General features: G+C 54.0%; 1 protein-coding gene across 1 annotated transcript; it reads left to right on the top strand.

Moving 5' to 3' along the window:
* Positions 1–39,702: 39,702 nt before the first annotated feature.
* Positions 39,703–100,489, top strand: NRF1 (nuclear respiratory factor 1; the record flags this gene model as incomplete). Its single annotated transcript, XM_084280382.1, has 10 exons — positions 39,703–39,925; positions 44,448–44,562; positions 49,876–50,002; positions 51,306–51,446; positions 56,012–56,170; positions 57,117–57,314; positions 59,322–59,423; positions 64,874–65,031; positions 67,596–67,720; positions 100,052–100,489. 10 exons carry the CDS (start codon positions 39,703–39,705, stop codon positions 100,213–100,215), a joined length of 1,512 nt encoding a protein of 503 aa, XP_084136508.1. The 3' UTR covers positions 100,216–100,489.
* Between the last annotated feature and the right edge of the window lie 3,306 nt (positions 100,490–103,795).

Below are 103,795 nucleotides of genomic sequence, written 5' to 3'. Positions count from 1 at the left end.
CCTCCCTGGGCAGCCTGTGCCACAGCCCCACAACTCTGCCAGGGAAGAACTTTGCCCTCCCAGCTGAGCTGACCCTGCCCTGGGGCAGCTTGAGCCCATTGCCCCTTGGCCCAGCTCCTGGCCCCTGGCTGCAGAGACCATCACCCACCTCTCTGCACCCTCCTGGCAGGGCAGGGGAGGTGGGGAGAAGGGCTCCCCTCAGCCTCCTCTTCTCCAGGCTCAGCACCCCCAGCTCCCTCAGCTGCTCCTCACAGGATCTGCCCTCCAGCCCCTTCCCCAGCCTGGTTGCCCTTCTCTGCACTCGCTCCAGGACCCCCATGTCCTTCTGGTGCTGAGGAGCCCAGCACTGGGCCCAGCACTCCAGCTGCAGCCTCCCCAGTGCCCCGTCCAGGGGCATAATCCCCTCCCCAGCCCTACTGGCCACGCTGGGTCTGATACAAAAAAAGACAAGGAAACCTCCTTTTCTGGTTTCTGATCCAGAGTCACAAATAAGACACAGAGTAGTGGATGAACACACTATGTGGACTTCATTTGTTTCAGGATTGTATCATAACACATTTATTAAAAAGATCAGTTGAAAAGTTGAAAGTCCTGGAGCACAAGTGCTGTGAGGAGCAGCTGAGGGAGCTGGGGGTGTTTAGCCTTGAGAAAAGGAGGCTGAGGGGAGACCTTATTGCTCAACAACTACCTGCAAGGTGGGTGAAGAGATCTTGGGGTTGGTGATAAGTGATAGGACGAGTGGAAATGGTTTCAAATTGCACCAGGGGAGATTTGGGTTGGAATTCAGGAGGAATTTCCTCACTGAAAGGGTTGCCAGGCACTGGGACAGGCTGCCCAGGGAGGTGGTGGAGTCACCATCCCTGGAGGGGTTTCACAGGCGTGTGGATGAAGTGCTGAAGGACACGATCTAGAGGTGGGCTGGGCAGGGTTAGGCTGTGGTTGGACTTGATGCTCTGAAGGGTCTCTTCCAACCCAGGTGATCCTGTGATTCTATGAAAAGAATGTTTGGTTTCCATTGTGCACAAACCTTGTCTTTCCTAGCCAGAGAGCAGCACAGGGGAACTCCACTTAGCTCTGTGTGGTGACTTTAAAGATCCTTACAGCCTACAGAGCAAATCTGGATTCAGAGAAGGGGTATAAATGTGTGTGAATCTGGATATTAAATACAGGAGCCCAGGGTGAGGCGTTCAGAGCTACCACTGCAAGCCAGGACTAGGATGCCATCAAACAGCTCCAGCATGTCTTGGGGTCCTCTGCCCAGAAACAAGACAATAAAGACCTACAGGACTAACAGAGTGTTTTTGGGGTTGTTTTCTCTCTGCAGGTGGTTAAAAGTACCAAACCCAAGCGTGGCAAAGGCAAAAGCTCCAAAAAGAAAGAGAAGAAGGTGGTGAAGGAAGTGAATATCCTCAGCCCAACTGCCATGCTCAACGCCTACTACATCTGCCACAACGCTCCTGCTTGCCTGGAATTTCGGGGCTTTTCCTGGCCTGGCTCCCCCAAAAAGAAAGGGAAGAAAAGAAAATAGCTGGATGGCTGGAAAGCAAAGGACTTGGTGAAAACCAGGCTCACCAGTGGATCTGACTCATCCCCACCTCTCCAGTGGTTAGCTCAAACACTCTGCTGTAATCTCTGCTCTGTGTGTACAAAGACACCCTTATTCTAGCTCAAGCATTGAATGACAAGTGGTAAGTGACACTGGGCCATTGTCATTTCAGCTGTGGCCCCTCACCCTCTGGTTCTGTGTGGAATAAAGCATTGTGCCTCAGCAGTCTGAAGGGTTTGTAGCAGGATTTGCTTTACCCATCCCACTGCTGTTCTCTTAGGGATGGGATGTGTTCCCTGATAGTGTTGGTGTTCCTCCAGCTGTTTTAACTAGTGCTGGTGGAAATTGGAGCTCAAAAAGTGGATACCATGGGAAGATTGACAGTGCTGATTTCTTTAACGTTGGTTTATCTGTGTGAGAGTCACCCAGAGCTGTGCTATACCATCCATGTAACCACGTGATTTCCATTATCAGAGAATCCCAGACTGGTCTGGGTTGGAAGGGACCCCAAGGATCACAGAGCTCCAACCCCCTGCCACAGGCAGGGACACCAACCTCCAGGCCTGGAGCTACACAAGGTTGCCCAGGGCCCCAGCCAACCTGGCCTTGAACACCCCCAGGGATGGGGCACCCACCCCCTCTCTGGGCAGCCCCTTCCAGCCCCTCACCCCTCTCTCTGCAAAGAACTTCCCCCCAATATCTCCTCTCCCCCTTCCCTCCTCCAGCTTCACTCCAGCCCCCTTGTCCTGCCAGTCTCTGCCCTTTAACAAGCCCATTCCCCTCCTGTTCCTGGGGTCCCTTCAGGGACTGGAAGGTGCAATGAGGTCCCCCAACAGCCTTCTCTTCTCCAGGCTGACCCAGCCCAGCTCCCTCAGCCTCTCTTCTTAGGGGAGCTGCTCCAGCCCTCAAATTTGCCTTGTTCTAAAGGAAATGGCTGCACTTGGTCAGATAATCCCAGAATCCCAGCACCTCCTGAGCTGTGGTGACCCCTAAGGCCCACCCAGTCCCACTCCTGGCTCCACACAGCCCCAGCCCAGTCAGAGGTGGCACCGAAGGCATCGGCCAGGCGCTTCTTGCCCTCAGCCCAGCTCGGGGCTGGGACCCCTTCCCTGGGGAGCCTGTGCCAGTGCCCGACCCCCCTCTCAGCACAGAACCTCTCCATAACCTCCAACCTAAACAGTGCTTGAAGCTGCAACCAATGACCACCAGTTCTCCAGCTGCAGTGAGGTTCTTGAGATCTATCTTGGATGTTATCAGTGATGCTGTTGCACAGTTAGAGGTGATGATGACCCCCCTGAATCCCTCCTTACAGTAATTAGTCTCAGTCTGAATGTCCTGTGTAGAAACCATGACCTTTGTGTTATGGTTCAGAGCTGTTTTGCCCCGTTTCCTCCACGTGTGTTTAACACATCCCATAGTAAACTGTGAAGCAGCATGTCAAGCAAAGCTGTGGATCTCTCCTAGGTTCTCTCACCACCTGGAAGGATGCAGTGGTGAGGGGTGAGGACATGTCCTGAATATGAGCTGATGTGGGCTGAGGAGAGATGGGCAGGAATGCAAAAGGGCTGGAATCTTGGAGAAAGGGTTGGGGAAACAGAGATCTGCAGTGGGCTAGAGCTGAGGGAAGGGGAGATGTCCTCCTTCAATGGGTAACAGAACAGTTACAATGTGATCACCCCAAACTGATACAGACCTAATGCTGATGCTGTTTCTCCAGCTTAAACTGTTGCCTCTGAAGAGGTGTTGGCCAGGTAAAACCCGAGCTTTGTGGCATTATTTGTAGGCAAACTGCTCTGACTGTGTTGGCTACTGCACTACACTGTGTGTTTAATCTGCTTGTCAAGATGTCCTGGTTCTGGCCAGGCCAGAGTTCACCTCCCCAAGCAGCCAGCCCAGGTGAGCTGTGTTACCCCTGGGCTGTTTGCACCCCACCTGACATCACTCCCCCATAAAAAGGGCTGCTCAGGACAGTGCTCCTGGGTGTCTCCATGGCAGTCTGAGTGTGGGCAGGGTGTTGTGTTGCTTCTCACATCTTGCAGGGCTCAGTGGCATCATCAGGTTGGTAAGTAACTCTGTGTTATCACTGGGGGTCAGTGTAATTTGCTGTGGGCTGTTACTATTCCCTGTTCATGGTGCTTTTGTCCATAAACTGTCCTCATCCCAACCCATGGTGGTTCTGGCTGCTTCTCTGGGGCTGTGTGAGCAGCATGTGGTGCTCAACCACTGCTTGGGGCTGAGCCACCACACAAGAAACCCATGGTGGGTGTCCTGTTTCCTTGCTAGCTAGTCTGCAGTGGGCATGTTCTGCAGAATCAGAGGTGTGGTGTACAGTACCAGATCATTTATGTTGTGCATTGATGTGTCTTTCTCAGCATTTACTCATGTTGTGCTTCCCCATCACCCATCAGGAAATCTCTGGTTGTAACTTACACTTCACAGAATGGCAAGGTTGGAAAACACCTTTAAGATCATCAAGTCCAAACTGTTCCTGTCCTGAGCTAAACCAGCTCCCTGAGCACCTCATCTCCCCTCTGTTAAACACCCCCAGGGCTGGGGACTCAGCCCCCTCCCTGGGCAGCCTGTGCCACAGCCCCACAACTCTGCCAGGGAAGAACTTTGCCCTCCCAGCTGAGCTGACCCTGCCCTGGGGCAGCTTGAGCCCATTGCCCCTTGGCCCAGCTCCTGGCCCCTGGCTGCAGAGACCACTGCCCACCTCTCTGCACCCTCCTGCCAGGGCAGGGGAGGTGGGGAGAAGGGCTCCCCTCAGCCTCCTCTTCTCCAGGCTCAGCACCCCCAGCTCCCTCAGCTGTTCCTCAGAGGATTTGCCCTCCAGCCCCTTCCCCAGCCTGGTTGCCCTTCTCTGCACTCGCTCCAGGACCCCCATGTCCTTCTGGTGCTGAGGAGCCCAGAACTGGACCCAGCACTCCAGCTGCAGCCTCCCCAGTGCCCCGTCCAGGGGCACAATCCCCTCCCCAGCCCTCCTGGCCATGCTGTGTATGATACAAGCCAGGCTGCCCTTGGCCTTCCTGACCCCCTGGGCACACTGCTGGCTCATGGTCAGCCAGCTTCCAACTATTTCCTCCGAGTATCAGTGTTCCAAGGCAGGAGATGACTGACACTTTCTCTGTCTATATTTAGCATCTCAAAATAATTGTTTTAAAACAATAAACCCCAAAACAGTCCATCTCTGTGTAACAGAGCTATTAGAGCTTTACGGGACAGGTTTTTGAGCCCTTAATATCCTGGAACAGCCCCCAGTGTCACTGTCTGCTGGGGTTCCCAGTTTGCAGAGAAAAAGAGCATCATGGTCTCTTGCCAGGCTGAAGAACCTGGTTTAACAGCAACTGGATGCAGGGTGTTTGGGACGCTTCTGGGCAACTTCTTCTCCAGCTGCCTCATGCAGCATGACAATTTCAAGACTCTACAAGTTGTTAGTATGTGAAATCACCAGAACAAATAGTGAAATAGCACTGTGTTTTTTCTCTTTAAAAGGAAAAAGTGATTTCTGAGTGATGCATTGAGCACACCAGATGGTGACCAGTGAAGTGCAAAGGACAAAGACTCTGCTGAAAAGTTGCCTTTCATTTCTTTAACAGCAGAGAAAATCCTCCCAACCAGCCCAAAGTGAAAAATGAAACACTTCCCACCCCCCCCTCTTCTTTATTTCTTTTCTCTCTTACCTCTCTCAGGCCTTGATCCATCTCAGTTTTTACATGGAATTCAGGCTCCCTGCTGTGCAATAAAGACCAGCAGACATCTCCAAAGCAAAGTCTGGGCTTGATCCTCTACGTGGATGCGTTCCCTTGGAGAGCTGCAGGAGGTACTGCTGGCTGCTGAGGCAGAGGGTTTGGCATGAGTTGATATGATTTACACAGAATCACAGGGGTTGGAAGGGACCTCCAGAGATCATCAGGTCCAGCCCCCTGCCAAAGCAGGGTCCCTAGGACAGGTCACACAGGTCGGTGTCCAGATGGGGCTGGAATCTCTCCAGAGAAGGAGACTCCACACCCCCTGGGCAGCCTGTCCCAGGGCTCCCTCACCCTCACTGGGAAGAAGTTCTTCCTCAGATTGGGGGGGAACTCCCTGTGCTCCAACTTGAGCCCATCGCCCCTTGTCCTGTCCCCACAGACACTGAGCAGTGGCTGCCCATGGCCCCCTGTGTCCCACCCTTCAGCTCTTGAGAACCAGTGATCAGATCCCCTCTCAGGCTTCTTCTCTCCAGGCTGAACAGCCCCAGCTCCCTCAGCCTTTCCTCACAGGGGAGATGCTCCAGGCCTTTCAGCATCTCTGTCCCTCCTCTGGACTCTCTCCAGGAGATCCCTGGCTTTTTTATCCCAGGGAGCCCAGCACTGGACACAACACTCCAGGTGGGGCCTGAGCAGGGCAGAGCAGAGGGGGAGGATCCCCTCCTGTCACCTGCTGCCCACACTCCTCCTGATGCCCCCAGGATCCCATTGTCTCTCTCAGCCCCAGGTCACACTGCTGGCTCATGGCCACCCTGTCACCCACCAGGACCCCCAGGTCCTTCTCCTCAGAGCTCCTCTCCAGCAGCTCCCCCCAGCCTGTCCTGATTCCAGCCCTTATTTCTTCCCAGGTGCCAGACTCTCCACTTGCTTTTGTTGAACCTCATCTGGTTTCTCCCTGCCCAGCTCTGCAGCCTGGCCAGGTCTCTCTGGATGGCAGCACAGTGTCCTGTGTGGCACCCACTCCTTCCATCAACTTCACTGGGAATCTCCTCTGCTGCAGAATGATGCTTGCAAACGTTGCTGGTTTCATCACAGCTTGTAAGGGTTTGTTTCTGTGCCTGCTGGGGTGCTGTATCTATAAGCTGAGTTTAGGATGAATAAAGCTTGTTCTGTCCCAGAGAATCTCTTGGGAAGCTGAGGGCTGGTGATGCCCTTTGCTTTATGAACACAGTGCAAGGGAAGTTCCCAGTGTCCATCAGCTCTTGCAGGGAATTATATCCTGTCTAGTTTAGGGCTTCCTTTCTCACTCCTTCCAGTGTTACTGGGCAGTTGTGGAGCATCCTGCTCTTAGTACTCGAGGTTAATGGCTGTGTACTGAAGCCCTGCTGTTAAAAATACACTGGATGTTGTTGATGTGCATGTTTGTGGGTGGGGAGGGGAGAGTCACAGGACTGTTACATGATCTGATGGCTATATATAGAGAAAACATAAAAATATATTTAAGGACTTCAAAAGGCACCATTATTCACCAGCTGGTCCAGGGAGGGGATTGTCCTGCTCTGCCCTGTGCTGGGGCGGCCTCAGCTCCAGTCCTGGGGGCAGGTTTGGGTGTCACAGGACAAGAGGGACAGGAAACTCTTGGAGAGTGTCCAGAGGAGGCAGCCAGGATGGGGAAGGGGCTGGAGGTGAAGTCTCCCCAGGAGAGGCTGGAGGCCCTGGGGTTGTCCAGCCTGGAGAAGAGGAGGCTGAGGGGAGAGCTCATTGCACCTTCCAGTCCCTGAAGGGAGCAGAGGAACAGGAGGGGAATGGGCTTGTTAAAGGGCAGAGACTGGCAGGACAAGGGGGCTGGAGTGAAGCTGGAGGAGGGAAGGGGGAGAGGAGATATTGGGGGGAAGTTCTTTGCAGAGAGAGTGGTGAGGGGCTGGAAGGGGCTGCCCAGAGAGGGGGTGGGTGCCCCATCCCTGGGGGTGTTCAAGGCCAGGTTGGCTGGGGCCCTGGGCAACCTTGTGTAGCTCCAGGCCTGGAGGTTGGTGTCCCTGCCTGTGTCAGGGGGGTTGGAGCTCTGTGATCCTTGGGGTCCCTTTCAACCCAGACCAGTCTGTGGTTCTATGATTCTATGATCTTTTGTTCCTTCTGTTATTTGTACAATCACCAGCAAAAGAGAAAGGGGGGGGTGGGGGGGTGGGAAGTGACTTGTACCATCATAAACAGAAAGCTTGAAAGAGGCTTATGGAAAAAAAGAGACAGTAAAATGGGCATCTCTTTGGTCCTAGAGGACATCTGGAATGGCAGTGTGGAACCAAGACAGTGAAAAACGAGCAAATGAGGCAGGAATTAACCTACTGAAACTTGATTTTCTTCGCTTCTGCTGACACTATTTAGTGCCAACATCTAATAAGCCTCTTGGGTGAAAGCTTCTCTTTTCAAATTCACCATAGGAACCTCCTCCTTGTGGGGATACAATTTAGGAGCTGTCCTCCCCCAAAGAAGGGAAATAACAGCCAGGGCATTTTGGAAAATAAGAATTCAGACAAAAGGAAGGATGCTGCTGCTCAGGGCCTTCTTAGGGATGAAAGGGATCCACAAGGGTTTTCTTCACGTGGAAAAAATGTGCTGGGACATACCAGGCAATACAGAAACACTGGAGGAAAGAGCAAAGAAGGGGAGCTGCTCACAGCTTGAAATACCCTAAAATCCTGGAATCACAGAATCCCAGCATCTCCTGAGCTGGAAGGGACTCCTAAGGACCATTGAGTCTCACCCCCTCTCTGGGAAGCCCCTTCCAGCCCCTCACCACTCTCTCTGCAAAGAACTTCCCCCCAATATCTCCTCTCCCCCTTCCCTCCTCCAGCTTCACTCCAGCCCCCTTGTCCTGCCAGTCTCTGCCCTTTAACAAGCCCATTCCCCTCCTGTTCCTGGGGTCCCTTCGGGGACTGGAAGGTGCAATGAGGTCCCCCCACAGCCTTCTCTTCTCCAGGCTGACCCAGCCCAGCTCCCTCAGCCTCTCTCCATAGGGGAGCTGCTCCAGCCCCCTGATCATCTCTGTGGCTCCTCTGACCCCTCCCCAACAGTCTGAACAGCCCCAGCTCCCTCAGCCTTTCCTCACAGGGGAGATGCTCCAGGCCTTTCATCATCTCCGTAGCCTCTGCTGGACTCTCCTCAGATCTCTGTCCCTTTTATACCAGGGAGTCCACATGTGGTGCTGAAGGACACAGCTTGGTGATGGTTGGACTTGATGATCTAGAGGATTCCTTTCAACCAACACAATTCTATGATCCTACAGAAAAAGGAGGTGGGAAATGAATTTGAGAGGTATGAGGGCTTCTGGACCAAGCAGTCTGATATTTCTTGCTCACACTTACAGCAAATCACTCATTCCTTGGAGCAGTTTGTTCTTGGAAAAACAGGATTTACTCTTTATGACCTTTTTTGACCTCTCTGTTCTGAAAAAAATTCCCTTTAGAGTAAATCTGCCTCTGAACCCTCATCTGATCTGCTGGATACAGTCCCATACTACGTGGTGTAGCCCTTCACATGTTGAATACGCTGGGTTGCTCGTGGAAGAGCAGGAATGACCTGGCTCCCCTCTTTTTTACACAAAGCATGGTCTGTGAGAGCTTCCAGGGTGTATTTTCATGGCAGCTCAAAGCCATATGGCGGCTTTTTGACCTCAAAAACGTTGTATGTTTGTCTGGAGAGGACTTCTGTTGGGTGACATTTGCTTCTGGTGATGCTAGGAGTTTCCCATGCTTCGTCTCATGTGTCCTTCCCTAGAGATGTGTGAAGGAGGAAGTGGGAATGCTTTGCACATCTAAAAGGGGTTCTTTTTTCATCACAGAAGGAGAGAGGCTTGTTGAGGACATCTATTTCATGTTAGAGGAGGGGTGGCAGCAGGGACAGGGAGGGGATTGTCCCTCTCTGTTCTGCCCTGTGAGGCCCCAGCTGGAGTCCTGTGTCCAGAGCTGGGGCCCCAGGACAAGAAAGATGTGGGACTGTTGGAGAGGGGTCAGAGGAGCCATGAAGATGCTCAGGGGGCTGGAGCAGCTCCCCTATGGAGAGAGGCTGAGGGAGCTGGGCTGGTTCAGCCTGGAGATGAGAAGGCTGTGGGGGGACCTCATTGCACCTTCCAGTCCCTGAAGGGAGCAGAGGAACAGGAGGGGAATGGGCTTGTTAAAGGGCAGAGACTGGCAGGACAAGGGGGCTGGAGTGAAGCTGGAGGAGGGAAGGGGGAGATGAGGTATCAGGGGGAAGTTCTTTGCAGAGAGAGTGGTGAGGGGCTGGAAGGGGCTGCCCAGAGAGGGGGTGGATGCCCCATCCCTGGGGGTGTTCAAGGCCAGGTTGGCTGGGGCCCTGGGTAGCCTTGTGTAGCTCCAGGCCTGGAGGTTGGTGTCCCTGCCTGTGGCAGGGGGTTGGAGCTCTGTGACCCTTGGGGTCCCTTCCAACCCAGACCACTGTATGATTCTATGTCTGTAGAGTTGGGTTGGGTTGTAGGCAGATTTGATCAAGCCCCTAAAACAGCAGAAGCAAAGGCTGGATCATTAAGTGTTGAAGATGTCTGACATGGTGTTCCCAGCTTGCACAATCTGACCTTTCCATGGGAAGTTATTACCTTACCACATCAGTTGCTTCCTAACAAAGCTTCACAAGGGGGGTCATACTTGGTTTAAAGCTTCTGACATGACTTGCAACCTGAGTATTGGCAACAAGCTGGTGCTTGAGGAAGTAAAAGGAAGCAAATGCCACCCCTTAGGAAACTGCTGGCTCTTCCAATGTTATTGATGGTGTTGCCTCCTCTAGTGATCTCAGTTTGGGGATCTCCACTTGTGCCCTGGTTTGGTTACCTTCAAGGAAGGTAATATTTTAAAGCTGAAGCTTCTAGACCTAGTGAAACAGGCATCTTCTGCTGGGGTATATGGGAGCTTTCTAAGCATGAAGCTCTCTGTCCTATTCCAGGAAGAACTCTTGAGCTTTCCATGGTGCCTGACTCATCTCAAATGATGTAAGTGTGGCCAGCAGATTGGGAGAGGTGGTGCTCCCCCTCTGCTCTGCAGTACTGGGTCCAGTTCTGCAGCTCTCAGCACAGGAAGGACATGCACCTCTTAGTGTGAGTTCAGAGATGGAGATGATGATGGGAGGGCTGGAGCCCCTCTGCTCTGGAGCCAGGCTGGGAGAGCTGGGCTGGCTCAGCCAGGAGAAGAGAAGCTGCTGCTGGGGAGAGCTCCCAGCCCCTTCCCATCCCTTGAGGGGCTCCAGGAGAGTTGGAGAGGGGTTGGTGCCCAGGGCAGGGAGGTCCAGGCCCAGGGGAACAGCCTTCGGCTGCAGGAGGGGGATGGAGAGGGGCTGGGAGGCAGAAATCCTTCCCAGGGAGGGGGGAGGCCCTGGCACAGGGTGCCCAGAGAAGCTGGGGCTGCCCTGGGATCCCTGGCAGGGCTCAAGGCCTGGTTGGATGGGGCTGGGGGCACCCTGGGCTGGTGGGGGGTGTCCCTGCCCATGGCAGGGGAGTTGGAACAAGATGATCTCTATGATTCCCCCCCAAACCAGTCTGTGCTTCCATGATTTTTCTTGCCTAGAACCATGGCTGGGGCTGTGGCAATGTTCTGGCAGGTCTCAGAAGTTCTTCACAAGCTGGCATTGCAAGCTTGCCTGGAAGAGGAGATCAAAGTAATCTTAGTAGTTGGTGAGTTTTCAGACTGGCAGCCTCCTGGGGTGTCTCTGGCCAGGATCATGGTGTCTCTTAGAATGTTCTGGGACCCTTCAGCTCTCAGGTAGCTCCAGGGCTTCTGCTGTGACAGAACTCTGCCCCTCCTGAGCTTCCAATTAGTCATAACCCACAGTTCATCAAAGATCTTCCATGAAGTGAGGATTATTACGTCCTCTTTCTCTTAACATCCTTTCCTTTAAGCTTTTTGGGGTAAGAAAGGGGCTACTTCCAGCCTTTCATTCCCCTGTTACACTTCTTTTAAACCTGTTATTCCTGTTGCTTTTCCCTCCTTAATCAGCACAAGGTGACAATTAACACCTCCTAATGTGCAAATTCTCTTCTCATGTGTTACTAGGTGAGAGTCATAAAACTCAACCTCTTGGGATTAATCTCCTCTAAATCTAAACTTCTGCATCAAGGCCTGGACTAGTCATCAAGTGTCATAGAGCCAGAGCAGCTCAGGATGCAATTCCTGTGGAGGCTGAAAGCCTTCAGAGGCTTAAAGCAGCCCCTGGTGTCCTTTAGGTACAGGAACATCCAGTGAAATCTATCCCACTCCTGTGATCATAGAATCCCAGACTGGTCTGGGTTGGAAGGGACCCCAAGGGTCACAGAGCTCCAACCCCCCTGACACAGGCAGGGACACCAACCTCCAGGCCTGGAGCTACACAAGGTTGCCCAGGGCCCCAGCCAACCTGGCCCTGAACACCCCCAGGGATGGGGCACCCACCCCCTCTCTGGGCAGCCCCTTCCAGCCCCTCACCACTCTCTCTGCAAAGAACTTCCCCCCCAATCTCTCCTCTCCCCCTTCCCTCCTCCAGCTTCACTCCAGCCCCCTTGTCCTGCCAGTCTCTGCCCTTTAACAAGCCCATTCCCCTCCTGTTCCTGGGGTCCCTTCAGGGACTGGAAGGTGCAATGAGGTCCCCCCACAGCCTTCTCTTCTCCAGGCTGACCCAGCCCAGCTCCCTCAGCCTCTCTTCATAAGGGAGCTGCTCCAGCCCCCTGAGCATCTCTGTGGCTCCTCTGACCCCTCTCCAACAGTCCCACATCTTTCTTGTCCTGGGGCCCCAGCTCTGGACACAGGACTCCAGCTGGGGCCTCACAGGGCAGAGCAGAGAGGGACAATCCCCTCCCTGTCCCTGCTGCCCCCCCTCTGCTGATGGAGCCCAGGATCCCATCGCCCTTCCCAGCTGCCAGAGCCACTGCTGGCTCAGGGGAAGCTTCTCCCCCATCAGACCCTCCAGGTCCTTCTCAGCAGGGCTGCTCTCCAGGAGCTCTTCTATTTGATTTTACTGAAAAAGCAACCTCAAATTTAGTGTGGATACAGAAATTTAAGCTCTTCCCAAAGTGAGGAGTCCAGGGAAATCAATACAGCCACAGTTTGGGGGTGCAAAGGTAGAGGGGTATCAGAAAACCTGGGAAGTGGGATTCAAGCATCCTGGGTGATGAGGGGAAAACTCTCTGTAATGCTCTAACCTTCTGTTGAAAGGAAACCACCCGGGTTGTGCCTTTTGGGCATCCCCCTTGAGAGAACCCAAACACTTCCTGACTCGAGCAAGGCGGTGTCTCAAAGGTGGGGAGTGGAGCTGAGCTCCACAGAACCTTGGAGAGGAAGCAGAGTCATCTGGAGCTTATCACTCCTGCACAGTTGGAAACTCAGCCCTGCTCCCTCTGGCTAATAATAGCTGAGTGTAATTGTGTTCAGACACCACAGCCAGGGGGAAATCACATTGCTTGGTAGGGACCTCCAGGACAAATTGCCTTGAGTAAGGAGAAAAAACAAAGTCTAAATAGCCAACCTGGTGTAATCAGGCTGCAGTGACTGCCTGGGGAACTTCTTTCCTGAAGGAAAGCAGGCTGGACCTGGAGGAGCAGCTCACAGTGAGCAGGTAACAGTCCAGTGGAGGCCATGGAGATGATGAAAGGCCTGGAGCATCTCCCCTGTGAGGAAAGGCTGAGGGAGCTGGAGCTGTTCAGCTTGGAGAGAAGAAGCCTGAGAGGGGATCTGATCACTGGTTCTCAAGAGCTGAAGGGTGGGACCCAGGGGGCCATGGGCAGCCTCTGCTCAGTGTCTGTGGGGACAGGACAAGGGGCAATGGGCTCAAGTTGGAGCACAGGGAGTTCCCCCCCAATGTGGGGAAGAACTTCTTCCCAGTGAGGGTGAGGGAGCCCTGGGACAGGCTGCTCAGGGGGTGTGGAGTCTCCTTCTCTGGAGATATTCCAGCCCCATCTGGACACCGACCTGTGTGCCCTGTCCTAGGGACCCTGCTTTGGCAGGGGGTTGGACCCCATGATCTCTGGAGGTCCCTTCCAACCCCTGTGATTCTATGATTCTATAACATGCTGCTGCACTTCCTTTTGTACTGGGTTGTGTTACTTGGAGGCACTGGATGCTACTGCCTGTTTCAGGAGGATGGCAGGAGGTGTCATCCTGGGGTTGGGCTCCCAAGCTCAGAGGAGCTATTTTGTCCCAGTCAAGGACTGGGAATACCAGATGCTCCAGCAGCAGCACAGCACTGGTACAGGACACGCCTCAGCATGGAAATTAGATTGTAGAGTCACAAGCAGGCTACCCGTCCTAAGAACCAATTAAAAGTATCTTCACTGATGGGTTTCTTAATGAGCTTCAGGCAAAGCATGGAGATGGGAGAGGACAGCCTCTGGACAGCGGTGTTCCCTGCTCATTTCTTCTTTACAGAGTCACCAGGTTGGAAAAGCCCTTTAACATCAAGTCCAACCACTCCTGTCCTGTGCTAAAGCAGCTCCCTGAGCACCTCATCTCCCCTCTGTTCAACACCCCCAGGGCTGGGGACTCAGCCCCCTCCCTGGGCAGCCTGTGCCACAGCCCCACAACTCTGCCAGGGAAGAACTTTGCCCTCCCAGCTGAGCTGACCCTGCCCTGGGGCAGCTTCAGCCCATTGCCCCTTGGCCCAGCTCCTGGCCCCTGGCTGCAGAGACCATCGCCCACCTCTCTGCACCCTCCTGGCAGGGCAGGGCAGGTGGGGAGAAGGGCTCCCCTCAGCCTCCTCTTCTGCAGGCTCAACACCCCCAGCTCCCTCAGCTGCTCCTCAGAGGATTTGCCCTCCAGCCCCTTCCCCAGCCTGGTTGCCCTTCTCTGCACTCGCTCCAGGACCCCCATGTCCTTCTGGTGCTGAGGCGCCCAGAACTGGACCCAGCACTCCAGCTGCAGCCTCCCCAGTGCCCAGCCCAGGGGCACAATCCCCTCCCCAGACCTACTGGCCAGGCTGTGTGTCTCACAAGCCATTTTGTTTTAGTCTCAGCCTTGTCTCTCCATGAACTTCTTGCTGTACAACCCAGTGTATCCTGGTCCCTCACGGTGAGGAACACTGTGATGGGTGCTGCAAAGCTCTGTGGAACAGCCTGAGTGGGCTCTCATGTGCCATTCTCTCTGGAGCTGTTCCTGCAGCTTCCTGCAGATGAGAGGATGGCACTCAGCCAGCGCTGCTGTGTCTTCTTTCTAATTCCTCTGGGTACTGGCAGAAGAGAAACAATTAATCACTGGTGCTGAGAAGCAGTGAAAAGGGCAGCTGCTGCGGGGCAAGCCCCAAATCCTGCCTGCTTGTGGTTACTGGTTGCTGCAGAAAAGGAACCTCAAGTAAAGCTCCTGGCCCCTGGACATGTCATGTGTTCTGTAGAATCATGCAGCCTGTTGGGTTGGAAAGGACCTTCCAAGCTGGTATGAGCTCTAGAATCATGGAATCCCAGACTGGTCTGGGTTGGAAGGGACCCCAAGGGTCACAGAGCTCCAACCCCCTGCCACAGGCAGGGACACCAACCTCCAGGCCTGGAGCTACACAAGGTTGCCCAGGGCCCCAGCCAACCTGGCCTTGGACACCCCCAGGGATGGGGCACCCACCCCCTCTCTGGGCAGCCCCTTCCAGCCCCTCACCACTCTGTAAAAAAACTTCCCCCTAATATCTCATCTTAATCTTCTTTCCTTTAGTTTTAATCCATTCCCCCTTGTCCTGCTATTGTCACCTAGTCCCACCCTGCAGTGAGCAGGGACATCTTCACTAGGGCAGGGTGCTCAGAGCCCCATCAAGCCCAACCTTGAATGTCTCCAGGGATGGAGCCTCCACCCATCATCTCCACCTACTACTTTTTCACCTCTCTGGGCAGCCTGGGTCAGCTTGTGTGGCTGTTTTATCATATGCCAAAACAAGGGTCTCAGCCCTGACCTGGGGATCTTCCAGATCTCCACACCATCACAGAACTGTAGGGGTTGGAAGGGACCTCCAGAGATCATCAGGTCCAACCCCCTGCCAAAGCAGGGTCCCTAGGACAGGGCACACAGGTCGGTGTCCAGATGGGGCTGGAATCTCTCCAGAGAAGGAGACTCCACACCCCCTGGGCAGCCTGTCCCAGGGCTCCCTCACCCTCACTGGGAAGAAGTTCTTCCCCACATTGGGGGGGAACTCCCTGTGCTCCAACTTGAGCCCATCGCCCCTTGTCCTGTCCCCACAGACACTGAGCAGAGGCTGCCCATGGCCCCCTGTGTCACACCCTTCAGCTCTTGAGAACCAGTGATCAGATCCCCTCTCAGGCTTCTTCTCTCCAGGCTGAACAGCCCCAGCTCCCTCAGTCTTTCCTCACAGGGGAGATGCTCCAGGCCTTTGGACTCTCTCCAGGAGATCCCTGGATGTGGACAGGTAAACCTTCCCAGGCCAGTCCTGCCACCAGAGCTCCCTTCTTCCCCCGTGCATCCTTAGCCTCTACCCACACAGCTTCCTCCCTCATCTTCATGCTGGGTGTGTCATGTCCTACCCAGCCCCTGGCATTCCTGTGGGTGTGGATGCCAGGCTCCCTGCCCTTCTGCTGGCCAAATTAGTTGCAATTAAGTCTTTTCCCAACCCTTTCCACATAGGAGTATGGGTGTATGATGCAGCACAGTTGGGATGTCCATGAGAACCTGAGGAGACATGTGCTGATGTTCCATTTTTCAGAGAGAACTAGTTTACTCATACTGGGAAACACTGCCTCTCTGAGGGACCTGTGTGTTGCATCCCAAAGGAGCATCCATGCTGTTCCCAACCAGAGGCTTTGGTCCTGTGTGTGCTCATCTCTCCTCTCTGAGAGCTGCCCAGGGGATGTGGAGTCTCCTTCTCTGGAGATATTCCAGCCCCATCTGGACACCGACCTGTGTGACCTGTCCTAGGGACCCTGCTTTGGCAGGGGGGTTGGATCTGATGATCTCTGGAGGTCCCTTCCAACCCCTGTGAGCCTGTGATTCTGGGAGAAGAGTGGCAAAACAATGAGCACGTGTCCCAGGCTCACTCAGCAGCCACTGACTCACAAATCTACACCTTCACCAGCCCGTGGTTGGACCTGCCCCTTCCAAACCCTTGAAAACGTGCACCTGGCTGAGCCCCTGAGCCATCCTGTCATCCATCCCTCTCCCCCTGAGGCAGAACCAGCTCCACCTACAGCATTCCTGAGTGGTATTTTGCTTAACCTGTTCTTAAATCCTGCAACTGGAGTGCCCCAGAGCTCCTCTGGCATCATCACATCCAACCATTATGGCATTTTCTTGGTGGTTCATCTCAATCCACTTTCCTGTGACATATCAGGAAGTGACCTTCCTCCCACAGAGGTTCTGGGGAGCTGTGGGTTATTCCAGGCCTGTTGGGTGGCACAGTCCCAGCCTTGCTGCTTGTGGCCCTGCTCCAAACCTGCTGGGAAGTACAAGGGAATTCCAGTGCTGTTCCAGTCCAGACCAGCTGCCTCCAGACGTCTCCCTGCCTTGACAAGGTCCTTCTCCTGTCTTCATGGAGCAGCAAGGCCCAGCCAAAACACCTTCACGGCTCTGCAGCAGAAGTTACATTCCTCTCAGCAGCTGGTGTGGATCATCCTTTGGCCCAGATCCATGTTTAGTACCTATAGGAGGCCAACAGAGAAATCCAGAGCATCCAAAACTCCAAGTGACTGATTCTCCTGGCTAAGATGATGTTCACATGACAAGCAGAGGGGTTATTTTCCCAACGAGCTGTGAGAGCATGTGAGGGGGGAAAAGAACCCCCCCCAAAAAATGCAAAGGCAGTGCAGCAGGGACAGCTGGAGTTTGACTGTGGACTGGACAGTCCATTCCCAGCTGATGTGATGCACGTGGTGGTGTGGGTTGGGTTGGTGGGGTTCTGGTAGAGGATTGGGGGCTGCAGGGGAGGCTTCTGCAAGCAGTAGCTAGAAGCTTCCCCCAGATTCAACAGAGCAAACATCAGCTGGGCTCAACCAGTTGGACCATTTAACTAAGTGTTTGTGTCTGGGCCCAGACTTGTCACAATGTGCCGTGTTCAGTGATGGGCTCTTCTGACAAGCCAGAAAACATGGGTCTTGGTTCAGAGATTCATAGAATCATGGAATGGTTTGGGTTGGAAGGGACCTTAAAGATCAAGTCCCACCCCCTGCCATGGGCAGGGACACCTCTCACTGTCCCAGGGTGCCCAAAGCCCCATCCAACCCAGCCTTGGACACCTCCAGGGAGGGGGCAGCCACCACTTCCCTCCCTGGGCACCCTGTGCCAGGGCCTCACCCCCCTTAGAGGGAAGAATTTCTTCCTAAATCCAACCTACATCTCCCCCCTTCCAATTTAAACCCATCACCCCTTGTCCTGTCACTCCAGCCCAGCCTAAAAAGCCCCTCCCCAGCTTCCTTGTAGCCCCTTCAGGGACTGGAAGGGGCTGTGAGGTCCCCCCAGAGCCTTCTCTTCTCCAGGCTGGACCAGCCCAGCTCTCCCAGCCTGGCTTCACAGCAGAGCTGCTCCAGCCCTTGGGTCAGGTTTGTGGCTCCTCTGGATGTGCCCAAACAGCTCCATGTCCTCCTTGTGCTGAGGGCTCCAGAGCTGGACCCAGCACTGCAGGTGGGGTCTCCCCAGAGCAGAGCAGAGGGGCAGAATCCCCTCTCCATCTGCTGCCCACACTCCTGGGATGCAGCCCAGGATGGGGTTGCCCTTCTGGGCTGTGAGAGCTCATTGGTGGCTCCTGTCCAGCTTCTCCCCCACCAGTCCCCCCAAGTCCTTTCCCTCAGGGCTGCTCTCCAGCCCCTCACCTCCTGCCCTGGATGGATAACGGGGGCTGTCCCAACCCAGGGGCAGGACCCTGCACTTGTTCAGTCCTGGAAGCAGGCAGTGGGGCTGCCAGGCTCTCACCACCGCGTCCCAAGGTGCAGAAGGGACTCCCCATCCCTTTGGCACCCCACCGAGCTGCTTTTCAGCGCCCAAACCAGCCTGGGGGAGCCGCAGCTGCCTCAAGCCAGCAGCCCCGGCCGGGAGCGGGCAAAGATTTACAGCTACAAACAGATGGCCCGTCACACACCCCGCTGGGCTCCCGCCGCCTTATTTTTGCTGCCTCCGTTTATCTTCCTAAGCCCAGCCTGGCCCCGCAGCCCAGCTCCTCCTGCCCCGCAGCCACGGGGAGGGACGCGGTGAGACAGCCCTGGCGCGGCAGCGGGGCTGAGGAGGCTCCAAACGGGCTTTTTCTCCAGAGAAAAACACCCGTGCCACCGCAGCCGGCTCGGGTGAAGGCGCCCGGTGTGCCCGTCCCGCCCCAGCCCGCCGCCGCCGCCTCAGGGATCTCCCCGAAGCCGCCTCACGTCCCCTCCCTGAGGGGGAGAACGGGCGCGACCTCCTCAAGATGGCGCCGGCGCCCTCAGCGCGCCACACACACACACACACACACACCCCCGCCGCCTCAACCCCGCCAGGCACCCCCGCGACCTCCCCAACATGGCGCCGCCACCGCCCGTTCCCCGCCGCCTCATCCTCCCTCACCCCTCCGCCGCTGCCCCCCGACCTCCCGCACATGGCGCCGCCGCCCGCCCGGCGCGGCCCTCGCCCTTCTCATCATGGCGGCGGCGCCGGGCTATGACGCCATACGTCCTCCTCCTTCTCCTCCTCCTCCTCCCTCCCTCCCCCCCCCCTCCTCTCTCCCTCTCCCCCCCGGCCTCCTCCTCCCGCCGCCGCCGCCGCCGCCGCCGCCGGTCCCCGCCTCTCCCGCTCGCCATTGCGGCGGCTCAGGGCGAGCCGCGCCGCGTCCCCCGCTCTCGGCTCCCTCCCCGGCCGCCGCCCGGCAGAGGCTCCACGGCGCAGGCCCGCCGCAGCGCAGCCGCTCTGAGGTGAGTGTCCTACCGCGCAATCTCCCAGCTCCTCCAGCCCGGCGCAGCCGCAGCAACGCGGGGGCCCCCGCCGGCCGCCCAGGCACCCCCGGCTCCGGCGCCCGCGCCTCCCCTCAGCGCCGCCGCGGGGCCGCCCGTCTAGGCCGCGCTAGGCCCCGCCGGGGGCTGGGGAGGAAGGCGGCGGAGGGGGGGGTGGGGGGGGGCGGTGTGAGGGGGTAGGGAAGGGACGCGCGGGCCGCTCCCGCTCGGCAGCCGCAGGCGGAGGCTGCGGGGCGCCGGGGGCTTCTCCAGGCCGCGGCCCCGGGGAACCCCGTGGGTGGGGGGGGGGGGGTGTTTGGGGTGTGTGGGGGGGGGTAACCGAGCGGCCTCCCCCGCGGGGGGGATCGGGGATCGGGGGGGGGCGGCGGCGGCCCCGGGCCCGCGCGTCTGGCCGGCCCGGCTGCCGCAGGCTGCGGCCGCAGGTTGCTCCGGCCCCGCCGCCAGCCGGGCCCGCTCCGGGGAGGGAAGTTGGGTCGCGGCTGCAGCCATTTGCGGGGCTTTTCTTCCCCTTCCTTCCCCCTCCTGCCTCGTTGGGTTCATTTTCCCTTTTTATCCCCCTTCCTTTTCCCTTTATTTTTTCCCCTTCCCTTTCCCCCCCTTTTTTTTCCCCTCCTTTTACTAATTTTCCCCCTTCTTTCAAACCCTTCTGCCCACAAACCGGTGCCTTGTGGCAGCCGGCGCTGCCCCTTTGTACAGGAGCCGTGGAGCGGGGCCGCTGCCGGGAGGGCAGCGAGCACCTCGAAATGCTGCTCCTCACGCAAGCAGAATGATTCCTCTCCCCCTCCTCACCCCATAAGACACCTAAAAGGAGGTATAAAACCTTCTCTCTTTGTTCTCGGGTTCTACAACATCTGGCTGGGGAGAGACCCGGTTCATGGCAGAGGTGCTGACTTCGGAGCTCCTTCCTGTAAATAATCATTACAGGGCAGAAGTGTTTGGCTCCCCAGGCTTCCCATGTGTGGGGTTACCAAGTCGTAGCTCTCTTGCAGCTACAGATAATTCTCCTGGCGTGTGGGGGAGGTGATGTTTTGTCTGCACCTCTTCAAGATTTGGCTCTCAGCTTGATTTCTTTATGTATTTTTACCCCCTTCCTCCACTCCAACCATTTCTGTTACTTCCAGAATTCGGGTGGTTTTCATTTTAAAGGATGAAAAACCTTGTTGCTTTGGTTTGGCTTTGTGGGGTTTGGGTTTATTTTGTCTTTTCCCTCTAATGTATGAACCGTGTTGCTGTCCAGGCAGGGTTTTAGATCCTCTTCCCATGGCCTGGCCGTGGTGAGAGTTGTTTTCAGTGTTGTGGTGGCTGCGTTCAGGCGTTTCGTTCGTGACATCATGGCAACTTGTGTTCGTCCTGACTTCAGCTTCCTCCTCATCACAGCGCCTCCTTCTTAAAACCTCTTACCCCTGGACTTTGAACACCCTGATGCTGGGGAAAACACATGAGAGAGGATGTGTTGGTTTTTTCATTTAGATTTTGGGAAAGCTGGGAGATGATGGGTTTGGGGTTTTTTTGCATTGAGGGTGAAAGAGGAAGAGTGTGATGTGATGGTTAGAGGGCTGGAGCAGCTCCCCTGTGGAGAGAGGCTGAGGGAGCTGGGCTGGGTCAGCCTGGAGAAGAGAAGGCTGTGGGGGGACCTCATTGCACCTTCCAGTCCCTGAAGGGACCCCAGGAACAGGAGGGGAATGGGCTTGTTAAAGGGCAGAGACTGGCAGGACAAGGGGGCTGGAGGGAAGGGGGAGATGAGATATTGGGGGGAAGTTCTTTGCAGAGAGAGTGGTGAGGGGCTGGAAGGGGCTGCCCAGAGAGGGGGTGGGTGCCCCATCCCTGGGGGTGTTCCAGGCCAGGTTGGCTGGGGCTCTGGGCAACCTTGTGTAGCTCCAGGCCTGGAGGTTGGTGTCCCTGCCTGTGGCAGGGGGGTTGGAGCTCTGGGACCCTTGGGGTCCCTTCCAGCCCAGCCCAGTCTGGGATTCTCTGATGGTAACTTTGGAAAGGTCAGGATGATACTAGCTCTCTCTCAGACTTTCAATCTTGGCTGTAGTGGATAAGTGTTATAATGCAACATCTAATTAACTAATCTCCTGTGCTCCTGTGATTATTCTACACACGGTTTGCTCTTTCACAGGGTGCTGCAGTTGGGTTTTACTCTGTTTCCCTGGATTATGGTTATTTTCCAGAAACCTCGTGCCGTTCAGGTCCAAGCTTTACAGTCAAACAAGACCCTAACATGCAGGCTGTAAATCCACACAGCAAGCTGGGGAGACCTCTGCCTCCCCCAGCACGTGTTTTACACTCACCCCCCCTTATGATTTACCACCCCCCCCTTGCTGCCTTTACCAAGTGTGTGTGGCCTGATGCCCGTTGGCGTTACAGGGGTGGAATGAAGCTGGTAAAGCACCAGTCCTTGGCAGCCTGGGTAGAGCGTGGGCAGGAGGGTTTCTGGCTTGGAGCCTTTCTGGTGAATCTCAAATCTTTCTGGGGAACCTCATTCACTTGGGTTTTGCTTCCTGTGGATGCTGCCTTTGGAGGTCACTTGGCCTGGCTGTGCTGGGTGTGAGGAGCACGGGAGTTACCCTGGTGTGTGTGTTTATGTTGTGGATGGGGATGGTGCTGCCCTCAACCCTGCTGCCAGCACAACCAGTTGTTGCAGTTTGGAGTAGTTGAGAACAGGGGGCTGCAGAGGTGGCTGCTGTAAGAAGCATCTAGAAAGCTCTCTGCAAGCCCTGGAGAGTCAACAGCTGTGCCACTCCACCCCTCATCTCTGCAAATCACACAGATGAGAACGGTGCTTAAAATCCCCATCCCAACAGAAATTCTCTACAATTACTACACTACTGGTTCCCTGACTGGGGAAAAAACCACCCCAGAAGGAGAGGACTCTACCACCAAGACACAGCCTGCTCCATGTCAACTGAAGGTTGCCCTCCTCTCTACCTCCTTCAGGGAAAACATGTGGCATAAACTCGTTCCTAGAGGATTAAACTACAGTGAGCAAAGGCTACTTCCCTTCTGAATAAGGTTGGCCACGCAGGGTTTGTTTTTTTTACACACTGTAATATTGCACTTCAATTCATTGTCTCAACTTTCCTGGACAAAAGCCCCGTGTCTGGTCGGCTGCACAGATGTCAGCTCTCAGCCTGCAGGTATTTTGGCACCAGGACAACTTCCAAGTGTTGGAATTTCATCATTTTTTTTGTTGTTGTTGTTGTTGCTTAGGAGCCTGAATCATCTTTTCTTGCTGGTTTCACTTCTGGCAAGCTGGAGCCTGGAACGTTTCAGTCTCCTAAGTGAAAATAAAGGGCAACAAATGAGTGTGGGAGCCCAAGTTGGGAGCACTGGGGCTGTCTTTGTATTGTAAATCTTACTTCTAGGCTGCATCATGTCAAGCTTCTGCTGCCATGTGTGTGTACATGCTCTGGGAGTATTTCCATCCCTGCTTCCACCTGCTCTTCATTTACCAACTGAGGGAGATTTCTGCACAGGCTTTTGGGAATGACTCTTTCCTGTGCCTTGTCCACCTCAGAGGAGGGTATCCTCTAGAAGCTGAACAGAGTGCAGTGACTCTGCTCTCCCCCTGTACCCCCTGTACCAAGACAATGACATACACACCTTTATACAGGAGAGGGTTGAGTGCTGGTAGTAGAAACCCCCTTGTGCTGATGATTTTCTCAGTGCAAGAAGTACTGTGAAATTTAACCTTGGACTTTATCATTCTGCTGCTTCTGAAGTTGATCCATAGGGGGGGAAAAAACCCCCCAACAGTCAAGGCTTTTTTGTCTTACTGGTTACCCAGTGCTCCAGCTACTAATAAAACAATTTCCAAACCCACCCTTTGGTCTTTTTTAAAGTAACTTGTGCTGGCTGGTGAGGATTTTGCTTTTCCTATGTGTAGTAGGAAGATGGGAAGTGGTGCTGAGGTGGCACTGGAAGCAGATCCTTGTTGTGACTCATGTGGCTCTCCTCTGATGAACTTCATTAGCTCTTCAGCAGTTTAGTTTTCACACAAGATTCAGGCTTTGTTGCTGGTTATTGTGCTTATCCAGATCCCCAGTAAAGCTCATCCTGCTGGGAGTCTCATCAAACCAGTGAAGACCCACCAAGTGAAGGAGTTAGAGTGGCTCTCAGTCTCTAGCACTGTCTCTCAGTGCTGGGCCAGTGTTTCCCTGTGTTTAATCCACTGGCTTCCCAGGCAGTTGTTTCTTGGAGGGTCAGTTTAAGAGCTTCTCACACTGGGGAGTGCAGGTAACATGCCCTCATCCCAATCTGTTTGTCATTCAGTGAGTGAATTTGTGGCTCAGGTATTGTGAATCTCTTCCCCAGCTCGTTTTGCTGGTGAACACAGACTGGGTGATACATCCAGAGAAGGACCTGGGGGTGTGGGGTGAGCTCAGCCTGAGCAGGAGCCAGCAGTGTGCCCAGGAAGGCCAAGGGCAGCCTGGCTTGTGTCAGAGCCAGCGTGGCCAGGAGGGCTGGGGAGGGGATTGTGCCCCTGGGCTGGGCACTGGGGAGGCTGCAGCTGGAGTGCTGGGTCCAGTTCTGGGCTCCTCAGCACCAGAAGGACATGGGGGTCCTGGAGCGAGTGCAGAGAAGGGGAACCAGGCTGGGGAAGGGGCTGGAGGGCAAATCCTCTGAGGAGCAGCTGAGGGAGCTGGGGGTGCTGAGGCTGGAGAAGAGGAGGCTGAGGGGAGCCCTTCTCCCCACCTCCCCTGCCCTGCCAGGAGGGTGCAGAGAGGTGGGCGATGGTCTCTGCAGCCAGGGGCCAGGAGCTGGGCCAAGGGGCAATGGGCTCAAGCTGCCCCAGGGCAGGGTCAGCTCAGCTGGGAGGGCAAAGTTCTTCCCTGGCAGAGTTGTGGGGCTGTGGCACAGGCTGCCCAGGGAGGGGGCTGAGTCCCCAGCCCTGGGGGTGTTGAACAGAGGGGAGATGAGGTGCTCAGGGAGCTGGTTTAGCACAGGACTGGGACGGTTGGACTTGATGGTTTAAATTAGATATTAAGGGGAAGTTCTTCGCAGAGAGAGTGGTGAGGGGCTGGAAGGGGCTGCCCAGAGAGGGGGTGGGTGCCCCATCCCTGGGGGTGTTCCAGGCCAGTTGGCTGGGGCCCTGGGCAACCTTGTGTAGCTCCAGGTCTGGAGGTTGGTGTCCCTGCCTGTGGCAGGGGGGTTGGAGCTCTGTGATCCTTGGGGTCCCCTCCAGCCCAGACCAGTCTGGGATTCTGTGATGATCTTCAAGGTCTTTCCCAACCATGGGATTCTGTGATTCCTCACAGAGCTGCTGTGAGAGGAACCTCTCACATGTCTGGGCAGAACCTGGATTTTCCAGGCAATATCCTGTTGGTTCCCCCCCCCCCCCCCCCCCCCCCCCCCATCACTCACAAGGACTCATAGCAGCCCCTTATCTTTTTGGGGCAGTGCACTTGGCCAGCAGGAGCAGAGCTGTGCTCTCCCCAGGGGTGCTGGGAAGGAGGATGGCCGAGTCATCAAGGCTGAGCACCCACTTTGTTTTGGAGATCTCCCGGTGTGTTTATCTTTGTGGGAAGGATTTCTGTCTCAGGATGGTCTCCTTCCCTTGCGGATGTGTTGCCTGCCAGACTTAAGGAGGAGCCCTTTCTATTGACAGAAAATGGGGAGAGGGAGGCTATATTTGGTGGAGCACGTGGGAGTGATAGGCATCCTGATGTGCACTGACGTTTTGATGTCGATGAAGTATCATCAGTGGGTTTTTTTCCCCCTCCTGTAAGAAAGACGTAGCCCTACAAAGACTTAACACTTTGAATCATAGACTGGGCTGGGTTGGAAGGGACCCCAAGGGTCCCAGAGCTCCAACCCCCCTGCCACAGGCAGGGACACCAACCTCCAGGCCTGGAGCTACACAAGGTTGCCCAGGGCCCCAGCCAACCTGGCCTTGAACACCCCCAGGGATGGGGAATCCACTACCTCTCTGGGCAGCCCCTTCCAGCTCCTCACCACTCTCTCTGCAAAGAACTTCCCCCCAATCTCCCCTCTCCCCCTTCCCTCCTCCAGCTTCACTCCAGCCCCCTTGTCCTGCCAGTCTCTGCCCTTTAACAAGCCCATTCCCCTCCTGTTCCTCTGCTCCCTTCAGGGACTGGAAGGTGCAATGAGGTCCCCCCACAGCCTTCTCCAGGCTGACCCAGCCCAGCTCCCTCAGCCTCTCTTGGTAGGGGAGCTGCTCCAGCCCCCTGAGCATCTTCATGGCTCCTCTGACCCCTCTCCAACAGTCCCACATCTTCCTTGTCCTGGGGCCCCAGCTCTGGCCACAGGACTCCTGCTGGGGCCTCCCAGGGCAGAGCAGAGAGGGACAATCCCCTCCCTGTCCCTGCTGCCACCCCTCTGCTGATGGAGCCCAGGATCCCATCGCCCTTCCCAGCTGCAGGAGCCACTGCTGGCTCAGGGGAAGCTTCTCCCCCACCAGAACCCCCAGGTCCTCCTCAGCAGGGCTGCTCTCCAGGAGCTCTTCAGCTCCTGGGTTCCTTCAACTCCTGGGTTCCCTTTTGATAGAGAAGGGACATTAAATAGTGCTGCTCCCTTTCCTCCCCAGAAAGAGCCAGGTGGCCCAAAGCTCTTCTCAGAGTAGCTTTGTGTTGCAAGTTGGTTTTGTGTTTTCCAGGCTGGTTATTTCTGCATCATGAGTATTCCTGGGGATCAGGAAATTGGGTCTCTTGCTGGAGAAGGAAGCAGTGTGTGTTCCTGTGATAGCTGTGGTGCTTAAACCCTGATAAGGAGAAGCATATGTAGATGGAGGTGGTGGTGAAGAAATGTGAAAGACATCTGAAGCACAGAATGTAGCAGCAAATAAAAATTCATGGTCCCTTTTCAGTGTATCATGTGCAGGGGTTTGAATGGCAGGAACTCCAAAGACTGAATTCCCATGGGATTTGCATAGTGTGCTGTGTGTTCCAAGCAGGAAAAGCCCTTCTTGAGTGATGACTTAAGGTGGGTCAGGACTGGAAGGCCGTGATGGCTCAATCTTGGATGTTCTCCACGTGTGTGGGAAGTCTGAGCTTACTCCTGTAAGCTGTTGTGGTTTAACCTGCAGCCCTTTGCTCACCCCCCTCCTGTGGTGGGATGGGGGGAGAGAAGTGAATAGAAAAGGGGAAAGCTTGTGGGTTGAGATGGAGATGGTTTACTGGGGCAGGAAAGGATGATGGTGATGATGGACAAACCAAGTGATGCTCAGCACAAGTGCTCCCCACCTGGAACTGATGCTTGGCCAGCCCACCTCCTGGCTCACCCCCCAAGGGACAGGCAGAGCATGATGTCATATGGTGTGGAACATCATCCCTGTGACCAGCTGGGTCAGCTGGCCTGGCCACGTCCCCTCCCAGCTCCTTGGGACCCTTCTCAGTGACAGGGCAGCATGAGGAGCTGCAAAGTCCTTGACTGCTTGGCAACAACTAAGATATGGGTGTGTTATCAGTGTTACTCAATTAACTCTCTCCCTGCCAAGACCAGGACATCCAGTGTGGATCACATCCCCCAGGAAAATGGGCTGCTGTGCTTGACTCACTGGTTTTATTTCTCTACAGCCAGTTGCTGTCAATTTAGGTATTTCCAGCCCTTTGAGGGGCTCCAGGAGAGCTGGAGAGGGGCTGGTGCCCAGTGCAGGGAGGGCCAGGCCCAGGGGAACAGCCTTCAGCTGCAGGAGGGGGATAGAGAGGGGCTGGGGGGAAGAAATCCTTCCTGGGGAGGAGGGAGGCCCTGGCACAGGGTGCCCAGAGGAGCTGGGGCTGCCCTGGGATCCCTGGCAGGGCTCAAGGCCAGGTTGGATGGGGCTTGGGGCACCCTGGGCTGGGGATGTGTGTCCCTGCCCATGGCAGGGGTGGGACAGAGTAGGCTTTGAGGTCACATCCCACCCAACCCAGCCTATGATTTTACGATGACTTTGGGGAACAGTCCATGTTCCCATTCAGGATTCACCATCTCTACAGCACTGGTGAACTGGGATGGGTTTGAGCCAACTGGCATTTCTTTGCAAGATGAAGATCTTCCCCTCCCATCACTGTTCTCATCCTCATAAACGTTGCAAGCCACCCACCAGGATGGACCCACTCCCCAGCCCAAGACAGGAGGTAATCACTGGTTAGTAAGAAGAGTGCTGCTGGATATACTCATGTGTGGGATTGTTCCAGCCCTGCTTCATCTCTGAAGGAATGGCTTGGATCAGGAGCATTCAGTTTTGTTGTGCAGAAGGCAGCTGAGTACCAAGCAGGACACTTGCTGCCTGCTCAACGAGCTCTTTGGCATTACCAGGGAGAAACATGGTGCAACCAGTGTTTAGATCCAGGTACTTAAGACCTTAATAACTCACAGCCAAATCTCTTTGATCTGCTTGGGTTTTAGATGTGCTTTTTGTTTTTTTGCCAGAAACCACAAATCTTAATCCCACATAATCCCCAGCTACACACATAACACACTGAGTTTTCTTGTGTACCTGGTGCTTGATTAACAGAGGGGACACTTTCCCTTCTTGAGGGTCTTTGCTCTAAATTAGTTTCCAGTGCTTTTTGCTGGGCAGTTGTTCTTCCTCATCTCCAGTCTCTTGCAGGCCAGGCCAGCAGATGTGTTCTTCTACCATGAGAAGCTCTTGAAGGGAGCCCTGTCCTTTCCTTTTTCCCCAATTCCAGGTGTAGAGGGAGGAGGTATCCTGGTTTTTTTACAGCCACAGAAGCAAAGCTCACTCTTCTCCCTCAGCCTCAGGAGAATCCCCAAATTCTTCCATGGTAGTTGACATCAGAGGCTCTAAGGAGACCTGTGAACGTACAACCCCTCCTCTTCAACAGCTGTAAGGAAGAAACAAAACCTTGGGTAGAATAAGGTCTTGAAAGCAAATTCTTTGGTAGGGTGGGATGTTTTCCACAGGATTTAATGGGTTTGGACCAAAAGGTCTGGGTCCCTGGACCTTCTGAGGACACAGGTTGACTACCTGTACCCTTCCTCACCCAGCTAAGGTAGCACCACCCCACCAAAACCCAGCTCCAGTTAGACTGGTGTGACTCATCCTGGGCTTAGGACCAACCAGACTGTGCTCAACATCTCCCTGAGGACCACATCATTAACAGACCCATCTGCAAGGCATGGACCAGCCTTGCCATGTTAGGCTGGGAGTTAGAGAATGAAGGGCTGCTGGGGCTGTGTCCTTTCCTCTCCTCTGTGCCAATCCCGTTGCATTAATGCCATGTGAGGACCAAGGCCTGAAGGTGATCCATCTAGGCAGGCTTGAAGACCTCAGAGCTCATCTGTGCTGGATGTTAGAGTTCATGTGATCCCTCACACCTCTGATGAGGCTGAGCTGTGTCACAGAATCACAGGGTTGGAAAAGACCTTTAAGACCATCAAGTCCAACCACACCTGTCCTGTGCTGCCCCAGCTCCCTGAGCACCTCATCTCCCCTCTGTTCAACACCCCCAGGGCTGGGGACTCAGCCCCCTCCCCAGGCAGCCTGTGCCACAGCCCCACAACTCTGCCAGGGAAGAACTTTGCCCTCCCAGCTGAGCTGACCCTGCCCTGGGGCAGCTTGAGTCCCATCCTGGGATGAGGCTGTGCTGTGTCCCGTCATCACCTTCTCACTCCAACCCCTCGGTCAGACACTCTTCCATTATGTTTTTCTGCCATAGTCCAGCATAACCACTAATCCTCTCTTGATAAAAGAGGATTAAGACTGGGAATGTTTGCACCTTCATGCAGCCAGCCTGGGCCATGCTCTGTCTTTTCAGGCTGTAATCCTGCTGGGACAAGGGCTGCGCCTTCGCGCGGTGCCGGGGATGCTGCTGGTGATCAGCAAACGGTGGTTCTGCTTGAGGCTGTGCTTAATGGGTTCTTAAAAGGCCACGTTGTGTGTTCATAAAGGCTGTTTGGATGAGAGATTGATAACTTGCACATGGGACAGAACAACCCTGTGCAGCTCTACACGCTGGGGGAGACTGGCTGGGAAGGACCTGGGGGTGTGGGGTGAGCTCAGCCTGAGCAGGAGCCAGCAGTGTGCCCGGGGGGCCAGAAGGCCAAGGGCAGCCTGGCTTGTGTCAGAGCCAGCGTGGCCAGGAGGGCTGGGGAGGGGATTGTGCCCCTGGGCTGGGCACTGGGGAGGCTGCAGCTGGAGTGTTGGGTCCAGTTCTGGGCTCCTCAGCACCAGAAGGACATGGGGGTCCTGGAGCGAGTGCAGAGAAGGGCAACCAGGCTGGGGAAGGGGCTGGAGGGCAAATCCTCTGAGGAGCAGCTGAGGGAGCTGGGGGTGTCGAGCTTGGAGAAGAGGAGGCTGAGGGGAGCCCTTCTCCCCACCTGCCCTGCCCTGCCAGGAGGGTGCAGAGAGGTGGGCGATGGTCTCTGCAGCCAGGGGCCAGGAGCTGGGCCAAGGGGCAATGGGCTCAAGCTGCCCCAGGGCAGGGTCAGCTCAGCTGGGAGGGCAAAGTTCTTCCCTGGCAGAGTTGTGGGGCTGTGGCACAGGCTGCCCAGGGAGGGGGCTGAGTCCCCAGCCCTGGGGGTGTTGAACAGAGGGGAGATGAGGTGCTCAGGGAGCTGGGGCAGCACAGGATGGGACTGGTTGGACTCGATGATCTTAAAGGGCTTTTCCAACATTGTGATTCTGTGACTCTGTGACTTGTGTCACACTGTTTAAATGAGTTCTGTGTGAGGCCCAGAAAGTAAAATAAGATGAAATCCTGATTTTGAGTTTCTCTGAAATCGGGATTTCTGTCTGGTGCTTCAAATAAAAGGAAAGAGCAGCTATGTTGGCAGAGTGTTTCCTTAGAGAACATCATTCATCCCGTGTTACGTTTCCTTGACTTGTGTCCAACTAAGAATCTTGGAAAAAATAAGGGGGAGGGTTCTGCTGCAGGTGTTACCGGTGGATACTGGTAAGGGAGAGTCATCTCTGCCTATCACACCCCGAACCTGAAACCTGCAGAGCCTGGGGGGAAGCGTGGGGAATGCTAAATGAGAATTCCACCTCCTGGTTTACCATTTTACCCTCTAGCTTGACTGCCAGGTTTGGATTACACTTGCTGGCTGATGTGGTGGCGTGTCCATCCCGTGGGTTTCCAGAGGCTAACCTTTTTCTTGGAGTCTTCCTGGGGTGCATCCAGCACGGCCAGGCCAGGGAGGGGATTGTCCTCCTCTGCCCTGTGCTGGGGCGGCCTCAGCTCGACTCCTGGGGGCAGGTTTGGGTGTCACAGGACAAGAGGGACAGGAAACTCTTGGAGAGTGTCCAGAGGAGGCAGCCAGGATGGGGAAGGGGCTGGAGGGGAAGTCTCCCCAGGAGAGGCTGGAGGCCCTGGGGTTGTCCAGCCTGGAGAAGAGGAGGCTGAGGGGAGACCTCCTGGGGTCTGTGGCTTCCTGCCCAGGGGAGCGAAGGGGCAGCGCCGATCTCTCTCCTCTCTCTGGGGCCCAGGGCTGGAACCCGAGGGGCCGGCGTGAAGCTGCCCCAGGGGAGGGTCAGGGTGGCTGTTAGGAAGAGGTTCTGTGCTGAGAGGGGGGTCGGGCACTGGCACAGGCTCCCCAGGGAAGGGGTCCCAGCCCCGAGCTGGGCTGAGGGCAAGAAGCGCCTGGCCGATGCCCTCAGTGCCACCTCTGACTGGGCTGGGGCTGTGTGGAGCCAGGAGTGGGACTGGGTGGGCCTTAGGGGTCCCTTCCAGTTCAGGAGATTCCAGGATTCTGGGATTATCTGACCAAGTGCAGCCATTTCCTTTAGAACAAGGCAAATTTGAGGGCTGGAGCAGCTCCCTTATGAAGAGAGGCTGAGGGAGCTGGGCTGGGTCAGCCTGGAGAAGAGAAGGCTGTGGGGGGACCTCATTGCACCTTCCAGTCCCTGAAGGGAGCAGAGGAACAGGAGGGGAATGGGCTTGTTAAAGGGCAGAGACTGGCAGGACAAGGGGGCTGGAGTGAAGCTGGAGGAGGGAAGGGGGAGATGAGATATTGGGGGGAAGTTCTTTGCAGAGAGAGTGGTGAGGGGCTGGAAGGGGCTGCCCAGAGAGGGGGTGAGACTCGATGGTCGTTAGGGGTCCCTTCCAGCTCAGGAGATGCTGGGATTCTGTGATTCCAGGATTATTAGGCTGTTTCAAGCTCTGTGTGTCCCTTCCAGCTCAGGCCATTCTGTGATTCTAGGATTATTTTTTAGATTTATTTTATTTTTTAACTGTTTTGGCCAGTCCAGCCCAGTTCAGCTGCTGGGATAATTTAAAAGGCAGGTTTTGCATTGTGGTTTCTTTCTTGGGGAGACACATGTTCTCTCTGATGTTCTGGTTCTGCTGGTCTGGTCAGGAGAGAGACCAGGCTCCAGCTCATGCAGCTGGACTGAGCGCTGCCATGAAGCCCTCCCCATCCTCCCCATCTTCTCTGCACCAGAGCCTGAGAAGAGCCTTCAAATAGAAACCACCTCATCCTCATCGCCCAGCCCATCATTTCCTGCCACAGTTTGGTGCTAAATATGTGAAGTTCAGCTGCAAAAAAGACCTGCTGCAAACTGCATCATGAAGGGGACGTCCCATCCCATCACCACACAGGCTCTCAGCAGAAACCCCAGCAGCAAACAGGAGTTTGTATGGCTGATAAACTTGGGAAATCCTAGATATTTCTTCCCCAGGCTTTGTGTGGGGTTTTTTTCCCCTGCAGTAGGATGCCTTTGCTCTTTTATGCTGCTAAAAAGGCCACCTGAACAGGAGTTTTGCTTTCATTTTCCAGAATCAATTTGATTTTAGGGCTTTTCACGCCGCGACCGGTAGCGTCGTCGAATTGTTTCCCCCCCCCCTAATTAAAGGGATCATTATACTAATGCTGGGCCACAGGAGGACGCTGTGGAATGAGAGCTGGTTTCCCTGGTTCCTCTTAGTGCTTGAGTTACCTCTGCTGACACGAAGCAACTGCCTGCTAAGATGTTCCCTTCGATCTTGATAGGAGAGGTGTAAACCAGCGGGTCTTATCTCACTTTGGGCCAGGTATCAATTGCTGCTGCTCACATGAGGCAACATCTCAAGTCCTGGAAAGTCAGTCCCAGCTAAAACACAAGCTTCTTCACCAAAAAAAGCCCAAGAAAAGGCAATTTTAATAGGATTGAGGTGTAGGCCGGGAAGATCTCTCCATGAGCAAGGGAAGACTTTTGCCACAACCATGGAAAACCAGGATTATTTGGATGTAAATGTGCATTTTAACTGAGTTATGAACTGATTAAGATATTAATCAGTCTTGTCCCTGAGGAATGGTGCACCCTTATCACTCCCAAAGGTGGTAATTCCCTCCAGGTATTGTTTTATGCAGGAATGGTATTAAATTTATCTTGAAGGTAAATTAAATAATCCTTAAAGCAGTGAGAGATGCTAATGCAATGTGACAGGTGGATGCCAAGCAAAGAGCTAAATCAGGAGTCCTGACACCTACTAGGCAGGATGTGAACATCCTCTTCCCCCATGGAGAAGGAAGGTTTGGGTCTGGGAGTCAGCAGTACAGCCAGGGCATGGGAGATGGGAGCTGTCACAGAGCTGTAGGGGTTGGAAGGGACCTCCAGAGATCATGGGGTCCAACCCCCCTGCCAAAGCAGGGTCCCTAGGACAGGTCACAAGCTGCACTCCAGAAGCCAGCGTGGTTGTTATGGGTTGATGTAGACTTCCTGCCACTGAGCTTTCTCGTGGAAGTGGTTTCTCACCCAGCATCACCAGGAAAAGCAGCGAGCCAGCTCTGTGCCCAGGAGAGTCAGGTCTGGCCGGGCAGTGGACACCTCTGCGTGGGATGTGGCTTCCAGATACCAGCCAGCGTTGGCTCCAGAGAGAGGAGGAACACAGCCAGGACAACACCAAGCCCAGACTGGCTGCCTGTCCTCTGCTAGAGGTTGTCCTCTGTCCTCAGCTGGACGTTGGCAGCTCCTCTGAGTTGAACCATCTCAGGAGCTGTCAAAAGCGGGATCGTTTCTGGTGACACCGAGACACAAGTCGTGTGGGGCTAAGGAGCTTTGCTGGACAAAAATGAGTTAGCCATGGCTTCTGAGAGGAGCCACAGAGATGCTCAGGGGGCTGGAGCAGCTCCCCTATGGAGAGAGGCTGAGGGAGCTGGGCTGGGTCAGCCTGGAGAAGAGAAGGCTGTGGGGGGACCTCATTGCACCTTCCAGTCCCTGAAGGGAGCAGAGGAACAGGAGGGGAATGGGCTTGTTAAAGGGCAGAGACTGGCAGGACAAGGGGGCTGGAGTGAAGCTGGAGGAGGGAAGGGGGAGATGAGATATTGGGGGGAAGTTCTTAGCAGAGAGAGTGGTGAGGGGCTGGAAGGGGCTGCCCAGAGAGGGGGTGGGTGCCCCATCCCTGGGGGTGTCCAAGGCCAGGTTGGCTGAGGCCCTGGGCAACCTTGTGTAGCTCCAGGCCTGGAGGTTGGTGTCCCTGCCTGTGGCAGGGGGGTTGGAGCTCTGTGATCCTTGGGGTCCCTTCCAACCCAGCCCAGTCAATGATTCTCCTGAAAATCACGGTGGAGCATCTCTTGGCTTGTGTTGCTGTTGTTCCTGAGTGAGGTCAGTTCATTGTGGTGTCACCATTCAACTCTGCTGCTTACAAACTGTCAGGGTGGATATAGTCCCTTTAAAAACTGTGTAGAGGGCTTTGTGCCAGCGCTGGGCAATTTTCAGAGGTACCATTACACTCCAAAAGCTTTAATTTTATTAATAAATGGCAGAGGATGAATTTCTCAGGGGATCACTTGTCACTTTAGGAATTATTCCAGGGGAATGTGGAATTTATCTGGACGTACAGCTGGATCTTTGAAATGGCTTCTGAAATCAAACATCCTCAGGTAGTTGTAAGTGCATAGGAAATGCTTTGTAATCTGATTGAGCATGTGGAGTAGGAAATGGAGTTAACTGAAAAAAACCCCAAACCCCTCCACGTTAGGTTGGCCTGAATCATCAAAGGTATTTTCGATCCCTCCCCCTCGTGAGATGACAGGGGTGCTGCTGGGGCTCTGTGGCGGGCTTGGGGGGGTGGGATGAGCTGTTGCAGCTGCAAACAGTTGGTAGTTCTTAAAATAAATGGGGGTGGTTTGCTGTGTTTGCTCTGCCTTGCTACTCCAGCTCTGGGGAGGGAGGGAGGCAGCTCTGCGGGGCACGTGCGTCGCACGCGTGAAGCCCTGTGTGGTGCTGCTGGCAGCTCGGTGACCTGCTCCTGCCTCACCGCTGTGGCCAAGTGATGGGAGGGTGCTGGTGAGGGTGAGGGTGCTGGTGAGGGTGCTGGTGAGGCTGATGGTGTGGGTGCTGGTGCTGGTGAGGGTGCTGGTGATGGTGAGGATGCTGGTGAGCGTCATCGCTGCCTCCTCGCAGCGTGGTTGGAGCAGCAGTGATGGGTGAATCAAGGCTGTGGCTCCCCTCTAAGCTAGTGGATGGGGAGAAGCAAACTGAGCAGCAAAGTGAGCAGTAAACAGCCCAAACCTCATTTGGAGGCCTGTTTGGGGGTGTTGGGTGATTGCAGAATGACCATGAGCCAGCAGTGAGCTCAGGGGTCCAGGAAAGCCAATGACATCCTGGCTTGTGTCAGAGCCAGCGTGGCCAGGAGGGCTGGGGAGGGGATTGTGCCCCTGGGCTGGGCACTGGGGAGGCTGCAGCTGGAGTGCTGGGTCCAGTTCTGGGCTCCTCAGCACCAGAAGGACATGGGGGTCCTGGAGCGAGTGCAGAGAAGGGCAACCAGGCTGGGGAAGGGACTGGAGGGCAAATCCTGTGAGGAGCAGCTGAGGGAGCTGGGGGTGTTGAGCCTGGAGAAGAGGAGGCTGAGGGGAGCCCTTCTCCCCCCCTCCCCTGCCCTGCCAGGAGGGTGCAGAGAGGTGGGCGATGGTCTCTGCAGCCAGGGGCCAGGAGCTGGGCCAAGGGGCAATGGGCTCAAGCTGCCCCAGGGCAGGGTCAGCTCAGCTGGGAGGGCAAAGTTCTTCCCTGGCAGAGTTGTGGGGCTGTGGCACAGGCTGCCCAGGGAGGGGGCTGAGTCCCCAGCCCTGGGGGTGTTGAACAGAGGGGAGATGAGGTGCTCAGGGAGCTGTTTTAGCACAGGATGGGATTGGTTGGACTTGATGGTTTAAATTAGATTTTAGGGGGAAGTTCTTTGCAGAGAGAGTGGTGAGGGGCTGAAAGGGGCTGCCCAGAGAGGGGTGGGTGCCCCATCCCTGGGGATGTTCAAGGCCAGGTTGGCTGGGGCCCTGGGCAACCTTGTGTAGCTCCAGGCCTGGAGGTTGGTGTCCCTGCCTGTGGCAGGGGGTTGTGATCCTTGAGGTCCCTTCCAACCCAGCCCAGTCTATGATTCTGTGATGATCTTCAAGGTCTTTCCCAACCTTGGGATTGTGTGATTCCTCACAGAGCTGCTGCCCTACGCAGCTGAGCCCCTCTGGAGAGCTGCAGGAAGGGGCTTAGCAGGCAGCGAGTGGCAGCAGCAGCCGCCCCGCAGCCCACGGAGCTGCCGCAGGAGAATTCACACGCTGGGATCACAGGAGCCCCGTCGAGTTTCACTCCCCAGTCGCCTCTGAGAACAAAAGTACCAGTGTGATGCTGGTTGTTTAATGCAAAGCAAACGACTTCTTTACAGTGGAGGCTTGAAGCCATTAAGGGCATATTAAACTCCAGATGCTTTACCAGAAGAGTAGAAGAAAGGGAGGAGGTGTTGCATGGTTTTTGGAACAACCCCCCCCTTCTCTCAGCTCTGTGTTTCCCTCAAATTAAAACCATGAGGAAGGTGAGCAGCTGGAATGATGAGCCAGATTCCAGATTTATTTATGGGTTTTGTTTTAGTTTTCCTTCTTTTTACCCTGTTCCAGGGGCTGCTGGGTGGTGCCAGAGCGCTGTGTGCTGAGTTGCTGTGTGGAGTAGGGTTGTGTGGTAAGGAATCGGTGCTGAGCTTGGAGTGGAGATCAGATGGAGAATGGGTTGGAAAAGAAAATCCCAACAGGAATCTTTCCATCCCTTTGAAATGAATTAGGAATAATTTAACAGCTGGGGAGATGAGGTGCTCAGGGAGCTGGTTTAGCACAGGACAGGGACGATTGGACTGGATGATCTTAAAGGTCTTTTCCAGCCCTGTGATTCTGGGATCCTGTGATCCCCAGTGATGGGGCATCCACAACGTCTCTGGGCAGCCTGTTCCACCCTCATCATAAATCAGAGCATCACAGAATGTGTAAGGTTGGAAGAGACCTTTAGAGGTCATCATCCTCCCCTCAGCAGGCAGGAACATCTTCACTACAGCAGGTCGCTCAGAGCCCCATCCACCCTGACCTTGAATGTCTCCAGGGATGGGGCCTCCACCACCTCTCTGGGCACCCTGGGCCAGGGATCTACCAGTACTATAAAGAATTTTCTTCCTCATGCCTGGCCTAAACCCTGCCCTCTTTCCATTTATAACCTGTGCTCCTGGGTTCCTCGAGGTCCTTCCTGGATAATTCATATTTTCCATCCTTCTCAAGTTATTTAAACTGCCAGCGAGGTGAGACCCATCGATTCTTTTATCTCTTGCTAATTGGGACAGGGGTGCAGATGAATTAGCTGTTGGGTTGGCTGAGTAAGTAAAAATGGCCTCATGATTTAGAATGGTAGTAGACAGGTGATAGGTTCATCTCTAAGTGACAACTGTCTCAGAGGGCAGAGCCTTGGGCTTCTACAGCACTGGTGAGGCCACCCCTTGAGCTCTGGGTCCAGGTTTGGGCCCTTCACTGCAAGAAGGATGTTGAGATGCTGGAGTGGGAAGGGTTTGGAACACAAGTCTGATGGGAGCTGGCTGAGGAAACTGGGGCTGTTTGGCCTGGAGAAGAGGAGGCTGAGGGGAGACCTCCTCCCTCTGTACAACTCTGGGCTCCATCAGCGGAGGGGTGGCAGCAGGGACAGGGAGGGGATTGTCCCTCTCTGCTCTGCCCTGTGAGGCCCCAGCTGGAGTCCTGTGTCCAGAGCTGGGGCCCCCAATACAAGAAGGATGTGGGACTTTTGGAGAGGGTTCAGAGGAGCCACAAGGATGATTAGAGGGCTGGAGCACCTGCCCTACAAAGAGAGGCTGAGGGAACTGGGCTTGTTCAGCCTGGAGAAGAGAAGGCTGCGGGGGGACCTCATTGCACCTTCCAGTCCCTGAAGGGAGCTTATAGGCAAGAGGGGATTTGACTTTTTAAAAGAGCAGATAATGGCAGGACAAGGGGGAATGGACTAAAGCTAAAGGAGGGAAGGTTTAGATTAGATATTAGGGGGAAGTTTTTTACAGAAAGAGTGGTGAGGGGCTGGAAGGAGCTGCCCAGAGAGGGGGTGGATGCCCCATCCCTGGAGGTGTCCAAGGCCAGGTTGGCTGGGGCCCTGGGCAACCTTGTGTAGCTCCAGGCCTGGAGGTTGGTGTCCCTGCCTGTGTCAGTAGGGTTGGAGCTCTGTGACCCTTGGGGTTCCTTCCAGCCCAGACCAGGCTGGGATTCTATGATAACTCCCTGGAAGGAGGGGGAAGTGAGGTTGGGGTTGGCCTCTTCTCCCAAGTAACCAGCAAGAGGAAGAGAAGAAGTGGTCTTAAGTTGTGTCAGAGGAGGTTTAGGAAACATTCCTTCCTTGGACCTGGCTGCCCAGAGAGGTGGTGGAGTCCCCATCCCTGGAGGGCTTCAAAACACGTGTAGATGTGGCACTCCAGGACATGGTTTAGTTGACATGATGGTGTTGAACAGATGGTTGAACCTGATGGTCTTTGAGGTCCTTTCCAACCTTAAAGATTCGATGATTCCATCTGAACTAAAACAGCTCCAGAGGTCTAAGGATAAAAATAAGGCCAGGCCCTGGCTGTGTGGGAGTTCCTCCAGGCGTGCTGGTGTCCCTCATCATTTCTTCTGGAGTGGATGGTTTATTTTTGGCTGGGTTTGAAGAGCCATGAAGCAACATTCAGCGAGGTGGCTTTGACAGAGGACAGTTTTCTCCAGTGGGATAACCCACCTGGGGTGTTTTATGGGTCAAGTTGTATCTCTACATTCACACCACAGATGATGCTGAGCAGATGAGCCCTTCATTTGTGTCCATGTGGTTTTAAATTCAGCGTAGAGCTGGTTTATGTTCAGTTTCTGTTGTTTCCTGGTGGTTTGAATGGTTACAGCTTCTGCTCTTTCGGATTGCTCTGCTCCTTCTGGGCCTGGTATCCTTCCAGCCATGGTGTCAACAGCCATTGATCATAGTTGACAGCACATCAAAGGAACCTCTGACACAGTCATGAAGCAGCTGTGCTGTGTGATGAGAGGGACTTTATCCTCATATTTTTTTAAGCACTTTAAATTACTTTAGAAATACTCCTGGCTGTCCTCCAAGGCTTCTGGGCTGAGCCACAGCTACCAGGAAATGTCTCTGCAGACATCTTCAGATCATTAGGATTTCCTTACACCTGAAACTCTTCTGGTTTCTGAAGTAAAACCAGGATTAAACTTTCCTTTTCTGGAATGATGAATTCTCACTTCTGAAATGAATCAAGAGCAACATTCCTTTCAGCCACAGAGATGATCAGGGGGCTGGAGCAGCTCCCCTATGGAGAGAGGCTGAGGGAGCTGGGCTGGGTCAGCCTGGAGAAGAGAAGGCTGTGGGGGGACCTCATTGCACCTTCCAGTCCCTGAAGGGAGCAGAGGAACAGGAGGGGAATGGGCTTGTTAAAGGGCAGAGACTGGCAGGACAAGGGGGCTGGAGTGAAGCTGGAGGAGGGAAGGGGGAGATGGGATATCAGGGGGAAGTTCTTTGGAGAGAGAGTGGTGAGGGGCTGGAAGGGGCTGCCCAGAGAGGGGGTGGGTGCCCCATCCCTGGGGGTGTCCAAGGCCAGGTTGGCTGGGGCCCTGGGCAACCTTGTGTAGCTCCAGGCCTGGAGGTTGGTGTCCCTGCCTGTGTCAGGGGGGTTGGAGCTCTGTGACCCTTGGGGTCCCTTCCAACCCAGCCCAGTCTCTGTATGGTGGACACACACTGAAAATATCTGTGTTCCTCCTGTCTTGCTCTTCTGCACAGATTTATGCTCATGGCGTGTGGTCCAGTGCCCTGCTGACTACATAAGCTGCTCCTCAGCTCAGTGGTTCACCACTAGATGCATTAAATAAATACTCTTTGTGTAACATTGTGCTTGGGCTGTAATGACTTCACCTTCTTCCTGGCTCTAAATTAGTAAGGCAACAGAAGTGGTCTGTAGAACACAACTTGCTGCCAGGAAGCTTCTGGTAGTGGCATCCTCATGTGTGTCCTGAGCTGTTGAGGTTGGAGGGGAGAGATTGTGTATCACCCTTGAGCATCTTTCCTGCAAGCTAGAGTTTGAAGTGGGAAATCTAAATTAGAGCTTTAATCAGAGCTTTTAATACGTAGGGTGTGCAGGAGATGTAATCTTGGGGCTGCAAGGTCCCAAAACACCTTTCCTCCAGCAGAGGTGACAGCCTCTGGGTGCTGTGAGGTGTTGTTTGGAAGCATGGATTTTTCAAAGCTCTTGAAATTTAAGTTCCTCTTCTGGCTCCTGGTGCAGTAGAAGATGACTGCCACCAGGAGAGGTAATCTCTGCTCCTTCTTTGCCATGCCCTCCTCACCTAGCTGGCTCAGAAGCCTTTGGCTGCTCTTCCTTCCATTGCATCACTGTCAGTAACTCCTGCCCTGTAACTTTTGTCTCCTCTGAAAGCAGCTATTGATGGAAGAACACGGAGTGACCCAAACAGAGCACATGGCCACCATCGAGGCCCACGCAGTGGCCCAGCAGGTGCAGCAGGTCCATGTGGCCACCTACACAGAGCACAGCATGCTGAGCGCGGATGAGGACTCCCCGTCATCACCAGAGGACACCTCCTACGATGACTCTGACATCCTCAACTCCACAGCTGCTGATGAGGTCACTGCCCACCTTGCTGCAGCAGGTAAAGGCAGCAGGAGGCTCTGCAGCACGAGGGTTGCATGTGGTGCTGATGGGTGAGCCCATCACTGGATGCTCTGGATTCTTCCTCACTGCTCTGGCTTTAGTAGCACCTCTTCTCAAGGACCATTGGACCTTGCACTGCTTTAGCTGTGGAGGTGCTGGGAATGGGAGCTTGGTTTGTAGGATACAAAAGACAAAATGCTGCCTCAGGTAATGGACCTCCAGGGAAACACTTTGTATCAGAAAGAGTGTGGCCAGTAGGGCTGGGGAGGGGATGGTGCCCTTGGGCTGGGCACTGGGGAGGCTGCAGCTGGAGTGCTGGGTCCAGTTCTGGGCTCCTCAGCATCAGAAGGACATGGAGGTCCTGGAGTGTGTCCAGAGAAGGGCAACCAGGCTGGGGAAGGGGCTGGAGGGCAAATCCTCTGAGGAGCAGCTGAGGGAGCTGGGGGTGCTGAGCCTGGAGAAGAGGAGGCTGAGGGGAGCCCTTCTCCCCACCTCCCCTGCCCTGCCAGGAGGGTGCAGAGAGGTGGGCGATGGTCTCTGCAGCCAGGGGCCAGGAGCTGGGCCAAGGGGCAATGGGCTCAAGCTGCCCCAGGGCAGGGTCAGCTCAGCTGGGAGGGCAAAGTTCTTCCCTGGCAGAGTTGTGGGGCTGTGGCACAGGCTGCCCAGGGAGGGGGCTGAGTCCCCAGCCCTGGGGGTGTTTAACAGAGGGGAGATGAGGTGCTCAGGGAGCTGGGGCAGCACAGGACAGGGATGGTGGGACTCCATGGTCTTAAAGGGCTTTTCCAACCCTGTCATTGTATGATTCTGGGATAAATAAGCACTCACAGACTTGTCTGAGCCTTTATCAGCATAAAACTGCTCTTGCGCTTGACCAAACCTGTGAAGTCTCAGAATCCCAGACTCACAGAATCACAGGGGTTTGAAGGGACCTCCAGAGATCATGGGGTCCAACCCCCCTGCCAAAGCAGGGTCCCTAGGACAGGTCACACAGGTCGGTGTCCAGATGGGGCTGGAATCTCTCCAGAGAAGGAGACTCCACACCCCCTGGGCAGCCTGTCCCAGGGCTCCCTCACCCTCACTGGCAAGAAGTTCTGCCCCAGATTGGGGGGGAACTCCCTGTGCTCCAACTTGAGCCCATCACCCCTTGTCCTGTCCCCACAGACACTGAGCAGAGGCTGCCCATGGCCCCCTGGGTCCCACCCTTCAGCTCTTGAGAACCAGTGATCAGATCCCCTCTCAGGCTTCTTCTCTCCAGGCTGAACAGCCCCAGCTCCCTCAGCCTTTCCCACACCCCTTTCTGGAGGTCACCAGTAGAAGCACAATCCTCTGTGTGTTACTGGGTTTGTTTCCAATTAACTTAATGAACCTTCCCCTTACACAGACCCTGTGCCCAGAGCTTGATCACGATAGTGTGGCCCTACCATGGTCCCTGCTGCTCTTCAGGAGGCCATACTAGGATGCTGCTGGAAACTCTGGGTTTCAATTTCTTCCCTGTTAGAACTGGTCCTTAATCCCTGGGGAAAACCTCAGGGTCCTGATGCACTAGGTGAGGTGTTGTGGTGGTTTAGCCCTGGCTGGAGGCCAGACACCCACCAAAGTCAATCTATTACTCTCCTTCTTAGTTGGACAGGGGAGAAAGTATATATTAAGAGGCTCAGGAGACAAAATAAGGACAAGGAGAGATCTTTCTGTCAGCAATGACATGGGCAAAACAGCCTCAACACAAAGTGAAGAGAGAAAACTACCTAATTTATTACACTACACTACAAAGAACAGTGAAACCAGAGTCAGGAGTGTGACCAGATCTTAAAGCAAACCCAACCAGATCTTAAAACACTTCCCCCCCCCCCGTCCCCGTCCCCCCCATTCCCTTCTTAGCAGACTTTAGGCAGGATTTTGCTCCCTTCTTCCCTCCCTGTTCACAGCACAGGGGGGCAGGGACTGGGAAAAAAAGTAGGGTTTTTGGTTACTTCTTCATGAGCTGTTTTCCTTTTCCAGATCTTAAAACACCTCTAACCTCCCCCCCAGCTCCAGACTTCACTCTAGTCATGATTTCACTCCCTTCTTCCCCCTGCTTGCAGCACAGGGGTGCAGGGACTGGGAGATGGGTCTTTGCTCAGTCCCTTGCAAGTTGGTTTTCATTCCACACCCTCCCCCTGCTGCACTGTGGGGTCTCACCCACAGGAGACAGTTCTCCATGAACTTCTCCAACGTGAATCCTTTCCCACAGGGCTTTATCTCTTTATCACAGTGTCTCTCAGTCCCAGTCATAGAATCATAGAATTGTAGGGGTTGGAGGGGACCTCCAGAGATCATCAGGTCCAACCCTCTGCCAAAGCAGGGTCCCTAGGACAGGTCACACAGATCGGTGTCCAGATGGGGCTGGAATCTCTCCAGAGAAGGAGACTCCACACCCCCTGGGCAGCCTGTCCCAGGGCTCCCTCACCCTCACTGGGAAGAAGTTCTTCCCCACATTGGGGGGGAACTTCCTGTGCTCCAACTTGCAGCCACTGCCCCTTGTCCTGTCCCCACAGACCACTGAAAAGGGGCTGGCTGATTCCCCCTGCATCCCCTGCTTCAGATAATTATAAACTTTAATTAGGTCCCCCCATAGTCTTCTCTTCTCAAGGCTGAACACTCAGCCTTTCCTCATAGAGGAGATGCTCCAGGCCCCTAATCGTCTTTGTAGCCCTTCTCTGGACTCTTTCCAGGAGATCCCTGTCCTTTTAATCTCAGGAGCCCAGAACTGGACACAACACTCCAGGTGGGGCCTGAGCAGGGCAGAGCAGAGGGGGAGGATCCCCTCCTGTCACCTGCTGCCCACACTCCTCCTGATGCCCCCCAGGATCCCATTGTCTCTCTCAGCCCCCAGGGCACACTGCTGGCTCATGGCCACCCTGTCACCCACCAGCACCCCCAGGTCCTTCTCCTCAGAGCTCCTCTCCAGCAGCTCCCCCCAGCCTGTCCTGATTCCAGCCCTTATTCCTTCCCAGGTGCCAGACTCTCCACTTGCTCTTGTTGAACCACCTCTGGTTTCTCCCTGCCGAGCTCTGCAGCCTGGCCAGGTCTCTCTGGATGGCAGCACAGTGTCCTGTGTGGCACCCACTCCTCCCAGCTTTGTACCATCGGCACTTGCTGAGGGTGGATGCTGTTCCCTCAGCAAGGTTGTCAGTGAAGATATTGAACAGGACTGGACCCAACACAAGCCCTGGGGAACACCGCTAGTCACAGGCCTCCAGTCAGATTCTGCTCCTTGAATCACAACCCTCTGAGCCCGTTCTGACAGCCAGTTCTCAACCCACCTCACTGTCCACTCATCTATCCCATGCTTTCTCAGCTTTGCTATCAGGGTGTCATGGGAGACAGTATCAAAGGCCCTGCTGAAGTTAAGGTAGATGACATCCACTGCTCTCCCTCCATCTGCCCAGCCTTTCATGAGATCATAGAAGGCTATGAGATTCATTGAGCACGATCTCCCCTTGGTAAATCCATGCTGACTGCTCCTCATGACCTTCTTCTCCCAATTGCTTGGAGATGGTGTCCAGAACAAGCTGTTCCATCACCTTTCCGGGGTCAGAGGTGCAGCTGACTGGCCTCCACAGGGTTCCAAGCCTCCCCCCAGCAAACCTGTTCCAAGGCAAATCTCTCTCTCTCATCTCTGTGTCTCTGTTTCTCCTCGTGGCTGCAAGTGCTGGCAGGGGCTTGTTCCAACGTAGGGTCACTGCATCTCCTCTGTGTCTCCACCTGCTCCATCCAGCCTGGAGCCCCTCCACGGGCTGCAGGTGGGGTCTGGACCTTTTCCATGGGTTTCTCCACGGGCTGCAAGGGGCATCTTTCTCTCCAGCACCTCGGTCACCTCCTTCCCTGCCCCTTTCCAGCCTTGGTGTCTGCACAGCTCGTCACATCTTCTCTCTCCCTCCTCTGGTGGCAAAATGCAGCTGCTTCCAGGTTGTTTTCTCCTATATGTGATTCTCAGAGGTGCTGTGATTATCTCTAGCCACCACTTTGGCCTTGAATTGCCTGATATTTACATTTTTGGGGGCCAGCAGAGCATTCCAGCAGCCATTTTCTGCAGCCCCTGGTCTCTCTTTCAGCACCCAGCTACTCAGAACTACCACAGGTGTCCAAGCAGGATCTGACACATTGTACCCCCTCTCTTTTCCCCCCCTACCACCAGCATCTCCTCCCTTGTAGTCAGTTATTTGAAGTCTTGGCACACTCAGGAGTTTTTCAGGATGTTTGGAAGATAAAATACATAATTATGGGATTGTAAGGGAAACTCTGGATTGAAATATGTGACTTTCAACTGGGACTGAGCTGGGATTTGCTGGCCTTTTGATGCTGGAGAGGAGGGATCCCAGCAGCCAGGAGCTGAGTGAGAAATTCAGCTCACCCTGGTCTGGTGGGGAGACCCATCCCTTGCCAGGGGACAGGGTGATGGGGGTGGCAATATGATGTCCTTTCTGACCAGTTCCTAAGCCTCCTGTGCTGATTTTCCCCCTTTGTGGTTTGATTTCCAGGTCCTGTGGGGATGGCAGCAGCTGCTGCCGTGGCAACGGGTAAGAAGCGGAAGCGACCACATGTGTTTGAGTCCAACCCATCCATCCGCAAGAGGCAGCAGACACGTTTGCTACGGTAAGGAGCCCACCCCCCCTGTGCCAAAGGGGGGTGGGGAATGGAACCACATCCAGCTGGAGGCTGCTCCCCAGTGGCATCCCCCAGGGCTCAGTGCTGGGGCCAGTTCTGTTCAACATCTTTATCCGTGACCTGGGTGAAGGGATTGGATGTTCCCTCTGTCAGTTTGGGGGTGACACTAAACTAGGAGGAAGTGTTGACCTGCCTGAGGGTGGGGAGGCTCTTCAGAGGGGTCTGAACAGGCTGGACTGATGGGCTGAGACCAATGGGACGAGGTTCAACAAGGCCAAGGGCAGAGTCCTGCCCATGGGACATGACAACCCCCAGCAGCACTACAGGCTGGGAGACACTGGCTGGAGAGCTGTCAGGCAGAGAAGGACTTGGGAGTGTTGGGTGACTGCAGGCTGAATATGAGCCAGCAGTGTGCCCAGGTGGCCAGGAAGGCCAACAGCATCCTGGCTTGTGTCAGAGCCAGCGTGGCCAGGAGGGCTGGGGAGGGGATTGTGCCCCTGGGCTGGGCACTGGGGAGGCTGCAGCTGGAGTGCTGGGTCCAGTTCTGGGCTCCTCAGCATCAGAAGGACATGGAGGTCCTGGAGCGAGTGCAGAGAAGGGCAACCAGGCTGGGGAAGGGGCTGGAGGGCAAATCCTCTGAGGAGCAGCTGAGGGAGCTGGGGGTGCTGAGCCTGGAGAAGAGGAGGCTGAGGGGAGACCTTCTCCCCACCTCCCCTCCCCTGCCAGGAGGGTGCAGAGAGGTGGGCGATGGTCTCTGCAGCCAGGGGCCAGGAGCTGGGCCAAGGGGCAATGGGCTCAAGCTGCCCCAGGGCAGGGTCAGCTCAGCTGGGAGGGCAAAGTTCTTCCCTGGCAGAGCTGTGGGGCTGTGGCACAGGCTGCCCAGGGAGGAGGCTGAGTCCCCAGCCCTGGGGGTGTTTAACAGAGGGGAGATGAGGTGCTCAGGGAGCTGGGTCAGCACAGGATAGGGACAGTTGGACTTGATGATCTTAAAGGTCTTTTCCCACCTTGTGATTCTGTGAAAACCTAGTGTGTGCATGCCTGGATTTCCTCTGCCAGGAGAGCCTGTTGTGTGAGCTGGGTGCTGAAGACAGACCCAGCCTGTAACGTACAGCGTTGGGGGGAGAATAATCGAGGGGAGAATAACAGAGGGGAGATCCCTGCCAGAGCTGAAACCCTTTCTTTGCCTCTAGAATCTTGCTCTATGATGGAGCAGACCCACAGCCTGCCTGGTGTTGCATTACAGGTGCTCTGAGGCTGTCTGCCCGCCTGATGGCCACCTAGGAGCACTGATGCTGCACAGGCTTTCCACAGCCTGCAGAGAATTTCACCTGTGGGAAACACTTGTGTGTCTTGGCTGATGCTACTTGGGTTTGGAACAAGGCAGTTTTCTTGCTTTTTTGAAATTGTTTTGGATGTAGTTGGGTTATCTCAGAAGAGTTTGGAATATTTTCTCCCTCCGTTACTTGCTGGGTGCCTCCTGTGTGGAGGTTTAATGCTCTGACATAGTGATGGCCAATCTTCTCCTGTTCTGACTCTTGGAAAGTTGAGGTTTCCTTAGATTCTGCTTTCTCATCCGCTGTGTCCCACACCACCCTTTGCCCTTGATCAAACTGGAGTGAAATGTAGCAAGGTTAGTGTGAAATCCCAGCATCTCCTGAGCTGGAAGAGACCCCCAAGGCCCATCCAGTCCCACTCCTGGCTCCACACAGCCCCAGCCCAGCCAGAGGTGGCACTGAGGGCATCGGCCAGGCGCTTCTTGCCCTCAGCCCAGCTCGGGGCTGGGACCCTTTCCCTGGGGAGCCTGTGCCAGTGCCCGACCCCCCTCTCAGCACAGAACCTCTTCCTAACAGCCGACCTGACCCTCCCCTGGGGCAGCTTCACGCTGGCCCCTCGGGTTCCAGCCCTGGGCCCCAAAGAGAGGAGAGAGATGGGCGCTGCCCCTTCGCTCCCCTGGGCAGGAAGCCACACACCGTATTCCCTGGGAGTGGATTCCTTTTCTTTCATAGCTTCACTCTGCCTTCCCCTGCAGACCCACCCATGTTTATCACAACATTTCTAAACAGCAAATTCTTTTCTCTTTTGAAACATGAACAATATATTTTCCAAGAAAATCCTCTCTAAAGGGATTACTTCTTCCCCCTTCCTGCAGTTACTTTGTTTTACCACATGCCAGTTCCTTCCAAAATACATCCTGATGCATCTTAAAGGTCTTTTCCAACCTTGTGATTCTGTGATTCTGTTTCTGTTCATAGTCTGAGCTGTTTAAAACATTTCTGATTCGATTCCCACTGCGAATCAAGTGGGAAGAAATGGTGATTCCCAATTCTGGGATCCCTGCATAGCTGGGGGTGGTGACAGTGCTTTTTTAGCACCATGTCTACTGCTCATGGAATGACCAGGGTAGATACCACACTCTCACCTTGTTTCAGGTTTGGGTGGGTGGGTTTTAGTGGAGAATCAGGGTGCTGATGAGGTGGCTGCTGCAAGAAGCAGCTAGAAGCTCTCTGTAGGCCCCAGAGAGTAAACATCAGCCTGTTCAAGGCCAGAGTGGCTGCTGCCCGAGGCCGAGCCCATCGGTGATGGTCACAGAGCCTCTGGGAATCACATTTAGGAGAAAAAAAATTGCAGGCAGGGGCATTTTGACCCCAGAGAAGGGAGTGAGAAGATGTGAGATGCTGTTTGGACAATGAGGCCAGGCCTGGAGGAGCTGGGGCGGGAAGAAGGAACTTTTTAAAAGAGCAGATAATGGCAGGACAAGGGGGAATGGACTAAAGCTAAAGGAGGGAAGGTTTAGATTAGATATTAGGGGGAAGTTCCTTGCAGAGAGAGTGGTGAGGGGCTGGAAGGGGCTGCCCAGAGAGGGGGTGGGTGCCCCATCCCTGGGGGTGTTCAAGGCCAGGTTAGCTGGGGCCCTGGGCAACCTTGTGTAGCTCCAGGCCTGGAGGTTGGTGTCCCTGCCTGTGTCAGGGGGGTTGGAGCTCTGTGATTCTTGGGGTCCCTTCCAACCCAGACCATTCTATGATTCTATGATTCTATGAAGAAGGAGGCCCTCCAGGTGCCAGAGAGAGATTCCCCTGCAGCCCGTGGAGAAGAGCGTGGTGGAGAGGGTGTCCCCTCACAGCCCATGGGTAGGGATGGGGAGCAGGGACCATCTACAGCCTGTGAAGAGATTGATCCACACCACAGCAGGTTTGCTGGGGGGACCTGTGACTCTGGGGGGGACCAGGCCGCAGCAGTCTGGGCCTGAAGGTCAGCACCCCATGGAAGGAGCCAGGCTGAGGGCTGTGGTGAGGAGATGACTCCTCAGTAGGGAGGACTCAGGCTGGAGAAGTTCGTGGAGGCCTGTCTGCCGTGGGTGGGACCCCATGGTGCTGCAGGGGAAGTGTGTGTGTGTGTGTGTATAAAACCCTCCCCCAGCTAAGAAGGAAAACAACTTGGGAGGAACAGACTGCAACCCCCCATTCATAGAGTCATAGAATTGTAGGGGTTGGAAGGGACCTCCAGAGATCATGGGGTCCAACCCCCTGCCAAAGCAGGGTCCCTAGGACAGGTCACACAGGTCGGTGTCCAGATGGGGCTGGAATCTCTCCAGAGAAGGAGACTCCACACCCCCTGGGCAGCCTGTCCCAGGGCTCCCTCACCCTCACTGGGAAGAAGTTCTTCCCCAGATTGGGGGGGAACTCCCTGTGCTCCAACTTGCAGCCATTGCCCCTTGTCCTGTCCCCACAGACCACTGAAAAGGGGCTGGCTGATTCCCCCTGCATCCCATACTTAAGATTATTATAAACTTTAATTAGGTCCCCCCATAGTCTTCTCTTCTCAAGGCTGAACAGCCCCAGCTCCCTCAGCCTTTCCTCACAGGGGAGATGCTCCAGGCCTTTCATCATCTCTGTCCCTCCTCTGGACTCTCTCCAGGAGATCCCTGGCTTTTTTATCCCAGGGAGCCCAGCACTGGACACAACACTCCAGGTGGGGCCTGACCAGGGCAGAGCAGAGGGGGAGGATCCCCTCCTGTCACCTGCTGCCCACACTCCTCCTGATGCCCCCCAGGATCCCATTGTCTCTCTCAGCCCCCAGGGCACACTGCTGGCTCATGGCCACCCTGTCACCCACCAGGACCCCCAGGTCCTTCTCCTCAGAGCTCCTCTCCAGCAGCTCCCCCCAGCCTGTCCTGATTCCAGCCCTTATTCCTTCCCAGGTGCCAGACTCTCCACTTGCTCTTGTTGAACCTCATCTGGTTTGTCCCTGCCCAGCTCTGCAGCCTGGCCAGGTCTCTCTGGATGGCAGCACAGTGTCCTGTGTGGCACCCACTCCTCCCAGCTCTGGATCATCAGCACTTGCTGAGGGTGGATGCTGCTCCCTCAGCAGGGTCCTCAATGAAGATATTAAACAGGACCCAACACTGAGCCCTGGGGAACACCACTAGTCACAGGCCTCCAGTCAGATTCTGCTCCACTGATCACAACCCTCTGGGCTCGGTCCGACAGCCAATTCTCAACCCAATTCCCTGCTCCTCCCTGCACTGTGATGGAGGGTGGGGAGGAAAGAAGGGAGCGAATTTATGACTCAAGTCTGTGAAGAAGAGAGGGGTGGGGAGGGAAGTAGAAGTGTTAAGGTCTGCTGGTGGTGCTGGAGTTATCTGGTGATAACTGCTGCTTCTGTCCAACCTACCACGTTCTCTTGCCCTGCCTAAAAGTGAGTGAGAGGTGGAAAGTCAACGCTGGAACATTTTCCTCCTGCAGCCATCATTCCTGTGGGACATGCTGATGTGGCAGGAGTCTGAATACTGGGTTTCCTCTGCTGAGCTGTTGCAATCTTTCTGGTTCTTGCCTGTTGTGTAGTTGTCAGTCGAACATGTGCAGCTCTGGTGTGAGCAGGACTTTGGTTACTAGAGAATTACAACCCGTTGTTACGAGGCTGGGTGTCAAACATCCTGTGTTTGCAGTCTGAATCATTCAGGCTCTCTACCTTAGGAGTTTCATCTCACTAATGCACTCAGTGGCAGAGTGGAAACACAGACTCTTGCTGCCCCAGCTTGGTGATTTCTCTTTTTGCATTAAGAGAGAAAGGAGAGAAGGGAGAATATTTGACATTTGAGCTGCTGGTTGACTGCAGGGAACGCAGCAAGCCAGCGGGAGCAGAGTAAAAAGCCCTCTACCTGGCTGATCTGCCCAGCTGGGGCTCTGGCTCTCACCTGCTTTGTGAATGAGTAGCTAAGAAAGGCAGTTCACAATGAGAAGGGTCGTGTTTCCACTGGGCTTTCAGCTGACACCTATTCACTGGTTTCTATCTCCGTTTCAGGAAGCTCCGAGCCACGCTGGATGAGTACACCACCAGAGTGGGGCAGCAGGCCATCGTTCTGTGCATCTCACCCTCCAAACCCAACCCTGTCTTTAAAGTATTTGGTGCTGCACCCTTGGAGAATGTGGTAGGTGTCTGTGGGAAAAGCCACATAATGAATTGCTGGCTTGTTTTGCAGGGTTCATTCTGCTCCAGGCAGCTTTGCAAGGCTGGTAGAGACCTGAAGGTCGTGTTTAAAACCTTGGAAACTTGGAGTTGAGAGTGGATGGACATGAGGGTAGCACTGAAGTCCTGTCTTCTCTGCATGAACGTGCCTAATGCATCTCAGAGTCCTGCATATGGGATATAACAACACCAAGCACCACTATAGGCTTGTGGAAGAGTGGGTAGATGGCTGTCAGGTGGAGAAGGACCTGGGGGTGTTGGGTGAGCTCAGCCTGAGCAGCAGCCAGCAGTGTGCCCGGGGGGCCAGGAAGGCCAAGGGCAGCCTGGCTTGTGTCAGAGCCAGCGTGGCCAGGAGGGCTGGGGAGGGGATTGTGCCCCTGGGCTGGGCACTGGGGAGGCTGCAGCTGGAGTGCTGGGTCCAGTTCTGGGCTCCTCAGCACCGGAAGGACATGGGGGTCCTGGAGCGAGTGCAGAGAAGGACAACCAGGCTGGGGAAGGGGCTGGAGGGCAAATCCTGTGAGGAGCAGCTGAGGGAGCTGGGGGTGTTGAGCCTGGAGAAGAGGAGGCTGAGGGGAGCCCTTCTCCCCACCTGCCCTGCCCTGCCAGGAGGGTGCAGAGAGGTGGGCGATGGTCTCTGCAGCCAGGGGCCAGGAGCTGGGCCAAGGGGCAATGGGCTGAAGCTGCCCCAGGGCAGGGTCAGCTCAGCTGGGAGGGCAAAGTTCTTCCCTGGCAGAGTTGTGGGGCTGTGGCACAGGCTGCCCAGGGAGGGGGCTGAGTCCCCAGCCCTGGGGGTGTTGAACAGAGGGGAGATGAGGTGCTCGGGGAGCTGGTTTAGCACAGGACAGGGACGGTTGGACTTGATGGTCTTAAAGGGCTTTTCCAACCCGGTGATCCTGGCATTCACCAGGGTTGAATATCCTGGGTTAGAAATCAGAGGGAGCAGATCGTGCTGGTGTGTTTGAACTCAGCTCTCAGCTCTTGCTCCTTGCTGCAGACCAGAGCAGAGCAGATCCTGACCATGCTAAATCCTGCTTCAGAACTTTTCTTTTAATCCCACAAATACTTCCACTTGCCAGTGTTACCTGATATTTCATCATCAGCTCTTTTGGGGCCAGCAGGCTTTTTTTCTTTCTTGCCAGTTGTGGCATCATTCTCTCCTCCAGTTCTGCAGCACCTTGGGGAAGGTGGCTGGCCCTGTGTCCTTGCCCTCTCCTCTCCTGGTGCTCCTTTTACCTTGTTTACCTGAGCTTAACGATTCCCCACAGGTACGCAAGTACAAGAGCACTATCCTGGAAGACCTGGAGTCCGCGCTAGCAGAGCATGCCCCAACCCCTCAGGAGGTTAACTCAGAGTTGCCACCCCTCACCATCGATGGCATTCCTGTCTCAGTGGACAAGATGACCCAGGTAAGCAGCCAGACACAGCAGAACCTTGGGAGAACCAGAGAGAGAAGAAAGGGAGAGAGAGATACTTGGCATCTTGCAGTCACAGCCTGTTATTTTGCAGCAGAGCTTATGTCTACATCTCCAGGGGATATGTTTGATCTCTTCTCTCCCATGGGGCTCTAACAGCTCAGATAGTAGTTAGGTGTGAAGCTTTGCTTATTTTCTACATGAAACAGTAGAGATGCTGGTAAGGATTAGAGCCCAGGCTGCTGCTGGGAGGGTTCCCCCTTGCAGCTGTTGTGGTCACCTCCCATAAGCTTTGGACAGGGTAGCTGTTTGTTCTGTGTTTCACAGTGATTTTTTTTTTGGCACTGAGGACAGGAAGGTCACTTGTGGAGCCCAGTTTTGGTTTATCCTACTCACACATTGAGGTCTCCAACTCCTACAATTCTGTGATTTCTTCTGTGCTCTGGTTTGTTCCCTTCTCTCTTTTCTCCAGTGGGTTGGAGCAGAGGGGAACTTACCAGAGGCTTAACTCCAGATCAGATCCATACTCCTGATGGAGACAGGGAGACATCTCCTCTGGCCATGTGGAGTATGCTTTCTCTCCAGCCCATTGCTAACCTCCTTATTGCTAGGAGAAAGTGGTGTGAGCAACCCTGGGGAAGCTCCCTCAGTGTGGAAGAGTGAAACCTCCTTCTCCTGGGGTGTGTTTTGCTGGGGACTCTGGATACACTCAGTCTGATGCACCACAACAGCTTCTAAATACAGAAATCCAGCTTCTTCAGAGGGAGTAGCCAGATGGGAGGGTCTGAGGCTTTGGGCATCATCCAAAGAGGTGGTGTAGTAGCCCAAAGACATACTGATTTCCTTAGTGCTCTGCAGAAGGGATCCCATTCTGCTCAGAACACTCTTTCCATTACTTAGGTGGCATCAGATAAGCTCACACTTCTAATAAAACATCACAAAGAAATCTACAGTGCCTTGGCTGGTAGTACATGGTGTTCCTGGCCCATGACAACGTAGGACAAAACTTGGTTGCTTGATTTTTAAGCCACTGTGAAAGGTGGTACCTGTGAGAGCTGTTTGTTCCATGGGTTTGTATCCCATGGACATGGGAAAGTTAAAAATTGGAAACATTTAAACTTCTAAGGTAAAGTTAGAGGCCACCAGAAGATCAGAGACACTTGGCTCTGAGTTCATTTGTGTTGGGAAACAAAAGGTTTGTGTTTGTCTGACTTCTTTGTGGCATAGTTGTTGTAGGGACTAAGCTGAGGAGCAGCAAGAGAAGAACCTAGGACTTACAATGAGGAGGAGACATCTGTGTGGAGCTTTGCTCACCTGAGGGAGGCCATCCCAGCACCGTGGGGGTAGTGAAGCTGGGGGTGCTTTTACTCACACGTGGGCTCTGAAGAAGGAACAGAGTGAATGAGCTGTTGCTGGTGGAAAGAAATGGGAGCTAGAAATGTGTGGGGGTGAATGAGATTGAATACTGTCCCCACAGACACTGAGAAGAGGCTGCCCATGTCCCCCTGGGTCCCACCCTTCAGCTCTTGAGAACCATTGATCAGATCCCCTCTCAGGCTTCTTCTCTCCAGGCTGAACAGCCCCAGCTCCCTCAGCCTTTCCTCCCAGGGGAGATGCTCCAGGCCTTTCAGCATCTCTGTCCCTCCTCTGGACTCTCTCCAGGAGATCCCTGGCTTTTTTATCCCAGGGAGCCCAGCACTGGACACAACACTCCAGGTGGGGCCTGAGCAGGGCAGAGCAGAGGGGGAGGATCCCCTCCTGTCACCTGCTGCCCACACTCCTCCTGATGCCCCCAGGATCCCATTGTCTCTCTCAGCCCCCAGGGCACACTGCTGGCTCATGGCACCCTGTCACCCACCAAGACCCCCAGGTCCTTCTCCTCAGAGCTCCTCTCCAGCAGCTCCCCCCAGCCTGTCCTGATTCCAGCCCTTATTCCTTCCCAGGTGCCAGACTCTCCACTTGCTCTTGTTGAACCTCATCTGGTTTCTCCCTGCCCAGCTCTGCAGCCTGGCCAGGTCTCTCTGGATGGCAGCACAGTGTCCTTGCATGTCACACTCCTCCCACCTTTGGATCATGGTTGGACTTGCTGGGGGTGGATGCTATTCCATCAGCAAGGTCATTGATGAAGATGTAAACCAATGATAACTCCTACTCCATCACCACAACCTCTTGCACAGCTAGAGGTGCCCTCAGATCTTTTTTAGACATAGGAACCTTGATTCCTGGAGCTGCCCCCCAAGTTCTTTGCATTTGCTAACAAGAAATAAGCTTTTTGGGTTATTTTTCCCAACAAAGTTGCACAAAGCCCTGTGGAAACCAAAATGTTTATAAATATAATTGGGCAGTGCAATTAAGAGGTGTGTCGTGAGGAGTGGAGAAGCGAGGCCGCTGCTTTCGGTGTCAGCAGGTGGGTGGTAGAGGAGTTAGCTCCTCAACGACGAGGTGAAAATAACTCTCCTCTTAATTGCTCTGCTTCCCTGGTGGTCTTGAGGGAAATAAAGCCTTTGCTAAGCCTGAGCATGCATTTCCCCACGCAGTGCTACAGGCTGGGGGCAGAGTGACTGGAGAGCTGTCAGGCAGAGAAGGACCTGGGGGTGTGGGGTGAGCTCAGCCTGAGCAGGAGCCAGCAGTGTGCCCAGGAAAGCCAAGGGCATCCTGGCTTGTGTCAGAAATAGTGTGGCCAGGAGGGCTGGGGAGGGGATTGTGCCCCTGGGCTGGGCACTGGGGAGGCTGCAGCTGGAGTGCTGGGTCCAGTTCTGGGCTCCTCAGCACCAGAAGGACATGGGGGTCCTGGAGCGAGTGCAGAGAAGGGCAACCAGGCTGGGGAAGGGGCTGGAGGGCAAATCCTCTGAGGAGCAGCTGAGGGAGCTGGGGGTGCTGAGCCTGGAGAAGAGGAGGCTGAGGGGAGCCCTTCTCCCCACCTCCCCTGCCCTGCCAGGAGGGAGCTGGGGGTTTTAGGACAAGTAGAACAATTCCTCCCATGGGTTTTATTCCTTTCTACAACCCACTTTCCTCAGCAGGACTTGACCCTTAAGGCCAGAGCAGTTTTGGGTGCTCCACACACAGGACATCATCTCCTTCCTTGTGCTGGAGGGCGGGTGTCTGTGGGATTAGCTCTGTACCACCCACACTTGATCTTAGCACTAATACTTTGAAGACACTGGGTCTGCCTACCAAAGGATGTCAAAGAAACATCTTGTGGTTTCCCTCAACCCCTCCAAGCTGGAGACTGAGCCCTCAGCAGGGTGGGTGAGCGTGCAGATTGGAGCGAGCTCTTTGGTTTGGGGACGTTGGTGTTGGGGTGTTCTTCAGCAGGGATTTCAGAGGGTTTGGGTGGTTCATGGATGGAGCCAGAAGAACAAATCAGTCCTGCTGATTCCTTCTGGAGAAACACAGGGTCTTTGTCTCAGTGTTGGAGCTGTGTGAGCTGCTCAGATGAGCTCTCGTTACGGCACTAATTAGAGAAGTCCTCGCGCTGGAGCAGGTTGTCACGCTGCTGCTGATTGTCTCCCTGGGGGATTAAAGGCAAACCCTCCTTAACAAGTGCCTTGAGTGGCTTGAGCCTCTGAACTCCCTGGGACCAGTAATTAATCCATCTGGTAACAAGGAGCACGGCTGGCAGCACATGGTGCTGGGAAGGAGCTTTAACTGGTTTTGTGCCGGGCAACTGGATGCCCTCTGTGGCTGGGTCCAAAGATTTGTGGTGAATGGAGCCAAACCTACAGGTTGGCTGAGACTGGCTGGAGAGCTGTCAGGCAGAGAAGGAGCTGGGGGTGTGGGGTGAGCTCAGCCTGAGCAGGAGCCAGCAGTGTGCCCGGGGGGCCAGGAAGGCCAAGGGCAGCCTGGTTTGTGTCAGAGCCAGCGTGGCCAGGAGGGCTGGGGAGGGGCTTGTGCCCCTGGGCTGGGCACTGGGGAGGCTGCAGCTGGAGTGCTGGGTCCAGTTCTGGGCTCCTCAGCACCAGAAGGACATGGGGGTCCTGGAGCGAGTGCAGAGAAGGGCAACCAGGCTGGGGAAGGGGCTGGAGGGCAAATCCTCTGAGGAGCAGCTGAGGGAGCTGGGGGTGCTGAGCCTGGAGAAGAGGAGGCTGAGGGGAGCCCTCTCCCCACCTCCCCTGCCCTGCCAGGAGGGTGCAGAGAGGTGGGCAATGGTCTCTGCAGCCAGGGGCCAAGAGCTGGGCCAAGGGGCAATGGGCTCAAGCTGCCCCAGGGCAGGGTCAGCTCAGCTGGGAGGGCAAAGTTCTTCCGTGGCAGAGTTGTGGGGCTGTGGCACAGGCTGCCCAGGGAGGGGGCTGAGTCCCCAGCCCTGGGGGTGTTTAACAGGGGGAAGATGAGGTGCTCAGGGATCTGGGTCAGCACAGGACAGGAACTTGATGATCTTAAAGTTCTTCTGTGGTAAGATGGTTAAGTATTTGTTCGTCATCTTTAAGCATTCAAGCATCTTCCAGTTGATGGTTCCAACAGGATGGAAGTTCAATGTCACAACTTTGTACCTTGCACCTCAAAGCTACTAGAGATGAGTTCCTAAAAGGTTTACAACCCTCTGATGTGGTTTGTTCCAGGCTCAGCTGCGAGCTTTCATCCCAGAGATGCTGAAGTATTCCACAGGTCGTGGCAAACCAGGCTGGGGCAAGGAGAGCTGCAAGCCTATCTGGTGGCCTGAGGACATTCCATGGGCCAACGTTCGCAGCGATGTCCGCACAGAGGAACAGAAGCAGAGGGTGTGTATCCCATGTCTGCCTTCAAATTGAGTTTCTGGAGCTTGAGACCTGTTCCTGTGGGAATCATTTTCCCCTTGAGTAAGAGAAGAAACTATGACATTGACCCTTCCTTGACTTGGTGTCACACATCCAGCCTTGGGAGAGCAACGAGATCAGAGAGGTGTAGCCTTTGGTCTGCACTGTCCCTGCTGGGTTTGTGCAACAAACACCACATATCCTCCTTCAGCAGGACCCATTTTTGGTAGCTGCAGGACCTGCTCACCTCTCTGGCCTTATAAAAGAGTCTGCACAAGCTGTGCTGGCTCTGCTCTCCAAGTCTGCAGGTCGTTTGCTGTAGAGTCTGTGTCATGGCCTCATGAAGCCTTTGAAGGGATCCTGGCCCACCCTGAGCAGAAGGCACCTTTGTACCTGAAGGGGAGCAGTCAAAGGTGTGTGGTGGAGCCAGGAAACCATGAAAGAAATGGGTGAAGAAGTCTTGGGTGCCAGTTAGAGCTGTGGATCCTGCATGCAGGTGATGTTTCTACCAACCTGGCACAAAGATAATCAAGGGGAAGGACTTGTAGAGGCTGGTGTAGGTCTGGTTGGGTTGGGAGGGATGTCTAAGGAGCCTGGAAATGATGCTGTGGCAGTAGGTGTTTTCCTAGGTAGGGATGATCTTTCTACTTGTGAGCCCCAATCCCTTCATTAGAATTTCTTGCAAGCTGTTGGACTAGATGTCATCTGAGGAGCTTCCTTTCCCCTTGGCCAGATGTGCTGTGTCAGCACAAGGCAGAGTGTATCTTCTGAGCCTTGGGAAAAGGGAGGAGGTGAGGAAAGATGACCCCAACCCCTCTGTTTGTTGAAAACCACCCAGTAAAACCCAGTGAAGATGAGTGTGCAGGTCGTGGTGGTTCAGAAAACCTTCTCCCCCTGAGTCTTCACTCCCATTTTGGCATTCTGCTGGCAGGTGTCATGGACCCAAGCGTTGCGGACCATCGTGAAGAACTGCTACAAGCAGCATGGGCGCGAAGACCTGCTCTACGCCTTTGAGGATCAGCAGACACAGCAGCAAACCACCACCACACACAGTATAGCACACTTGGTGCCCTCACAGACAGTGGTACAGACCTTCAGTAACCCTGATGGCACCGTGTCCCTCATCCAGGTGAGTGGAACCCTTTGGCTTTTGCTTTTCCAGCACTGCTGATGTCGTGGAGGTGGCGTAGAGCAAACTCCTTTCCACAGCTTAACTTCCCCTTCAAGATTTTGTCTTTATCTGTCTCAGCCTTCAGGCTTGTTAACCCAGTGCTCCCAGAGAAGGAGCCCCATGCCCTCTCTTCCCCACTCCCATCCCTTGTTGTCCTGCTCAGATATTTCTGCAGCTATTTGGTCCAGCGATTCAGTGATTGACCTGGATTTAACAAACCCATTTTGGAACAAATGCAGTTCATGGTGTGGCTGCACAATGCCTGTGGTGGCAATGGGATGAAGTGATGGGAGGAGAGGTAGTGGGACTGCCTTCCTTTAAGTTAAACAAAGAAATGCAGTACCACCACTTGAACTTAAGTTCAGCAAGGCCAAGTGTGAGGCCCTGCCCTTAGATCAGGACAGTCCTGGCTACCAGCACAGGTTGGGGGTGATGTGATGGAGAGCAGCCCTGAGGAAAAGGACTTGGGGGTCCTGATGGATGCAGAGCTGGATGTGAGCCAACCATGGGTGCTCACATCCCAGAAGGTCAACCCCATCCTGGGCTGCATCCCAAGGAGTGTGGGCAGCAGGTTGAGAGGGGGGATTCTGCCCCTCTGCTCTGCTCTGGGGAGACCTCACCTGCAGTGCTGGGTCCAGCTCTGGAGCCCTCAGCACAAGAAGGACATGGAGCTGTTGGGGCACATCCAGAGGAGCCACAAACATGACCCAAGGGCTGGTGCAGCTCTGCTGTGAAGCCAGACTGGGAGAGTTGGGCTGGTTCAGCCTGGAGAAGAGAAGGCTCTGGGGGGACCTTACAGCCCCTTCCTGTCCCTGAACTTTCCCCAGCTGAACCTGCAGGAAAGCTGGGAAGGACTGTTCCCAAGGCATGGAGCGATAGGACAAGGGACAATATTTTAAACTAAAGCAGTGCAGGGTTAGATGAGACCTGAGGAAGAAGTTCTTCCCTCTGAGGGTGACCCAGGTTGCCCAGAGAGGTGGTGGAATCCCCAACCCTGGAAACATTCAAGATCAGGGTAGATGAAGTTCTATGCAACCTAATCTAGTGAAGATGTCCCTGCTCACTGCAGGGTGGGACTACATGGCCTTGGAAGGTCCCTTCCCACCCAACACACTCGATGATCCTGTGATTCTTCACAGCCATGAAACGTATCTTCACCTACGGCTTCGGCTGTGTCTGTGCAGGCTGCTCTTCATCCCACACCTCAAGTGTGATTTCTGTATATCAGACACCCCAGATATGAATTTACCCTCATGGTGGCCCCTGTGGTACGATGCTCTGACAGCATTGTACAGAGGAGGACTCAGGGCTGAATCCCCAGGTTGGAAAAGACCTTTAAGACCATCGAGTCCAACCGTCCCTGTCCTGTGCTGCCCCAGCTCCCTGAGCACCTCATCTCCCCTCTGTTCAACACCCCCAGGGCTGGGGACTCAGCCCCCTCCCTGGGCAGCCTGTGCCACAGCCCCACAACTCTGCCAGGGAAGAACTTTGCCCTCCCAGCTGAGCTGACCCTGCCCTGGGGCAGCTTGAGCCCATTGCCCCTTGGCCCAGCTCCTGGCCCCTGGCTGCAGAGACCATCGCCCACCTCTCTGCACCCTCCTGGCAGGGCAGGGCAGGTGGGGAGAAGGGCTCCCCTCAGCCTCCTCTTCTCCAGGCTCAACACCCCCAGCTCCCTCAGCTGCTCCTCAGAGGATTTGCCCTCCAGCCCCTTCCCCAGCCTGGTTGCCCTTCTCTGAACACACTCCAGGACCCCCATGTCCTTCTGGTGCTGAGGAGCCCAGAACTGGACCCAGCACTCCAGCTGCAGCCTCACCAATGCCGACTGAGGCTTTCTCTCTTCCATGAGCTCTCCAACTACCGTTATCCTTCATGGTCCACTCATTCCAGTGTCCCTTTGCCTGATAATTCATGGACATCTCCCTTCAATTAACTGTATCTTCATCTGCCTGTTGTTGACTTCCCTAGGTGGGCACTGGTGCTACCGTTGCCACGCTGGCCGATGCCTCCGAGTTGCCTACAACAGTTACCGTCGCACAAGTCAATTACTCTGCAGTGGCTGATGGAGAGGTAAGGACCTGGGGTCATGTTCAGCCCAGAACTGTCCTGTCTGAACTTGAAGGAACTTAAACACCACCTAGAATTTAAGCAGTGGCAGAAAACCCCAGAGCACTGCTGCCCCACCCTGCAGTGTGAAGGGTTAACGAACACGAGACTCGATAGGATTTTATATCATATATAATGACCACTGTCAGGTTGGCTCAGGGCTGTGTGACCACAGTCATGATGGAAGCCCCAATTCTGAGTTTCATATCATTATTTTTTGATACTTCCTATAAATTACTTTGCTGTAGCACGTTAAGACTTAACGACCCGCGTTCGTTCCGAGCAGCCGGTGCGGGGTTGGGAGTGATGCTGGGGGTATTTTGTGGGCACATCCCATCTGTCTTTGGCTGCTGATCTCTGGATTGATTGGGACTGTCCCTTTTGGGAGGGGGGTGTTGTGAGTAAATCCCAGAAGGAGCTGTGGGAATGTGCAGTACTGGGATGACAGGGGGTAGTGTGGAGCCATTGGTCTGTTTGCTGTGGATCCTTCCACTGGTTTACAACTCAGCAAAGTCCTTTCCATTGAAAACTCAATTAGCTGTGGCAATTATTATTTGTATTATTTGGCTGAAGTCTTTAGATGCCAGAGGAATGCTACCAAATGCTAGCAAATACTAATATAGGCCAGTTAAACACCTATAATACAAAGCTGTAGCACCATACTGTAAGTAAACTCTCCTTATAGAGCTAGTAGATTGATCTGTTAGCTATCACACTGCCAGCAGGAGATCTTCTTCAACTGTAGTGTTTCCCACACAATTCAAACTGTCTATGGTTCCTTCTTCCACCTCTTTGTTTGGCTGTTGCATGTTGGTGGACTCTTTCTTACAGATATGAAAATGCTGGAAGGATATATATTCCTTTTCCACTGATTGATGAGAGCTGTGATATTGAGGTAATTTCATGAGGATGAGAGTGTAAAAGTTGTGAGTTTGCTTTCTTCAGAAGGACTTTGATATATAATTCCTAAATCAGAACACTCCAATTTCACTGACTCACAGAATCATTGGGGTTGGTTGGAAGGGACCTCCAGAGATCATCAGGTCCAACCCCCCTGCCAAAGCAGGGTCCCTAGGACAGGTCACACAGGTCGGTGTACAGATGGGGCTCCTCCAGAGAAGGAGACTCCACACCCCCCTGGGCAGCCTGTCCCAGGGCTCTGCTGCCTACCCTCCCCTTTTTATTTTGGATCAAGCCCTGAATCAGTTTTGTGTGTGTTTAATCCCAGAATCACAAAGTTGCAAAAGCCCTTTAAGATCATCTAGTCCAACTGATCCTGTCCTGTGACAAACAAGCTCCCTGAGCACCTCATCTCCCCTCTGTTCAACACCCCCAGGGCTGGGGACTCAGCCCCCTCCCTGGGCAGCCTGTGCCACAGCCCCACAACTCTGCCAGGGAAGAACTTTGCCCTCCCAGCTGAGCTGACCCTGCCCTGGGGCAGCTTCAGCCCATTGCCCCTTGGCCCAGCTCCTGGCCCCTGGCTGCAGAGACCATCGCCCACCTCTCTGCACCCTCCTGGCAGGGCAGGGGAGGTGGGGAGAAGGGCTCCCCTCAGCCTCCTCTTCTCCAGGCTCAACACCCCCAGCTCCCTCAGCTGCTCCTCAGAGGATTTGCCCTCCAGCCCCTTCCCCAGCCTGGTTGCCCTTCTCTGCACTCGCTCCAGGACCCCCATGTCCTTCTGGTGCTGAGGAGCCCAGAACTGGACCCAGCACTCCAGCTGCAGCCTCCCCAGTGCCCAGCCCAGGGGCACAATCCCCTCCCCAGCCCTCCTGGCCACGCTGGCTCTGACACAAGCCAGGCTGCCCTTGGCCTTCCTGGCCCCCCTGGCACACTGCTGGCTCCTGCTCAGGCTGAGCTCACCCCACACCCCCAGGTCCTTCTCCCAGCAGCTCTCCAGCTGCTCTGCCCCAGCCTGGAGCTGCTGGGGGTTGTCATGTCCCATGGGCAGCACTCTGCCCCTGGCCTTGTTAAACTGCTCCTGTAAGATCACAGAGAGTTTTTATTCAGAATTTACTCTATTTTAACCCTCTCCTCTCCTAAATGCACCTTTAACCCTGGCTGCGGGTCTTTTGCACGGCCAGCTCTGGTCTGCTCCATGCCTGGGGCTTTCACAGCGACAGGTGGCAGCACACAACAGCTTTGCTCTCCCAAGACCCTGTTTCCACCCCAGACCCACAGTTGAAGCTTCCTGACTCTGGGGCCATGACCTTGAAGTACTTTGGAACCGATTTGAGGGGTTTTCAGAACCAGTTTTCTCTCTTGAGATCTTTAGCAGCCCAAATAGAAATCAGGGGAACGTGGGTGTCTGATTCCTGACATGAACACAATGTCTAAGCTGTAGCTGAGATAAAATAAAGATACAAAAGTGAAGTTGCTCTGAGGAATGGGTGCAGTTTCTCCACACAGGTAGATCAGCAGCCTCTCAAGGATGCTTTGTCCTGCTGTGTGAAGATCTGAGTTAGCCCTGAGCGAGCTGACGTGCTTCTAGGATGCTGAATAGTGTGGAGCAGGAGTGGTTGTTACTATCTTGGAAGCACAACCTTCATGTTAGTGTAGAGAAAGGCTTGGACAATGCCCGTTTCTTTTCTGGGCCCTTATGCCATCCCTGTTCTGAAGCAGCTTGGACATCATTCAAGGCCAGGTTGGCTGGGGCCCTGGGCAACCTTGTATAGCTCCAGGCCTGGAGGTTGGTGGCCTGGAGCTACACAAGGGGGTTGGAGCTCTGTGATCCTTGGGGTCCCTTCCAACCCAGACCAGTCTGGGTTTCTATGATGGTAACTTTGGAAAGGTCAGGATGCCACAAAGATGATGAGAGGGCTGGAGCACCTTCCCTACAAAGAGAGGCTGAGGGAACTGGGCTGGTTCAGCCTGGAGAGGAGAAGGCTGTGGGGGGACCTCATTGCACCTTCCAGTCCCTGAAGGGACCCCAGGAACAGGAGGGGAATGGGCTTGTTAAAGGGCAGAGACTGGCAGGACAAGGGGGCTGGAGTGAAGCTGGAGGAGGAAAGGGGGAGATGAGATATTGGGGGGAAGTTCTTTGCAGAGAGAGTGGTGAGGGGCTGGAAGGGGCTGCCCAGAGAGGGGGTGGGTGCCCCATCCCTGGGGGTGTTCAAGGCCAGGTTGGCTGGGGCCCTGGGCAGCCTTGTGTAGCTCCAGGGCTGAAGGTTGGTGTCCCTGCCTGTGTCAGGGGGGTTGGAGCTCTGTGATCCTTGGGGTCCCTTCCAACCCAGACCATTCTGTGATCTTTGCAGGGTGCTGTATGTCCCAGTGGGCTCATGGCTCTAGTCTGTGTTTGAAAAAAAAATCTCTCTTCCTCTTCTGCATGGTGGTGGGACAGGTGTCTTTCCCAGCTTGGGCTTCCTTCAGTTCAGTTTTGACATGGTTGAGTGCCACCATCTCCATCCAACTCCCTTAAGACCTCTCCCACCTGTAACTTCTTCCTCCCTGGGCACTCAATCTTGGTTCCATCCTTCCTAAAAAGACTTTGCTTCTCTTAAAATCAAATTCATTTCTCCTCCTTACGATGCACTGTCTCACTCCTTCCTCCCTGCTTTGGATCCTTCTGCCTAGATTCTTTCTCCTTCCCCACCCTGTGATGGGACTAACCCTTTTCTTGCCCAAAGGCAGCAAAATGTACTTGTCCTTTACTGGGGAGCCTTGAGCTCATTGGCTTTCTCCATCTTAACAAATTGAGGGGATTTTATTTGGTTGAATTACCTTCTGTGGCATTCTTCTTTGTGGGGCTCAGCAAGATTGGTGGGTGGCTTGCAACGTTTATGAGGATGAGAACAGTGATGGGAGGGGAAGATCTTCATCTTGCAAAGAAATTCCAGTTGGCTCAAACCCATCCCAGTTCACCAGTGCTGTAGAGATGGTGAATCCTGAATGGGAACATGGACTGTTCCCCAAAATCATCATAAAATCATAGGCTGGGTTGGGTGGGATGTGACCTCAAAGCTCACTCTGTCCCACCCCTGCCATGGGCAGGGACACACATCCCCAGCCCAGGGTGCCCCCAGCCCCATCCAAATCAGCCTTGAACCCTGCCAGGAATCCCAGGGCAGCCCCAGCTTCTCTGGGCACCCTGTGCCAGGGCCTCCCCCCTCCTCAGGAAGGATTTCTGCCTCCCAGCCCCTCTCCATCCCCCTCCTGCAGCTGAAGGCCGTTCCCCTGGGCCTGACCCTCCCTGCCCTGGGCACCAGCCCCTCTCCAGCTCTCCTGGAGCCCCTCAAGGGCTGGAAATACCTAAATTGACAGCAACTGGCTGTAGATAAATAAAACCAGCGAGTCAAGCACAGCAGCCCATTTTCCTGGGGGATGTGATCCACACTGGATGTCCTGGTCTTGGCAGGGAGAGGGTTAATTGAATAACACTGATAACACACCCATATCTTAGTTGTTGCCAAGCAGTCAAGGACTTTGCAGCTCCTCATGCTGCCCTGTCACTGAGAAGGGTCCCAAGGAGCTGGGAGGGGACGTGGCCAGGCCAGCTGACCCAGCTGGTCACAGGGATGATGTTCCACACCATATGACATCATGCTCTGCCTGTCCCTTGGGGGGTGAGCCAGGAGGTGGGCTGGCCAAGCATCAGTTCCAGGTGGGAAGCACTTGTGCTGAGCATCACTTGGTTTGTCCATCATCATCATCACCATCATCTTCCTTTCCTGCCCCAGTAAACCATCTCCATCTCAACCCACAAGCTTTCCCCTTTTCTTTTCACTTCTCTCCCCCCATCCCACCACAGGAGGGGGGTGAGCAAAGGGTTGGATGGTGGTTGTAGCTACAGGTTAAACCACCACACTGGTTCCAGCTCCACAGAAACTGGTTCCAGCTACTTAATAACCTGTCCAGGCTGGCAGCAACCCCAGTACAGCAACGATCGACGCTCTCCTGTTTTCTTGTAGACATGGCTGGATGAGGGTTTGTGGGAGGTTGAGAGGCTTCTTAGATGGTTTTTGGGGTGTGCTTTCCACCTGTGTGTTCTTTTTTGAAGACTGAACATATGGACAACAGCAATGGAAAGCATGGGCTGACTGGAGAGCTTCCCCTGTGGCTTGTAGAGGGTTGTAGGGCCCAGCAATGTTCTCAGCTGGACCCCAACCTTTCCCCCTTTCACCCCTCTCTCTCTGAGTCAGAGCATGTGCAGGGTTTTGCAAAGACCACAACAGCAATGAAAAGCATGGGCTGACTGGAGAGCTTCACCTGTGGCTTGTAGAGGGTTGTAGGGCCAGGCAATGTTCTCAGCTGGACCCCAACCTTCCCCCCTTTCACCCCTGTTCTCTCCGAGTCGGAGCATGCGCAGGGTTCTGCAAAGACCCCTTGATCCTGTCTGGCTGTCTCATTTTAGGAAGGAACTGTGCCTTCATGGTGTAACATCTTATCCAAGGGCCCTTCCTTTTTCTTTCTCCTCACAGGTGGAGCAGAACTGGGCAACGCTACAAGGGGGTGAGATGACCATCCAGACGACGCAGGCATCGGAGGCCACGCAGGCGGTGGCATCCTTAGCAGAAGCAGCAGTGGCAGCATCTCAGGAGATGCAACAAGGAGCAACTGTTACCATGGCACTCAACAGGTAGGGGTGAGAGAGGAAGGCTTGAAGATACAGCCTGTGAGAAGAGCTTCTTGAGAGTAGCCCTGCTGAGAAGGACCTGGGGGTTCTGGTGGATGAGAAGCTTGACATGAGCCAGCAGTGGGTCTTGCAGCTCGTAGGGCCAATGGTATCCTGGGCTCCATCAGCAGAGGGGTGGCAGCAGGGACAGGGAGGGGATTGTCCCTCTCTGCTCTGCCCTGTGAGGCCCCAGCTGGAGTCCTGTGTCCAGAGCTGGGGCCCCCAATACAAGAAGGATGTGGAACTGTTGGAGAGGGTTCAGAGGAGGGCCACAAGGATGATTAGAGGGCTGGAGCACCTGCCCTACAAAGAAAGGCTGAGGGAATTGGGCTGGGTCAGCCTGGAGAAGAGAAGGCTGTGGGGGGACCTCATTGCACCTTCCAGTCCCTGAAGGGACCCCAGGAACAGGAGGGGAATGGGCTTGTTAAAGGGCAGAGACTGGCAGGACAAGGGGGCTGGAGTGAAGCTGGAGGAGGGAAGGGGGAGAGGAGATATTGGGGGGAAGTTCTTTGCAGAGAGAGTGGTGAGGGGCTGGAAGGGGCTGCCCAGAGAGGGGGTGGGTGCCCCATCCCTGGGGGTGTTCAAGGCCAGGTTGGCTGGGGCCCTGGGCAACCTTGTGTAGCTCCAGGCCTGGAGGTTGGTGATCCCTGCCTGTGGCAGGGGGGTTGGAGCTCTATGATCCTTGGGGTCCCTTCCAACCCAGACCATTCTATGATTCTATTCTATGATTCTATAAGCACCTCTGCATGGGGTTTCCTTCTAGGTTTTCACTCCAGTGGTGAGAAGATCACCGTGCGCAGGGTCCCTGCTCACTGCAAGGGTGGGACTAGATGGGCTTGGAAGGTCCCTTTCCCACCCAACATGCTTTGTGATTCTAATAATGGCCTAGAAGGTCTGGAGAAATCTGGTCAGCTGCTGAGGGATGCTCATAGTGCTCTAAATAACCAACAAGTCAATCAATTCTAAGTGTGACACAATGAATTATCTCCTGTATGTTCCCTGAGGAACTGACTCTGCTCCCAGTTCCCACTCAGAAACCATCCAGGGGACTGTCCTCCACAAATGTTTCATCACTGCTGAGCAGATGTCACCAAAAGAGGATGGTGAATATTAGGAATTGCAGGGAAAGGCTCAGGAACAAGCCAGGAATAGATCTTTGGGCTAACTCATGGTGTGTCTACACCTTGAATCGTGTGAGAAACAGTCACCTCCCCCTCAAACAGACTCCTTAAATTTAGAAAAAGTCTGGAGAAGACAGTTTAGAAGCCAGGAGGAGTCCTTGAGGAGTAAGTGGCCCGTGACTCTGCAGCTTGGGGAAGAGATTCCTGGAAGTCTGTGAAATCAGGAGGAAAAAGAAAAGGGAACAGTTGTTTTCTGTTTCTCCTGATACCAAACTTCAGGGCTGCCTGGCCAGACTGAAGGGCTGGTTCTCCCAAGTGCTGGAATACAACTTCTCCTCACATGGTGTCTAATTAAAGGTGGAACTCATCACTGCAGGATGTTGTGGAGGGAAAAAGTCTACCTGGGATTTAATGGGGATTAAGCAAATCAACCCTGATGGTCCAGATGTGGTCCCTGATGTAGGACATGGATACCCAGCTGAGGGTGTAGGAAGGGAAGGGTCCTATATGCCCCTAAGTTGTGATTAATGATGATTAAAGGCCTGGAGCATCTCCCCTGGGAGGAAAGGCTGAGGGAGCTGGGGCTGTTCAGCCTGGAGAGAAGAAGCCTGAGAGGGGATCTGATCACTGGTTCTCAAGAGCTGAAGGGTGGGACACAGGGGGCCATGGGCAGCCTCTGCTCAGTGTCTGTGGGGACAGGACAAGGGGCGATGGGCTCCAGTTGGAGCACAGGGAGTTCCCCCCCCAATGTGGGGAAGAACTTCTTGCCAGTGAGGGTGAGGGAGCCCTGGGACAGGCTGCCCAGGGGGTGTGGAGTCTCCTTCTCTGGAGAGATTCCAGCCCCATCTGGACACCGACCTGTGTGACCTGTCCTAGGGACCCTGCTTTGGCAGGGGGGTTGGACCTGAAGATCTCTGGAGGTCCCTTCCAACCCCTACAGTTCTGTGATGGTGTGAAATACTCCACAGTAGCTGAATACAGAATGTGATCCTGGGTCTGTTTCACTGCAAGGTGAACTGGCTGAAGCAGGTAGAATTCCAAAATCTGTAGGGAGCCCAGCATGTGGCAGTGCCAGAAGATGAGTTTTATACCAGAAACTTAACTTGGATCATCCAAAAGCTCTTAGTAAAGTCCCAAGCAGAAGGATGTGAAGGTAAAAAGGCAGGGATGTTCTGACTTAAGAGGTCTGCAAGCTGAAAAAAGCCCCTGGGAACATCTTCTTCCCATGTCTTCCTCCTCCATGGTAGATTTTCTGCTCTGGATAACTTCATCTCGGGCCCAATAGGAATCCCTCCTTCCTGGATTTGTTCTCTTGATGTGCAATGCCTGGTTAAAATAGATGCTACCAGACCACAATTCCTTCCTTGCTCATCCTAATTCTTCTTTCTCCTTTCCCTGTGCCTGCAGTGAAGCAGCAGCCCACGCAGTAGCCACGCTTGCTGAAGCCACTCTCCAAGGTGGAGGACAAATTGTCCTGTCCGGTGAAACTGCAGCAGCAGTAGGAGCACTTACTGGAGTCCAAGATGCAAATGGTAAGGCTGTTGGAAAGTTCTTTGTCCATTTTTTTTTGTTTGTTTCCTTTGCTCTTAGCTAGGAGCTTTTCCTCTCTTTTTTTTTTTAGCTTGAAAAGTCAGGTTTTTGCTAGTAGAATAGTTGTGACTGCAGATAGTTGTGAGTTAAAACCCAAGATGAGATGGTAGCACTAACCTCTTGTTTACTGCCACAGTGCTGGTGGTTCTGCTCTTCTCCTCCCTTCTGCCAGCTGGCATCTAACCTTCATTTTGGGTGGGAAATCTGCTCCTGACTCCCTGTCTGTACAGTGCTCAGGGAGGACAAAGCTTGGCCAACTAACGCCAGCTAGGCAGTGCCATAAGAAGCTCACCTCCCAAAACGCTTCGCTGCGAAGCTGCAGAGAGTATGACCAACGTTCTACTCTCTGCTCATTCCCTTCCTATCTCAAGGCTGTTTTTATTTCTATGCTTGGTGGCTGCTCTTGAGCAACTGCTGCTTTTCTGCTTGGGTGACACCTTCCAGTCATCGCTCGGCGGTCAGCCTGGGGTTGTCTGTCTCCTGCTTTATTTTCCCATCTTGCCACCATAGCCAATCACTTAGTTTTTAGGGATTCTCTGTAGCATTTCCCACCTATTATCCCAATGTCTGTTCTACCAAATCTGGACACTTTTTGCAGTTAACCAGTAGTGGGGAAAACAGTAGGTTCATACAAACTGGTTCAAGAGCCAATACTGGAACGTACTGGTGCTCATCCGCTGCCTCCAGTTGTGTTGTACTTCTGCCTGATGCCCTCACTGGACCTTTCCAAGTTCAGAGATGAAACTCCTGGGTTATTTCAGTGAAATGGAAAGGTTTGGGTCAAAACAACCTCTCAAAAAGCTCTGGGTGAGATGTTGTAAAGTGTCACCATGAGGATGGGGCTGTTTGGACTCGGATTGTGCAGCCGGGTGACGGAGTGATGACTTCTTACCTTGTGTGTAGAGCAGAAACCTGGTTGGCTGAGACCCTGAGACCATCCAGACCCTCATCTCATAGGGAATGGGCTTGTTTGGAAACGCTGATACTTAGTTTGTGGCAGTAAATAGGACGGTGGAGAGAAGAGTTTGTTTTACTCAGGGGTGTTGGACTCGGTGCCTCTTGCTGTGGAGTCAGCCAGCCTGAAGAGGGAGCAGGAATGAAGTGAAAGCCCTGTCCTCAGAGCTGGGAAAGCGTCTGATATTGAGAGGGAAGAGCAGAATTGCTTTCTATTCCACTTTGGGGATAAAAGGATGTGTGTATCAAAGGAAGGACCTGACCCTGGATGCTCAAAACCGGCCTCTAATCAGATTTATAAAAGCATGTTAGTGTCCTTTAGCAGGTCTGCACCCCCAACACCTCCTGGTCTGCTTCCAGAACACTTCCACAGTCTGGATTCCTCTGGATGCTTCCCCTAAACATCCCTCCTCCTCCACACCCCCTTCCTGAGTCACTCTACCCCTCTCACCCAGCATCAATACCAGGTTTAATGCAGGCTGGGCTTGTTGGTTTTTTTCCCTTTTCCTTTTATTTTTTTTAGCAGCAGAGCTGGAAATCAGATGGGATTTCAAGTGCATTAAAGGGAGAGACTGCAGCATCTTCCTCTGTGCAAACCCTCACCCTCAGCCCCTCTCCTTGTTTCCACTCTGCTTCGATTTGCTCTAATCTCCAGTGGTATTAAAGGGGAAGGGCTTTTGTCAGTGCTGGAGTCCTTGGAAGCACCATGCTGTTAGTTTGATTACGTAACCAGCTAATATATCTCCCTTAGGGATGGAGGGAGATGTGGGTATCCATTCCTGCTGTCTCTTGTCTGGGGATAGAGAGCAGATGGATTTTTCAGCGTTGGCACTGGCTGGGAGGATTTGTCTGCCTTCTCTGTACCCTGAAGCCAAGGGGGTGGGAGTGTGAGCATCCTCCTGGACACTGGTGCTCTGTTATTTGATCACAGAATCATAGGGGTTGGGAGGGACCTCAGGAGATCAGCGGGTCCAACCCCCCCCCCAAAATGATGCAGTGGGGACAAAAACTGCTCTGTGTGTCATCCTGTCAGGAGGAGATGAAACAGGGAGCGATCTGGTGCAGGAAGAGAGGGAGAATGACTGCCAGAGCCATAATGGCATTAACCAACAGATTCCCCCTGCTCACTATTGCTTGCAAAGTCTTAATTTGGGGCTATTTCCAAGAAACACTTCTCTCTAGGAATGCTTTTACCCTCTCTGGGTCATTGCTGAAGGATACCAATCCCTTCCTCACACCACTCTCCCTGGAAGGGACATAAATTTATCCCTACCTCATTGACAGGGGAAAAAGGAAACAGTAATTTAAGGAAATTGCTTGAGGTCAGGTGTGGTGTTTTATCCCTGATTTTAGCTGCCTGATGTCATTATTCTCTCTTAATTTTTGATGTTTCTCTCTTGATGTGGTTCTTTTCCCATCTGTTCTCTGAATAATCATCAAGAAGCAAGGCAGCTTTAAAGAGACAACTTCTGGATGTCTCAGAAGTGAGGGCTCACAGGGAGCAGGGACCCCAGGAGCGTGGCTGAACTGTGAAAGGGCTGTGGGTAATCTTGGGATCAGTTATGTTTCTAGCTGAGGGAAATGAGATCTCCTGCTCCTGGGCAGTGCCAAACTAGCTAAGTGTGCTGTGGTTTTCCTTGCTCCTCTGGAGCATCTGCTCTGAGTGGGGATGCTGGAACCCATGACCCCCATGGTTTGAGCCTCAGATGTTTCATTCTTAAGTGGCTGGAATTAAAGGGAAGTCATGTCCAAAGCAAGTGAAGGGGGTTGTGACAGCACTGAGTTCTGGAGTTAGCCAGGAACTGGGATTGCTGTGGGTAAGAGGAAACTGGGACCACTTTTGGTGTGTGCTGTGGGCAGCTCTGGGTGGTGGGTCAGTGCTGGAGCCATCCCAGGCAGCTGGGGCTGGAGGAGAGAAGCTCAGTCAGCGTTGGGAGGGAGAGGTGAGGGTGCCAGCCTGCAGCCTCGCTGGCTGGAGCATCCTCATGCTGCAGCCTTTTGTTTGCCATTGATCTGATCAAGGGGCTGGAAGGCAGCTCAGGCTACCAGCTTCCTGGCTTCCTCTTTAAATATTGATGAGGCTTTTTGCCTAAGCAGGGCTCAGCAGTGCACAGGGCTGCCTGGGAAGGGCAGAGCAGAATCCCTGCCCAGGGAAGCTCGGTGGAATGGCCACGGTGCTGTCACAAGCCTGGGGTTGTTGTGGTTCAACACAGTGTGTGGCATTGTGAAGGGCCAGTTTGAAGGTGAGAGGGGTGATATGCTCCAAGCTCCAGCTGGGCTTCCAAAACAGGGCATGGAAAGGGAAACAGTGGGAAGAGCTGGTGTTGGGAAGAGGAGTGGCACTGGAGGAGGTGAAGTCAAGCTGTGATCAGGGAATTGATGTGACAGACCTGAGCTATAGGTGCAGCCCAAGACCCAGGAGATCCTTGCTTGTCCACCTCAGTCCTCGTGTGCTGCAACTGCTGCTCTTCTTCCTGCCCCCAAAACCCATTTTACTGATGTATCTCCTCCCTGACCTGCTGGAGGGGCTCCTGGGAGCACAGATGTGGTGGCACAGCAGCCATACAGGTGGTGTGTGCTGGGAGGAACCTACAGCGAGTCTCACCCGTGCAACCCGGTTCCTGATACAACCAAGGGGAGCTGCGCCTACAGCTGGGGGTGAGCTGGGATTATCCAGTTGTGATGGAAGCCCTGGGAGAGCATTAGGATCCTGACGTGGGCAAAGAGGGATTAGCAAGCTCTCTGCTTTCGTAAACAGAGGAAACAAGGCGTCAGTACGGGAGCCAGAGCGTCTCCTCCAAGTCACTGTGGGATAAATGGCCAGCAGGGACAGGGAGGGGATTGTCCCTCTCTGCTCTGCCCTGTCAGGCCCCAGCTGGAGTCCTGTGTCCAGAGCTGGGGCCCCAGGACAAGGAAGATGTGGGGCTGTTGGCGAGGGGTCAGAGGAGCCATGAAGATGATCAGGGGGCTGGAGCTGCTCCCCTATGAAGAGAGGGTGAGGGAGCTGGGCTGGGTCAGCCTGGAGAAGAGAAGGCTGTGGGGGGACCTCATTGCACCTTCCAGTCCCTGAAGGGACCCCAGGAACAGGAGGGGAATGGGCTTGTTAAAGGGCAGAGACTGGCAGGACAAGGGGGCTGGAATGAAGCTGGAGGAGGGAAGGGGGAGATGAGATATCAGGGGGAAGTTTTTTGCAGAGAGAGTGGTGAGGGGCTGGAAGGGGCTGCCCAGAGAGGGGGTGGGTGCCCCGTCCCTGGAGGTGTTCAAAGCCAGGTTGGCTGGGGCCCTGGGCACCCTTGTGTAGCTCCAGGCCTGGAGGTTGGTGTCCCTGCCTGTGGTAGGGGGGTTGGAGCTCTGTGACCCTTGGGGTCCCTCCCAACCCAGCCCAGTCTATGATTGTATGATAAACAAGCCTATAGTGGTGTTTCAGGTGATGGGGAGCTCTCCCCATGGAAGAATCAGGATCAGGAGTGGTTTAAATGCTGCCAAGGCTTCAGTTTTGGGTGAGGCTGCTGAAATGAATAGGGTGTCAGGTGGACACCTGTCTCCACCCTATGCTGTGCAGATGGGAGATGGGGGAACCCTCCTCTCACAGCAGAGACACCTCCAGGCTTGGAGCTGCCCATCCAGCTCTGTTTACACTTTGAAAGTGTAACCAGAAGGGAAAGGCAGGAGTTGAGATCCTGTCCTCTGGGCTGTGTGTGTCTCCCAGAGAGCCTGAAAGCAGAGGGAGATCCCAGGGATGGGAACTGCCTGTTCCTGCTTTCAGATGCCTCGGGACAGGGAGGTGCTGCACACTGATCCGCTGGTAACTGGGGTAACTGGTGGCTTTTTTGCAGGACTTTAAAATAAAGAAGGGGGGAGACTGGGAGGCTGATGTGCTGCAATTATTGATTTTTAAAAGAAACAGGTCTCTTTTCCTGTTGGATCCCCTCCTTAGGGAAGATGGATCCAAATGAGTCACTAGCACCTTGGCAAAGTCCATATCCAAGCAGATAAGTAGGCAGGGAGGGAGGAGTTAAGTTTTTTCAAGTTTTTCATCCCAACCTGAAGGAGAAGTGAGGGAAATCACTTTTTCAGATGTGTTTCAGATGATGGGAGGAGAGGAGAGGCTGATGGCAGCCCGTGGGGAGAGCTGAAGTGTGTGTGTGTGTGTGTGTGTGTGTGTGTGAGTTCCTGGGTGCAGGAGCAGGGAGAGGTGTTTCCTAGAGTATGAATTGCTGTGGAGAAAGGAATTCCTGGCAGTGATGGGGCTGTGATGTGCTCTGAGCACAATGTGCTGGCACAAACCTTGGTTAAAATGACCTTCCTCTGTGTCACGTATGTGCAGTTCCCTGTGTGTGTCCTGTAGAGAGGGGGTACCCAGCTCCAGCACAGCCCTCTCTGCATCTGCACCCCTTCCATCTCCACACACCCCCAGTGTGGGTGGTGAGGACCATGCAGTGTTGAGATCATGGGACAGCAGCTGCAGGTTTGATGCCAGCAAGGTGCTGCTAGGTCATTCCCAGCCAAAGTATAGATTCCCAGGATATATTCCCTGGTATAGAAAGCCAGGGATCTCCTGGAGAGGGTCCAGAGGAGGGACAGAGATGATGAAAGGCCTGGAGCATCTCCCCTGTGAGGAAAGGCTGAGGGAGCTGGGGCTGTTCAGCCTGGAGAGAAGAAGCCCGAGAGGGGATCTGATCACTGGTTCTCAAGAGCTGAAGGGTGGGACCCAGGGGGCCATGGGCAGCCTCTGCTCAGTGTCTCTGGGGACAGGACAAGGGGCGATGGGCTCAAGTTGGAGCACAGGGAGTTCCCCCCCAATGTGGGGCAGAACTTCTTGCCAGTGAGGGTGAGGGAGCCCTGGGACAGGCTGCCCAGGGGGTGTGGAGTCTCCTTCTCTGGAGAGATTCCAGCCCCATCTGGACACCGACCTGTGTGACCTGTCCTAGGGACCCTGCTTTGGCAGGGGGTTGGACCCCATGATCTCTGGAGGTCCCTTCCCACCCCTACAGCTCTGTGACTGTGATTTCCCATTCCCGAGACCGCAGCTCCGTTAGCACAGAACCTTCCCACCACACTTTCCCCTCACTTTCAGGGCTTCCCTTACAGCTTTAACCCCATCCTGATGGCTCTCATGGCTTTTGCTCCTGTCCTACATTACTTCTGGGTGCTAATCTTGGGCAGCCCTGGCTGTGTGGTCAGCTCAGGCTGTCCTGACGCGGGGCTGTCATGGGCTTTGCTTTGACATCCTGGGACTGTTGACAAGGTGGCTGCTGCTGATGCTTAGGATTTGTCTGCCCACCAACTGGGGCTAAAAATAGTGACTCAGACAGCTCCCTCCCAGCCTGTGTCCATGGGCAGGTTTTCCCTACGTGTGGTGATACGTGGAGCTGGCATCACCCAACCCACCCGGCACGGTTTGTGTCTGAGCTGTTTGAGCAGGAGGTTGGAGCTGTTGGATGTCACAGCACTTGAGTGGTGCTGTTAGAGCTTCTTGAGCGGCCTCAGTGGAGCCACAGATTGGTTTGGATCTGGGTATGGTTTGGATTTTGGGGTAAGGAGGCTCACAGGCTCTGTTGTTCTATTTCCTTGGGGGGAAAATTGGTTTTATGTGAGGAGCATTTGGGATGTCCTGCAGGTCTCTCTCCATGGAGGACCTCAAGGAGAGCCTCATGGTGGGTGGCTTTGTGTCCTTGTTCTGTCCCCCAAGCCTCACATGAAGTCTACAGGCTCCTTTTTAGTTCCAAATACACCTTTGAGGATCACAAAGAGAGAAGGCAGCACCCTGGGGAGACACCAGGACTTACTCAGTTCCTTGATCTGTCACCATCCCCTAGAAGACTTTCCTCCTCAGCGTGCTTGTGGTGGTGTCAGGAGCACCCTAAAAGGAAAGCCAACTCCATTAGGGGCAGAGAGTCTCTGCTGAGCCCTTTGCTGTTCGATCACTTCCAGCCTTTCCTTGAATCCTGGTGGTTTCCCTGAGTTTCCACCCAATAAACGAGCCGTGCTCCTCTTGGCCTGATCCCCCAGCTTCTCAATGACCTCACGGCATCTCCAGCACCTCCCTTGCCCTCCCCATTTCCCCTCCCCTGGTGAGTTTTGACATCCATTCCTGTTATCAAGCAGTTGAGCCTTACAGGCTCTCCAGCTGTCACTGGTGCTGCTGTCCTGGTTTAAGCAGAGGCCATTTACCTTCCACGTGTCCTGAATTAGGGGAAATGGACAGGAGGGGCTGGGTCTCTTTAAAAATTAAAGCTGATTACGAGGCATTAACGTGACATTTAAAGAAATAGGCAGCAGCTCTCCTCTCTCAGCTAGGCTGCAATATGTTCCCTTTTGTTCTGGGCTGGAAGGGGAAGCAGGACTGGGGTCCACTCCAGGGTGGGCAGGATTCCTTCTTGAGCCATAAAGGAAATAGAAGTAAAACAGAGGAGCTGCCCAACGTCTGCTGTGGTATTTAAAGCAGTCCTGTCTTACCCACCCCCCCCCCCAAAGCAGTTCTGGTCCTACCCCCAAAGCAGTCCTGGTCTTTACCCTCCCAAAGCACTTCTGGCCTGACTACCCCCCAAAGCAGTTCTGGTCTTTACCCCCCCAAAGCAGTTCTGGTCTTTACCCCCCCAAAGCAGTTCTGGTCTTTATCCCACCAAAGCAGTTCTGGTCTTAACCCCCCAAAGCAGTTCTGCTCTTACCCTCCCCCCCCAAAAGCAGTACAGGTCTCACCCCACAAAAGCAGTTCTGGTCTCACCCCCCCTCCAAAGCAGTTCTGGTCTTTACCCTCCCAAAGCACTTCTGGCCTTACTACCCCCCAAAACAGTTCTGGTCTTACCCCTCCCAAAGCACTTCTGGTCGTTACCCCCCAAAAGCTGTTCTGGTCCTACCCCCAAAGCAGTTCTGGTCCTACCCCCAAAGCAGTCCTGGTCTTTCCCCCGCCAAAGCAGTTCTGGTCTCACCCCCCCAACAATTCTGGCCTTAACCCACCAAAGCAGTTCTGGTCTCACTAACCAAAGCAGTTCTGGTCTCACCCCCTCAAAGCAGTTCTGGTCTCACCCCCCAAAGCAGTTCTGGTCTCACCCCCCAAAGCAGTTCTGGTCTCACCCCCCAAAGCAGTTCTGGTCTCACCCCCCAAAGCACTTCTGGTCTCACCCCCCAAAGCACTTCTGGTCTCACCCCCCAAAGCACTTCTGGTCTCACCCCCCAAAGCAGTTCTGGTCTCACCCCCCAAAGCAGTTCTGGTCTCACCCCCCAAAGTAGTTCTGGTCTCACCCCCCAAAGCAGTTCTGGTCTCACCCCCCAAAGCAGTTCTGGTCTCACCCCCCAAAGCAGTTCTGGTCTCACCCCCCAAAGCAGTTCTGGTCTCACCCCCCAAAGCAGTCCTGGTCTCACCCCCCAAAGCACTTCTGGTCTCACTACCCAAAGCAGTTCAGGTCTCACCCCCCCCAAAGTAGTTCTGGTCTCACCCCCCAAAGTAGTTCTGGTCTCACCCCCCAAAGCAGTTCTGGTCTCACCCCCCAAAGCAGTCCTGGTCTCACCCCCCAAAGCACTTCTGGTCTCACTACCCAAAGCAGTTCAGGTCTCACCCCCCCCAAAGCAGTTCTGGTCTCACCCCCCAAAGCAGTCCTGGTCTCACCCCCCAAAGCACTTCTGGTCTCACTACCCAAAGCAGTTCTGGTCTCACCCCCCAAAGTAGTTCTGGTCTCACCCCCCAAAGCAGTTCTGGTCTCACCCCCCAAAGCAGTTCTGGTCTCACCCCCCAAAGCAGTCCTGGTCTCACCCCCCAAAGCACTTCTGGTCTTAACCCCCCAAAGCAGTTCTGGTCTCACCCCCCAAAGCAGTTCTGGTCTCACCCCCCAAAGCAGTTCAGGTCTCACCCCCCAAAGCAGTTCTGGTCTCACTACCCAAAGCGATTCTGTGCAGCCTGCTTGAGGTGACCCTGCTCTGGCAGGGGTTGGGCTGGATGATCTCCAGAGCTCCCTGCCAACCCCCATCATTCTGTGCAATGGTTGACCTGAGATCTTCAGGGCTGAGATGTGGCTTCTTCCTGCGTGGAAGGATGAAAACAAGAACCTGTTGGATGGGGAAGGTGCTGTTCCCACCATGCCTACCTGCAGCATGGCTTTGGACTGGGCTCAAAGATGGGTTTAAGGAAGGAGACTGGGTCAGTGTCCTTCCTTATGGAGATGTGTTTCAACAGGGCCTTCGTTGCATGGCTCTCCTGCTTCTCTCCTGCAGCTGTGACCCTGGTTTATCATTGTGTAGGGCTGTTCCTTTCCCAAGATTCCCAACTTTGAACTTCCTTCCCATGGTGCCTCTTCAGCACGGAACAGCAAGTCGTTGCTCCTGCTGGGAATGCTCTAAATTATGGTGCTGCTTGGCCAGGAATTCATTCTGGTTCTGGGGTGGGTTTGTGGCCCATTTATCTGGTGTGTTTGTATGGTATTTATCCAGGCTTCTGCATCTTCATCTCCCAGTCTCCCAGTAGGCCACAGAGCTTCAGAAGGAGCTGCTCAGTGCAGGACCCTTACTGAGGAGAGGCCAAGGCTTTTTGTGGGTGAAGTGATACATGTGGCATCTCTTTGTTTCCTCTGGGTCTTGTTTTCTCCATCTCCCAACAGACTTTTCCTGTGACTTTATTCTTCCCAGTGCTCATGTTAAATTCCAGTGCCCAACAACTTGGCTTTGAGAGCCCAGTTCCTGAGGTGCTGAGCTTGGTTGGTCCCCTTCTGCTAACACCCCTGAATGTGGGTGTCCAGGCATGACAGGGTGCATGGCTCTTGGCTCGCTGGGTGGCTGGAGATCACCTTGGGCTCTGGGAGAAGGTATGTTCTTCCTGATGAATGTGTATGGTGATGGGGATGGGCAGCTCTGCTCAACTCCAGGCTTGCTGTCAGCCAAGATGAGCAGGAGGAGGAGAAGGAAGGACATCTTTATGGAGTACAGCTCTTGTTTTAATTGATGTGTGATTAAGAAGTGTGTAGGGTTTGGTTTGAGAGAAGGGTAGGGATTTCTGTTGATTGGGGAGGGGGGGTTATCTCCCTAATGTATGTCATAGAATCATCAAGGTTGGAAAACACCTTCAAGATCATCAAGTCCAACCACCATAACCTCTAAACCATCTCCTGAATCGCCTTGTCTACCTGTTTCTTGAACACCCACAGGGACAGTGACTCCACCACCTTCCTGAGCAGCCTGGTCCAACGCTTCACCACTCTTCTGGTGAAGAAATTTCTCCTAATTTCCAATCTGAATCTCTCTTGGCCCCACTTGAACCCTTTCTCTCTTGTCCTGTCACTAGTTTCTGGCAAGAAGAGGCCTGAACCCTGACTGGAAACCCTGGATATTTGAGAAGGACTGGTTACAGCAGAGCTGTAGTCACCAGCACTGGGTATCCCAATCCTTTGGTGAGCTTTCATCTCAGAGATGAGGTTGAGTATGTGTGGGAAAGGAATGGCAACCAGCATACTCACCATGGTCCTCTACATACATCTGGGAGCACAGAACTGGGTAGACAAAACATTTCCTTGCCTGCCACTGTTTCCAGTCCCAAGAATCGAGATGGGAAGGGATGGAGATGGTTGTACAGTGTGTCTATGAGCAGATCTGGTTTGTGCCACCCTCTGGGGGTGGGTGCTTTGGCCCCAAGTTGGGGTAGGGAGGTGCTTTCCTGACAAGCTGCACCTCTTTGGTGTGGTGCTGGTTTATTTATAGCTCTTGGCCTGAAGGGAAGAGGCACAAGTGGAGCAAGCAAAGCAGCTCCATGCAGCTGCCAAGCTCTGTATCACCCCAGCCAGTGAGTCATTGTTCCAGGTCTCCTTCCCCACAACTGACCTAACCCAGATCAGAGGCTCTGTTGGCAGAGCTCTACCAACAGAGCTTCTTCATGGGGCTCCTGGTGCCTTTGCAAGCAGGGTGGTGGTACCCATGAAAGGACCACAGGTGATGTCCCACTGGGGAAGGTGGGTTTTTGCCATCTCTGCTGGACATGTGTAGGTTGGTAGAGCTCAGCACTGGGTCTGATTTAACAAGGGCAAGTGAGGGTCTGGCATCTGGGGAAGAACAACCCCAGGGACCAGTATAGGCTGGGAACTGGGCTGTGGGAGAGCAGGGTAGGGGAGAGGGACCTGGGGGACAGCAGGGTGACCGTGACCAGCAATGTGCCCTCCTGGCCAAGAAGGCCAATGGCATCCTGGGGTGTGTTAGAAGGGGGGTGGTTAGGAGGTGAAGAGAGGTCCTTCTCCCCCTCTGCTCTGCCCTGGTGAGACCACCCCTGGAATATTGTGTCCAGTTCTGGGCCCCTCAGCTCAAGAAGGACACAGAACTCCTTGGAAGAGCCCAGTGCAGGATCACCAAGACCTCACCCCTTCCTTGTGAGGAGAGGCTGAGGGAGCTGAGGCTCTTGAGCCTGGAGAAGAGGAGACTGAGGGGTGAGCTCGTTAATGTTTATCAGTATGTAAAGGGTGAGAGTCAGGAGGCCAGAGCCAGGCTCTGCTCAGGGATGGCAGCAACAGGACAAGGGGCAATGGGGGCAAGCTGGAGCAGAGGAAGTTCCATGGGAATATAAGGAGGAACTTTGTCACTGTGAGGGTGACAGAGCCCTGGGACAGGCTGCCCAGAGAGGGTGTGGAATCTCCTCCTCTGGAGACATTCAAACCCCATGGTCCTGGATGCATTCCTGTGGGATTTAGTCTGGGTGATCCTGCTCTGGCAGGGGGGGTGGACTAGATGAGCTTTCAAGGTCCCTTCCAGCTCCCAATGCTCTGGGATTCTGTGAGCCCTGTAAGTGTTGATCTGGCTGGATGGTAGATGAAGCCAGGATGGAAACCAGCCTCTGCTTTGCTGCTCCTTTCTCAGTGCTCCCAGGAAGAAGTTCACGTGTGATGGATTCTGCCCATAATAATTTACTGAGACCTATGCTGAGCATGTGGCAGCCCACCCCCACCTTGACTTTTTTGAGCCCTGTGAGGTGTTGGGTATTGTAGACCACCTCTGGAAGACCCCAAATTAAAGGTCCCAGCTCCCCCTCCTTTCACCCTGGCACAGTGAGCTGCTTTCTGGAGCAGAGCAAGACTTGAGTTGTAGGGTACCACTTCTGCAGCCAATCCCAGCTGACCCCTTGCTGCCTGGGGTGGGGTAGGATGGGCAGTGGTCCCTGTTGTGGAGCAGCTGTAGCATCTTTCAGTGGGGATTTTAGCTGCTTAGAGGAATAACATCCCCTTGTCCTCATCTATGTAGTGCTGGGTGAGTGCTGTCACCACAGAGCTGGGGATGTCACTGCTGGTGTTCTACCTGCACCAGGCCTCTGTTACCCCTTCCACCACCCAAGGGCTTGGGGAATTGAGAGGAGCAGCCTGTGATTACACTGAATCAGGGCAGATGGAGAGGGGCTTTCTAATTTCCTCCCCCCCTCCTCTCCCCAAGCAGAACTGGGCTGCAATCTGCTGTTTCATGACAGCGGGGGCACGGTTCTTCCCTTCCCTAGGAGGTATTCTCACAGCTACAAGCTGGGCTGGATCAGGCCACCCTCTCCCTGCTGTAGCCTGGAGAAGTGTGGAAAATATTAGCTGGGTTTTGAATGGCTGGAGGCTCAGCTGACCCCACAGGGCAGTTGGGGAGCTCCAGGCTCTTAATGGCTGTCAGTGGGCGGAGGGTGCAATCTGATCCAAATGGGAAGCTGGCTGAAATCCCAGCAAGCTGTTGTCACTGTGCCAGGCATCTTACCAAATGAGATGGGGTTTGGGAACTCTTCCCTCCCTCCAGTAATCAAACCAGGTGCTAGAGAGAGGGAAGGGTTCCCAAACCCCACCTCATTTGGGTGCTGGAGGGAGGGAAGAGTTCCCAAACCCCGTTTGGTTAAGGTGCCTCACACAGTGAGGCCCACTAGAAGGAGGAATACCACATAAGATGAGCTGGGTGTTCCCCAAATCCAGAGTTTCTCTCTTGAGGAACCTCACAGCCTTTGTATTAGACCAAAGTTTCTTCCTCCTTGTGCTCTTTCTATCATCAGCATCACCCTCTTCCTCTCCATGCTCCTCTTCAGACTGCGCGTTCCCGCTTGTGTGGAGACATTTCCAAACTGCTCCAGGTGCTCTTTGACTATCTTATTTTCTTTTCTCCTTAAAAACCCACCCCAAATCACACTCTGCCCCCTTTGAAAACAGCCTGAGCTGCTTTCTTAGCGGGCTCTGACCTCTTGAGTTCCCCCTCTTGCTTTTTCTTCTGAGCATGTCTCGAGGATCATTCTGGGGCTGTCTTTATCCTCTCCATTGGATCTCTGGAGCAGGGACTGATTTTTTAAAGCCTAAAAGCACAACTCCATCTGTCTTCTGCCTCTGGGGCATAGTAAAGAGCCCCCATCCTGTGACCACTGTGCCTGTGGGCGATCTCACTCACGGAGATGCTTTCATCAGCCACCGGCCCAGCCTGTGGCAGAATGATGATGGTTTTAATTCCTTTTCCCAGGTGGCTGCTCTGCACCCTCAGGATTCTATCTTTCCAAGTAAAACTCTTTCCTCTTCATCCACCTGGAGGTTCAGCTGTTAGACTGTGGGTTTGGAGAGGGCAGCGTTTCCTCCTCCTGTGGGATTGAGTCCTTTATACCTTGAGGCGTCAACAGGTTGCGCTGACGGCCTGGGGTGATGTGACAACCAACTTGACCTCCTTTGGCTGGTGATACTTGTGTGGCCTTGTCCAAAAGGTTTATGTGCCCACAGGTGAGGGCATCCCACCAGGAAGAGAAGGTAAATTTGTCGCTGTAAGGACCGTTCCAGCCTTCCAGCACCTTGATTGCAGCCTGATAAATGGACAGCGGGAGACTAACCCCAAGGGATGTCCCTCCTCTCCGCTCTCACTGGGTGAGTCCTAAAGACAGCTAGGCAGAGGCCTTGAAGGTAAAGCTGTTTTGCACTGCCCTCTGACCAGTTCTGAAACTCTTTCCTTATCTCCTGGCATTCCTCTGGGAAGTAGAGCACGACAGAGGGTGGTACATTTGTCCTGGGAGGCCCCTGTCTCCCAGTGACCTTCTCAGCTGGTGAAGACAGCTTGGCTTTGCCGTAAAGCAGCTCATGTGACAGTGGTAATCCGCAGCTAGTCAACATCTGTGCACAAAGATTGCAGGGGAATCGTCCTATTTTCCCTGCCCTGCAGACCCTGGCAGCCCAACACACCAGAGCAGGGCTGTGGCATCCTTGTGTTGCAGGAGGTTGTCATCTCCTTGGGTCTACAAGCCCATCAGCAGGTTGGTATGTTTGAAGCACGCGGGCGTTTTTGAGTTGATGGGAAGCTGTGAAATAGGTTCAAGGAGAGGAAAAAAAAGCAGTTGCTCCTGAAGTAGTTTCCTCTGAATCCTTTGCTCAAACTGGAGGTGGCGTTTCTAAGCTGGAATTTGACTTGTTCCTCCCTCCTTTGCCCTTAAGCTATTCCCTGACATGAAAAAATTCGCTGTATGATGGTTCACATGGAGCCTCTTCTGCTCCAGGGACCCTCATTCTCTGGTGAACTTCTTGCCATCTGCCCCTGGAAAGTTAAAGTCTCCCCTGTAGAAGACACAGACTCTGAGCAGGGAAAAACTGAGGGAATGCTACCTTGGAATTGGTGTTAAAATTAATCATGGTATTATATTTGATTCCCATATTGAACATAGCAACCTTTCCAGCCCTGGGGGTTGGCTTCTTTATTGCCACAGATCCCTGAATTTCCTCAACTCTGTTTTTCCCCCCATGATTTTAAACTTCAAAACCTCCTGTGTGTCTGAAGGGCTGTTGGGTAAACAGGAGCTGGTGCTGATGGGTGGGAGGAGCTGATGACAGCTAAAGCAGGCAGCTTTAACTGAGATCCAGCCTCATGCAGGGCAAATTTCTCTCCCATCCTTCTGGGAAGAAGATGCCTTCCATCAAGTAGGCAGCAGTTACTTCATGCCCATATAATCTCTCCTTTCCACAGAATCACCAGGTTGGAAAAGCCCTTTAAGATCATTGAGTCCAACTGTTTCTGTTCTGTGCTAAACCAGCTCCCTGAGCACCTCATCTCCCCTCTGTTAAACACCCCCAGGGCTGGGGACTCAGCCCCCTCCCTGGGCAGCCTGTGCCACAGCCCCACAACCCTGCCAGGGAAGAACTTTGCCCTCCCAGCTGAGCTGACCCTGCCCTGGGGCAGCTTGAGCCCATTGCCCCTTGGTCCATCTCCTGGTCCCTGGCTGCAGAGACCATCGCCCACCTCTCTGCACCCTCCTGGCAGGGCAGGGGAGGTGGGGAGAAGGGCTCCCCTCAGCCTCCTCTTCTCCAGGCTCAACACCCCCAGCTCCCTCAGCTGCTCCTCAGAGGATTTGCCCTCCAGCCCCTTCCCCAGCCTGGTTGCCCTTCTCTGCACTCGCTCCAGGACCCCCATGTCCTTCTTTCTGGTGCTGAGGAGCCCAGAACTGGACCCAGCACTCCAGCTGCAGCCTCCCCAGTGCCCAGCCCAGGGGCACAATCCCCTCCTCAGACCTACTGGCCACGCTGGGTGTGATACAAGCCAGGATGCCCTTGGCCTTCCTGGCTACCTGGGCACACTGCTGGCTCATATACAGCCTGCAGCACCCAATACCCCCAGGTCCTTCTCCCAGCAGCTCTCCAGTCACTCTGCCTCCAGCCTGTATCGCTGCTGGGGGTTGTCACGTCCCATGTGCAGCACTCCACACTTGGCCTTGTTAAACGTCATCCCATTGGTCCCAGCAAGTTCAACTGGTCCCTACCAGTTCCTCCAGAGACCACTAACAGCGTGCTGGTGGCTTCATTAAAGTTGTCCACCAGTCATCCCACACTTCACATGAGCAACGGACCCGCCCTCAGCAGCAGCCATCTGTCACCGCAGCCCGATGACAGATTTGAACGTGAGACCTCACAGTGAAAGGCTCTCTGCTCTATTCCCCTGAGCCAGCTGATCTCTTCCCTTCCACCCTTTCTCATCATCAACCCCCCCCCACCCCAAGTCAAGGGAAAACCAGCTTTGTACTCCTGAGCATCAGGGGACTCTAATCGGTGCGTGCGCGACAGGACCGCTGCGTTTAAGTGGGGAGCGTGGAGCTAATGGAAGCTGAGTTTTATTGCTGGCATAAATATCATGTGCTGAGCCCTTTGAAGTCACAGGGATCAGCATCTGGGAGTGTTTGGGATATCTATGAATGATCCTTGGCCCATGGTTGTTTCCTGCTGCTCTAACCCCCAAATACCTTACGGTGTCCTCAGCCAAATCTTCTTGGTGGTTCCTTGTACGTTTTCTTTGCATTTCCAAATAGGAGTTAAGTGGTAAGAGGTTTGAAGTCCCACCACAAATTAGCAAGCCTCAGACTTGGATGGGTTTTAGGTTTTCTGCTTGTTTGTTGCCATCAGAGTTGTTCTCTCTCTCTTGCTTCTGGTCTGGATGGACCTGTGGTCTGAACCAGAGGAGCCTGCGAACAGGACTCCAGTCTGGATCCCAGAACATCAGGAGTTGGAAGGGACCTCAAAAGCTCATCCAGTCCAACCCCCCTGCCAGAGTAGGATAACCCAGACTAAATCATGCCAGAAAATCACCTGCAGCACTTGCAAAGCAGGAGGGGTTCTTCTGCTCTTCTCAGTCTTGGGAAACCCTTTCCAACCTGTTCTGTCCTGCCCCGGGAAGCGACAGGACAGGCTGTTACACAAGCAGCTGCTTGATGCCTCTTGTCCATGCACCACAAGTCTCCCTTTGCAGAGCCTGGGGTGAGACCCACAGGGAGAAAACACCTGCACAACTCCTAATTTCTGTAAAATGAAGGATCATTCTCTCCCCCTGTGCCCATCATTGCCTTCTCTTGGTGTGTGGAGAAGCTTCCTACCACCCAGCCTGCGACGTGCACGCGTTGGGTGCCTTCAGTCACCAGACCAGAGTCCAAGCCATGAGGGCTTTATTTTAATTTTTCCTTTTTAATCAACAGATGTGCAGAGTTTAAAAGGGGAGGAATCTGCCAGAGGCAGTAGCATACCAAGAATAAATACTCCTGGGTGAGAGAGAGAGAGGTAGGAACCCATCCCACCTGCCGCGCAGCTCAGGCAGCAGAAGACATTGAGGGTACAGAAAAAAAGAGAGAAGAGGAATGTGGACTGTAAAAACTTGCTCTTTGCCACCATGTGTTCCATGTTTGAGAGGTGTATTTGCTGTGATTTATTGCTGACCCCATGGGGATGGGCCAGGTCCTGCACGGCGTGAATGTGCTGAGCAGGTCAACCTTGTGCTATAGAGAAGACCGCAGTGTGGTGATGCTTAACACCATCACAACAGAGGTGTGTGCTGCTTTGTAGCTGCTTTAGAGCTGGATTTGAAGGGTATGCTTTGAAGAAAAGAAAAAGAGGACCCCAAGAGTGTGCATCAAGCTGGTTTTTCCCCCAAGGATATAAAGAAGAGTGCTCACCTGCTTGTAGCTAGTGCAGGAACTAGCCTAAGGTAAGGCTCCAGCACAGACACTGCAGTTGTAGCTTTCCATATCATAGAATCATAGACTGGTCTGGGTTGGAAGGGACACCAAGGATCACAGAGCTCCAACCTCCCTGCCACAGGCAGGGACACCAACCTCCAGGCCTGGAGCTACACAAGGTTGCCCAGGGCCCCAGCCAACCTGGCCCTGAACACCCCCAGGGATGGGGCACCCACCCCCTCTCTGGGCAGCCCCTTCCAGCCCCTCACCACTCTCTCTGCAAAGAACTTCCCCCCAATATCTCCTCTCCCCCTTCCCTCCTCCAGCTTCACTCCAGCCCCCTTGTCCCGCCAGTCTCTGCCCTTTAACAAGCCCATTCCCCTCTCCTGTTCCTCTGCTCCCTTCAGGGACTGGAAGGTGCAATGAGGTCCCCCCACAGCCTTCTCTTCTCCAGGCTGACCCAGCCCAGCTCCCTCAGCCTCTCTCCACAGGGGAGCTGCTCCAGCCCCCTGATCATCTCTGTGGCTCCTCTGACCCCTCTCCAACAGTCCCACATCTTCCTTGTCCTGGGGCCCCAGCTCTGGACACAGGACTCCAGCTGGGGCCTCACAGGGCAGAGCAGAGAGGGACAATCCCCTCCCTGTCCCTGCTGCCACCCCTCTGCTGATAGAGCCCAGGATCCCATCACCCTTCCAAGCTCCAAAAGCCACTGCTGGCTCAGGGGAAGTTTCTCATCTACCATGACACCCAGGTCCTTCTCAGCAGAGCTGCTCTCAGGGAGCTCTTCTCCCAGTCTGTCTTCAAGGTGAAGCTTTGAACACCTTCCCAAAGCGTTGTCCTCCTCCAAAAGCTGTGTGCATCACTTGGCTGTGGTTTCCCATCACCTCTCTTGGGTTAAGAGAGTGATTTTTGATTTTAGTTTCATTTAAGAGGCTCAAGGGAGCGGGGTGCTGTGTGGGAGAGGACCCATGGCTTTGGACCCGCTCGTTGGCTGTGAATGTGTGCTCTGTTGTAGCAGAGGCTCCTGCTGAATGGGTCAGTGAAATGCTGGGAAAATGGGGTTTAGATGAAGCTGGGGACTATCTGGTTACAGGTTGCCTTACAAAGGACAATGGTGCTTTATATCTCCGTGTGCTAAACGCTCTGTACTATATGCTAATGTCTGTGTTCACATGTGATCTACAAACTCGTCAAACTCATTGAGATCCCAGCCTGCTGTAGCCTTAACAACTCATTCTGCTCCTTTCAGAGACCAGTGAGGCTGAAAATCTGGATTTCATAAACTTTCCAGCCTTGTGCTCCCTGGGATACCCAGAAATGCCACTTTGGCACCTCTTTCTGCTTCTCATTTGTTTCTCATAGACTGGGCTGGGTTGGAAGGCACCCCAAAGATCACAGAGCTCCAACCCCCCTGACACAGGCAGGGACACCAACCTCAGGCCTGGAGCTACATAAGGTTGCCCAGGGCCCCAGCCAACCTGGCCTTGAACACCCCCAGACACAGGGCACCCACCCCCTCTCTGGGCAGCCCCTTCCAGCCCCTCACCACTCTCTCTGCAAAGAACTTCCCCCCAATATCTCACCTCCCCCTTCCCTCCTCCAGCTTCACTCCATCCCCCTTGTCCTGCCAGGCTCTGCCCTTTAACAAGCCCATTCCCCTCCTGTTCCTGGGGTCCCTTCAGGGACTGGAAGGTGCAATGAGGTCCCCCCACAGCCTTCTCTTCTCCAGGCTGACCCAGCCCAGCTCCCTCAGCCTCTCTCCATAGGGGAGCTGCTCCAGCCCCCTGAGCATCTTCATGGCTCCTCTGACCCCTCTTCACCAGTCCCACATCTTTCTTGTCCTGGGGCCCCAGCTCTGGACACAGGACTCCAGCTGGGGCCTGACAGGGCAGAGCAGAGAGGGACAATCCCCTCCCTGTCCCTGCTGCCACCCCTCTGCTGATGGAGCCCAGGATACTCATCCCTCATTACTTGGGGAATAGTGGAGAGCTTTATTGGAGGTGGCCTTAGCTTCTCCAGGATGGGTCTTGCTGTCTTGTTACTCTCACTTCTGTGCAGTCATTTCTCATTGGGCCTCTCTGGTCCAGTTCAACCACTCCTCTCAATGTTTGTAACTACAGATAACTGGAAGTATCTTACACTTGACCTCCCACCTACTCTACCTCCTACTTCTGCACACGATGCTCTCTATAGAGGCAGCACTACTGAAGTCACTGTGCCTAATGCCAGGGTGGTTTACTCCTATGTGGACACTGAACTTTCTACTCCTGTGTGGACACTGAATTTTGTTATTTAATTCACCTAGTAAGCAAAAGGATTTAATTTCCTCTAAATACATTAATTACCCCACTTAATATCCCCTCCTTTCCCCTTCCCCCCACCCCTTCAACTGTAGTATTTGGCCTTTGTTCAGCCTTTTACACTTGCATTTTATTGTCAGGCATCCTAGCAGCAGACTATTCAGGTTGCAAGTGGACCCTAACAGAGTGTTCACCAGGTGAGTGGATTTTTCCAGTGGTAGTTTGGATTAATGGGATTTGCCCGTCCTCTGTATTACCACTTGTTCCTTTAGGTTCCTCACACCGTGGTGTTTCTTGGGGTTAATGGGGCTCTCTCTATAATGTCTTTGTCTTCTTGCCTTTTCTTTTTGTCTCCTCTTTTATTTCCCTCCCTCCCTCCTCCTCCTCTCTCACTATCAAGGGGGGAAGATACGTCACGTATATATTTACATCCAGGCATCCCATAATAGCTGTCTCAGCCACTGCCTCGTGCCTGGAGGCTGTTTGGGCTGTGGGGTAGAGGTTTGTGTGCCTCTGGGTTGTGCTAATATCCTCCAGCCCAATCCTGTTAGCCTTACACAAGCCGAGCTCTCTCATAACTGTTACTTAAGTAAAGAATTAGGAGCAGGATGGAGCTGGGCTCAGAGCTGGTGTTTTAATAACCCACGAGCAGCAGTGCTGTTGGTGGTGGATGTGGGGTTTGTGGGGGTGTGGTGATGATAATTCTTTGTATTTATTTTGGGTTAAGGGGGTGGGATTTGTAAAATTTGCCTTTTTAAAGGTCCCGGACACGATGCAGAGTTAAAGCAGCAAAGTGAAGGAGAGAGGAAAAACCCCCACAAATACACTTTGAGCACCCTTCAGCTTTAAGAAACTACAGGCTGAAACTAACAGAGACCTAAGTGGAGAAATAGGCTGTCCCATGTGTCACCCAGCACAGGAGGGTGGAGACCAGAGCTTGTGTCTGTGGCACCATGGAGGCTTCTTCTTTAGAACCACAGACACTTTTGATACCCCCTCCTATTCCCCTTCCACTTTATTTATGATTTACAAGGATGCCCAGAGTGTCAGTGCTGCAGAAACTCTGCAGAAAAATTATCTGCTTCTTTAGATATCTCAGCAATCAGGGGAACAAAAAGAAAACAGAATTCAGTTCAGATTGTTTTATTCTAACCCAGACTTTTATCATTCAGGTGATATAAGGCTTTATTGCTTCTCCTTGGCACTTGCCTTCGCTCTCACAGTAGCCTTTAATGAAACTGTGAAAATACAGAGTCCTAAAGGCTGTTTTTAAAGGTAGGAGAAGGCTCAGCCTTGATGAACAAGCCTTCCTCTAGAAGAGCCCCCGGGGATGTTAATAGTGTAGCAGGCAAGTTGGTAAAGTATCCAGGGCAAAATATTCCAGGGATCCCTGCTAGGTGATTGCCTAGAAAGCCAAAGGGGCTACACTGCCCATCCAGCCCATCATGGGTGTAATCACAGAATCACACACAGGGTTGGAAAAGCCCTTTAAGATCATCAAGTCCAACCGTTCCCATCCTGTGCTAAACCAGCTCCCTGAGCACCTCATCTCCCCTCTGTTCAACACCCCCAGGGCTGGGGACTCAGCCCCCTCCCTGGGCAGCCTGTGCCACAGCCCCACAACTCTGCCAGGGAAGAACTTTGCCCTCCCAGCTGAGCTGACCCTGCCCTGGGGCAGCTTGAGCCCATTGCCCCTTGGCCCAGCTCCTGGCCCCTGGCTGCAGAGACCATCGCCCACCTCTCTGCACCCTCCTGGCAGGGCAGGGGAGGTGGGGAGAAGGGCTCCCCTCAGCCTCCTCTTCTCCAGGCTCAGCACCCCCAGCTCCCTCAGCTGCTCCTCAGAGGATTTGCCCTCCAGCCCCTTCCCCAGCCTGGTTGCCCTTCTCTGCACTCGCTCCAGGACCCCCATGTCCTTCTGGTGCTGAGGAGCCCAGAACTGGACCCAGCACTCCAGCTGCAGCCTCCCCAGTGCCCAGTCCAGGGCCACAATCACTTCCCAATGATAATACCTGATTGCTCATAAGTGGAGCAGACTCTTAATTTATTCCTTGGTGTTTCCTGTCTCTACCTGGAGAAGCTTTGAGCTGGTAACACCTGCCTTTTCCTTTAGACACAGAGTGGATCCTAAGCAAAGCGAATCCCAACTGGAGCAGCCATTAGGGGCTGCTCTACTTTCTCTATTTTTAACTGTGTTTCCTCTCTACATGATTGACCATGATGGACTCTGCTAATCTTATCAGGTGTGCCCTTCACTCCACAGCAAAGCCCAGCTGATCAAGGAAGCTTAGAAGGGTTATTTGCTAAGCTTTCATCTCTGGAGGCTGGGGGAGAAAAGCTTTCTTTTCACAGGTAGACAAATAAACTCCCTGCGTGTTTGGTGCCTCCTCTGCACACCAAACTGCCTGGGTTTTTGAGAGACATACCCCAGCACTAGTGTGTGAGGTCTAGGTAAGAACTGAGCTTAAACAGCCACAGCTTCACGTTGCCTCAGCCCATGGCCAGGTCCTGTTATCAAGCTCTAAATTCACCCTCAGCACCCAGTGAAGGGGAAAGAGAGGGACAGGTAACCTTATAGAAGACACAAGAGCTGAAGGCACGAAGCTAATCCACCCTCAGGACACCACGCTGCTGCTTTGCCTTCTTTCCCAAGCATCTTTTTTGGGGGAGTTTTCAGCAAAATGAAGATGAACTGGAAGATCTGGGATTTCACATTGATCATTTCCACTGTTACTGTCCTCACTGTGGATGATTGTGGATGGAAGACCTCTGGCATGTCAGGAAAGGGCTGCAAAGGCAGCGGTCGTGGCATCATCGGTGAAGGACACGTTTGTCAAGGCTCCTTGAAGGCTGTGGGGTCTTTGCTGTTCCAGGGAAGAGTCTGGGTGTCAGGTTGGCTCACTGGGGTATTCCTCTTTCCGTGGAATTGCTGGGGCTTCAGAGGAGATAATGCTGTGAGTGTAGCTGAGCCTCTGTCCATCACTTGGTAGGTTGGGTTGTCCCCTCCAGCACCTGTAAATCGTGAATCCTGGCCACAGTGATTGTGTCTCAAAGTATGGCAACTTAAAAAGAACTCCAGAAAACCCCCAAACCACCCAAACTCAACTCCCAAAACCCTAAAAAGCTTTGGAATCATCTTCAGGGATCTCATCAGTCATTTGACAAGGGGAGAGTTGGTGGCCTTTAGGTCACCTCTCCAGGATAAAGACTGGGCTTGTATTCTCTTGGATTGTATATCCAACAAAGTAGGAGGTGCAGACACACCTGCCCTGCTGTGGTCTGCTGAAAGGAGCCACAAGTAACTGTGTGGTCCCTTTGTGAGGATGGATCACCTTCCTCTGCCATACAGGCAAAGGTAGAAGACTGAGAAATAAAGGAGATGTGGGCCAATGGTTTCAGATCTTGGCCAAACTCTGGCCCTTCCTTCCTTGTAGAGAGAAGGAAAACAGAAAGGTGTTGAAGATGCTCATGCAACAAGCTGTCCTCTTGCAGCTAGAGAAGGAAGGTTGGTCTCCAGTGGCTGGATAGCAAAAAAGAACCCAACCACAAGCAAGCTTGGGTTTTAAAACAACACCTGTTGACTCATTGATGGTTGGACTCCATGATCTTAAAGGTCTTTACCAACCTAGTGATTCTGTGATGCAAAAGGCCAAGCTAAAAGCAAATGAGTGAGAGGAAGGATGCCCCATGTAGCCATGATGTTGCTTCCTAGCCCCTGTGACTTTATGCTGGTGTGGGGCTGGAGGTCCCAGATCAACCAGGCTTTATGGGTCACTGAGACAGTGGCTCCTGTTGCTCTGAATGAGCAGAGAAGAAAAGCTCATTGAAGCAGGATGAGAGGAGCCAAGGCTAAGGAAAGAACAAGTCACTGGGGGTTGGACTCGATGATCTCTGGGCGTCCCTTCCAACCCCTAAAATTCTGTGAAAGACAAATGCTGGAGCTTGCACTGGCAATATTGAGCAGGTAGGTGACACCCAGGGACAGTCTGATGGACTGAGGTGCTGTCATGAAGATGGCCTGGATGGAGGGAAGGAAATAGCAGCTCCAGGGCCGTCCTTCCTACATCCCATGCAGCTGTTGACAGAAACATTGCATCTTGATTTGCCTCATCTGCTGCTCTGAGGAGAAGTCAAGGCTACAGAGTAACCTGCTGGATTGCAAAGCTGCTTTAGTGCTCGTCCCTGAGCTGCCATGACTCAACTTTGCCATCAAAAACTTCAGGTGCCTTGTTACATCCCTCTTTGTTGTGGTTTTGACTGGAATGGCTCTTGAAAAGACAGATGATGGATGATCTGGAGGTAATGCTTGCGGTCAGCAAGCGGAATAAGGACCGTGGCTTTTCTCAGGTCATCCTTTGGTGGAAGGACCCTTCTTCTTGTGTTGTGAAAGGAGCAGCCCAGAGGCTGTGGAGGGAAGGAGGAGCTGTGACTCTTGTGTTCTTAGAAAATTCACAGAGCTTAAGCTGTTGCATGGGCTTGGAGTGATGGCTTACTACCAGGTGATGGCTTACTACCAGGTGATGCCTTACCACCAAGTGATGGCTTACTAACAGGTAAGGGAGGACTTACCACCAGGTGATGGCTTACTACCAGGTAAGGGAGGACTTACCACCAGGTAAGCCATTCCTGGTGGCAAAAACCCTCCCAACTCTCCTCTTGTCCTAAGAGACACCTAATTTGAGTCAGTCACTGATTCTCTAGCAGTAGTTGGGGAGGGTGGAGGGGAGGAGCGTGCTTTCAGAAGACAGTTTGCCTTATCTTGGAGTAGGTGCCTGTGTTAAGAGATGTCTTCTGCTTCCTTTGGCACCGCTGAGTGTGGCAGGATTCCTGAAATGCTTGCTGTCTGCAGCTGGCTTTGGGTGGAATCCTGTCCCTGGTGTCATGTCAACACCTCGTATCTTAAGGGACGCGCGTTTCGTTGCGGATGTTCCTTCTCAAGGGTCAGAGGACCTTTCAGGGTAGTGGTAGATGCTTGAGACTTGGAGAGCACTCATTTTAGCTGCTGTGGTTTGAACTTGGTGGAGATCTGTTTCATTTTTCCTCAAAATCCATCCTCGTGCCTGTTGCCTTGTCCTTCCCACCTCTCCAGTTGGTCCTCCAGAAGGGACCTAAGTGGTCAAGATGATAATTTCTGGAGATCTTGGCAAGCCTGGCTGCCATGGAAAGCAGTGTGGGAGCTGTTGATGTGTGTGGTGAACGATGCTCTTGTGGGTTAACACACCAGGGAGTCCCCAGAACTGCACTTGCCAATCTTGGTGAGGGTAGGAATGGTCTTTGCTCCAGGATTCAGTTGAAGAACACGGTTGCTCTGCAGTTGTTGAAGTACCTTAATGCCTAAGGTTGAGCTGCTCTTACTGTAGGCAACAATAGGTGTGTGTGACTGGGGACAGCTGGACAGAGCAGCTCAACATGCTCTGTGTGTCACTGTCCTTTTCCAAACTGGTAGCAGTGGAGTGTGATGGAGTCCCTCCTGCTTTGCCATGTTGCTAGAAGAAGTTAAACGTGGCTGAGAGAATGAGGTGTTATCCCATGGTTGACCACAAACCAAGTTTACCATCAAGAAATACCTCTGGTGCCATCTGATTTGTCTTGCACCTCCTAGGGCTGTCTTGGATTTGCTTGGTTGGTGACTCTACCACCAGTGGACCAGAGCTGCTTTACATGAAGTGGAGCCTGCACAATCCTGTCCACATGCAGGCTGAAAGGAATCCAAGCCCTTGCCTGAGCCAGCATCAGTCTTAGCTGCCTCCAAAAGACCTTCAGTGATGGAGACTTTGCTCCAGAGCATCACTAACCTTATGTTTGGTGGGTTTTTCCTCCCTCTTCTAACACCTAGTTCAACTTTCCATGCTCACCTCAACCTCGTTTCTTACTCCATCCCACTGTGGCAAAGACAGTTGGGTTACTCCCTGCCTACCTGCGTGTAGGTGTAGTTACAGGCTACTCCAGGTGTACAGGTCAAAGCATGCCCAGTGCCCTTCCATCGTGCTGCCACCAAGGACATACATTTAGTTGTCCAGAGGTCCTCTAACGATGTGTTTCTGAGGGTTACAACCTGTACACTGGTCACTTCAGATTGTCTATGAGGGTTCTTCCATCGTGTCTCCAGAAGTTGCCTTTGGCTCTGGAGGAAACTCAGCAGTGAGATGGTATCTGCTGACCTTGGGTGCTCAGGCCCCATATAGAGCATCCCTGAGCACAGGAATTTCAGTTGGACCACTCAGCCTGGTGCCACTGGGGGAAGGAGGAAGAGAAGTTGCAGGACCATCTGCTGTGCAATGCTACAGCAGGGTCATGCTAAGCAGAGCTGGTGTCCCCTCAGTGCTGGCTGAGAAGACTGAAGCAAGACAGGTTCCTCTGAGCTGGATGTCAATGGCCAAGAAAGACCGGTGGGAAATGTCGCTCTCTACATCCTCTATTGCTGGTGTGAGCCCTTCAGAGCTGGAAGTCTGGAAGATGTGTAATCAGGGGTCTGGAAGATGTGCAAGGTCACTCACAGTGGTCTCCTGTGAACATCTGCAGGGTTTGCAGGTGTTCAGAGCAAAGGATAGACCAGACAACTTTCAGTACATCATCTTTTGGGGATCCAAGAGAGCAAAGGGAGATGTATCCACTTTGGCATCCATCACATCAGATCTGCTTTCTGTCCTTGGCACTGAGTGTGCTTCTGGTGCCAGTGGATCCCCAGGAGCCCCTCAGACAAGGTCCTAGCTTCTGATGAGATAATGTTGCCTAGCTGAAAGACAGATGATGTCCCATGCTTTGCTCAGGGCTCCAAGGTGATTGGTGACATCATTGTGCATTTTCTATGCTGCCCCATAGAAGAAACACCAAGAGCAAAGTACTTTTGTGCTGCTTGGTGACCCCAGACCTGTGCTCCTCACCCCTCTGTGCTCAGCAATCAGAAACTCAACTCAACAGTGTTCCTTTTCAACTGTTCCTCCACCAGCCTCCCCAAAGGTGCCTTCAAAAGGTTTGTACCATCTCCTCCTCCCACTCTTCCAGGGACTGGGATGAGCATTGCTTGAGACTCCTGGCTCTCCAGTGCAGGAACCAATCAGTAATACTTCTCCAAGCCTTTTTCTTGCACACAACCCTCCCTTTCCAGCACTGTTCCCACAGGGGTTTGCTTTGGAAGACCAGCACTCTGTTGTAGTTGATGCTACCAAAGAAGGGGATTTTGCACTCTTTGAAAGGAGGTGGTTTCCTTTCTGGAGTCAATGTTCAACGTGGTGGCAGTGGCTGCTGTTGCCTGGTCAAGAATGAGGTTGGTTCCTGTCGTTTGACCCTCTGGGACTTTGCTCTTGTGTTCCTCTTTGAGCACCTGGCAGAAATCCTTACGTGTAAGGTCCTGCCTTTCCATGGTGTAGAGGACCATGCCAAGACATCCATCCACTGAAGGAGCCCATCTCAGCTTGGAAGAGGACATCTCTCACTGAGTGATTGGCAGCTGAGTGGTCCCTCAAGATCAGCTTCTGTCAGCTGCTCTGCCCGTCTTGGAGCATTTAACATGAAGCTTGACCTTCCAGTTGAACATCCACATTGCCTGTAGAGGTTGTTGAGACAACTCCTGCCTTGGTGTCAATGAGGACTGTTCTGCTCCAGGGTGTGTTTCAGGGCTTGCAGAACCTGACCATCCAGCTGTAAAGCCACACAGCTGCTGTAATGTGAGCATACCAAACGTTCACAGGACATATGGTGGCAAGGCTCTTCCTACCATCTGCTGCCAGATCACGATCCAGCTTCAGACAGAGCTTTGTCTGAGGCTGCCTTGGCCTGACTGGTTTCTTCTTCACTGGTTTCTTCACTTGGTTTCTTCACTGGTAAGACCTTTGTGGTGGTAAGAATCTGCACTGGCATTCCAGCCCATCTTCCATCTACATCTGGTAGGATTGCTCCATACTTGGGATGAGATATAGCCACTAAATAACCTTTATGAGATGTGGAACCACGTGGGATGCTGACAGAAGGGTCCTTGGCACCCATCTCCAGGTGTGGTCACCCCAGGCAGCGATGGGCTGTATCAGCAGCTGGGGTAGTGTAAACCTCACCTCACCTAAAGCTCAGGAAGGAATGTGTCCATGGAACTGGGGCATTGAGGAGCAGATCTTCTTGGCTTGTTAGCCATCTGTGTACTTCAGGCATCTTAGGAGACTTCCAAACACTGAACAGGAGAGAAGGATGCACCTTGGGGATACCAGGGAAGGGGCGTGTCTTGTGTCGCTGAGCAGGATGGTATTCCAGATCCTGAAGGACTGGGAGAGCACCCAACTAACTGGTGGAGACTCCAGTAATATCTTTTCCTTGTGCTGCACTTGCTTTTATCTCAGGGGTGAAGAGGTGTTAACAAATCAGTTCAAACTGGCACTGGTGACTCCAGGCCCCTGAGTATCGACTCTCCTGGATGTCCAAGGCACTGCTGAACCTGGACACCAATTCCCAGGGCACCAAATCATCCCACTCACTTGTCCTTCTCCCCAGAAGCCCTTTGTGGTGGTTCAGTGCAGTCACCAGCAGCTTGGGTTCAGAATGGTTGTTCATTTGCTGCTGCTCTGTCTTCCATGCCAGGTAAGATGTCTCTACCAGCCATCACATGGCTTTTGGCCTCTGAATCCTGTGGTGCTTTGGATCCTTCTTCTGTAACCTCTTCTCTGCTGAAGCACCAAGGAGTTTCATTATCTCCTGGGGCTGCTGATACCATCTGACCTGGCATTGGAGCACAGCCACAGCTATCCGAGCCGATCGGCTCTGATCCTTTGGTTCATGGTGGCCATGCCAACCCCTAAGGCTTGTCACAGCTCTCCTCCTCCCTTGGCCACCCTTGTGTCCTGCTGCATCACCCTCTGTGGCTCTCAGGTGATGCTGGCCATGCCACAGCCTCCATCCAAGCAAAGCCAGTTGATCATCCACCATAAAACCTCTCTTTCCCTGGCATGCTGCAGGTAAGTGAGAGGCAGGACCTCGTGCTGGCTGCATCCCAGCTCCCTGTCTAGGTGCCACCCTTGTGCCCAGCTAAAGCTGGCTCCTCAACCCTGCTGAGAATGGGAGGTGCTGGCAGGTAGGTGAGGTTGGTGGCCAGGAACAGGGCCCAGAGGAACAGAGGTGCTTTGGCTTCATGCCTCACCCACCTCTCCTTCCAGAGGGGTTTTTTTGGGTGGCTTCATGAAGGAGATGGAAGCGGGTTGTGCGATTGCATCTTCCCACCTATGGCCACGGTCACCTCTTCTGACATCCTTCCCCAGGCAGGATCCCATCTGAGCTGCATGTGGGATCCAACAGGATCCCTCCTCCCTCACCTGCCTGGGCACCCCATTCCCTGCAGAGCACCCCATTCCCTGCAGAGCACCCCATTCCCTGCAGAGCACCCCAACACAGCTCCACCTTTTCCTTGCAGATAGGTACCTTTTGGAGACTCAACGAGCTGGTTGGTCTGTTGGGGTGGGGGGGTTGTCTAATGGATTTCCTGGTTTTAATACAATTGAAAGGGTCTGACATCCATGCTTTAGATTAACATATGCCAGCTAGATTAGGGCTAATCAGGGTGTGGGTCTGAGCAGATGCAGAGCAGGGCCAATCCTAGACCTGATTACGGTATCTCAGTGGTTTAATCGTCTCTCTCCCAAGGGCGATCAGCTCTGCTTTAATGCACAGCAGACTTGCCAGCCCTCTCCTTTGGTTTGTTACCACCCCTGGCAGGAAGGCCTCTACGTCAGATGCTGAGGAGATTTAGTTTAATCCCATGCAGAAAGGGATCTGTGTGGTGCTGGCTCTCACGGAGGCTTCCTTGCTCATCCAGGCGCTCCAAGATGGGGCCAAACCTTGGGTGAAACAAACTCGTTCTCTCCAAAGATAAAACTGGTTTGGGACTTCACATCTCACCAGCTTGTCTTTGGTAGAAGCCCTACCCTGGGCAAAACATGTTTGTTTGGCCAAAACATGTTTGAATGGCAGGGAGGGAGGGGGTTTTTAACTGTCTGTGCTCTGTGGTCCATGGGGGTAGTGGTGACTCTGGGTTGGCCATGGGCAGGTGACCCCAGTTGGGTCTTCACATCTCACCAGCTTGTCTTTGGCAGCAGCTCTACCCTGGCCAAAACATGTTTGAATGGCAGGGAGGGAGGGGGTTGTTAATGGTGCATGTTCTGTGGTCCATGAGGGTCGTGGTGACTCTGGTCTTTGGGTTGGCCATGGGCAGGTGACCCCAGTTGGGTCTTAACGTCTCACTGTCTTGTCTTTGGCAGCAGCTCTACCCTGGCCAAAACATGTTTGAATGGCAGGGAGGGAGGAGGGTTTTAGGGGGATGTGCTTTGTAGTCCATGAGGGTAGTGGTGATTCTGAGTTGGCCATGGGCAGGTGACCCCAGCTGGGTCTTCACATCTCACCATCTTGTCTTTGGCAGCAGCTCTACCCTGGCCAAAACATGTTTGAATGGCAGGGAGGGAGGGGGTTTTTAGCAGAGTGTGCTTTGTGGTCCATGAGGGTCGTGGTGACTCTGGTCTTTGGGCTGGCCATGGGTGGTAGACTGTTGTTTGAGAGCTCCAGCAGTCTCCTTCAGGATAGCAACTCAAATAACCCAGAGGGCTTAGCTGAGGTGTCGGTCTGGAGCAGGGATTTTAGGTGCATCCCAGGCCAGCTCTCCAGGTCTGTGCCAGCACCGGCTTAAACTGGGATGTGCTGCATTTCCTTGATGGGTCTGAGAGGAGATTTTCTTCAAGAGGGCTGAGCATGACCTCTCATTTTAGTGGTTCATCACCTAAACCTCTGATGGAGTAGAAAGCACCCCAGGACCTTTTACATCATCTGACACTCGGTGTTGAGCCATCACACCAGGAAAGCAGCCCCACAGTTGGGCTGTGAGCCAGAGGAACGTGCCCATAAACCCATCCAGTGTGGGACAACCCTTTGGCTGGAGGATTGTGACACTTTCCTGCCTGGAGGAGTGCTTTGAGATCCTGAGAGGAGGGATGTGGAAGGGCTGCCAAGCCCTCTGCTCTCTGCTGGGGTCACCCACCTGGTCACCACGATTAAGCCATAAGCTTTCCTGTCTGTACAGTGAGTTATGTGAGGACACCGAGCTGTGCTGTGACTAAACCACTGCCCTTGGTGGGACAGATCCAGGCATCCTGCATCAAAAGACACTCCACTGCCCTTTCAGGAAGGCTTGGAGCAGCAACCTGCTATCTTAAACCCTCAGAAGGTTGTTTCAGGGCTTGCTCATCCTTTGCTGCTGGCTGGAGGGACTTGTTGACCTCGACAAGTTGGGGTTGTACCCCAGCAGAGGTGCAGGTCGTTTCAGACACGTCCCCTTCTTGCCAGCCCCCAGGATTTGCTCTTTCACCCCCCCGCTTCCTGGCTGCATTGAGCCAGCACCTTGCTGTTTTTTCCACCTCTTTTCATCTCTTAACATCACAATATCCTCAGGGGCCTCCTTGTTTTGTTGTCACCTTGGTTTGGTGTTACCTAGCTAGCTGTGTCTCGCAGTGTTTGGCACGGTGACGCTCTCCTCCGTGGCCAAACGAGTACCTGGAGCTTTTCCATCTCCATCCTGGGGGCACAAGGTCCCTTTCTAAGATGTTTTGTGCTTTGCTGGACCCATCTGTGACTGGGGAGGGGTTGAGGAACTTGATTTGCTCTCCTTTTATCTCTGTTCTGTGTCCTGTGTTCGTGGGTGAATGGAGCTGGTGCCTGCAGCCAGCGTGGCTTGGCCAGGGCTCGCTGGTCCCACACCACCCTGTACCCACCTCTGTGTGAAGGCAGAAGGGCCAGGCTGGGATGGTGGAGAGTGGGCTGGGGGGAGAGTGTTGTGTTTGAGAGGCTGGTGGGATGTCTGCATGGTGAAGGGATCCTTCTCAAACACGGGAGGGTGTTTGAGGGAAGAGTCGTGGGGGGAGAAGTTGGTTTTCGCCAGGTGCCAGCTTTCCAGGCATAGAATTCCAGACTGGTTTGGGTGAGAAAGGGCCTCCAAGCCCACTCAGTCCCACTCCTGCCATGGGCAGGGACAACACCCCCAGCCCAGGGTGCCCCAAGCCCCATCCAACCCGGCCTTGAACCCTGCCAGGGATCCCAGGGCAGCCCCAGCTTCTCTGGGCACCCTGGGCCAGGGCCTCCCCCCTCCCCAGGAAGGATTTCTGCCCTCCAGCCCCTCTCCATCCCCCTCCTGCAGCTGAAAGACGTTCCCCTGGGCCTGGCCCTCCCTGCCCTGGGCACCAGCCCCTCTCCAGCTCTCCTGGAGCCCCTCAAGGGATGGGAAGGGGCTCAGAGCTCTCCCCAGCAGCAGCTTCTCTTCTCCAGGCTGAGCCAGCCCAGCTCTCCCAGCCTGGCTCCAGAGCAGAGGGGCTCCAGCCCTCCCATCATCTCTGTGGCTCCTCTGGACTTGCTCCAACAGCTCCATGTCCCCCTTTTCCTGGGGACCCCCGAGCTGGAGGCAGCAGCAGGGGGAAGGTGGGGAGCGCTCTGATGACCCAAAGGATCATCTCCAGCTCCCCATGTTGAACCCCCCAAACCCCTGGGGACCACAGCATGGCCCGTGGCCACACCAGCCTTGTCCCTCGTGCCTCTCACTCCATTCCTTCCCTTCTCCCAACACCACAGCTCCTATTTTGACTTCTTAACCCTCTTTTTTTTCTCTCTCTCCACAGGTCTTGTCCAGATCCCAGTCAGCATGTACCAGACCGTGGTGACCAGCTTGGCCCAAGGCAACGGCCCCGTTCAGGTGGCCATGGCACCTGTGACCACCAGGATAGCAGACAGTGCTGTCACCGTGGATGGACAAGCAGTGGAGGTGGTGACCTTGGAACAGTGACCATGCCCAGAACCCAGGATCACGCTGAATTTTCCTCCTCTCTTTACACCAAGAATTTTTCTACTCCTCTCCAGAGATGCAATCAGGTGGCATCAGATCTCCCAGCTTTGGAAGCAGAGGTGTTTTCTTAACCCCCTGCATTGTTTTTTCTCTTTTTTTTTAAGTTAAAAAGTGGGGGGGAAAAAGAAAAACAAGGAAAAAAACCCCACCCACCCACCTACCCCCCCACCCAAACTCCCAATCCCACAGCAGAGGGGTTGGGTTCAGTGGGGTTTTTCCAGCGTCACCCCGCTGCCCTCGGAGTGAGAAGCCAAATTGTGATGGGACTTTGGATTCTGAGGAGGTGTCAAACCAAAAAAAAAAACCCAAAACTGAACCCACACTGACTTAAAGCAAACCCTTGAACCCCTCTGCTCCCACCTGGGGGTTGGGGAAACTGAGGCACAGCATGGGGAGCACCGATCCCTCCCCTCATCTGAAGCATCGTTCGCTGGTGTCGATCAGCCTCTGCAGCGACTCTGGGGCTCATCCCTCTTCTCCACCATCCACACTTGGTGAAATTAAGGCTCAAAGATTTTAATGTGGACTTTTCTATTTAAAAAAACCCACCAAAACCACCCCAAAAACCCCACCCCAACCCCCCAAAACAGGGTAAGAAACCCCACCGCCACCACCGAAACGAAACAAAGAGCTCCAAAAAGGCTCCTCTCTCCTCATTTTTGGGGGGGAACACGCCGTGGGTGTGACTGCAGGGGGGGTGAGAGCCCCTCAAAGGGATAAGGGGGCTGTTCCCAGGAGCCCCCCACCATCACCACCACCACCACCAGTGCTGCTGTGGTGGTGAGCGAGGCCGGCGCGGCGCATCCCTTGGTGCACACTGGAGACCCCTTGTTTTCATCCCTTCTCTGCTCTGGAAACGTTCCCCAGCACCATCCTGCTTTTCTTTTCTGGGTTGTTTCTTTTCTCTGATCGTTGTTATTATTGTTGTTGTTGTTATTATTATTATTATTGCCCAGGTTTGTGGATCCAGACCCAAGTGGAAACGCCTTCGGAGGGGGTTCTGGCTACACCCCCCCCCTACCACCACCACCCCTCCCCACCCCAAACCCTTCCCCAATCCCCATCCTTCCCAAATTGTCACGTTGCCCCAACCCAGGACCCCTCATTCCCCCCCCCCTCCATCCCCAGAGAACCATGTTCCCTCCCCTTGAAGGTATCTGGTGGGGGCTGGAATACACCCCCACACCCTTTTGAGGGGAACCCCTCTCCACCCACCCCAAATCCTACCCTGTGGCGACATCTCCCCATCACCCAAAAACCCATCCAAGGGGGGGGGGCTGGGAAAAGGCCTCAAGGGGGGGTTATTTTGGGGGGGGGAAGGGTGGGGGGCAAATTTTACTTGACTTTCCCATGGGCCAAACCCCCCCCTGCCCCATCCCCACCAGCCACAACCCCCTCCCCCCCCTCCCCCCATGGTATTTAATTTTTTAAAAAAATTCCTTTTTTTTTCTTTTTCTTTTTTTTTTTTTATTAATTAATTATTAATTCCAAGTGGCCATTAACGACCTTCTCCACATCTTGCTCCACCTTCCAGGAACTTTTTCCCCATTGTATTTACTTGTTTTATATGGAAAAAAAAACCCCACCCCAACAAACCCCAGATGTTCTTTGTATAGGATTCTCCTGGACTTTTCCTGAGGAAGAGGAGGGGGGGTGGGAGGATGATCTTTCCCTAGAAACCAGCCTGGTTCTCCCAACTCTTGTTATTTTTATTATTTGATTTGATTTTAATTTTTTTTCCCCTTTTATTTTGGGTTGTTTTGGGGTTTTTTTTGTTTTAAAAAAATGAATTTAATTCGAATTATCCTGGTGAAGATGTCGGTGGCTTTGGAGTCAGTGTTTCTTTCTGGCAACGTTCTTTTAGTCCCAGAGGTTCTAACCCCTTTCCCTTTCCCCTCCCACTCCCCTTTTCCCCCCTACCACCCCCCTTTCCCCCTCAACACACCCACCCCCCCAAAAAAAGAGACAGAAACCAGGCAAGTAGCAGAGCATGGACCCCCCCCTTGTTTTCCCAGTGTCTATTATTGCCTCATTCAATAAATTGTTACAAATGTGTCTACCCCCTGTAGTCACCTCTCCTCTTTTTTATTTTGGGGGGGGGGTCCTGCCATCCCTCTCTACCCCAGGGAGGTGTTTTGGGGTTTGGTCCACAGAGCTGGGATGATTTTGGGGCCATTCATCTCCTTCCTCCTCAAGGAGGGGGGGAAATTGGGGAGGTGCTTGAACATCCACCCCCCCTGCTCCCAGCCAGGGTTGAGCTTTGGGTTGAATTCCTTCATTTCCAGCTGCAGCAGCCCCCCCTCACTGTCCCCCCCACGGGGTCCCAGCAAGCTGGGGTGTGGGATTTGGGGTGCACACCCCAAAGGAGGAGCTGGGACGCAGCGATGGGTTTCAGCAGCTTTATTTCACCGCCGCCGCGGGACGGTTCCCAACCTCCTTCCCAACGAGGTGAATCCCAAGTCTGTGGCCTTTCTTGGAGCCTGGGGTGAGGAAAAGAGCAGAGGAAGGCTGGAAGGACGGACAGACAGACAAGGAAGGATGGAGGGGAGGGATGGGGCAGCGTTATCCAAGCGCCTGCGGATGCTCCTGGGGATCCAGAGCTGGGAGAGGAGCCCTTGGCCAAGACCGATGCCCCTTGGAGGTGCCATTGGCTTCATCTGCTGGGTAACCAGGGCTCTGGGTACCTTGGGGACCCCCCAGGACCTCCCCAAAAGGGGTCCTGGATCCCACAGCACGGCTGGGGTGAGGGGGGAGAAGCAGCTCGGCCCGGCAGACGCTACCCCCAGGCTTTAATCTTCGTTAATCGGTCTTTAATAAGCAGGTCGGGGCCTCCTGCTGGGTCAGCTCCCCCCTCCCAGCCCCCCCCCCAGCACACAACCCAGCCCCACAGCTGGGGAGAGGCTGGGGGGCCCCATCCTGCTCCCCAACCCAGCCTGGGCACTATGGGGAGGGGGTCCCTGGGCATCAGGGGGGGTTCTGAAATGTGGGGTCCTGTGTTTGGGGTCTCTGTCCCCCCCCACACCCCACCCCAGAGCTGCTCTGCCCAGGTCGGGCTCTAAATAGTGGGATTTGACCCCAAATCATCAGGTTTCACCCCAAAAAGCACTGGTAGGGGTGCTGGGGAGCCTGGCTGCTGCAGCTGGGAAGGGGCAGCACTGGGTGGGGTGGGGGGTGTCTCGGGGTGATGCTTTACAGGGTGCAGGTGGTGGGGGGAAAGGGCGGGGGGGAGGGTCTGGGGGGCACCTTTGGGTGACTGGGGGGGGGAGGTGGAGCCTCCTGGGAGGGGTGGAGGCTCTGGTGGGGGTTGGGCCAATTGGGGGGGTAGGGCTTGGAAAAGATGCCCCGCCTCTCCCTTCCCCCACCCCCACCCCCAGTCTCGGGTGGGGGGGCTGGAGGGACGGACAGGCAGACAGATGGATGAGGTCACGGTGAGGGTGGCTGGCTGGCTGAGCAGACGGACAGACAGACACACAGCCAGCCTGTGCCTCCCCCCCTCCTCCCACCAACCCCATCTGATGGG

The sequence above is a fragment of the Gallinula chloropus genome, assembly GCF_964237585.1.
Source record: "Gallinula chloropus genome assembly, chromosome: 1".
NCBI classification, from domain to species: Eukaryota; Metazoa; Chordata; class Aves; order Gruiformes; family Rallidae; genus Gallinula; species Gallinula chloropus.
This window is presented reverse-complemented; position numbering and strand designations above follow the sequence as displayed.